Source organism: Chelon labrosus, assembly GCF_963514085.1.
Source record: "Chelon labrosus genome assembly, chromosome: 4".
Classification (NCBI taxonomy): Eukaryota; Metazoa; Chordata; class Actinopteri; order Mugiliformes; family Mugilidae; genus Chelon; species Chelon labrosus.
In genome coordinates, this window is record NC_140340.1 from 1484878 (window position 1) to 1602079 (window position 117202).

The window sequence follows — 117202 nt, forward strand, 5'->3', positions numbered from 1 at the left end:
CCCAAAACAATCCCGATCCCAGAAATGGGGGAAGGCTGGGCTTGGGGCCAGCAACCCCAACTCCTTAAAAAATACATATGCTACAAAAACATCTCGACCCCCACCCCATAGCAATGACACTCCTTGATGGCAGCAGCCATCCCCCACTTTAGGAACAACTACAAAAAAAAAAAAAAAAAACATGAAGAACAGCACAAGATGTTGACCTGGCCTCCAAATTCACTAGATCCCAAACTGATCAAGTATCTGTGGGATGATCCACAGAGCCCCCCACTAACAACAGGGCACCCTCAGAAGGCCCATGTCCATTCACTGATGAGTCACCTACACAATATTAGGAAGGTGGTCACAATGTTGTGGCTGATCGTTGTAGGTCTTGTTTTGTTCCCACAGTGGGTCAGCAGTTCAAACTTTACATATTTTTGATTTGTGGTTCATCTTCTGTCTGGCCTGAGCTCTGGTTCGATCCAACCCTGAAACCATTTAAAAGCTTAAAAGCAGTTTGAAGGTTTCAGTACGGCTCGCTGCATTAACCTCCACGCTCTTTTATAACCGCACTTTAGTTCTCTGGAGTGTCTGCATCAGTCTGGAATCAAACTACAGACTTTCCAGTTTCAATGGCTCCTAAACGGCTGTTGATTCTTATGCTAAATTTGAGCTCGGTGTAATAATGTCCAGACAAACAACTAGAAAGATCTAAGAACTGAGGAATGCTCATAATGGGGCATTTTACCTGATTGTTGCTAAGCCACACTGCCAAACACACACCATCATCACGGCCACACTGCCAAGCAACTACACGCACACACATACCAATCTTGCAGACAGATGTTCAGGTCTGGGTTTCAGCGCCGTTCCCAGGAGACGCCCATGATGCCTTGCACCTGCTTGAGAACGCAGTCAGGTCTACTTCCAGGTCATCAATCACCCTTTGCCCTCGCCTGGGGTTGGCTTTAGGCAGCGGAGGAGCTACAACCACCAGGACAGTGTAGACGAATGACAGAGACATACACAACAATGACATGATCATGTGACCGGTGACATCATTCCAGTCCACACATGGCTCAATTCGTAGACATCCATTCACTTTATTCCAGCTTTCCAATCAGAGACGAGTGAAACCAAAGTCAGCTCAAGGACTGAGAAGTTAACTCAGTTTACAAACTGTATTTTTCACTTAAAAATATTTTTAGGAATCAGAATTAGTGGCTGAGTTTAAAAAACAGAGTTGCTTCCCGAAGGTTTTCTGTCACCCAACCCCATATTCATCTAGCTCAAATGATATTGTTCCTCTTCAACTCACTGGAGAATTTCTAGGCTATCCCTAAATTAGCAACTAGTCTAGTTGCTATATTCCCTAGACTAGCAACTAACAATTCTTAGACTAGTTACTCCTAGACATCAACTTGCATTCCTAGGCTGGTCAGTGGAATCCCTAGATTAGCAACCAGAATTCCCAGGCTAGTCACTAGAATCCTGGGCTAACAACTAGCATTCCTATATTAGTTGCCACAATCCCTAGCCTAGCAACTAGCATCCCTGGGCTAGTTACTCCTAGACATCAATTTGCATTCCCTGGCTCGTCATTAAACTCTCTAGGGTAGCAACTAGCATGTCTACTAGGCTAGTCACTAGAATCCTGGGCTAACAACTAGCATCCCTAGGTTATTCATTCAAATCTCCAGACTAACAACCAGCATTCTGCAGATAGTCGGTAAACTCTCTATACTAGCAAGTAGCATCTTGCCTTGCTAGCTTTGTTCCAAGAATCACTGGCCTAGCAACTAGCATTCCTAGGCAAACAACTAGAATTCTTAGACTAGCAGCTGGCATTGCTAGACTAGTCAATCTGCTTCTTAAACGTCAACCAGAATTTCTAGGCTAATCATTAGAATGCTAAGGCTAGCAACTAGCATTCACAACCAAATAATTAGAATCCCAGGGCTAGCAACTAGTTTAGAGGCTACTCATTAACAAAACACTTACAAAGATGTTTATATTGTGCAGGTGAGATGTAGAAAGGGTTAGGGTTAGGGTTAGGTTGGGGAAGAAGACGCAGCGCTCAGGGGACAGGGGAATAAGATTTATTAAATACCTTCATTTGGCTCCTTTTAATAAACCACGGTTGGTTAAAAGCAGTGGAAAAAAATGTTAAAAGTAATAAACATAATAGGGTTAGGGGTTAGGGTTAAGTTCAGTTAAGTCACTTCCATATCAGGGGATTTCTGTGGTATGTTTGTGTTGTGTTGTCCTCAACAGGGTTGATCCTTTCTCTCTGCTCTCATGGCCCCCTTAATAAGTCAGATGAGAGTAGATGTTGTTTCAGCAGCTGATGGAGGAAGCCAGTCTTTTCAGCCACTTGCAGCCGTGTTTGTGTTTGGTTAAAAACAATAACGTTTAACGGTGCTAATGAGTTATTAAAATGCTTCACATTGTGAGTTACAAGTAGAGTCGGCATTCTGCTGCAGCGATTGAACCTGTGATGTTCTGATTCGAGCTAACTCTCTAACCTGCTGCCAGGTTACGTAAAAGCCCGGCCATAACCGCTGTCTTTGTTCAGAGGCGCTGGAGCTGCAGGAGCCCCCGAGCGCTCGGAGGTGTTTACTGGACGCAGCAGCTGCACGGGAAACGCCCGGAGAAAGAAGCTCTTTCACCTGGAGGCCTGGGGAGCGTGGAAGAGGGGGTGAGCAGGTGAGTCAAGGTACAACAGAGAGAGAAAAAGATAGAGAAGAAAGGCAGGAGGAGAAAGAGATGAGAAAGATGGCTGCATCAACAATCAGATGTCACCCGCCTCATGTCCAATCCCTCCAAGGATAAATGGTAATAAGCAATAGATGGATATAATCCAATGATTCCATCTAAGGGAGAGTTAAAGTTGAACCATCAATGCTGAACATGATACCATCTCAAAGTGGCTAAAATCACGATGTCCCAAAGGTACAATGTTCCTGGTTTGGAAGGTGACATCCTAGATCCACATCCTGGAGATCAGACTAACTTCCCCTGCCGACAGAATTAAGTTCTGGGCAGAAGCTTGGTCTGGAGTCTCTCCGCTGGGAACTGATCATCATGCTCCAGCAAAGATCCAGCTGAGCAGAAACGTGCCTTAAAATGCTGATGAGCCCTCGTTCTCCCAGCGATGTTGGCCCAGCCGTCCTCTGTTTCGAAGCAGCCTCTGTTGTGGGTTCCTACTGAATGCGACCTCTTGACTTTTGACCAAACAAAACAGGCATTTGTTTCCAATGAAAACTGAAGCAGCAGCATTCTTTGGTTCTAGAGCCAGATGAAATGAGTTCCCCTCAGTTCCCAGAGAAATGCCTCTGTTTGTCTCGGCAGAGAACAAACAGACATTCGACACGCAAAGTCAAGCTTTAAATATGTCAGTATTATATAGTAGATATTTCTATTAAAGGATGCTGTGAACTACAACATATCATAATTTAAAAGGCCGTACACAAAATAAGAGAGAATTGAAGTGATGACAGGAGAAAAAAACATTGTAGACGTGAAGTGGGTGAAGTTGAACTAATCTCAACTCTGAAGACCAACGTTTGACACTTTTCTACAACAATCACCAACATGCCAATTTGTTTTTTCCCTATTCTGTAAAATCTAGTTGGCTGATGCACTAAAAGGTTTCCAGGCAATGCGTCCTAGCATTATTGAACCTCTGACTTTTTTCTCTCCACAATGAGTTGATGCTAAACATTAGCATGTTAGCATTGTTGTTGTCAACATGCTCGCATTAAGAGGCATCCACACAGGCAGAGACCAGAGACCACAAAGGTTGATGGAACCCAGTGAGTTGCAGTGATGATAGAAGAACAAACCTTTGGAGACATGAAGTGGGCGGTACCAAATTGAACTAATCTCGACCAATGGGAGCGACTGATCCAATTGACTGGCATGTGACTCAAACACAGAGTTACTCCCCAAATGTTTCCCTGAAGGAAACACCGGCCACCACTTTGGTTCCTACCACCAGATCCACCATGACGATGGCGGCTTGGAGCGTCAAGTAAACCCAGATGATGAAGATGAAGAAGAAGAAGAAGAAGAGCTAGCTCTGTCCATAAGCTAGCAAATACACAAGAGGGTTACCTAGGCAACCAGAGCCTGGAACGTCCACTAGAGACCAATTGTCAACAAAGAAATGGACGAGTAAAGAATCACTTTATATACGGACGGGTTTGAAGATGGTCGATGCATCATTTCCTCAAACTGAACGTAAGTGGACAAAAACATGCAGTAATGACGTCTAGCTAGCTAGACAGCAAACTGCTAGCCGTCTAGCTAGCTAGACAGCAAACAGCTAGCCGTCTAGCTAGCTAGATGTCAGCAACTTTTTCCCATAGACTCTGAGCTTACTAGCTATAACATTATAGCTTAAAGCTTAAATCATTTAACCTTAATATGATGTGCAATGTGTCAAAGTGATTATTTAATTTCTATTTGTTTGTACTTTTTATCTCATGTCTTTAAACTGCCTACTGCAAAATTTCTCCACTGTGGTATAAATAAAAGATCATCTAATCTAATTAATGTTACTGGTTAATTTAGATTTTAGTGTAAAAACTTCAGCAGATCCTCAGATACATCAGCTAATACAGGTTAATATTTTTATATTCAACTCTTCAAATGACAATGAACAAGTTAAATACTGCACGGTTTAGTTACAAATGAATTTATGTGTTGTGTTTGTTTTTTTTGTTTAACTGTAAAACTTGAACTGTAGTAAATCTAGGCTGAGAATAAATACTTGATCTTTGGATTTTCCACTTAGCGAAACTCTTCCTGGGGCTTTCAGCATAATTCCTGTGTTTTACTTTCATCTGGCTCTCTGATGGGTTTTGGCATCAGTCACCATGTGAAGGAGGAATGAGTAATTTGGCTTTCGTACCGTGACTAATCCTAAATGAATGGGCCCCTTTGGGTCAACCGTGACATCTTTCAATGTTTGGAGCAAGAAATTCAAAACTCGTCTTTGACTCTGAGTCATAACCTTACGTGTCTTCTTTATAACATTTAACACATTTTTGTTTCTGTTAATCTTTTTATTTTCTGCTGCGGTTTGTCCAGTTAGTTTTACACATTAACGCTGAAACCTTCCTCTGAGGTTCTGCTCCATGTTTATTCATCACTTGGTTTCATTCATGCTGCCGATGTCTCTGAGGGGTTCAGATCAGCTGACTGGAGACGAACTCACTGTCATGTTCTTGGAACCAGTTTGACTTTAGGTCTGTGACATCGAGCATCATGGTCCTGGAAGTGAACTTTAGAAGATGGTCAACTGTGGAAATAAAGAGATGCAACTAAAGTCCACCTACCAACCAACCTACCACCCTACAGTAGTTGGTAGGTTGGTTGGTAAATTAGAAAGTTGGTTGGTAGGTTGGTTCACTGGTTGGTAGACTGGTTGGTAGGTTGGTTAGTTGATTGATTGATTGTTTGGTTGAGTGGTTGATTGGTTCATTGGGTGGTTGGTAGGCTGGTTGGTTGTTTATTTTTGGTTGGTTGGTTGGTTTATCTGTTGGTTGGTTGGTTGGTTTATCTGTTGGTTGGTTGGTTGGCTGGATGATTGTTTGGTTGGTTGGTTGGTTGGTTGTTTGGTTGGTTGGCTGGATGATTGTTTGGTTTGTAGATTGGTTGATTGGTTAGTTGGCTAGTTGGTTGGTTGGTTTATCTGTTGGTTGGTTGGTTGGTTGGTAGTTTGGTACTGAATCAAAACCAGCTGACTACAGTCAACCTCCTCCACAGTGATCCCAGTTCAACCTCTTATTGCTGACATTCTTAGTCAGAACTGAACAACTCTTGGGTCAAACTTTGTTTCCCGATCGTCACTCTGCAGTTTTCTCCTATAAAAACCTGCTCCTCTCGTCTTTTGTGTAATTTTGCCGCTGTGACTGTCACTCATGTCTCTCTGCTGTCAAATAAAATCCCAAAAAATAATCTTATAATTTGGAGACTGCAGCCACAGTGGCGCCCGGTCAGCGCGCCTGTAATAGCAACACTCTCCTGTGAGAATGGCGCTTATATCCCTCACCGGCCTGCAGCACCGCTTCCCCAACGCCCCAGAACTCCCCAGCCCCGCTGAGCCGCCGTACACCAGCAGCATGACGTTCATGTAAGGAGCCTTTGGGCCGGAGAGCGGAGCCTGTTCATATGAGCCGAGTGTTGACAGCTTGAGAGGGTTCACGCCGCCTCGTTACAAACTGTAGGGGTTTGTTTCCAGCTTCCATAAAACGATACGAACTCTGTCCGTCTCACGTCCACTTCGCTGTCATTCAGCCTGGATTTCTTCTACAACGATTCTCAAACTCTCTGCTGCATTCAGAATTATTTTATATTTCAACTTTGCTTTTAAAACCTTTGTTTTATTCTGTGGTTTAAAAGGACAAAGAGGAAGTTAATCTTTCTGGCACTCATAAGAAGTATAGTGAGGCAGAAATGAATGAAAACTATATAGTGTGAACATATTAATTTTTACCCCATACTTTCACATCTTTGTATATTACATGTAGATGTACTCATATATTGTGTTTATATGTGGTAGTATATAAAAACAAATAGGGCAAATGGTTATTCCCAGCGACATGTAGTCACATTTCTGGGGATGTGAACGTCAGGTTGGTACGACTGCATTAAGCTTCCTGAACTAGACCTGAAGTAGACCTGAACTAAACCTGAACTAAACCTGAACTAAACCTGAACTAAACCAGAACCAGACCTGGACTAAACCAGAACTACATCTGAACTAAACCAAAACTAGACCTGAACTAGACCTGGACTAAACATGAACGAAACCAGAATCAGACCTGGACTAAACCTGAACTAAACCTGAACTAAACTTGGACTAAACCTGAACTAAACCAGAACCAGACCTGGACTAAACCAGAACTACGTCTGAACTAAACCAAAACCAGACCTGAACTAAACCTGAACTAGACTTGAACTAGACCTGCTGCAGTAGATGGAAGAAGAAGAAGAAGAAGGTTCCTCCCCCATATTTATTGGATCCTTCTAATTCATGTGGATCAAAGTAAACAGGACTCCGTGATTACACCTTAGCCAAAGACAAATCTCTGCAGTCCAAACAGAGTTCAAATAAATAACCAGAAAGTGAGCAAATATTAACAATGAATAACAAGGGAAAAAAAATATCCAGGGAAGAACTTCATTCTTCAGTTCTACTATATTTACACAAAGATCTGACTGGGAAATAGGGATGGCCCGATCCGATACTTCGGTATCGGTATCGGCCCAATATTGGTCAAAATTTCAGGATCGAATATCGGAAAAAATAACTATAGCCCGTCCGATCCGATACCCAAATGCTCAACTTAACTTTGCGCGACATGCCGTAAACAGAGAGCAGCTGCTGCAAGCGTGTGTAAACAGAACCTCCTGACAGTGAATTAGCCTGGCGCTCTTATCATGTCAGCTGTGTGGAGTTACTTTGCACGCAAGGAAGAGAAATGTAAAACAGCCGAATGCAACTTGTGCAACGCGAGTGTCTCAAGGGGTGGCAGCAGCACAGGACGCAAGTGTTTGTGACAGTTATTTAAAGTTAGCAGTCACTTAAAGCAGCTATATGTCCTATAGCAGGGGGGCCCATTACGTCGATCGCGGGTAGATCGCAACAAACAGCAAGACAAACGTTCATCTTTATTTATTTCTGCTTTATATTTGCAACATACCCTCAGTTCAGCGGCACACATCCACAGCCACGCACAACTTCAACCACAACAACTCAAGAAAGCCGTCTTTCTTAAAGAGACAGCGCTATTTTTCTAAAGGTGTAGTGCACCAATTTTTCTTGATAAAAATAAAAACAAAGATGGATAGAGCTTTTAACACTGTAGCAACAATCAATATGACTTAGGATAGGTAGATCACTTTGACTTGGTCATTGTAAAAGCAGCTCGCAAGCCAAAGAAGTGTGGGCACCCCTGTCCTATAGTCTTCAATGGAACATTACTAAGTCCATTCTATATCTAGTTTGATATGAGTGTTTTACATACAGTTCAACCCCAGAGGTTACATGTGAAAGAAGAAACATTCAAGTTTGCAGTTTGCACTGATTTGAAGTTTAAATAAAGAGCTTATGGCGTGAGGCACATCGTAGGCTATTTTATTTCTTCCCTTAGGGGAGCAGAATATTTGTTGCACAGTTTGACCATGGTGTTTTTAGATGTCCATATTAAGCAAAGTACATCTATACAAACTATATGTATCATAAACAACTTAACAGAGAAAAGAAGGTATCGGACTGATATCGGTATCGGCAGATACTCCAAATTGCAGTATCGGTATCGGTATCGGACATGAAAAAGTTGGATCGAGCCATCCCTACTGGGAAACAAGACTCAGGTGAAACTAATGAGAAGAGAAGATAAAACTAATAGAGAAAGGCAGGAAGTAAAACAGAAAACAGAGAAGAAACTTTTGAAGTAAAAGAGGATGAACGTAGAACTGAACCCAAAGAGCTGCCTGTCCTGACTGTTGTGGTCTCTGCGGTGCGTTCAAGTACAACATTTTGGTCCAGATGCAGGAGAAATGGGTTCTGGTTCTGCTGCCGTGGAAGAGGAGGGGAATGAGGAAGAAGGATGAAGAGAAGGAGGAGAAGAAAATATATGAGGAGGGGAAGGATGGGGAGAAAGAAAAAGACAGATGAGGAAGCAGTAAAAGGTGACGGAAAGAAAGATGTTGTCTCAGTCGTTGCTTGGTGGCTCTGATTACTGAGATTTATGATCTAAATTTAACATGAATTCATCTTGAATCATATTTCTCTCTTCCTCCTCTGGTTCTCCTCTGGTTCTCCTCTGTTCTCCTCTGGTTCTCCTCCTTTGTTGTCCAGAAGTTAAACATTTTGTCCAGAGGCAAACATGTAGGTGTCATGGCGTCATTGACTCCCTGTGCTGAGTTTAAGTTATCTGCAGCCTCTTTATGACTCGAGTGATGGGGGGTGGGGGGGTGGAGGGGTGATGTTTTAGTGTGTTTAACGACAGGCCGGGGGCTCAGGGTGCTTACCCAGCCTAATAAATCCTGACAGGCTCTCTACAATAACCTGGATGAGGTTTCTCTGCTCTGCTACACAGTATGCCCGCCACCTACTGCTTCCTCCACCTCTGAGAGGAGCCTCGGTCACATGGTTTAAACCTGAACTAGACCTGAACCAGACCTGAAGTGGACCTGAACTGGACCTGAACCAGACCTGAACTAAAACAGAACTAAACCTGAACTAAACCATAACTAGACCTGAACCAGACCAGAACTAAACCAGAACTAAACCTGAACGAAACCAGAACGAAACCAGAACTAGACCTGAACTATACCTGAACTATACCTGAACTAGACCTGAACCAGACCTGAACTAAACCAGAACTAGACCTGAACTAAACCTGAAATAAACCAGAACTAATCCAGAACCAAACTAGAACCAAACCAGAACCAAACTACAACAAACCAGAACTAAGCCAGAACCAAACTAGAACCAAACCAGAACTAAACCAGAACCAAACCAGAACCAAACCAGAACCAAACTAGAACCAAGCCAGAACCAAACCAGAAATAAACCAGAATCAAACCAGAACCAAGCCACAACCAGACCAGAAAAAAAGAGAACCAAACTAGAACCAAACCAGAACTAAACTAGAACCAAACCAGAACTAAACCAGAACCAAACCAGAACCAAACTAGAACCAAGCCAGAACCAAACCAGAACTAAACCAGAACCAAACCAGAACCAAGCCAGAACCAAACTAGAACCAAGCTAGAACCAAACCAGAACTAAACCAGAACTAAACCAGAACCAAACCAGAACCAATCCAGAACCAAACCAGAACCAAACCAGAACCAAATCAGAACCAAACCAGAACTAAGCCAGAACCAAATCAGAACCAAACCAGAACTAAGCCAGAACCAAACTAGAACCAAACCAAAACCAAACCAGAACTAAACCCGACTATTCGATGACTGTGATCAGGGATGAATGGTTTCCATGGAAACGATCAGATACATGAGCTCACATCAGAACATCAGTCACTTTTGACGTTTACTGATGAAGAGGAGCATCACATACTGGAAATAGAAGAGAAGAAGAAGAAGGTGGAGGAGGAGGAGGAGGAGAAGCTGATGATGAAGGAGGAGGAAGAAGAGGAGAAAGCAGGAGAAGATGGAGGAGGAGAACAGAGATGGTGAAGGGGGAAGAGGGAGAGGAGATGAAGAGGGAGGGCAAGAGGAAGAAGGAAGAAGAGGAGGGGGAGGAGAAAGTGAATGAGAAGAAGACGTTCTTCTCCAACTGTATCTCCAACCATGAATGATTGAGTAGAAGATGACCCCTTCTTCTTCTTCTTCTTCTTCTCCTCCTCCATATTCCAGTAGATGTGATGCTCCTCATAGATGTTCTGATGTAAACTCATGAATCGTCTCCATGGTAACGGTTCATCTCTGAGTGAAGCTTCGGCTCAGATCAGGATGAAAACGTCTCGTGGTGAATCCTCGCTGGACGATTAGCACCACCTCCAGTTTATCTCAAACATTTAGAACTTCACAGGAACATCTGATGTTCTACTTGTTATTCAGCTTTACTGCCACTTGAAAAAAAAAAACCTCCATCTCGCTCTAATAACTTTCTCTCTTGTTTGTGTGTCTGACTTTTTCTCTCACCCACTCGCCCCCCCCCCCCCCCCCCCTCCCCCCCTCCTCACCCGAGGAAGGCGGCGAGGGATGAAGTCATTATCAGCTCTAATAGGTGACGTACCAGCTATTTCCACAGCACTGCAGGGAAATAACATGACAGCAAAACAAACGACGCCATTAGTCATACTTAACGCCACCTGTAAATCAGCTCCCTGCATGTGTGTGTGTGTGTGTTTGAGCTTCAACAGGTTATTTTGCTGCACAACTGCAACCGCTGGAAAATATGAACCGCGAAGACGACTGACAATCTACGACGAGTCCAGACCTCTCCAGATACTTGTGCACAAATAATCCACGCTCTGTGCTCGTAGCGTGGATTATTCACACGCTCACACTCTCCGGTCATATTTTCCACTACAGAGGTGATGGAGACTCACCACCGCTGAACTCTGAACAGATCAAACCAGACTCATCCACTGCTCTCCAATGGGATAATCTACTTTAGTTTCCTCTTCTCTGCTTGTCTTCATTTTGATTGTCAACTGCTGCAGCATTGACTCTTTGGTTCTCTAGGGATGTCCAGATCTAGTTTTTTGCCCTAAATGTCCTAGAGTTGGCCTCCTGTAGCTTCCTAAAGTCTGTCCTTGTCTTTCCTTGTCTTCTCCTAGAGTTGGTCTTCTGTAGTTTCCCAAAGTCTGTCTTTGTCTTCCTTGTCTTCTCCTAGAGTTGGTCTCCTGTGTCTTCCTAAAGTCTGTCCTTGTCTTTCCTTGTCTTCTCCTAGAGTTGGTCTCCCGTAGCTTCCTAAAGTCTGTCCTTGTCTTCCTTGTCTTCTCCTAGAGTGGACTGGATTCAGTCCAATAAATCTTTCAGTCAAAGTTAATGTAGTGTGGAGAGGGTAGCTGGTACCTTGTGTTCTCTACTCCAGAAATGTTCTGGTCATCCAACGCTGCCATAAACTCCCTAACCCTCTCTGGAAGATGTTTCTCCTTGACGCTGTCTCCAGGAAACTTTTCTCTTCTTTTAAACGTTCAGTGTTTGTTGTTGTTGTTTGGGTGCAGCCTTTGACTGAGTGGACTCCATGGATTCTGTTTAGATGATCAACTACTACAACCTCACCACACATCCACAGTACACTAGTTACTGACTAACAGAGGACTACCTTCACCTACACAGCACACATGGTTGCACAAAGGATTCTAGTTCTTCTTCTTCTTCTTCTTCTTCTTCTTAGATTTTTGGCAGCTTTGATGCTAACCTAAAATAACTACTAAAAAACATTCTTGGCTAAAGCCTGATACCGATCCAATCCGATCACTTTAAAAATGCCTGGATCAGCCATGATACCAATCGGGACATAGACCAGAGATCCCTCTGTCTTGATCAATCACGCCACTACACTCTATCTTCTGCTTTTAGACTCAGTTTGATCTCAAGTTCCTTAAGGAAAATTGTCGGTCCCCTCCCACTGGTCTTTGCCAGAGTCTTTTTAATCATTTCATGATTTGATTTTTATTCTAACTTTAAGAGAACGTACCTACAATTTGTTTGACATTTATAAATTAGTCTCTAGTTGTTGGATATTTACCGTCTTTTGTATCTAAATTTAAACTTCTGGCTGAATATGCTGAACAGGCTGCAGGATTACCACTTCACATCTGAGCACTCAGCAGTTCCTCCAGCTCCTGGTGGCTGCACAGCCTCAGCTCCTCCTGCCAGTGTTAATCCTCAGTAAACCGTCAGCAGCTGGACCTGCAGGAGTACGAGCATAAAGCTGGAGAGCTGCTGAAGTGTAAAGAGTCTGATGGGACCCTCAATGAAAACCAGGCTGCAGCTATAAAACGCCAACCAAACAACGAGCCACTCAGCACGGCACCGACCCCCTACATGCTCACGCACACACCGGCAGCAACTGTTGTGGCCGCGCTGCTCCCAGAGAAACAGTAAAAACTAAAACAACACCATTGTCTTGGTGTTCTGTTTGTGTGTGTGCAGGTAGTAGAGTTAACAACACAAAGGCCTGAAGGGGATTTGTGTCACTTTGACAAGTTTGACGGCGTTTATCCAAACCGAGGACGCAAACTTGGTAGTTGTCAGGACAGTCATTCTATACGTACCTGATGACACCTTCAAAATGCATTCTGGGATTCCTGGTTCTACCAAGTCCACACAAGTTACCACGAGATGCACCCTCAATAAAACGGGTGGGGTAAGAACATGTCCAGGTGTTTCCTTCAGGTTTGGGTAACTCTGTGTCTGAGTCACGTCTCAGTCAACTGGATCAGCTGCTTCGGTTGGTCCAGATTAGTTCAGCTTTGTCCACTTCACGTCCCAAAGGTATGGTCTCACATCATCACTGCGACTCTCTGAGCTTCACCAACATTCATGGTGTCTGGTCTTGTGTGGATGAACCTTAAGTCATACTACATGAGAAACCATCCATGACTTTTTACCTGTTAGTTAGTTAGTCTAAATCCAGGTAAAAACACAGTTTCAGATCACAACAAAAATAATCAGAAACAAGACTAGAACTTCCCTTAAGCATCCTAAATCAATAGATCAAGACTAAAACACATCCTGTTCCAAATCCCAATCTAAGATACTCTAAAATGAGTCCAAATTCATTTCAAACTGATTCAAAACTTAGTCTTAAATGAACCAAAACCAGTTAAAATCCAGTCCAAAGTCAGTTTAAAACCAGGAACCAAAGTGGTGAACGGTGTTTCCTTCAGGTAAATGTTTAGGGAACTGGATCAGTGGCTCAGAGGTCAGGATTTTTTCCGGAACTTTTTCCTCTTTCATCACTACACCTTTCTGAGATGCATCAACATTCGTGGTCTCCTTCATTAGCTAAGAAGGAAGTAAATATGAAATCACTGTTACTTCCTTGGACCAGAACAAACCTAGTCCCGTCCTCTGCTTTGAACTCCGACCTTCCAACCTCCAGACATCCTGTTAAAAGCACAAGATGCAAAAAACGTCTAAATTTGGCTTAAATCATCTATATGTACGTTGGAGAAGTTGTTGGCTTTACTTGACGTTAAAAACCACAAGAGGCAAACACCTGAACCATGCTTGTGGCGGCTTGTGGCGGCATGTGTTGGCGTTTCGGAGGAATGTCCAGTTCCATCAGTGAGATGTGGCAGTGACTCAGTTTCTCTGAGCGCCGCAGAAACCAACATGTCATGTTATTAACTTCACTTCAGTGTCTGAGGTCAGTGCTGTGGTTTGTTTTGTGGTTTTAAGCTCTAAGTGTTCGGTTTCAGTGAGTGTTTGTAATGTGTGTGAGTGTGTGTTGTTTGTGTACATGTATATTTCTGTGTGTGTGTGATTGCTGAGCTCTGGGAGTCTATAAAACAGCCTGTGGCCATTCAGCGGGTGATTATATGTTAGCACAAACTTTACAGAGGTGAGCTCACCGCTGCTGGATGTGGGGGTTGCGTGTTGCCAACACCAACACTGTGCCGGCTGGACTGGTCAACCTGTTGGCTCGTCACCGTCCTCACCCATCCCTCACCCATCCCTCACCCTCCCCCCTGCTCCCTACTTCTGTATTTAGTTCGAAGGTAATGTGATTAAGTGAACAGAAATGCTGCCCTTAAAGGATCACTCTGGTTTATTTCACTCGGCTGGTGTGTGTATTGTGTCTTGCGCAAATCAGCGACACATCTGGATTTCATTATGGGGCAAACGGTACCTGATACAGAGAAAAATCCCTCTGCATCAACTGGATAATCCTCCAACCAATCAGAGACATTTAAACTAATCAGATGATGTGACATCAAGCCCCACCCCTAGACGATCTGATTGGCCCTGACAGATCTTTGCTTGAGCAGAATCAGTTCCCAACAGAGAGACTCCAGATGAAATTCACCACACAAAACAAATCTGTAGGCGGAGGAAGTTTGTCTGACTTCCAGACTAGTTCAAGAGCGCCACAAATTACCAGATAATCTTACCAAACCTTGGTAAGAACCGGATTGGATTTGTCCACCAGCTGTCAGTAGACATGAACTGGCTCAAAACCTTTCAGCATTAGTTTCAAGTAACTGAGACCAGACCGACATTATACCACAAATAAATTGTGATCAGAGGAAGTTGGTCTGATTTCCAGGCTGGCAAAAAAGACACACCAAATGACGTCAATGAAGACCTTAATTCATCCTTCACAAGGTATTCAGTCTAAGGGGCGTCCACACTGAAAGAGACGAGGAGCAATGTGTCAACAAATGGGTCAGTTCCAGAGAGACTACAGACCAACGTTATTCCACCAAAAACAATGTAGGGGGCGATACTGAACTGGCTTCCAGGCATCTGGTCTCTAGTGTCCAGGTGTGAACAGGTCCAGGTGTGAACACTGATCTGGTCTCTAGTGTCCAGGTGTGAACAGGTCCAGGTGTGAACACTGATCTGATCTCTAGTGTCCAGGTTAAACAGGTCCAGGTGTGAACACTGATCTGGTCTCTAGTGTCCAGGTTAAACAGGTCCAGGTAGGAACACTGATCTGGTCTCTAGAGTCCAGGTTAAACAGGTCCAGGTGTGAACACTGATCTGGTCTCTAGTGTCCAGGTGTGAACAGGTCCAGGTAAATGGTAAATGGCCTTGCTTTTATATAGCGCTTTTCTACCTATTGGTACTCAAAGCGCTTTACAGTCACAGACACATCTACCCATTCGCTCACACAAGCACACACACATTCACACACCAGAGCCACGCACTGGGAGCAACTGGGGGTTCAGTGTCTTGCTCAAGGACACTTCGGCATGTGGCACATTCCGGGGATCGAACCGCTAACCCTCTGGTTCGTGGACAACCCGCTCTACCTACTGAGCCACAGCCGCCCCAGGTGTGAACACTGATCTGGTCTCTAGTGTCCAGGTTAAACAGGTCCAGGTGTGAACACTGATCTGGTGTCCAGGTGTGAACAGGTCCAGGTGTGAACACTGATCTGGTCTCTAGTGTCCAGGTTAAACAGGTCCAGGTGTGAACACTGATCTGGTCTCTAGAGTCCAGGTTAAACAGGTCCAGGTGTGAACACTGATCTGGTCTCTAGTGTCCAGGTTAAACAGGTCCAGGTGTGAACACTGATCTGGTCTCTAGTGTCCAGGTTAAACAGGTCCAGGTGTGAACACTGATCTGGTCTCTAGAGTCCAGGTTAAACAGGTCCAGGTGTGAACACTGATCTGGTGTCATGTGAGAGTCTTTCCATCTTGTTCCAACATCTGGATCATGTCTCCAAGTCAACAATCAGCTGTTGATGGTTCTGATCCAGCGGTAGGTAGAGATCCATTAGAGACAGCAGCTGCTACAATATTCTACTGACCACATGATGGCGCTGCTGATTTACAGACACACAAACTGAGATCAGATCTCAAGTGCTGGCTGGGGACGCATGTGGAGACACATTTATATTAAGACCAGGTGGAGACACAGGGACATGAGGTCCAAATATGAAAACTGTTTGTTAAAATAACTTCGTACCTAATTATTTACAAACCTTTATTTGGTTTGTTATTTTGCTACTAGAAACCACATATTCAAGTCTGTCTCCTCAAGCTCTTGATGTTTTCCTTCATCCTTACGTATTATCATTTGTGCAGCAACTTCAGATGCAACCATGGCATGAAACTTAACGTGGAGACGTTTTCAGTGCAGGAACATTTACTTTTAAATGACTATTTCCACACTGTCCACATAGTTGAACATTTCTACTTTAACTTTAAGAGAAACGTCCGTGGACTTCCTCCAGCTCTGACATTAAGCTGCCAAACATTTTCAGAGCAGCAGGGATTTACATCCAGACCTGCTGTTTCTGTTTAGTTTGCAGTCATTTGAGTTTGGGAAGTTGTAAAGCTCTGGGCCATTCTTTGTATTTATGGAGCAATAAAAAAAATTAGTGAGTGAGTTTCTGCTTGCCGTGCCCCAGATGCATTCAAAACCACAAAAGGTATCTGCCACTGTTCTGGCTGCATTGTGCGTGCGTGTGCCGTGTTCAGATTATTTGGATGTAACAGCTGATTACATTGGAGCTGTTTTACTGGATGGTTTCCTTCAGAACTGACAAAATGTTTTTCCAAAGAAGATTGAACAATCAGAAGGCTGCAAACTGGAAGTCCAAGCTGGAACAAAACTGGACATTTTTACTGGCCCTGGCAGCTTGTCAACAAGCAAGGCAGGCAATTGACTGGGCCCCCAGGCCGGTAAGGGGGCCCCCAGAGGGTTGGCAAACTTTAAACTACAAGAGTGGGAATGTTCTGTGTTTTCAGTGATGGTAGGAGTGTTGTGGTTAGGAGTTTTGACGCTGTTTGGTTTTCCTTGTTTCCTGTTTTTATGTTGTGAAGTTTCTTCCTTGTTGTTTCTTGTCCTGGGGGGTATTCCAGAAAGCAGGTTTACCGCTAACTCTGGGTATGTAAACCCAGAGTTAGCGGTAAACCTGGGATTTCGGTTCCAGAACGCTCAAATATAATCAGGCTATGTAAGTAACTATGGTAACATAGGCTCTGAACTTAACTGGGTATGTAAACCCAGAGTTAGCGGTAAACCTAGGATTTCGGTTCCAGAACGCTCAAAAATGATCAGGCTATGTAAGTAACTATAGTAACATAGGCTCTGAACTTAACCTGGTAGGGGTAGGTTTTGTTCAGGTTATGTTCGGGTATTTAAGTGCACGTTCAGCCAGACCGCTGTTTCCACACTTGTCACACAATGACGTTTCCTTTTGAGGAAGATCCAATTGACATTGAAGCACAAATCATTCGGGCTATTCACCGTGAGAGGGTATAAGACCACGACTTAATATCCTTTCTTTTCCTGATGAGTTTTTGCCAGAGCGCTACTGTTTTTCTGCGGAATCTTTAATATATTTAAACAACATTCTCCATCCCCACATTTCGAACGTTACGCATCGTGGATTCGCTCATCGTAATTGTTGCGCGTGCGATAGCCTATTGCACAACATTGCAACGTTGCGCAATGAATTAGTTCCTGCTATTGAGGAGCAGATAGGAACACATTCAGCAACTTGACATCAGAGATGGTCAAAGAATGCGTGATGAAATCTGTCACAATCACTTCAACCAAAAAAAAATAAAATAAATGCACGTAAGACTGTTTCACACATTTATTTGCCCATTGCGTGTTTCATGGCCTGAAAAGAGAAAACACTTCATTATAGAGCAAATGTTCTGATCCAGTGTTCTCATGCACTGACAGAAAACATGAAGAAACTATGCTCTAGTCTCTGCACAGCATTTCTTTACCTCGATTCCTCCGTGACTGCTGATAATGTCTATTCATCCTCCTATTATTTATATGAACGGTAATATTGGCTATAAATTGGTCATTTTCGAACATGCAAGGCTACACAAATTAGACATAAGTGATTTAGGCGTAGGCCTATTAGGGTAAATACATTGCACTTGTTCATTTTGCTCCTCCTGGGAGGTTGAGGGCTCCGATGACGTGCCCCCAGGAATCCCCTCCATCATCGGACGCCCTCGATTGATACTGATCGCCAACTCCTCCACAGGGGTGAGGGGGGACACCGCTGGCCCAGAACCGGTCCTCCTCTCCTCTGCTTTCTTCCTATTGGCTTTGAAATGAACGTAACTTGTTGCAATATGGCAATTCAAGAATATAATACTGGATAAGTGATGTCTAAGATGATGCACCCAGATATATCTTACCAACTTGGACAATGTTTTTATATTTTGTTTTGACCTGCGGCCACGTCTCTTGAGGGCGGTCGGGTTACATCTAATTAAAAATAATACAATATATGACAAGGTATTCTATAGTATAAGAAAGTCTCATACAAAGCAGTTAATATGTAGCCTAATATCTACTGAATTATTGTGCTTCTGACACATTAGTGTGCTATATCCTACTAAACTTACGCATTTACGCGGTCGGCAATTCTCTGCCAAGCAAGATCTCGTTCCTTGGCAGACGCGCAAGTAGCCTATTGCTTTTTTCGTGATTATCGCTCTTTCCTCCTCGTACGCCTCGAGCAGAACTTGCTGCTCCGCTTCAGAAAAATAGGCTGCTCTGCGCTTTGCCATTTTTACTCATGGTTTCGACTCTCAATAGATGATGCCTTTATAACTTCGCCGTGATCGCGCACAACTCTAGGTTAAACAATCCGGGGTTGATTGAACTGATTGCTAACCGGTGTTTTGGAACCGACAGCTCGGGTTTAGTCGCCTCAGGTTCAGACAATCCAGAGGTTAAGTTTTATCTCAGTGTTTGTTAAACCTGCTTCCTGGAATACCCCCCTGCTTCACTTCCTGTCTCTGTTTTCCCTCTGATTAGGATCGGTTTCTACTCATGTGTTCCTCCCTCATTGGTTTCACCTGTGTCTCCTCCCACTTTGTCCCATGGTCATCTGTGAACTTACCCTCGTTGATGTTTCCTCATATTTCCTTGTGCTTCTGTCCATCACCAAGTTAAGCCCCGCCCCCAAATGATCTGATTGGCCCAGCAGATCTTTGCTGGAGTAGAATCAGTTCCCAACAGAGAGACTTCTGCTGCAGACACTTCCTTGGTGTTGGAAGTTGGTCTGGGGTGCTGTAGGAGGCCATGATGGACGGACGGACTCAGTTCTTATTTCCATGAGTAAGGAACCTGAAATCAAACTCTTGACCTTGTGGGACAACTTTCAGCCACCAGTTTTTAAAAGTGTGGATGAAAGTCAAACTTCTCTAGATGAAATCATTTCATTTTTAATTCCTTCCAGACTAAAATTAGTCATATTTTAAGCACATATTTAAAAAAACACTTGCGATGGTTTTGAATCAGTCAGCAGGCGTAGAGTATTCATCATCCTTTTATGCATGGAGCAGTGACCCCCTGGAGGAGAACTAATGTGCCCATTTGACCCCCTCCCAGAAAATCCTGGCTCAAACACTGAGTTTGGTTTGACATATTATTCACTATTATTTAATATGTGTCAGATATCTGGGATTTGTTGGAGGTCATCAAGTGGAAAAAGTTTGTTTTTCTTCACTGGAGCGAATGAAAACCAAGACTGTTTATAATAACTGAGCTGTACTCAAACAAGAAGGAGTATAAACACTGAAGGTTTTGCTCCAAAACAGAATAATTACATTGTGGAAAGACTATATATTTCAAAAACCATGGATGATGTTTACCTTCAAAACAGAATTATTTGGTTGTCCAGAGGGTTCCCATGTTCCTGAGATGACTCATAACGCTATGATTAATACTAATAATGTATTTTGCTTTAAGGAACACTTGTGAATGTGTTGCTGGAGTCGAACATTTCAGTCGAGCACCAGCTCTTCATCAGACGTAGACGACTCTTTGACCTTTTATAGCTAGATGGACTAGAACCTGCACCACCGCGATGAGTATAGAAGCCTCAACACAGCTGCCTTCACCTGACTCTTCTTCCGTTTGGAAAGAAAACATGACGCTCCAAGTCGCTACCATCAAGGTGGATTTGGTGGTAGGAACCAAAGTGGTGGACAGTGTTTCCTTCAGGTGAACGTTTGAGAGACTCTGGGTTTCTGTCACATGTCAATCAACTGTATCAGTCGGACCCATTGGTCCAGATTAGTTCAATTTGGCACCGCCCTCTTCTGAATTTCATGCATGGTCTCTGGTCTGGTGAACTGATGTGAATGACTTCACCTTTCATGGTGGATCTGGAGGTAGGAATCAAAGTGGTGGACGGTGTTTCCTCACGTGTCAGTCAACTTTATCAGTTGCTCCTATTGATCCAGATCTGTTCAACTTACGTCTCCAATGGATTGGACAACTCTCTGAGCATCATCAACATTTATGATCTGTGGTCGTCTCTTCCTCTGAAGACGACCTTTAAGTCTCACGTCACTACAGCGATCTGTCTGTGTTGGTGAAGGCAGCGTTCATCCAGAGACCATTGGTGGCGCCACGTTCCTCATAGCAACCCTCGTCAGCATCTGGGTTGCCGGGGCGACCCACGACCAAACACGTTTGGTTGTTGATCAAGTGTAACCAAAGTTTTCCATTTGTTTGGTTTACGACTAAGGCCATCTAAGATTTAGTTTTCCTTTGTGGTTGGAGGCGTGGAGGCCGGATTGTTGCTGAGCCCCAAACTACAGACTCTTTATGTCTCATTAGTCGTAACCACTGGCACTCATAGGTTATACAGTACTGTGTGTGTGTGTTCTGGTTTTTAGGAAGTTGTAGGGACCAGACTACTTGCAGAATATTGAAGTTGTGGGGCCATCTTTCTGGGCCCCGGACCTTTTTGAGAGTTAAAACCTGTTAAGACTCGGTTTGAGAGTAAAGGTTGGGGTTAGGGTTGGGGTTAGGGAATGTATTATGTCCTCACAAAGATAGAAATGTGAGTTTTTGTGTGTGCGTGTTGGTTTTGGCTGCATTCCCGTGGCGGCTATAATCAGGGGCGTCTTTGACATGTCACAGTTTCCCCACCTAAGCATGACCTGCCCTCAGCCAGGAAACACTGAACAAACCCACTGAGCCTGGGCTTGTTTTTAGTGCAAGTGTGTAAAAACAGTGTGTGTTGGTGTGTGTGTGTCATACATGTACATGTACAGCGCTCTGCAAAGACTTTATGCTTTAGTAAATGTAAAACGTGGATGTTTCAGAAACAAGGCCTTGAAAGGTTTTCTCTAAAGGGAGATCTGAATCAATCCCGGCTACTGTCTGTTCTCCCGTACGCCGATTTAAAAAATTTGGACGTTAAACATCTTGTAGAATATTTCTGCCTCTGACTCTACGGATGTGAGACCACCGGGTTTAGACTAGTATTGTAGGTTTTAGACTGGATTAGGGTTAGGGTTACAGTATGTGATTGGTTTTGGTTTTGGACTTAGGCTCAAACTCTTGAATGGGTTTGGATTGGTTAGTTTAGACTTTGAAGAATTCTGTTCTGGGTTTAGATTAGTATTAGACTGGATGGCTTTGGTTTTGTTTTAGACACATTTTTGACTCGTCTGTCACTGGATTTTGATCTGATTTTGGACTAACTTAAAAAAAAAAAAAGAAAATGATATTGACTTGTTCTGGACTTTTAATGATTTTGGATTTAATTTTGATTGGTTTTACACTGGTTTTGGACTAGTTTTGGCCTTGATTCAGACTCATTTTGGACTGGTCTGGAACTATTTGACCTCGGTTGTTCTTGGAGTTTAACTTCTTTTATTCTTGGTGTTGGACTGGTTTTGAACTGATTTTGGACTTGGTTTTGATTGGTTTTACACTAGTTTTGGACTTGATTCAGACTCATTTCAGACTTGGACTGTGATGGGAATGATTTCGGACTTGGTTGGTTGATTTAAATTTATTTTATTCTTGGATTTAAACTGGTTGCTAAATTGATTTTGCTCTTGGTTCTGAACGGATTTTGGACTTTATTTGAGCTGTTTAGGGGACTTGTCTTGAGATAGACAGGATTTTCCTTTTTGGACTGGGATATTAAAGCTGGTTTTTGAATTGACTTGTTTTACACTCATCTTGCACTGGTCTGGAACTGGGTTTTGACCTGTTTTTTAAAAACTGATTAGGGACTTAAATGGTTTTACTCTAGCTTTGGAATAGTTTTGGCCTCGATACTGGTCTGGAACTCTTATGACCTCTCTTGTTCTTGGATTTTAACATTTTATTCTTTTATTCTTGGCGTGAGGCTGGTTTCTGAACTGATTTTGGACTTGGTTTTAACTGCTTTTACACTGGTTTTGGATTACCTTTGAAGCAATGTTTTTTTTTACGTGTTGTAGAATCAGTTTTTGACTGTAGGGTTTTTGTTTTGGTCTTGGCATCGTCGGAATCTGTGGGGAGGCCTTCGGTCATGAACACGATCTGCTGAATGTCAGACTCCTTCTTGTGAATCAAGTCAAAAATGGTTTCATAATTAGTATTTTTACTGTATCTGTTCAGCAGCTGTTTCAAAATATTCTTTGAATAAAACTAAATGATCTGAACGGAGGAATGTGAGTTGGCTAGTCTTCTGAATGGTACAAAGCAGAAAGTAGCACTTGTTGATGATCTTTATAGGAGCTGGAAATGTCTCATGAGCTTCATGGTGTAAGTTTTAATTATGGCAGCATCATTCATTCAGAAGTTATTCCTTTCAGAAGTTAAGGCCCAGATGACATTAGGCTTTGGGTTGTTTTCTTTTGTTCAGCACCATTGGCAGTCGCAAGTGTCGACAAGCCGAGTTCTGTTCATGACTTTTAGCTAAGTCCAGCAGGAAATCCAGGTTCTGCTTTTACCACTTCTGTTTCCACTGCAATCAACCGCTGGCGTTGTCTCGTGTCCGCATAAAGGTTTAGAACGAACCCGAGGCCAAGACAAACCCCTGGAAATTAATTCTGGTTTTAACATCGTGACGCTGACGGTTTTTCTTCATTCCTTCACGGCTGACCTGCTGGAGATGTGAGAAGGTGTCGTGTCGTGAATTAAGTTGTGAATATCGAATCGAGCCAAACTCGGTTATTGATCTGAAAAGGTGCACGTTGGCCTGAACTCAAGACGGAGGCAGGGGTGTGATGTCTTCACTCGATGGCATCTGGAAGGAATCAGTCGCCACTAAAGACAATACTCAGGTATTGTTCTAAAGTAGCATTTTAAAGGACTAGATAGATAGATGGATACTCTTTAAAGGTGTTTTGTTGGGTTTAACCGTTTAGAAATTTCTTTGCTCGTTGTTAACTACTGGAATTGCATTTACTTAATAAAGTAAATGCAGCTAAACGATTTAAAGGTGGCTTGGTCCAGTAAGATCACCTGGGCCAGAGGCTTCAGAGGTGTTTGTAGCTGACACATTGTTTTAGTGAGGGGCCTCTGTGGATCATCCCAGAGATACTTGATCAGGTTGAAATCTAGTGAATTTGGAGGCCAGGTCATGTTTGGACTGGTTTCTGGATTGGTTGTGGTCTTTGTTTGGGCTTGGATTTGGTTCAGACTTAGTTTGGGACTTAGTCTGACTTTTGATTGGCTAATTTTATTAATGTAGGGTGGGATTTTATTTGTTTTTTTTGTTTTTTCTTGCTACATGTCTAAGTAACATCCACACCAATGAATGCCAGGTCCAGAAGTTTCCCAGCAGAACAATGGATCGGTATGGATTAGCATGCATTCACTAGTGTACCTAATGAAGTGGCAAGGCTGTAGGTATGCTGCACATTTAATCAATTCGTCTGTCTGAACAATCACGTTGACTCATTTCACCGTTAAAGTAGTGGGGATGTTTCAGTCCTTTCATTTGAACCAATATCTCCAGTTCTTCTTCAGCTGATGGACTTTCAAACCAACTACTCTCTCTCTCTCTCTCTCTCTCTCTCTCTCTCTCTCTCTCTCTCTAATTCATGTAAGCTGAAACATGCACACACAGAGGAATACAGTAGAATTACTGTCGTCTGAATGTTTTAGGGAGGGTTGACACACACACTCTGCACTGCCAGGAAACACTTTAGTGAAACTTAGACTTTAACTTCATCGCCTTCTCACTCCTCAGGGTCGTTCCTCCACCTCAAGGCCTCTCTCTCTCTCTCGCTCTCTCTCTCTCTCTCTCTCTCTCTCTCTCTCTCTCTCTCCCTCTCTCTCTCTCGTTGTACAGTTGAACCAATGGAAGCGTTTCCAAACCTTACTCTCTGAGAATTACCGCCTCTACCTGTCTGCTTCTCCTAAACCTTGTTGTCCTAAGTAAGCGCTGGCGACGGATCACATTTCAGAGCAGCTGCAGCCGTTTGGAGGGATTATGAAATACAGTACGTGATTTAGAGAGCTGGCTGCCAAGCTGGTGGGGCATCAACGAGACACTGCTCTGTGATGGTGACGATGAAGACAGGGTTGATGTTTAAGCAGAGGACGGCTGTGAGGAAAGACAGTGATCATTGAGTTATTAATAACCTTACCCAGGAGACCACGGCCAGTCTGTGACTAATGATTGATTGATTGACTAATTTGCAGTGATGTAGAGTATTTTTGGTACTGGTTTTATGCTAGCTTTGGACAGTTTTGGTCTTGTTTCAAACTCATGTTTGGACTCTTCTGAAACTGGATTTTTACCGGGCTGTTGGACATGATATTGGACTGGTTTTATGGTCTTGGATTCAAATGTCTTTTATTCTTGGTTTTGGACTTGTTCCTGGATTGGTTGTGGTCTTTGTTTGGGCTTGGATTTGGTTCAGACGTAGGACTTTTGATTGATTGACTAATTATAGTAATATTAGAGTGGGAACTGGTTTTGCGCTGGTTTTAGTCTCGTTTCAGACTCATGTTGGACAGATAAATATTGATTTCAATAAGCTATATTTATGAAAAAAAGAAAAAGAAGAAGACAAACAAGCAGTGTGTAACATGTGGTGAGCTTCTGCAGCAACTGAAGACATTTGCAGAGTGTCTCAACACGCTCGCAGGCTTTAGTCAGATACAAAAGATGCGAAAGAACATATTTAAAGTGTGTTGTTCTGGCCTGTATGTTGCTGCACTGCCTCAGTAGCATATTATGTTTCTTACGAATACACAAACTCACAGAGTTGGACTGGAACGCACAGCTGGAACAGCTGCGGTGGTTAGATCATCAGTTTGTACAGCAGGCTGGTACCCTGTCCTGCGTCAGGAGGTGTTAGCGTTAACATTAGCCAGGGGGGTGGAGGAAGGAAGAGCCAGGGCCTGAAGACTGGGGGGGGGGGGACGATGGAGAGAGTCAAATAGAAACAGAAAGGGAGAGAGAGAGGGAGGTGGAGTGTTAGCATAACCTGGAGCTTAAACGTGTCATTAGGGTTGTTGTTTTAGCCCCACCATTTAAACACTCAGGAAATCAGGCCGTCTTAGCAGGAGAGCTGCTCGGCCATCACACACTCTCTCACCCTTTCCTCTCTCCTCCTCCTCTCACTTCTTCTGTTGCATCCGTCACCGGTTTAGCGAGGTAGAGGTAGTGCCGTCATGTCACGTGACCCGCCAGCATGCAGGTGTTGACCACGGTGTGTCCCGCTAAGAACCACATACGACTCCTACACAAGATGTCATGTCGAGCGGTGAGAACAGATCTGGACAGGAACCAGGTTTGAGAACCACACTTCACATAATGCATGCAGGCTGGAGACTTTTCTGGCGTTTCGTGAAGCTGCAGTCCGCCGTCACGTCACATGACCATAAAAGCTTGTGGGAAGAAGGTGGCTGCGGACTCAGGCCCTCTCCACCAACATCTCTTTGCACAATGCAATGCTATCTTTATATTATCAGCTGTTAACTGTCCCAAAGGGATTACATGAATATTTGATCTCCTCCATCTTGTGCAGTTGCTCTATTCTCTGTTGTTACTTCCCTCTCTGCTGTATGTTGCACAGTGGGACCAGTTTTCATTGACATTACTTCATTCTCCAGTTGGCGTCCATGTTTGCTCCGGTTCAATGAGCACTCTTCATCATATCATATGCTAAATGTTTTGTTACTAGGGATGCATTGAAATCTTTCGGCCGAAAATGGCTCAAAAGTGCCTTTTTGGTTTTTTCGGCCGAAAATTTCAATGCATCAAATGAAAATTGCTGCGGCTGTTGCTTGCACGTGTTGTTTTTCGGCAATAGAAGTCCGAAAATTTTCGGCCGAAAAAACCCGAAAATGCACTTTCGGCCGAAAATTTATCGCCGAAACAACACGGCCGAAACAACGGCCGAAACAGGATGTTGTGATGATGCTAACAACAACCGCACCAATTTTCGGTCGAAAATGGCCAAAAACTGCATTTTCGTTTTTTCGGCCGAAAATGTTCGGTGCATCCCTACTTGTTACCTGATCTTGACCGAACTTTAACCTTAATCTAACATGAGATAACTCATACTAAACTAAACCTGGCCTAGTCTGGATCTGATTTTGGACTTGATTGTAATCGATTTCACATTAGATTTGTTTAACTTCAGACTCAGCCTCAAACTAAATCAGTTTTGAAGTGGGTTTGGATTAATTTTAGATTATTTTAGAGTGGAGTTTTACTTGGTTTTAGACTGGGATTTAGATTAGGTTTTCTTTTGGTCTTGATTTTTGTGACCTTTTCTTCAGACAGATCAGATTTTAGCTTGAACCTTAATCTAATGTAAGATAACTCAGACTAAACTAAACCTGACCACATCAGATCTAACTTTAACTTTAATTTAACTTTAACAAACCGAGTTTTAAAGCATAAAAAGGAATCCTTTAGCTCACGAGACTTTTTTTTTGTCACGGAGGAGAAGCTGAGTCCTCACAACGTGACCGGTCCAAGAACAAACAGTCAGAGTGCAGCGTGGAGGGCAGGATGGTGCGGTGGCAGCCATTATTTATGTCTGCTTTCTTTAGCGAGGTTTCTCACAGGAACTGGAGCCGAGCAGGAATCCAGCGCTTCCTCTGAGGCCGCCATTTATCACACTTTATTAATACAAAAACACACACACACACCTCAACCCACAAGCTGCACACACACACACACACACACACACACACACACACACACACACTAAGGTGGAATGAATGGAGGACACTGATGAAACTCTGCCCCCTTAAAATAGTGAATGCACGTCTTAAAATAATCAACAATAAGTCGCAGGCGTGGCGTCTCATTCCACTTTTACGCTGATGACACTTCAGTCTACCTGAGTGTTAACACGTCAGAGATGGGAAACCTGAGTGCGCTAAGCAACGGCCTTCGTGACATTTAAAACAAAATATGGATGAGTAACAACTTCCTGCAGCTTGAACAAGACTGAAATCCTTGTGATTGGCCCTCAGCAGCTGGCAAAACAAGTTTTACCCGTGGCTGGTTCCCTTGGCAACAACAGAAAATCTGGGCGCCTGGTTTGACTCTAAACTGAGTTTTGAGTCCCACATTACTGGTCCAGTCCAGTTTTTACCACCAGAATATGTCCCATTTTTTATCTTTTAAAGACACAGAGACATTTTCATGGTGCTATCAACCTAGTTGGTTGTGTCCATAGACTGTATATAACTATGGACACCATGTCTCCTCTTCCTCTCATTGGTCAAACTGACTCTATTTTCCCGGGGATACGGGCGGCGCCATCTTGTGAGTTTGGATCCAGAGTCTGATCAGTACGGTCTAGGGCGGAGCCACATGGTATGATATTGATGCCCCGCCCACACTTCCTCCAGACTCACTCAGGTTTTAGTTTAATTAATACTATGGTCTGCTCTACCTCCACCTGTTACAAGGAGATGATGGATTATACACTGGACTTGTTTTAAAAATTTTTTTTACACCTCTTAAGGTCCCATGGTGCCGCTTTATGGAGCAGTTGGCATGGCAACTGGTGGTCACCATTATGTCACATTCAAAAAACTGACATTCATCAACATTATATTAACTATCTAAAATGACAGAAATCATCTTTGATATATAAAAAAATTATAATTTGAAGTGTATTTTAGTGTTTTAGTTTGGCCCAAGTCCCGCCCACTATCATGGAGGGGGTGGAGCTTATGACATATACTGCAGCCAGCCACCAGGGGGAGCTCTACTTGCTTTGGCTTCCCTTTAGAGAAAAAGTACCACCGTCCATCTTTATATACAGTCTATAAAGTGTATCATTAGTCAGTAACTACATGCTATGCTCACAATGTGTGCCCATCTTATGAGTGAATGAGTGACTGATGAAGTGGTTTTGAACACATCCCAGGTTATGTTTGTGAAGCCCCGCCCCTGAAAAGTGATTATCCAATCATAGCTTAGTACCAACAATGACGCACAGAAGGCTGCCACGGTTTTAACTATTTATTATTATTTCCTCACGTTTAAGCAGCTCTTCCAAAATCAAAATCACAAGAACATTAGAGATGTGGCCAAAGGCAGCAAGCAACCTGTGACCTGTGAGGACACCTGTCAATCAATGAGGCCACGCCCCTTAATTCTGCAGAACTTAAAGCCTTGTTCTAATTATAAATAGTTGAGTTCTAGAGACATTTATCATGAACAGAGAAAATATCTATAGAGCCCAGAACTGTTTTAGTACCAGGATGTAAACATGTCTATTTAACATGGAGGTCTATGGAGACTGAGTCACAGGTGGAGCCTCCTGTGGACGATAGAGGAACTGCAGATAGCCCACCTTAGTGTGCATTTGTTTGAGCTAAATTGTCAATAAAAGTACAGATTTAAGCATTTATAACAGTATTTTACTTTAGTTTTTGTAACTTGAGCTTTTTTCTTTTTTACTTTAGATATTTTCTGGAAATGAATAAACCTCTGTTCATCCTGATTTTCATAAAATATTAGGCATTTCATGGTTTTAGGACCAATTTAAGGGTTAAACTAAAACTAAAAAAAGAAAAGACAATAATCAGAAAGTAATTTATTATTAATTATTAAAAGATTCAATAAAATACAGAAATAAAAATATATAAACATATGTGATAAAACAATATATGATATAATATTTAATTATTAAAGGAACTTCATTATTTGCAACCATTAATTATTGGTATCCACCAGAATACTGATTTGGACAGTAAGGGTTGGAAACCAGAGAAAGTAGAAAATAAATGCAGTAAAATTTTGTGCAAATACGTCAATAAATGTTGCCTCAGGTTATAAAACTGATTAATAATCTGTATTAATCCACGTTTATTAAATCATTTATCAGTTTGTTGCTACTGTGTTTAATCCATTCCCTCGGTTCATTAACGTGTCGTCATTTCCTTGATTTATTATCCAGTTAGAAGAGACTGTCACATAAATATTATTTTTCCAACCCCGTGACCCCTGAGAGGCTTCACAAAGAACTACACTCTAAAACAGATGTAACTGAATCTGGTCATTTTATGCTCTGAGATGGAGGCCTGAGGCTGGCGGGTGGTGGTGGGGGTTTCAGGTTGTTCGACGCTCGACTCAAGGTCACAGATGGGAAGCAGAGTGTTGAGTGGTGTCGGCGGAGGTCACTGCGTACGCCATCTGACTGACTGCAGAGGAAACCTGACGTTACTCAGCTCCGTCCCATAACTCACCGCTGCAGTATTATTATTGTAACAGTTCAGCTTGGTTCTGACGCCGCTGATTTCATTTCCTCTGACAGGAACGTTCAGGCTCCTGGTCCAGAAAAAAACTCCACTTTTCAGTGTAATCCTGTTTCTGTGTTGACCTTTTTGTCGACTCCTGTTTGTCTTTCTGTTTTATTTTCTGTCACTGTTTTTTGGCCACGAGGTCCATTTTCTCAGCGTATCTTAATGCCGTCACGTTGATACCGAAGGTTGCCGTTAATGGGTTTGACCTTCCTGACCGCAGCACGACAGAAACTGTGAAAGGGGATACCTGCCGCCATCGCACACAAACGCTTCCAAATGCATGGAAACGCAAAGTGATGCCGAGGCAACTCAAACATTTTCTCAGCTGTTCTGCTTTCATGACGCTCTGAAGTGTTTGTTTGAGGACGGGAAGCTGGAGTTTCTTGTTTTAGGGTCATTGTTGTAAATGTGCTCAGTTATAGGATTATAGAAGATGAAAATCTGACTGAGTGACAGGTCAGTTAATCAACTTGAATTCATTTATTTAGCTTGAATCTGAAAATGTTTACCTCAAGTTAAACCTGAGACTTCCTGAGGTTTCTGTTTTAAAGAACTTCTGTCGTACATGTGTTGATTCCTAAGATGAAATATCTTCTCTATAATGAGATGAGGTGAAGTGAAATGAGAAGAGATGAGATAAAACAAGATGAGATGAGATTAGATGAAATAAGAAGAAATGAATAAGAAAATATGAGATTAGCTGAAAGCAGATGAGATGAGATGAGATGAGATGAAATAAAAGATGAGATGACGTAAGACTATATGAGATGAGATAAAATGAGATGAAACAAAAGATGTCATGAGACAAAATGAGATTAGAGGAAATTAAATAAGAAAAATATGAGATGAGATGAAATGAAAGATGAGATGGGATAAAATGAGACTGAACAAGATGAGAAATAAAAAGAGATGACATTAGATGAAAGAAGATGAGATGAAGCAAGATGTGATGAGATGGGAGGAGATGAAACAAAATGAGATAGGATGAATGAGATGAAACAAGGTGAGATAAAACAAGATGAGATGAAATAAAAGATGTCATGAAACGAGATGAGATTAGAAGAAACTAAATAAGAAAATATGAGATGAGATGAAATAAAAGATGAGATGGGATAAAGAGATTGAGCAAGATGAGAAAAAAGACAGGACATGAGAGGAAAGAAGATGAGATGAAGCAAGATGCGATGAAATAAAAGATGTGATGACGTAAGACTATATGAGATGAGATAAAACGAGATGACATAAAAGATGTCATGCGACAAAATGAGATTAGAGGAAATTAAAAATGAAAATATGAGATGAGATGAAATAAAAGATGAGATGGGATAAAATAAGACTGAACAAGATGAGAAATAAAAAGAGATGACATGAGATGAAAAAAGATGAGATGACGCAAGATGTGATGAGATGAGATGGGAGGAGATGAAACAAAATGAGATGGGATAGATGAGATGAAACAAGGTGAGATGAATTAAAACATTGAGATGACATAAGACTATATAAGATGAGATAAAACAAGATGAAATAAAGGATGTCATGAGACAAGATGAGATTAGAGGAAATTAAATAAGAAAATATGAGATGAGATGAAATTAAATGAAAGATGAGATGGGATAAAATGAGATTGAACAAAATGAGAAATAAAAAGAGATGACATGAGATGACAGAAGATGAGATGAAGCAAGATTCAGTGAGATGAGATGAGATGGAAGGAGATGAGATGGGATGAGTTCAGATGAGTTAAAGGATGTCATGAGATGAGATGAGAAGAAATCAAATAAGAAAATATGAGATGAGATGAAATAAAAGATGAGATGAGATGAAATAAAAGATGAGATGGGATAAAATAAGATTGAACAAGATGAGAAAAAGAGATGACATGAGATGAAAGAAGATGAGATGAAGCAAGATGCGATGAGATGGGAGGAGATGAAACAAAATGAGATGGGATGGATGAGATGAAACAAGGTGAGATGAAATAAAAGATGAGATGACATAAGACTATAGCCTATGAGATGAGATAAAATGAGGTGAAATAAAAGATGTCATGAGACGAGATGAGATTAGAAGAAATTAAATAAGAATATGAGATGAGATGAAATAAAAGAAGAGATGGGATAAAATGAGATTGAACAAGATGAGAAATAAAAAGAGATGACATGAGATGAAAGAAGATGAGATGACGCAAGATGTGATGAGATGAGAGGAGATGAAACAAAATGAGATGGGATGGATGAGATGAAACAAGATTAGATTAAATAATAGATGAGATCAAATGAGATGAGTTGAGATGAGTTAAAGGATGTCATGAGATGAGAAGAAATCAAATAAGAAAACATGAGATGAGATGAAATAAAAGATGAGATGAGATGAAACAAGATTAGATGAAATAAAAAAGAGATGAGATGAAATAAGAATATATAATGATGCGATGAAACAAGATGAGATGCGAGGAGATGAGATGAAATAAAAGTTGATAGAGTGAGATAGAAAGCGACACTATCCAGTGTTTCTGATTTTTACGTGTTTTCTTAGACTGAAATTTAACAAATTAAAATATAACAACCACTACTGAAAATACGACAAGTTTCTATTTGTAATAAAGAAATTAAAATGTGTTTCATCAACCACGGTTATAAAACCCGTTGGGTCAAAGTGGACCCTTTCTTCGCTCTGTCGCGTTTCCCCCCGGACAGAATTCACTGTCGGACAGATTCCGTTGACATTGCTGAGGAGGAGGAGGCGTCGGGGACTGGTGTTACCAAACGTGTTGATTTAGTCCCAGGGAGCCGCGGTGAAGTGGCAGCCCCGCTCCTCGGCTTCATCCCCCGGATCCAGTGGAGTCATGTACCGGCGGCCGCTGCAGTTCGCCGCCAGAAGCGTCGTGAATGCGGCCGCGTCCCGAGCCGCCTGCGGGAAGGTAACGGCTAGCCTGTTAGCTTAGCGGGCTAATATCTAATACACTGAAAACTAAACTGTGTCCGCGGTAAATAAACATAACGGGGCGAGATGAGACCAAGCTGGGAGTGACAGGAAGGTCCACGCAGTGTGGGGGGTTTTATTGGTGCGTGTGTTAATGAATATCTGGGATGTTGTGAAACATTTAAAAGAGCTGAAAGTCTGGGAGCTAACAGGCTAACAGGATTATTACCTGTGTGTTTATCACCTGGTGTCTGCAGGTGAACTGGGACGAGGTACTGGCAGCAACTGAGCAGCTTAAACCGTTGGTTCCTGTTTAATGTGATTTATATTTTCATTCACTGACCCACTGCTAAACTGTTTAAATTATTATGTTTTAATGTAGAATCAGTTAATTTTTGTTCTATCTAATAATTCCTCTGCTATTTATTTACTGGAATGATCCATCAGTGGTTTGTAAAGTGTTGGAAGTATTTGATAAAATTGCCCAAAAAGATGTTTTAAATGATGTTGTTTGTTGTCTGTGAAGGTTCTCAGTCATCCAGGTCATGGTATATCCAACAAAGGTTAAAAAAGTCAACTGGACTTGTAGAGTATTTTTGAGAAGACGTTGCACTCGAATGGTGAAACGTCTGCTCAAAAAAACTCTACAAGTCCAGTTGACTTTTTTAACCTTTGTTGGATAGATTTTATTTGTTCCAATAACCTCAAAACCCCCTAAAAATGTTTAATCTCCTAAAAGATTAGGAAGCGTGGTTCATTTGGTGGACGGACGTTTCTGGAATTTCCCATTAGTTTGCAAATTTAGCTCAAGTTACATGAAGTAAAGTCAAGTATTGTTGTAAATGCTTAAATCTGTACTTTTATTGACAATTTAGCTCAAACAAATGCACTCTAAAGAACATTTAAACACTCATATGAAGCCTTTTACTAAAGTTAAAGTAGAGTAAAGGTTGTTTTAAAGTACTGCGGGACCTAGACGCCGTAACCTACGTACGTAGCCTACGTCGGTTCGATCCATTTCTTCTTGTACCTCGTCAGTCTGTCTCGCTCTGTAACATCTCCACCCAGACACTAGTCGGCGCTGTGTTGGGTTCATTTCTGTTTCTACTTCCTCCTCCCCTTCAACAACTGAAACTTTTTGCCGAAACGTCGCCAAAGTCGAGTCGTGCAAATGTTTGTATCTCCGAACCTCCTCAGGTAACCTTTCCTCCACGTGTTCTGTCTTTATTGATCCAAAACAATCAATCTGAATATTGTGGAGATGGAGAAACAGCTGGAGATACTAAAGCTTAAAGACGCTTCTACCAAGACGACCAATCACAGCTCTTGTGGTCTGTGTCGCAGCGATGCGTAGTTACATTTCTGAAGAGGTGCTCGTCAGTTACGACGTTAGGGTCTACGTAGGTGTCTGCTTTGTCGCCGTAGCCTCCGAGTCAACTTAATGCATAAGTATAAACGGCCTATTAAGCTGTCATCTCTCCTCTTCTTCCTGTATTTTGTTATTTTCTTCTTATTTTATACCTAAAGAGCCAGTCTGAACTTATCTGGCCATTGTTTTTTGTTTTTTGTGTTGAGGAAAGTTTATCTGGAGTCTCTCTGTTGGGAACTGATTCTACTCCAGCAAAGATCTGCCCCACCAATCAGAGTCATCACGTCATCATAAAATGTTCTGAGTAGCAGGATTTGAGTCTTGTTATTCAGTTGTGTTGGAGGTGTTTCTGACCTGCAGCCTTTTAGCTGTGGTTGTGTAGCAGGCAGCTAATAACAACACACAGATTATAAAAAGACCCAAGGGATCAGATTTCACGGCCACTTCCTTCTTCCTCTCTCTCTGCTCTCCACCTGTTAACATCCCCAAGTATCACCACCTCTTCCCATGTCATTAAACTTTATGTCTTTTTATCTTCCAGGCGTTGGATCAAGAAGCCGGTGTCAGAGCTTTAATAGCCTGCCAACGGGCCAGAGTGTCCTCTCCCTGTCTCACAACATGCCGCAATCTACAAACCACCACACAGGTAACGCCTGAATGGAATAAAACATTTTTGCATCCTTCTGTGTTTTCTACATTTCCACATTAAATGAATCGAAACGTCAACAGATTTGTGCGCAACTCCTGAAAGCAGCAGACGAAGAGAACCCAGTCAAACCCGTCAAACAGAAATATTATACTTGTGTGTTTGTTTATTCAACTAAATTCATCATTTGTACATGTCAGTGAGTTGTAAAAGTAAGTGAATCTCCTTGTGCAGCATTAACATCAACTAAATGTTTTCGGTAACTGCTGAACAGCCCAATCAAAGTTATCATCTCTAGCTTCAACATGTCTTAAACTCTAAACACAATGATCTACTTCCACCACCAGATATTAAATGTGTTTTCATTGGTTGCAGTGACGTACTGACCCAACACCATGACGACAAAACTACAATTTATATGATCACTGACATTGATTAGTTGTTACAGCCCAATACACATTTATAATCATAATGACTGCGTTTACATGGTCTTTAGTATCCCGATTTTGAGGCTTATCCCGGCTTTGAGCATATTCGGGATATGGTGTTTACATGGAACACAGAGAAACCCGGTTATTCATATCCCCGTATACATGATAAATACCAGAACCCCGTTTTCCGATCACTGCATCCTATCTGCGCATGCGTGTTTTACGTCTTTTTCAATGTTTTCCAACGCGACCTAACTTGTTCAACGGAGCGAGGTGGAAAACCAGCGTCACGTAGCTTTTCCGCAACAGATTTGAATACATCAGCATGTCGGTGTTTTCTGCATCTAAACACGTCGTTATGTTTAGTTCTTTCATTACTTTAAGGGAAAATTCTGTCTCTTCGTCGCTCCAAAAGTGAGAAGTTCTCGTTGCCGCCATGTTGTTTGTATATCTAGTGCGTCACTTGGCGTCACTCGCGCCTGCGTAGACAGTGGGCAGCCGTCAGAAATCGGGATATGGTGTATACATGCTCCAGTATCCCGGCTTTCTATCGCAAAACCGGGTTTCTTGAAATCGGGAAATGGGCATATCCCGATTTCTGAATTCGGGATATGGTGTTTACATGGACAAACACAAAAAGAGGATACTTCAAAAACCCGATCAAAATCGGGATACTAAAGACCATGTAAACATGGTCACTGTTTATCTCTAACTGATCTGATCCAATGTCACAGAGACCTTCACTGGTAACATCTTCACTGGGAGTTTATCCCCAGTGTTAACGCATGGAAACATCCTCTCAGTGAAAGTGTGTTTGAAGGTTTTTATATTTTTCTTGGTATCAAGATCAGAGAACGACAGATTTCCTCTCTTCCAGTCCAGATTCACTCTGATCCTCCGGAGCTTCTTCTTTACTGGGAGAACGGTGAACACAGCTGCTGGTGAACATGTTGAGTACTGACCTCCATTGAACCTTATTGTCCACAATCCAGATGGTATCTCTCCCTTCCTCTGGACAGACTCTGCTATCACACCTAGTGTCCACCATGTGTTATCTCTAACCTCAACATCCCAGCTGTGAGTCCCTGAGTTAAAGCCCTCAGAGCCCAGGACATAACAGAAATAATCAAACCTCTCTGGATTATCAGGAAGATGTTGTTTATCTCCTCCTCTCACACTGGTCAGATCTTCAGACAGGATCAGTGTTGGATGAGCAGTGTTTGGATCCAGAATGACAGGAGTGTAGGAGACCATGTCCTTCATCTTGTTCCAGATGTTGAAGGTCAGGTTGCCCAGATGTTTGGCCTGGTCTATCAGAGCTCCTGAGGGCAGCTGTGGATCATCCAGCAGGGGGCAGCGCTGGACTCTTTCCACTGCAGCCTTGTAGTTGCTCAGGAATGAGATGTCTTCAGCTCTCAGCTCCTCCTCTGTGGCTCTGACTGTGTCTGAAAGAGCTGCTATCTCTCTGCTCAGAGTCTCCATCTTCTCCTTCATCATCTGACTCTTCTGCTCCTCTTCCTCCCTCAGTGCAGCCATCCTGGCCTCCTCTTCCTCTGCTAGAATCTGGTGAAGCTTCTTGAACTGCTTCTTAATCTGCCTCTCTGTGTGTCGGGCCTGGACCTTGATGTGCTTTTCTGTTTCATAAAACTTCACTTCAGCTTCTTCACAAACCTTTAACTTCTCCTTTAAGTACTCCAGAATTTTCGAAAGGTTCTTCTTGTGCTGTCGTGCAGCTTCATCGATGGGACTGAATCTGTGGTTGGAGTGTTTTTTTGAATCTCTGCAGACGACACATACTGGCTGCTGATGGTCCAGACAGAAGAGTTTGAGTTTCTCAGAGTGCAGACTGCAGAGAGCCTCTGAAGATCTCTGATCTCTCTCCTGTAAGAAGGACTCACACAGGTTCCTCAACACCAAGTTTGAAGGTGGATCATCTCTTGAAGATCTTCTCATACAAACTGGACACTGGTGTGTTGGTTTATCTCTCCACCACTCCTTCAGACAGACTTTACAGAAGCTGTGGCTACATGACAGAAGAACAGGATCTCTGAAGACGTCCTGACAGACCGGACAGCAGAGATCCTCCTCTGATCTGGAAGCCATTTAGTCTCTGAGTGAAGCTGAAACACAGCAGACACAAAGTCCAGTCAGTCATGGCTCTCCTCCATCTTCTACTAACTTCCCTGAAACTTCCTTTGACTTTGAGTCCTGTTTTTGGTCAAACTCACCTTCAGTGTGTGGAGAGTCAGCAGCTTGAAGCAGCAGTGTTGTAGTTTTCCATTTTTCTCTCCTGTAGCTGGACTCACTCAGAGGAAGGTGTTAGTTTGGTCTGAAGGTGAATCTGATCGTCTGTGTCTCTCTGTAGTCACACAAAATAACAAACTGTTTCCTGGTTTGGCACAGGTAAATCAGGTTAGGGGGCGGAGTTCTACCAGAACTCCTCTGATAAATGTAGAACTTTGACTGTTTGTGCTAGTCACGTGTGTTTCAGTCCAAAGGGTTTATTGTTTGAGGAAGTGTGAGTTGCTCCAGTTTGTGCTATCTGTATATTGACATAAACAGTGTTGTATAAAAGTTAGTGGCCACAACAACAGGAATACACACCTGCAGTACCGTCATACCCTCAACTTTAAGACGGTGTCCCAACGGGATCACTAAAATGTTAGTGCGCCCTGAAAACCAAATAAAATTAGTCTACTAAACTGGAGAACAGACAACATTCAGATTCATGAGCACAAAGTTTACTCTACTGGCATCTGCCACAGTATTATCCTTCACTCTGATATGCCTAATGTCAACACTGTGGGAACAAGGCCCAGCTCATCAACTGATGATTTGGACAACTCAACAAGCAAAGGACGGTCATGGCCATCATATACTAAACAGTGCTGAAGCGCCCAAACCAAGGGCAGTGCATCCTTCTCAATAGTTGAATAATTACTCGGGTAACAATTAAACTTCTTAGAGAAGTAGCAGAATGGCTTATCTACACTTTCTGCTTCCTGCATCAAAACAGCACCTATCCCAACATGACTTGTGTGCACTTTAAACCGTTTGTCCAGGCGGGGCACAGCCAGAAGTGCAGCAGCACACAATTAGTCTTCGCATTATCAAATGCCACCTGACACTGGGCGGAGCATACAAAAGTGTTGCCTTTCAACAGGTCAGTCAGGGGTGCAACCACTGTCAAGAAGTTTTTGCAAAAGGCCCCGTTGTAAGCCATCAGCTCCTTTTAAGTACGGGGCACAGGATATGTTGTAACCGGCTGTACCTTTGTATCCCCCGGACGAACTTGCCCCTGCCCGACCTCCCAACCGTGGTACGTATCACACTTAGCCAGGTTTACAGTGAGATGGGCCTCAACCAATCAGGCAAACAGAGCTTGAATCCGCTGGATGTGGTCCTCCTGCGTGTCACTGAAAGCAATAACGTCATCAAGTTGGACAGCACAACCATCAAGATCTGTTATCACCAGGTTCATGAGGCGCTGAAACGTGGCTGCGAACCAAAACTCATACCTGTGTACTCACAAAGGCTAAACGGTGTCACGGAGGCAGGAATCTCTCAAGCAGTCTCCACCCAGGCAATCTTCCTCAGTTACAACCCAATCATCGTGTAAAAACAAGTTATTGGGACTAAATCCAGTACTGTCCTGAACAACTTCCCTAGTTGCCAACATGAGCCACAGGAGTGCCTCTCCCCAGTCCTTCCCCATTTCCACAACGTAGGCACGCAACATTGATTTTAGCCTTTGATGGAAACGCACCCTGGTTTTGTGCATGGTACACTGATGCACGACTATGCTTCACTCCCTGCTGATGTACGACCCGTTTAAACATATGAGAACTAAAGTTAGAACCCTGATAACTTTGTACTACTTTTGGAATGCCAAAAATGGAGATGAACTCACTGAAAAAGAACGCAAGGGAAATGCTGCAGGGTATCTTGTAGTCTGGCACATCACCATTAGTAAATATGCACAACCAGACTTGGACGGAGGCGTAGGCCCCACACATTCTACAATCAAATGCTCAAATGGTTTAACGGCTGGAATCGGACAAAGAGGTGCCGCCCTAATAACCTGATTGGGTTTACCAGAGAGTTGGCGTGTGTGGCACGAGTTGACGTAACTCGTCACGTCACTGCAACACGGAACGTACTTGGCACCACCACCTGAGAAACTGCTTCACCCACGAAGTTGCCACTGGAAGGTACCCACTTACGTACAAGCAGGTCCTCCTGAACAAAGTGGCCTTGAGCAAACATCCCAAATCTTGTCCAAAGGAAAAACTTCATTCCACAAACCAGACGGGGATGAATCAGCATTTTGTCTTTCTACCCACTCCTCCCTGTTAATGGATGGAGGCAGATCAGGCAATGAAACCTTATGATCAGCAAGCACCATACCTTGACCCTTTTCCAACTCAAAGGAGTCAGAATTAGAGAAATCACAGGTACTCCCTGCCCATTCTTACGTCTATCTTTACTTCCAAGTGGCTTGGAAACAACCACAGGAAGGCGGTGGTCCAGAGGCCCACATAGAACTTCCAGCCAGGTCGTTACCCAAAATCATTACCACATCATCAAGTACCAATGCAGGACGCACCCCAACAGGAACAGTACCCTGTACCAGCTCACAATCTAACGTCACAGGAATCAAACCGAGCTCCATACCCTGCATCTCCTGTTTCAGTCTTGGGCAGTACCGTTTCCACAATAAATGAATGTTTAGCACCTGTGTCATGCTACAACCTAACAACCGGGACACATTTGTCACTACCAAGCATCAGCAATGAATGGCTGAAAACCAGAAACAACATTTGGTTCCACACATGCTGGGCTTTTCTTCCGAAGCTGTAGAAGCATTCAGTGACAACTGATGCATCATCTTGGACTTAAACAGTGGACGCTGATCCTTCCAATGCTGATGAGCAACAACAACTCTTTCTCTGAGCTTCTCAGAAAGCTCCTTTGTCCACAAACATGTGTTGTGAAGATCAGACTGAGACAAATCCCTGATTTATTGAAACTAAACCAGGAACTGAACCACACCTGAGTCTCATTACATTGATGGAAACACTTCTGATTGGACCTGGAAATTAACTTGGAATCCTGGAGGTGCACCTCACAGATATCTACTATTGGTTAATTTTCCTCACAAGTATAATATTTCTGTTTCATGTGTTTGATTGGGTTCTCTTTGTGTACTTTCAGGAAAATCCACTAATGTTTTGACTATTTTTTTAACCTGGTTGTTTTGTTCCAAATGCCATACATATGAACATGCATGCATATATGCATATCCACATAAATGTTGGTTTATTTTTAAACGCACTTAAATCACACCCAAAGCTATGGATTTTAGTAACTGACAGAGATTAATTGATAACAAAACAATCGTCTAGACGGCAGAAAACATTTCAACACAGTTCAGTGACTTAAAACGAAGCCTTTTGAACGTCCTGATGTAATAAAAGTAATGAAACTGTCAGCGCATGAAGACGACACGCAGCTCAGAGTAGGTCAGTTTGTTAATTTACTCAGCAGCTGCTCGCGCCCAGTAAAGGCCAAGCTGCACAGGTGTGTGTCGTCACTGAAACTGAAGGAGCTGCTTTAATGAGGCTCATTCCACATTATTATGTACCGTTTTATCTTTCCTCCTTTCTAAAACTCTCTCATCATCTCCCTCTCTGTCTCTCTGTCGTCTTTCAGCTCCGTAATGTGAAGGAGACGCACCAGCACATGGAGGAGGAGGTAGGGGCCTTCACTAAGCTCATAGAGGCCATGGGCTTCACAGGATCGCTCAGATACAACAAATGGGTGAGTGATGGGAGTTAAGAGGGGGGAGACAAAGGTTACAGGTGATATATTTAGAAAGAAGTGATTGTAGGAAGAAGGGTTGCATTGTAGTGAAGGTTGGAGGAGGTTCTGTCGCCTTTAAGGTGAGCACTTGATCTGCAGCGATGTAACGGCCCCTGATAGAAATTTGATTTCAAGAAGACTCCATGTGAACGGTACCTTCTCTGTAAGGTCAGAGTTCACGGGTTTGGACATGTTTGCTAAGATTTTCTGAAAATGACAAAAGCGAATGATATTTTGATATTAGGGATATGCCCCCTGATGTGATCCTAAACGTCCTAGAGTTGGTCTCCTGTGTCTTCCTAACTTCTCCTAGAGTTGGTCTTCTGTAGCGTCCTAAAGTCTGTCCTTGTCTTCTCCTAGAGTTGGTCTCCTGTAGCTTCCTAAAGTCTGTCCTTGTCTTCCTTGTCTTCTCCAAAGTTGGTCTCCTGTAGCGTCCTAAAGTCTGTCCTTGTCTTCCTTGTCTTCTCCTAGAGTTGGTCTCCTGTGTCTTCCTAAAGTCTGTCCTTGTCTTCCTTGTCTTCTCCTAGAGTTGGTCTCCTGTAGCTTCCTAAAGTCTGTCCTTGTCTTCCTTGTCTTCTCCTAGAGTTGGTCTCCTGTAGCTTCCTAAAGTCTGTCCTTGTCTTCCTTGTCTTCTTCTAGAGTTGGTCTCCTGTGTCTTCCTAAAGTCTGTCCTTGTCTTCTCTGTCTTCTCCTAGAGTTGGTCTCCTGTAGCTTCCTAAAGTCTGTCCTTGTCTTCCTTGTCTTCTCCTAGAGTTGGTCTCCTGTAGCTTCCTAAAGTCTGTCCTTGTCTTCCTTGTCTTCTCCTAGAGTTGGTCTCCTGTAGCGTCCTAAAGTCTGTCCTTGTCTTCCTTGTCTTCTCCTAGAGTGGACTGGATTCAGTCCAATAAATCTTTCAGTCAAAGTTAATGTAGTGTGGAGAGGGTAGCTGGTACCTTGTGTTCTCTACTCCAGAAATGTTCTGGTCATCCAACGCTGCCATAAACTCCCTAACCCTCTCTGGAAGATGTTTCTCCTTGACGCTGTCTCCAGGAAACTTTTCTCTTCTTTTAAACGTTCAGTGTTTGTTGTTGTTGTTTGGGTGCAGCCTTTGACTGAGTGGACTCAGTCCAGGCTGATCAACTACTACCACCTCACAACGCAACACAGGATTCTGGGTCGTCGTCTTCTTCACTGTCTGAACTCAACTAAATAACTACAGAAGATCATTCCTGGCTGAGCCTAATCTGATAATTTAAAAAAATCCCTGGATCGGTTCCGTTACCAGTTTAGTTGTCTTGATGTTTGTGTTGATCGGTGAGCCTTCGGCACCATGGTCATTCCTTGGACCACTTTTTATAAGAACTGATCTCTACTTTATGATGAACACCCCAGAACACCGGCCATTTTGAAGATGCTTTGATCCATCTGTCTAGCCTGATCTTAATGCTTACCCATTTTCCTTCCTTTCAACAAACAAACTTCAAGAACAGATCGTTGAGTTTTTCAGTACACAATGGTGTTATAGTAGCTAATCTAAAGATCCGTGCTTGTCTACACAGAAAATCAAGATTGCTGCCTTGCGCATGTACACATGCTGCGTAGAGAGAATCAACTACGACGAGTTCTTTGAAAGTAAGTCTGATGTTTTCTTAAAACTCTTGACACAACTAATTGTTTATAGCATCAGAGTTGAGACAACCGAGTAACTTTTTGAGATGTGTCGTCAGTCTGAACTTTCCTGGGATGCTAAAACTGATAATACTATGTTGTTCCACACTAAACCTGATGCCCAGGTGGTAGACCTCCATGTTTGCTGGGACAGTACGCTATTAACAAAAACAGGATTCTTCACCGTCTTCAGTCACGTAAACATAAAAGAGTTTCTCAAGTCTCCAGAAGCGTTTTGAGGAACACCAGCCAGCTGATTGCTATGGTTGAGTTGTAATATGGACGCGCTACCGACCTGACGTGAGAATCTAAAGGTTAAATTGTTGGCACTCGTCCCAAATGAAGTGGTTTTAGATGCACTGTCACCACCTCCGTGACATATTTATTTAAAAGTTTTATGTAGCTGCCGTGTGAACTTCCTGCTTCGGGAAAGGACAGCTCAGTTTTTATTTTTCGGTCAACCACTAAACAATAAACTTCAAACATTTCTATGAACTGAAGATTTTACTGAATGTAATCTTTACAAACTTAGAGCAGGACGTTAATGAAAATCTACCATCACCACTAGCATCGTCATTAGCTTTGTCACTAGTGTCGCCAGTAGGATCGTCACTGGTGTTCCCATTAAGGCGGCCGTTAGCCTAGACCTTTCCATAACCGCTAGCATTGTCATTAGCATCAGCGTTAGCATCTGCTGTGGAGTTACTGCCGAGCTTTATTCTCAAAAACAACTGATGAAGACGCAACAATGACTCTGATCACCAACCACTGGTCAGTGACACTGAGGAGAGCGTTCAGCGTTCAGTGTCTTCCATCCGTTGGTTATTGACCCAGTCCATTAGTTGTTTTCTATTGAAAATAAAAGCATCAAGGAGTGTTTGTGTAGAAGGATTGAGACAATGATCGGCCCAGAGAAGCTGTGAAAACTCATTTATATGTGGTTTATTTCAGAATGCTCCCTCCCTGACACTCTCAACTCCTGGTTCCTGGTCGCACAGCTGCACGTATGGTGAGTAAAATGAACACGTGTGTTGTATGCGCTAAATGTTTAGCGTTGAGTTGGCAAAATCAGCCGTAAGTCCTGAGGACACTGCTTCAGGGCGACCGCTGGCTTCTAGAAGCTACACGCCAAGGTTAATGTTTTCAGAGATGGCCATTAGCTTTGCTAACTGTTAGCCTCTGTGGCTTTTAGATGCCAACAGTTACCAAGCAGCAGTGCTCTCACGTCTTAAAGTTGTGACTTGAACACCTGGTCTTTCAGGCAGTTATCAGTCAACAACGTGGCAGTGGCATGGCTCAAACTTTAATACTTAACATCTCTCGTTGTGCTTTGTTCCAGGATGTGTTTGGTCCGGATGCGTCAGGAGGGCAGAGAAGGGAAGTACATGTGCCGGTACCTTGTCCACTCCATGTGGGAGGATGTAGAGCAGAGGAACAAAATCCTCGGGGTAGGTCGTGTTTATATGTGCACCTGTCTTTGTGACTGGATTAAGATCGTATAACAACATTTCCACCATCAACACATACTCTACATATCTGACATTACAGTACTCGTATAGCCTGGCACGTAACTCATGGCGTTAATACTTTCTATATGTATATATAGCACCTTTAACCTCTTAGAAATACTTCACCATCACTGAAACACAACTCATGGTATATTGTATAATCTGAACTTAATAATTTTAGCTGTAGAGTGAAGAATTAGCTTTATCATATCTGTTAGAAAGGGTGCTGTAAGAATGGTGAGATGGTTTCCCAGACTGGCGTCCAGCAAGTCTCCACCACCTGGCTCCTAGCTATGTTTGCTGGAACCCTAATGAACATCTACCTACCAGAGCCCGTCGTCCCTCAGTGTGGACAGACGCCTGTTTTTAGTCAAGCCACTTTCAGCTCTGATTTTAGACGACAAGGTTTTAGTTTCTACTGTCAGCTACTGGGATTTGTTCTTGTGGCTTCAGTGTAATTTAATTTAATTTAAAACTTTTGTGCACATTTGACTTGTTTCTAGTTTTTTAAAAATTTTTGAAAAGAACTGATTTATTTTATCCCAGAGGAAAGCAGGGTTGTACTAGTTCTGCGTCCATGTGTTCCAGATGTGTAGCTGTTCTACTTCCTATCAGCTGTTTTCCTGAGGACAGGGTTTCTCTTAAAAAGTCTTAAAAAGTCTTAAAAAGTCTAAAATTTGATCATGCCAATTTAAGGCCTTAAAAAGTCTTAAAAAAAAAAGAACATATTTTGCATTGTAGGTCTTAAATTACATTCTGTGTAGTTCTTTATTAAATATAACTATTAGCAGTATGCCGAAATTAAACTACAAATGAGACCTGGAAGTGGAATCCAGTGTTCAGCCCGGTTTGTAATGTGTTGCTGCACCGGGTATGGTACGGTCGTACGGCGCAGACGAAGCGGGGAGATTTTATCGTCACGTGACGTTTGTTAGCGTTATGGATTTTTGCCTCCTTTTTGATTCGAGACTGATTCTATCAACTTGGGAAATGGGCAAAATGTAAGTTTAATGATTGCTGGCTTTGTAACGTGGAGTTGAAGAGAAGCTTAGCCTCGTCTGCTAGTAGTATGCTTCAACATGTTGTAACAAGGCAGGAGACGAAGTGGAGGGATTTCAGCACAATACATTTATTAAACAGAACCATATAAAGCCAGGTCTCACGGCATATTACAGAATATAATAACATAATAAAACGTTCGTGGCTTGTAGCCTTCACCTAGCCTGGGTGCCAGCCGAACTTAGTCCCGCCCACAACATTTGAGGTCTGGAAGTTCGGTCTGGCATTACTCCGTTGAGGCGCAATTATGCTCGAACAGGAGCTGTTCGTACCAATCAGATTCTCAGGGCGGGCTTTATACGATGATGGACAGATGATCAACAGTAACGTAATCAACCACGTCACCAAAGAGCGCTTGGGTTGAATTTGTTTACAACAAAGATGGCTGCCACTGGAGAACTGAGATGTGTAGATTCTGCCATCGAGTCTGTTCTAGAAGATATCGACAGCGCATTAATTTTAAAAGAGGAACAGATAAATGCGATCAAGGCATTTGTTAATCGGAAAGATGTTTTTGCCGTCCTTCCCTACGGGATTCGGCAAAAGTTTAATTTATCAGCTGGCTCCGATGGTCGCTTAACATACGTCACACACTCTGTTGCTCTGATTGGTTATAGGTCTATCCAATTGAGTGCAGAGGCATTTTTTTTTCCTGGTTCGGTTGAAACACGCCCCATAATCACAGCCCTATGGAGCGGTATCAGACTCACATTCTGACTAGAATTGAGTATGGCTACGTCAGGCTAGCCTTCACCAGCGTCCACATTACGGAGATGGAGGAAGTAAAAAAATAAAAGAGACGGAGGCAATAAAAGTGACACCTGCTGAACTAAGCGATGAAAACAAAGGAGGCGCCGCCGTGTGGCGTAAACTGGTACTGCTCCATGTAATACTCTGGCTGTTACAGCTTGAACGAAATGATTTCATTGATTGGCTGAAACGTGCTGAACAATCTTTATGAGGTGAACTACTGACTCTACCGATTCTGCTGCCTCATCATCACATAAAGTGACGTGTGGAACAACCCCGGCTGTTTCAGTGCTCATAAACAGCACACCTGGGGCATGATAAGGATCCGTGATATATAATCTGTTTAAAGTGCACAATAAACTCTGACGACCCTGAAATCACCACTGCTCTATTAAGATTTCCTGCCAATATGGCAATGTCAACAAAACAGTCACATGACGCCTGGAGCTTCTATAGCGGTCTACAGCGATGTGTTTCAAAGCCGTTTAATTCCATTGTAATACATTACAAAACTATGCACGGCACATTGGATGGAGGAAGTTGGGGCATGTCTCAATGCATGTTAAATCACGTCCCAGAGGGTAGTTGATAGTTGAATGACCATACATTTTGTTATTTTAAAAGTAATTCTGGGTCTCTGATTTTCCTGATGTTTTGTACTTCAAGTAGGTCTTAAATTGAACCTATAATGGTCTTAAAAAGTCTTAAATTTCACTTGCTCAAACCTACAGAAACCCTGTGAGGAACCGATGGAATAAAAACACATTAAAGTCATTTTTTTTTAATCGCTTATTGAAACCACACTCTTAAGACGGATCCTGCGACCGTTGATCGGCCAACTGAACTTCCCACGATTACTTGCAAAAAGGCAGATCGATTCGATGCTAGCTTTCCGTTTGGAAGCAAATAGTCCCGTAGGTTGGTGGTGTCTTCTCCATCTTCTTCCTCTAGTTTCATATTTCATGTGTCTTTGTTTTTGTCCAGCTCTTTGCCGTCATCAGATTTTTAAATCACCTTTCAGATCCGACTCTGCTTCTGGATCACACGTCCACTAATTTTCTTGCAGAAAGATTTCTAACAACAAGATGCAGGAAATTACTTCATTTAAAAACCTCTATGTTGAAGAGCAGCAGCTCCTCACCAGCTCTTCTGACTTACCACAGACATTAAACCAACTGAATGTCATGCTGTTAAATAAATGTTCATCACATTAGACAACATCCCCGCTTCGTTTTATCCGCACCGTTGCACGCTGCACATATAATGCGCGCGTTGTTTGTTCAGAGTTTTACGTCGGTGTAATTGTGCCAACAAGCAGGAAGTGCGTCCAGCTCCCCGGAGAGCGAGGCCGGCTGCGCTCAGAGTCGCTCCTCTATTCTCCGTCAGTGGAGCAGCTCCAGGAAGTGTCGCTCGTTGACATCACTTAAATCTGGGCTCGGCTCGCATGACGCTTTCACAGAGACTTTGTCAGTTAACTCTCAGAGCTGTAACTCTGTGTGTGTTTGCATGATGCATCTTAACGGTCGCTTTAGGAAAGAAAATAAAGATTCAGCCCTAAAAAAAAAAAAAAAAAAACGTTTATTTCTTTAACATGTTTTAATTGTGACTGACCTGCTTTTATTACACATCCTGGAACGTGGAGACCAGTATTAGTTTTAATGAAAAAGACCTAATAGCTTTTAATTAAATCCCTTTTAAACGTCACCCGAGTGTTGTGGAGTTGCTTCTGTTAACTTTAGGAGGCTACCGTTAGCTTGTCGAGGCTAATTTAGTGGCTAACATTACCTTGTGTCAACATAGTTTCTTTTGTTATCTTGTTAAAGCTAATGTGATATTGTTTGTGTTGGTTAGTTGTAGGCTATTGAAACTGTTAGCTTGTTAAAGCTGACATAGCGGCTAACATGAGCTTGTTTAGGCAAATTAAATGGCTAACTTTAGCTCATGTAAGCTAACATAGTTGTTTTTGTTATCTTGTTTAGGTTAATGTGAGATTGTTTGTGTTGTTGTTTTTTGGGCTTTTGAAATCATTAGCACAGTTTAGGTTGATGGAACAGCTAGCATTAGCTTGTTTAGGCTAATTTAGTGGCTAACATTATCTTGTTTCAGCTAACATAGTTTCTTTTGGTATCTCGTTAAATCTAATGTGATATTGTTTGTGTTGGTTAGTTGTAGGCTATTGAAACTGTTAGCTCGTTAAGGCTGACATAGCTAACATTAGCTTGTTTAGGCAAATTAAACTTTAGCTCATGTACTCTAACAGTGTTTAGGCTAATGTGAGATTGTTTGTGTTGTAGTTTTTTGTGCTTTTAAAACCATTAGCTTGTTTAGGTTGATGTACCAGCAAACATTAGCTTGTTTAGGCTAATTTAGTGGCTAACATTATCTTGTTTCAGCTAACAGTTTCTTATGTTATCTTGTTTAGGCCAATGTGACATTGTTTGCGTTGTTGTTGTTTTTTAGGCTATTCAAACCGTTAGCTTGTTTAGGCTGACGTAGCAGCTAGCTTTAGCTCATTTAGGCTAATTAAGTGTCTTGATTATGGTAAGTTAATTAAATGCTCGGGTGTAGTGGTGTAAAATTGATCTGGAGTCTCTCTGTTGGGAACTGATTCTGCTCCAGAAAAGACCTGCTGGGCCAATCAGAGCGTCTGGGGGGCGGGGCTTAATATGGTGATGGATAGAAGAGTAACAGTAGTCATAGATATCATCTGAGTTAATTTATTTTCTGTGTCAGTTGAAACATAATGAAATCCAGATGGAGAGAGTAACTCCACAAGATTTTTAATTATCCAGAGAAATTAAATTAATTAATTCACCACAAGTCTCTTTTCTTTTCATCTCTTTGATTTCTCTGAACAGATCGATGCTGTCCAGAGAAAGGAGGCGACGAAAGTGATGACTGAAACCTTCTACGCAGCCATATTCGGATACGACGAGGTGAGAAGCAAACCTTTAAAAAGAATAAAAAAGTGTTTTTATGTCGATGTTTGGTCAAACGCTGTCACCATTTAATGATGAAACAAACCAGTAGACTTCATTTAATAAGCTTCATATCAGATCAGACTTTTATCTCTTTGATAAGAGATAAAAGTCATTTTATAATAAAGTAGATTTAATGGTTTTATCAGCAGTAAAAGGCACTTTAATTAAAGCCTGACCTAGTTCATAATTAATCAGATTAATCAAATTTATTTAACGTAGCGTTCTGTCAATTAACCCTTTGATTATCTAATAAATAATAAATAGAACTTCCTCTAATTACCTTTTAAATATATTTTAACTTTCCTCCTCTTCCTCTTTGGGTTTTGTCAGTTTGGATCTTCTAGTCGTATCACTGCCCTGACTTTGAAAGCATTTAAAACAAACATCTCAGTGTCTCTGTTTAATGAATTGTGAAGGCAGTAAAAGTCTGGACCCTCTAAACAACAAATGTACAGTACATGTCAATATATAAATATATGAATGAATGAATGAATGAATGAATGTGTTTGTGTGCAGGGAATCCTGTCGGAGGACTCCATTCTGGCTGCAGCTCTGTGGAGAAACTTGTTCAACCGTCAGTGTGAGGACCCGAGACAGCTGGAGCTGATGGTGGAGTACGTACGCAAACAGGTGGGTTCACGTTTCAGTAAAGATCTGCTGGGCCAATCAGATCGCGTGGGGGCGGGGCTTAATGTGGTGATGGACAGAAGAGTAACAGTAGTGATACACGTCATCTGATTGACGGTGGCGTTACTTCGGTTATCTTTATTTAGCCTGACGATGTGACGACGCGACTATAAGAGCTGTGATTGGTCCTCTTGGTAGTAGAGTGTTTTAACTTTAGTATCTCCAGCTGCTTCTCAATCTCAGCAATTTTCTCACTGATTGTTTTGATCACTAAAGATGGAACACATGGAGGTTAACTGAGGAGGTTCAGAGGAGATAGTTGTTGAAAGTGAAGCAGGAAGTAGAAACGCTGATGTCATTGACTGACGAGTATAAATGACTCCACCAGCGTAGACTATAGCATCTAGTCCTGGAGGCATCTGAGCTCCTGGGACCCTCAAAGCTTTAGATCTGGTTTTATATCAAAGAAGATAAAAGCAAGAGCAAGTGGTCTTTAGTTGTGAAGGACTGGTGTTGGTCTGGTCTTTAGTTGTGAAGGACTGGTGTTGGTCTGGTCTTTAGTTGTGAAGGACTGGTGTTGGTCTGGTCTTTAGATGTGAAGGACTGGTGTTGGTCTGGTCTTTAGTTGTGAAGGACTGGTGTTGGTCTGGTCTTTAGATGTGAAGGACTGGTGTTGGTCTGGTCCTTTAGATGTGAAGGACTGGTGTTGGTCTGGTCTTTAGATGTGAAGGACTGGTGTTGGTCTGGTCTTTAGATGTGAAGGACTGGTGTTGGTCTGGTCTTTAGTTGTGAAGGACTGTGTTGGTCTGGTCTTTAGTTGTGAAGGACTGGTGTTGGTCTGGTCTTTAGTTGTGAAGGACTGGTGTTGGTCTGGTCTTTAGATGTGAAGGACTGGTGTTGGTCTGGTCTTTAGTTGTGAAGGACTGGTGTTGGTCTGGTCTTTAGATGTGAAGACTGGTGTTGGTCTGGTCTTTAGTTGTGAAGGACTGGTGTTGGTCTGGTCTTTAGATGTGAAGGACTGGTGTTGGTCTGGTCTTTAGATGTGAAGGACTGGTGTTGGTCTGGTCTTTAGATGTGAAGGACTGGTGTTGGTCTGGTCTTTAGATGGGTCTTTAGAGGATCATTCACTGGAGGAGGAGCAGGACAGGATCAAACTGTTTCCTCCATATACAGGTGAATATCTGGTCATTAACTGACCTTGAAGACTTGGATGAAACGTCTTCTAGAAACTCTACAAGTCCAGTTTGTCGTTGTTGTTTTTGGACGAACCATGACCTGGATGACTGAGAACGTTTACAGACAAGTGGTTTTATAGTTTTATCCCTGAGGTCTGCTGTTAGACTAAACTGTGTCCAGGTCTCAGGGATCATTAAAGGAGACCAGATGCACTTCTGTATTTCCTTGTATTTCTCTTTATATTTTAAGTTTGGTTCATTTGATTTTCAATTTAAAAAGCAAAAACAAAATTTGTGAAATTTAGCTTTGGTCCTTTAATCTATGGAACAGGAATAGAAGTAAGGGAGAAACCGGTAGTTATTAGATTCATGGAAAAGAAGAAGAAGAAGAAGAAGAAGTTTCCATCAGTCAATATTCAGATGTAGAAGAAGAACCAGGTTTATTTAGAGCTGAACATAATGATCCATGGACCAGAGCGACCTGGACCAGAGGTCACCATGGAGACTACATCCTGGACCAGAGAGACCTGGACCAGTGGTCACCATGGAGACTACTTCCTGGACCAGAGAGACCTGGACCAGAGAGACCTGGACCAGTGGTCACCATGGAGACTACTTCCTGGACCAGAGAGACCTGGACCAGAGAGACCTGGACAATGGTCACCATGGAGACTACTTCCTGGACCAGTGAGACCTGGACCAGTGGTCACCAGAGAGACCTGGACCAATGGTCACCATGGAGACTACTTCCTGGACCAGTGAGACCTGGACCAGGGGTCACCAGAGAGACCTGGACCAGTGGTCACCATGGAGACTACTTTCTGGACCAGAGAGACCTGGACCAGGGGTCGCCATGGAGACTACTTCCTGGACTAGAGAGACCTGGACCAGGGGTCGCCATGGAGACTACTTCCTGGACCAGAGAGACCTGGACCAGGGGTCGCCATGGAGACTACTTCTTGGACCAGAGAGACCTGGACCAGTGGTCACCAGAGAGACCTGGACCAGGGGTCGCCATGGAGACTACTTCCTGGACCAGAGAGACCTGGACCAGTGGTCACCATGGAGACCTGGACCAGTGGTCACCATGGAGACTGCATCCTGCTTCATTAAAAGACAAATCACCTCAGGAGAAAAAACATGAAGACTGAGATAAACTTAATTAATAATAAAAGGTTTATTTAATTCATTTAGTCGCTTTTCCAGTTTTTGTTTCTGTTATTTTATTAAAACAAACTTGAGACACCAGAGAAAATGCACAGACCGTGTAGACGAGGGGTTTCTGGATGAAGTGTGTAGTGGATGTGACGCTCTGTTAATATGTTTAATTTCACAGGCTGCATTTTAAAAAATGCAGCCAATAATAAATTATTATTATTATTATTATTATTATTATTATGTACTTTATTCGTCATTAAATCCTTTAAATCTTGTCTCGTGCTCAGATGCAGTTCATCGACGCTCTGGACAGTGACGACCTGCTGCTGACTGGAGAGGTGAAGTGGCGCCCCCTGGTGGAGGAGAACGCTCAGAGCATCCTGAAGGTGGCCAGACCCACGTACAACGATGCCGGACTGTGAGACGAAGGGACGGACTTCCTCCTCCCTCGCTTCCTTTCTCCCTGTCCTGTCTCTCCGTCTGTCTCCCACCATATAAGGTTTTAAATCCAGGTCTGTTACCATAGCACTTCTTTTCTCCTCGTGTGTTTTCCCAGAGCAGTTCCTCCTCTTCCTCCTCCTCCTCCTCTTCTTCTTCTTCTGTCAGATGATGAGTCTGTTTGTGGAGGTTTGATGTAGACAGGATGTAAAATCAGGGACTTCCATCGTCGTCCTGTCGGGTTTGAGAGCGTCTTCATTTCTGAAAAAAAAAAAAAATCACAAATCTGTGTATTTATATTTTCTCTTGTTTTCTCCGTGAACACCACTCTGTCTGTATTTATGAAGTGTTTTGTTTTGTATACCTCCACGTTTACACTGAGCTACCTGTCACCGCTCCTCCTCCGCTGTGTTTAAATGAAGCTTCGCTCTGATTGGGTGACGTTAGCTGCTGGTTCCCATGACGCTCTCACACCTGAACAGGAAGCCGGGCCCTCAAAGACCTGGACGTCATCTCTTGTTTTAAAAAATAATAATTAAAAAAAAAGTGAATAAATAAAAGTGGATCTGTTAAAAAAAAATGTATATGAAGCTCAGCATCTGCTTTCTGTGACTGAATGAACAAAATGAAAATTAAAGCTGCAAGCAGCGTTGAACGGGCCCTCGCAATCCACGCTTGTCGGCGTCCGGCAAGGACGGGGTCACTGCATTTCTCAGGGGATACAGTGGAGTAACAGTGCACCGTGGCACGATAGCTAACAGTTCTCCAATGACAGGCAAAGTCTTCTTGCTTCAAGGATTTATTTTGTCACTCCTAATTTAAGTTTAATATAAATAAAACCCATCTATCCATCTATCTATCTATCTATCCATCTACCTACCTACATATCTATCTATCTATCTATCTATCTACCTATCTATCTATCTATCTATCTATAACAACGACGGATAATCTCCGCTAGCTTAATGCTAACGTACAATGCGAAACACCATAGACAGGCTAACGGAACTAGCATCGCCATAGCGGCGGCTACACCAAACTCTTTTGAATGTATTGTCTCCGTGGCATCAACAAACAGTTGTATAATTATTCTCTCTGTGTCATCAAAGTATGTGGCTGCAGGTACAACAATACATTTCACTGTGCATTGTACTATGTATAACTGTGCATGAGACAAATGCAACCTGTCTATCTACCTATCTATCGATAACAACGAAAAATAATCTCCGCTAGCTTAATGCTAACGTACAATGCGAAACACCATAGACAGGCTAACGGAACTAGCATCGCCATAGCGGCGGCAACACCAAACTCTTTTGAATGTATTCTCTCTGTGGCATCAACAAACAGTTGTATACTTATTCTCTCTGTGTCATCAAAGTATGTTAAAACAGCCTCACCAATCATTAGAAGTTAAACCAACACACACACACACTCTGACATTCAGCCAGCAGAGAGAAATGATTTGGCTCCATCTGCTGGACAAAGTAGCGAACTACGTGTGCACTGATGATGAAACGAGGGAGAAAGAGCAACTTTTCACTTTCACTACCATAAAAGGCCCTAAAGTTTAACGAAAACTCACAATCTTCGCAGGGAGTGACCATGAAGATCATAAGTATGTCGTGATAACATCTGAAAACAATAAAAATCCGCCCGACAGGAATGGCAGCTCATACAACAGACTCTATTTAAATCAGCCCACAATAGGTGGCGCTACAACAATTGCATGAATATTGACATATGGATGTGTTCAGTTAGGGACCAGTAACAATACTGGAAAGTTTCATGCACTTTGGACTGAATTGAAGCATGTTTACAGCACGTTTAAGCACGTTTATTGCAACTTCCTGTTTCATGGCGCGTCAAAAAAACTTTGAGGGGCCAGCAGACCCACGCCACATAGACGAAAAGTCAAAAAGAAAATATGCTCATGTTCATCAAGGGTTCAACTACCTAATTCCATAGTTTTTGAAGTCTATCTGATAGGTTTAATGCCTTAAAAAAAAATGATGATTAATTCCAATTTTCTCCAATTTTCTCCAATTTTCACACTTTTAATCAAAATAGCAGACTTCCTGTTGGGTTTAGAATATGGCTCCAAGAGACTTTTTTGTGCGTCCTGGGATGTTACATATAAGTGACATATTTCCAGATTTTTAGACGCAACGGGCTTCAGGGGCTGGTCCGTACAAGGTCCGTAGGTGGCGCTACTGAGCCATTTTGCCACGCCCATGCTCGAGGCCCTGATACATTGCAATTTTGGGGCAAACGAATCTTTCTGCCAATTTCCAGGACTTTTCTTGCATGTTTAGGCATGCGTACGATTTTCCAAAGTTCCTGACAAATAATAATAATAATAATAATAATAATAATAATAATAAACAGTACGAAAACAATAGGGTCCTTGCACTTCGTGCTCGGGCCCTAATAAAGGGTCTGGTTTAAAGGTGGTCAGCACTCAGTCCTCCTGCAGGGGGCGCCACACTCCACTGGTCCTGGTTCCCATGTGAACGAGTAGTTTTCACCTTTAACTCAATTTTAAATAAGAGACTTTAAGGTTTAGTCTGATGTTTCTGTTGATAAAATGTCATTTTATATTAAATAAAAGTAGATTTAATGTTTATATCAACAGAAAAAAAAAAAGAGTCTGATCAGTAACAATAATAGAAATAATCTTTATTAGTGTAGAAACTTTCAAACAGCTGAATGCGCTTTTACAAATAAAACTATAAAACCTGTTGTTTTCACTTTAGATATAGAAATAGAAATATGTCTCTTATGTGCTAATCTAGAATATTAAAAACCATTAACGTTTTAAATATTTCCGTCGGGAACAAAGGTGAAAATCTTTATCCGGTTTTAGTAGAAACTGGGTCAGGACTCCAGAACCTGAACTGGGTCACCAGGACCAGGATCCCAGTGGGCCGTCACTTCCTGACATGTGGGTCACACCGAGGCCCAGACCTGGTGAGCTGCTTGAGGTCGGATACGATTCAACCAGCCCAGTCGTATCTGTCCTCAACCAGCCTCCTGAAAGTCTTTCAAACTTCTCGTTTATTGTCCAACTCCTCCTTCAGATATGATTTATTTTATTTATTCGATGAGTTCAGCGGATCATGTTGAGAATCCTCAGTTCTACTTTCGGCTGCTGGAACGCGATTAATTGATCTCGTAATGCAACCGTTGTTTTCTGTCACGCGTTGTCGGAACACGTGTGGAACAACTCGCCGCCTGGGAAACTGGAAAACCGTTGGACGTAACTGAACCTGCCGGAACAAGAATCCCGCAGCTGGAAAACATTCCTCTTCTCCACTGTCAAGAAAACTCAGGGACACGTGGTTAATAACATGCTATACAGCATTGGTACATGAATGCATGGATATGAGGTGAGAAGAAAGTAGAGGACAGGTGCTTTGTGGTTCATGGGACGTCCCTGAGCAGCCTAGGCCTATAGCAGCACAACTAAGGAATGGAGACGGGGACACACCGCTAATAACATGCTACACAGTAGTAGCACATGAATACATAGATGCCAGCAGAGAAGGAATTAGAGGACAGGTGCTCAGTGAAGTTACCCCAGCAGCCTAGACCTATAGCAGCATAACTGAAGGGATGGTTCAACGTCACCTGAGCCAGCCCTAGCTATAAGCTTGGCCTATAAGGGTCTTGTGTACAAAGAGAAGAAGATATTCACCAATCAGCCATAATATAAGGACCACTGAATGTCGTCCAGCAGCCTAGACGTATAGCAGCATAACTGAAGGGATGGTACACACAGCTGATAACATGCTATGAAGTAGTAGCACATGACTGTGTGGTTAGCGAGACAAAAGAAAGTAGAGGACAGGTGCTCGGTGTATTACGGTAAGTTCCCCAGCAGCCTAGGCCCATAGCAGCTCAAACTATAAGCTTAACAGAGAGGAAAGTCTTAGCCCTGACCTTAAATGTAGAGACGTGTCTGCCTGCTAAACCCAAACTGGGAGCTGGTTCCACAGGAGAGGAGCCTGATAGCTGAAGGCTCTACCTCCCATTCACTTCACTTCAGTTTAATAGAAACTCTAGGAACCACAAGTAGACCTGAACTTTGAGATGGAAGTGATCTGAGGGGGTGATCTGGATCTATGAGGGCTCATAGGATGGGGCTAAGCCTTTAAGGGTCTAAGAAGGAATGCTTTTTATTTATATATGTGTTTATTTTGTTATATACATGCTAAACATTAGCGTGTTGTAGCCTGTTTGGATGCTAATAGTAGCATTTGGTTTAACTGTAGTCTAGTTTAATCTCTGCCTGCAGCGCCCCCTGCAGGCTGGTCGCAGTGTCTCATTCAGATTCACAACAGAAAGTGCTGTTGTTTTAATCACATGTTCGTTTCTGTGAGTGTTCTGTTTGTTTCACGTGTCAGAATAAAAACATCTCTTTGACATTTTGTGTGCGCGGCTCATGAATCCAGGCTCTTGTGCTACAGATCCTTTGTGCGGCTTTTATTTTAATTTCAACCTTTAATTTTGTCCCTTTCTTTTGTCAGAGGGAACAAACTGTCTTTTGACAATGCTGCAGTCTCTCGCTCGGGAGCTGAGACCTTTCGCTGCCAGCGAGCTTTCACTTCATCAATGCCGTTCTGTCGTGAGTGTCGGAGCTGTGGGTGGAAAAAAAAAAAAAATGGCTGTGAAAGTCTGTCTGTGCTCGAGCACGACGCAGTCACTCCAGACTCCGGATGTCTGCCCAGAACGATCAGCCTTTAGTCCGCTCACAAACTCAGCTGCTGCTGAACTTACTGAAGTGGTTTCATACTTTATTTTAGTCGCAGAGAGGCAGAACCAGGGCCGCACAGCTCATAACATGCTATACAGTAGCAGCGCACAAATGTATGGACAGCGTAAGAGAAGAAAGTAGAGGACAGGTGCATCATGGGAAGCCCTCCAGCAGCCTAGGCCTATACCAGCACCACTAAGGGATGATTCAGGGTCACATGAGCCCTAACTATCAGATAGTTACAGTTAGGGCTGGCTATATTGATCGTTAAGAAAATACATTTAGATGCCTGCTAACTGGTTAGCTTAGCATAAATACTTGGAACAAGGGAAACAATGTAATAAAAGTTCACCCACAGCACCAGCCCGTTTTACTCTTTTGTTCCTTTCTGCATGTTACACATGCTAACATGCTAAGCTAAGATGGTAAACATTCTTTTAAACACTATAACCACTTTGTCATGCTAAATGTAGCACGATAAACGTATGATATATGAGACTGCTTTTGAAACCTCAGTGCATCACAGACAAAAGTTGAAATTAGTCGGACTTTGATCTGAGCTGTGCTAACATTTACGCTTGCGGCCGCTCCCTGCAGACCACTGGTTTAATGGCTAAAAAGCTAATTGGCTAGCTCATATTATTAGCTACTGGACAGCAATAAATGACCCTCGCATTGAGATCAGACAAACTGAGAGGTATGGATAACAAAGTGCATCATGGGAAGCCCCCTGCCCCCAACAGCCTAGACCTATAGCAGCATGACTAAGGGATGGTTCAAAGAACTATGGACACGTGAACATGCATCTGTATTATATTAACTGACCTATACTGCAGCCTCCAGCCACCAGGGGGAGCTCCACATGCTTTGGCTTCACTTTGGAGGAGCAGTCATGGCGTCCACTTCTTATACAGTCTATGCTGGTGCCGTTTAGTTCCGCTCAGTTCAGCTTAGGGAGATGTTGATTTGAGGGATTTTATTTGAACATGTAGTTAACAACACATTTAGGATTAACCTTTGCAAACCAAAACAAATCAAAGTTAAATATCATCAACGTCTCAGCTTCACGCACGGAGCAGAGACTCTGGGTTTGAGTGTGGTGGACATAAAGCAGGACATGAAGGAGCTCACTGCTGCTCGGTGTGAACGCTCACTGTGGGCGGTGATGGCTGTTCCCGAGGGAGGGAGTGTGAATGAGGGTGAGCATGTGAAGCCCTCCCTCCCTCTGCTGCAGCTCTGCCAACCAATTACTGTCAGCGAGCGAGAATATTTCCTCAAATACACCGATCAGCCACAACGTTATGACCAGTGACGGGAGAAGTGAATAACACTGACTTCATCTTGTGACAGTTCATTGTTCTGCTGGGAAATGAATGAAGGAAGTGACTGTAACATAATGAGGGATATTTAAGGGTTAAGTGGTTATTGTATAATCTGTAATTCTACCACAGTCCTCAGTTGTCCTCTGTCTCCAGTTGGACGTCGTTCATGTTTCTGAGACACAGTCAGAGTCTGGTGTTGACTCCGTTCACGTCTTCATCGCTTCACCGTGACGAGAGTTGTCCTATTCGTGAAAACGTTTGCAGGGATCCTGAAAAGCCTCGGCTCCGACAAACGGCCACACTTACGCCAAGAAGCCTGGTTTCCTTTCAGAGAACTCACACAATGAGGCCATTTAGAGCGGGGAGGGGTCCAGGCGGTGAGCAGGAGGCAGGAGAGTCTACTCAGACCAGACCAGCAGGTCTCAGGTTTGAGTCGTGGTTAGTGGAGGTCATGGGCTCCAGGATGTGATGTCATCTGAAGGGACCCCGCCGGGCTTGGGGCCCCGGAGGGTTCACAAACTTTAAACTACAGCAGTGGCAACATGCACAGTTTACAGTGGCAGTTGGAGACCTCTCTAAGGACCCCCAACCTAATGACAAACTTTAATCCACAGCAGTGGCAATGTGCTAAATTTTAAATAACAGTAGGAGACCTTAGTAAAGGGGCCCCCACCTGGCCTAGGGCCCCAGGCCTGTAGAGGTTCCATGAAGGCAAATAAACATTAAACTACAGCAGTGGCAACGTGACACCTTCTTAGTGACAGGAGGAGACCTCCCTAAAGGGGGCCCTAACACTGGTTGGGTTGATACACTTTAACTACAACAGTGGTAGTAAGGGACCCCCCTAAGGGCCCCCCATCTGATTACAAACTTTAAACTACAGCAGTGGTAATGTGCTAAGTTTCCATGACAATTGTAGACCTCCCTAAAAAGGCCCCCACCGGGCTAGGGGCCCCAGAGGGTTGACAAACTCTAATCTAATGCAGTGGCAAAATACAACGTTTTCAATAACAGTAAGAGGCCACTCTAAGCGGTCCCTACCTGGCCTAGGGCCCCAGGACTGTACAGGTCCCATGAAGGCAAATAAACATTAAACTACAGCAGTGGCAACGTATAGTTTTAAATGACAGCAAGAGACCTCCTTAAAGGGGGCCAGACCAGTCTCGGGACCCCCAAGAGTTGATGCACAGTTTACATTGGCAGTAAGGGACCTCTCTAATGGGCCCCCACCTAATCACAGACTTTAAACTACAGCAGTGGCATTGTGCTAAGTTTTAAATAACGGTATGAGACCTTGCTAAAGGGAACCCCACCTGACCTAGGGACCCTGACAAGTCCCAGGGCCCCCAAGGGTTGATACACTTTAAACTACAGCAGTGGCAATGTGGCAATTTGTTCTTTGACGGCTAACATTAGCTAACGTAGCTAGCAGAGCAGAGTGTCCGGCTAGCGTCTGAGATGTTCAGAGGTTGTGTGGATTCATTCAGTTGCAGCATCTTTTGTCCAAATGCAGCAGCAGAACAAACTCAGCTAAACTTTAATCCTTCTCTCATAATTTCTCTCTGCATTCCAAAACCTCGACCGGCGGAGGAAACGATGCACGCTAATCAAGTTAACCTGCAGCTGCTCGTACAGCCGGAGGAAACGTGCTGAGGCAGCAGCTTCTAGAGTCTGATTTTAACACGGAGCGACGTGAACCGAAAACACCTGATCATGTTCACGTGATCGCATCCAAGGGACTGGTCTTTGGAATTGAAGTTGTTTTTATTTAGGGAATTATACATTATGTGAAGTTTATGTGGAGGAAAGTTGTTCTGGAGTCTCTCTGCTGGGAACTGATTCTGCTCCAGCAAAGATTGTTTGGGGGCGGGGCTTAATGTTGTGACGGACAGAAGAGTAACAGTAGTCAAACACGTCATCTGAAAAGATGTGGAGTTGCTTCAGTTATCTTTATGAGGCTACGGTTAGCTTGTTTAGGCTAATTAAGTGTCTAACATTAGCTTGTCTAGGCTAATTAAGTGGCTAACATTAGCTTGTTTAGGCTAATGTTACATTGTTTGTGTTAACATAACTTGTTGTAACTTGTTAGCTTTTCTTCTAATGACACAGCTAACGTCATCCGGTTTAAGCATCAGTACCTGATGACGAACGCTCGGGTTTAGTGGAGGTAATCTATCTGGTATCTCTCTGTTGGGAACTGATTCTACTCCAGCGAAGACCTGCTGGACCAATCAGACTGTGTGGACGGGGCTTAATGAAGAATAACATGCTCGTCATCTGAAAAGATGTTGAGTCAAATTAGTTTTCAACTAAATGTCTCTGAAATTTTTTGTAAACTAAACGAACAGGCTAATTAAACAGTTCAAAGTGTGAAGCAGAGTAAACGCTTTTTAAATCTTCAGAACCATCGCTGCTCATCTGTTTTGAGCTAATCTAAATGATCTGTTACAGCCGTGGGTGAACCTGATGTTCTATGGTTTTCCGGTCCGGTGGCAGAACGAGGTCATGTGATGTGTTTTTAAGAGCAGGTGTGACGACTGATCCCCGACCGATAACTCCACTCAGTATTTATGCAGCGCTTCTGTGGTCTCTGAGTCAGTGCTAGCCAAAACCATTAGCAGCTAAGAACTGACTCACTCACCTGACTCCAGGCCAAAGAACACTGCGCTGACTTACAGCTACTATAGCTGTTAGTGGGGTTAAATAACAGTCACTGTTCTGACACGTCAGATCTTTATCTACTCATTTTAAATGAATAAGAATTCAATTTATTTGTTTTCGTTGGTCTTGGGCCAAACCAAAGAAATGAAATGAATTCAGGAAATAAATCCTCATCCTTTCACTACAGCTCTATGTCCACGGTGGAAATTATTTGCATAGTGTCTGTTTTGTATCCTCTTACTAATTTTAATGCTTAAGGTGTTTAAGGTGTGAACACTGATCTGGTCTCTAGTGTCCAGGTTAAACAGGTCCAGGTGTGAACACCGATCTGGTCTCTAGAGTCCAGGTTAAACAGGTCCAGGTGTGAACACTGATCTGGTCTCTAGTGTAAAGGTTAAACAGGTCCAGGTGTGAACACTGATCTGGTGTCAGTCCACATGTGGAGGTGGTCTGGGACACATGTGACCTCCTTCCTTTGGTAGTGTGAACACACAATGAGTCCTGGGTCACATTAAAGACCACCTACTCAACAGGGCTGATCTGAGGAAGAGGAGTTTAACTCATTCATTCAACCACTAGTAGAAATGATCACATGAATCAGTGATGTCTGTTCATTAGTAATGAGAGCCTTTTAAAAGATTCTGGTCTTGGAGCTGAGAACCAAACTCAACTAGAAACTAATCTGAACTAGAATCAACACAGAGATAAATCAGATCTTAACATGTGAGAGTCTTTCCATCTTGTTCCAACATCTGGATCATGTCTCCAAGTCAACCAGCAGCTGTTGATGGTTCTGATCCAGCGGTAGGTAGAGATCCATTAGAGACAGCAGCTGGTACAATATTCTACTGACCACATGATGATGTGACCATTATGTACGTTTCATTCACCTCATGAGTTAAGATTAATCCAGTGTTGAATAACCACATGGCAGATACTTGTTTTCATACCAATATGTCATTGATTCTGTGAGTAACTCATGCAGTATTTAATGTTTATTCAGACTCGCCCTAAGCTAGTTTTGTGATTTGTCATAATTTTGCAGAAATACAATTTGGATTTTAGGAAATAATCAAATTAAAATCTTTTCATCAGTGAGTGACTCAGGTCTGTGGTGTTTCTTTCTGGTCTGAGCTTCATGAACCAGAGTTGTGTTTGTTTGGTTTGATCCAGCGTCTAGGCTACGAGGAGAAAACCTTTCTGGATCTCTGATGAGGAGCAGCTCCTCTGTAGGACTCATCAGCTAAAAATACTGCTAAGATCATTAGAAGGTAGTCTCTGTACGACGGTTTGTAGCTCTTCCTCACTTCCTAGCCTTCCAGGAAATAGTAGTTCTTCCTAGCCTCCTAGCTAATAGTAGCTCCTCCTAGCTTCCTAGCACCAGCTAACAGTAGCTCTTCCTAGCTTTCTAGCCTCTTCGCTGGGATAGTTGCTTGTCAGTTTGGTTAACATACGACACCATAACCCGGTAACACGGAAACAGGTCATAAATAGAACGATAAATGGGAAAATAACTTCCTGATACATATTCACAGTCACATGTTTGAGTGAGTCAGCTGTCACCAGGCCGCAGGGAAGTCACATTGTTGTGTGACAGTAATCACCTGTCACAATGGAAACAGGTTCCAGGCCTAATTTGCATTAAAGCTGAAACCACTGAGTCACGTCTGTAGTACAGATACATGGACTTCACCGTAAATGGTGACAAACGGGAAGAAACTAGAGAAATATAAAACACCTGAGGCTGAAGAAATGACAGGAATAGTTGGGAGGGCAGGTTAACTCAAATAAGAGCCTCTGAAGGAGAAGTGGAAGGACTGGTTTCCAGCACTGACGCTTGTTTTACACCAGAGCACAAACTGGATTTCAAAATAAAAGTCCTGTGCAAAGTTCATCCCAAAGACACAAACAAATAAATCATGAAGTTAAATGAAATGATATCGACATTCTAACATTATCAAAGATAAACCATCAACAGCTGCTTGTTGACTTGGAGACATGATCCAGATGTTGGAACAAGATGGAAAGACTCTCACATGTTAAGATCTGATTTATTTTAGAGACAAAGACTCAGATTAGACCTGAACCCTGGAAGCTTCCATCCTCAGAGGAACCACGTCACTGCTGAGAAACAAACATCTCTGATGATAAAGGAAATGAAGATACCGGGAATTATTGAGTAAATAATCAACATGATCAGATCAATAATTAACCACATGACTCCTCCTCCTCATATTCAATCATTTTATGAGTTGATTCTAGTTCAGATTAGTTTCTAGTTAAGTTTGGTTCTCAGCTCCAAGGCCAGAATCTTTTAAAAGGCTCTCATTACTAATGAACAGACATCACTGATTCATGTGATCATTTCTAATAGTGGTTGAATGAATGTGTTCACACTAATGTGTCCCAGACCACCTCCACATGTGGACTGACACCAGATCAGTGTTCACACCTGGACCTGTTTAACCTGGACACTAGAGACCAGGTCAGTGTTCACACCTGGACCTGTTTAACCTGGACACCAGAGACCAGGTCAGTGTTCACACCTGGACCTGTTTAACCTGGTCACTAGAGACCAGGTCAGTGTTCACACCTGGACCTGTTTAACCTGGACACCAGAGACCAGGTCAGTGTTCACACCTGGACCTGTTTAACCTGGTCACTAGAGACCAGGTCAGTGTTCACACCTGGACCTGTTTAACCTGGACTCTAGAGACCAGATCAGTGTTCACACCTGGACCTGTTTAACCTGGTCACTTGAGATCAGACCAGATCAGGATGGATGCTGATGAAGGTCTAAACGGGTCTTTAACTGATGTCTTGTCTTCAGCGTGTAGCTCAGAGACATGACAGCAGCCTTGTGTTTGCACTGAGTGGTCGACCTAGAAACTTCTGAATGAGCACAAAGAAATGTGGAGCGGTGGATTGAGGAAATGGAAATCCAGTATTTAACTTTAGTGCTTGTGTCATCGACCTACATTTGAATTGTGCAGGCAGAGAGCCAGCAGCAGGTCTGGCTTCGGCTTTATTGCACCACCTAACCTGACTGTAGACTTAGACTTAGATAGACTTTAAGCAATTACCCTTGTAGATGAATAAAGTTTATCTAAGTCTAAGTTTATCTAAGTATTAAGACTGTAGCTGAAGCGCCCCCGCCCTCTCTCCTGGCTCATGACCTGGACACTCTGTATGAAAAGTCAACAAACATCAGCCTGTTCAAAGCAGCCCATGGACTTATTCAAATGGCGCAGAGAGATGATGTCAAGCACCAGCAGCAGCGCTACCCTGTTCAACAAACATTAAGTCAAACCTTAGCTCCTCACGGATGTTTACAAGCGTTTACGGACCTTCGTCTTCCAGTGAAGAGCTGAAGTCACACTTGACAACTTGTTTTCATGTCTAATCTGTTGTAAAAACAAGGTTTATGGTTTGGTTTCGAGCACGTTCTCCGTTCACCTAGCACGCCATAAAAACTGAACTCTCACACACGAATCGTGTCAAATCAAATCTTGTTTTTAGTCGACCAAGATCATTCTCCTTAGCAGACAGTTTTAGTGTTTTAGATCATGTGACTCTTTAAGTTATTCAGGATCATTTATCAGGAAGTTATTTTCCCACTGATCGTTTCATTTATGTCTTGTTTCCGTGTGAGCAGCTAATCATGTCGTATGCTAACCAAACTAATAAGCAACTATCCCAGCTAAGAGGCTAGGAAGCTAGGAAGAGCTACTGTTAGCTCGTAGTCTAGGAGGCTAGGTAGAACAGCTGTTAGCTGGAAGGCCAGGAAACTAGAAAGAGCTACTATTAGCTGTGAGGCTAGCAAACTCGGAAGAGCTGCTATTAGCTAGGAGGCTATGAAGCTAGGAAAAGTTTCTGTTAGCCGAGAAGCTAGGAAAAACAGCTATTAGCTATAAGGCAAGGAAGGTAGGAAGAGCTACTATTAGCTGTGAGGCTCGGAAGCTGGGAAGAGTTCTGTTAGCTGGAAGTCTAGGAAGCTAGGAAGAGCTACTATTAGCTGTGAGGATAGGAAACTAGAAAGAGCTACTATTAGCTGGAAGGCAAGGAAACTAGAAAGAGCTACTGTTAGCTCGTAGTCTAGGAGGCTAGGTAGAACAGCTGTTAGCTGGAAGGCCAGGAAACTAGAAAGAGCTACTATTAGCTGTGAGGCTAGGAAACTAGGAAGAGCTGCTATTAGCTAGGAGGCTATGAAGCTAGGAAAAGTTTCTGTTAGCCGAGAAGCTAGGAAAAACAGCTATTAGCTATAAGGCAAGGAAGGTAGGAAGAGCTACTATTAGCTGTGAGGCTCGGAAGCTGGGAAGAGTTCTGTTAGCTGGACGTCTAGGAAGCTAGGATGAGCTACTATTAGCTGTGAGGATAGGAAACTAGAAAGAGCTACTATTAGCTGGAAGGCTATGAAGCTAGGAAGAGCTACTGTTAGCTGAGAAGCTAGGAAAAACAGCTATTAGCTGGAAGGCAAGGAAGCTAGGAAAAACAGCTATTAGCTGTGAGGCTAGGAAGCTAGGAAGAGCTCTGTTAGCTGGAATGCTAGGAAGATAAAAATATAGATTAAGTGAACCTTACATCTCTCAATAAACTACTAGAAATCATTGTAGAAATCTGGGGGTTCTGGGAGACATTCACTGGTTCTACTAGCAGATGATTTAGATTATTTCAACCAACCATATCCCAAATTAAAACTTGTATTTCTTGTTGTTTTTTTTAGACATCACTTCAACAGAAGGAGGAGCTTGGTATGTAAATAATAAGACTAGATTCCATGGAAGGGTTAAGCTCTCTACGGTATCACCTAAAGTGAAACTGGAGAGTCAAATTCTTCTTTAGCGTCTATTGTTTCATCTGTCAGTCGCTTCTGTCATAAATAATACTGATACTGACGGCATGATGAAAGATTAGACGGACGTGTCACGTAAGTAGAAATAAAAGAAAGACAGTGTGACAAGAATAATATACCGCAAGACTACAGCTGGGCCAGCCAAACAAATTTTTCTAATGACTCTGTATCAGTTGTTTCCTCATCGCTCTTGTGATGCTATGACAAACTGGTGCTAACCTGCAACTCCAGAATGTTTATTTTGACGTCCTCTCTACAAACCATTAACCTCTTTTAGTTAGCTTTAGCTTCACGCTGTTAGCCGGATACCTCCTGTAGGTGTCTTCTTTTAAAACGAGTCACCAATCACAGGTGACTGATTTAACCCTAACCCCCCCACCAGTCTTTAAGACCTGAAGACTTGGACGAAACGTCTTCAAGAGACCCAACAAGTCCATCTGTCTTTCTCTTAGCTTGTGTTATTAGGATCAATCGTGACACATCGTGGCAGGGGCATTTAAAACACATTCACGAAGCTCGTGTTAGCATAGCTAGCGCCAACTCTTTGCATCTGGGAGGATTCTCAGTCCTCCGGGGTCACGGTGTGTCCGGTAGACGGTGGAAGGTGGTTCTGGTGCAGGTCATTGTATTTGTTCAGCAGAAACACTTTTCCTTGTTTAAGCTCGGCAGAGATAACAGGTTGCAGAAGGAAAAAGAAAACAGTTACTTCAAGGGAATTTCTCTGGAAATCAGAAGCTGCGCAAATAGAGCATTGTGTTTATTTCTTCTATTATTTGGAATTAATGGTTTGCAGTTAGGCACACGACTGAATCAGAAACCGACTGTAGTTCACCATCGATGGAGGTCTTTGATGAAAGAAGGAGGAACAGTGAAGGATTTCTCAGTCATCACCTGATGCCTGATGAAGAACTGCTTCCTCAGAATGAGATTTTAGTTTATGACTGAACATGAGACGAAGAGACGGATTTGGATCCATGCTCCAGCTGTCAGCCGAGGTCAGGAGCTCTGGAACCAAAACAAAGAAACGACTTTTACAATGATATTCCTTTATAAGGAAGTGTTAATGATTTCCAAACATTACAGAGAAAGACACACTGATCCATATCTGATTACTGAAAAATATGCTTGACTGGATGTTCTAGTTTATCTGACGATAACGTCTTCAAATACGACTGATTCCGTGTTTGATTATTTAAACGCTGAAGCAACATTAATATTCATTAGAGGTTGTGTTCGTGGCTTCCTGTTGAACCCACCGTCTTCTCTCTTTGGTCTAAACCAACTCTTGAGTGAAACATCTTTCTCTTTAGCTGATAAATGCTCCGGTTTCTTCACCGGCTGCTCTTAGAAGCTGAAAATTTGAGCGCTAGCGCTTCAAGAACCGAAAGCTGCAGTTCCTCTACCGTCCACTGGAGGCGCCACCAGTGACTCAGTCTCCATAGACCTCCATGTTAAACCGACATGTTTACATCCTGGTACTAAAACTAATGTCTCCGTTTCTAGAACTCACCTGTTTCAATTAGATCAAGGATTAAAGTTCTGCAGAATTAAGGGGGCGTGGCCTCGTCGATTGACAGGTGTGTGTCCTCACTTTAGCATTAGGTCCTCTGACCATTGCTGACTTATGTGGAGACTTAGACTTGGATAAGGGCAGTTGCTTAAAGGAGTCGGACACGGACAAGATGGAGACGGACGGAGACGCCACGCTGAGCTTCAGGACTTAACCTGTCATGGAGGCTTCATCCACCTTTAAATACAGTCAATGACGTGGACTTTAGCCCGGGTTAGGAGGCCCTCAGCTCAGAGCATCAGCTCAAATGTCTACAAAAAGACCCCGAAATAAAACCAAGAGACACAAACGACCACAAGGAGACAGACGCCGTCAGACATTTCCAGAAATCTCCAGGTGAGTTACGTGAACCAGTGAACAGTGACCGCAATAAATAAAGAGCAACAAAGCAATTAAATCACAAATAATTAGTCTGATCCCTGCCTGGCAGCAGTCGGAGGCGGGGTTGTGTACACCCCCTGTCCAGTTCATTAGGTACGCCAGTGAACTGTTTACTATGTGTAAATTTGAAGATTTAAAAAGCAATGACAAATTTTCAGTTTGACTTTAACAAACGAACATTTTGAGGAAAAAACTGTTAATTATCGAATGAAACTGATCATCCAGGTGAGTCATCAACTCACTGGTGTACCTAATGTTTTGTCAAGGGAGTGTGTATCCCAACCAGCGACAACAACAACAACGACGATGATGTGTTCTGTTTATTATGTATGAGGCCGAAGGGAAAAGTCCACAGAGACAGACGGCCGTGAGCTTTTAGCCGAATTGGGGTTGAAGCCTCACATGTAACACACCACCACAGAGACTGAGAGAGTCTCAGGGGGAGGGAGGACCAAAGGGGGGAGGTCAATGGGGGGGAGGGTTTCCCATTTCACACATCTAGATGAGCAGAGGCTGAAAACACTTCCCTGTCAGAGGTGTGTTTCCAAAATAAAATAAAAAGCATATTTTGTTTAAAAGCCTAAAACTAAATTAGCTAAAAATGATTCAATTCATTTAATTGAACATTTCAAGAACAGTTAATGACTTACAGACACATGAAACAGAATTTAAATGATCGCTTTAAAGTTTAAACAGTGTGAGGGGTCATCAAAATAAAAGCCCTGAAGTTTGTTTCCTTTAAAAAAATAAACTTTAATAAAATAATTAACTCAAACACATCAGTGACTTTAATGTTAATCTTTAATCCGTTTCTTCCAGTTTAAAAGTGCCTCTGCGTTTTATTTTGAAATTCAGGCTACCTGTTGGGAGCTGGTTGGCTTGACGACGGGGAGGGGGGAGGAGCCAGTCCGAGCTGGAGAACCAATGACAGAGCAGGCTGCAACAGGTGAGCGGAAAAACACACACCTGACACCTGTCAGTGTGACGCGCACGGAGAGGAGGCCCCTAGGAGCCAACATCCTGCCCGACGGGACCGGGAACCGGAGAAGAGAGGACCATTTCACCGCCAGAGGATCCGCGGGTCTGGATTAACACCGAGACTGAGGCCGGAGGACAGAAACGACCCGAGTCAGAGAGACTCTGGAGACTCCGGAGCCGTGAGGATTATTTTAGCTTCATTAATCAGCTCCACTTTAATCCGGTTTGTTCTAAAACTATGTGTCCAGAAACCGGGAGCAGCAGCACCTAGGTCCCGGCTCCTCTGCCTCTTCTCTAGAGGCTTTATCTCTCTTTAGTTGTTTCTTTATTTCGTGAATCCCTCACCTGCTGACGCCGGAGCCATGATCAGCTCGGAGGGTTTGCGGCCGAGCTCGAACGGTCGGAAGCCGCTGGGCAAGCTCGCCTCCCGGCTGGAGGAGGCGAAGAACCCGTGGCGGCAGGTCTCCACGCTGGAGCTGAGCCACAACGAGGCGGCGCGGCTGGCCACGGACGCGCTGCTGGAGCACGGGGAGAAGGAGTACCGCAGGGTCCTGGCCGAGGAGCGGGAGCTCAACTTCCTCTCCCCGCTGGAGATCCAGTACATCGGGCAGCATGCGGCCAGCAAGGCGAGCGCCCCCGACAGCAGCGGCGCCGGTGCCCAGGACAGAGACTTCGGGGACGGGGACGCCGTGTCCGAGCTCACCTCCGGGACCTACTTCCCCATGATGTCCGACGAGGAGCCGCCGATGCTGGAGCTCGGCTGGCCCGAGTCCCCGGCGAGATACGGACCGTCCGAGACGCAGATTTTCTTCCAGAGAGACAAGTCCCACAACATCAAGGACCTCATCAGGTCCCTGATCAACAAGGCCAAAAAGGTAACAACCCCCCCTCAACATTAATATATAGATATATTATTATATATATATATGAACTCTGGATGAATTAAGGTCAAACACTTTGATTCTTTTTGTGCGTAAAATGACAGAAAATGGTGGAAAGAAGTGCCTGATGTCACTTCTCACATGCAGCCTGTTTGATTTATTTTTAAAGAAAAGCTCTGGATCCTCTGTGTTTGTTTTCAGCTTCAACACTGACATGTCAGACCAGTTTATTCACATTAGCAGAGCATGCCTCAGGGAATTTCATGCAAACAGGCAGTTTCAGGAGCCTCAACAGTTCTGAATGAGGCGTGAGGCGACTGTAGCTGCTCCCCAGACTTCACAGAACGGTCCGTTTAAAGTCGGCCACTGAGTTTGTGGTTCGTTTATATCGGGAGTGTGCGTGAAAGCTGCAACACAGATCAGGTTTGTTCATAGCTCTCATCGACTGGAGGCTGAATATTGATGCACGAGGCTCCAAACTGGTCACAGAATCAGGTTTAAATGCAATTTGTTGCAAATATTATAACAAATTTACAAATAAACTTTATGAATATGATTCTGTGACCTGTTTGCAGCCTCTGAGTGATTAATAAAGTCGATCCAAACCTGATTTGTGCTGCAGCTTTCATGCACACTCCTGATATAAATGAGTAGTTGACACTGTGAGGCGAACAACAGGGGGAGGAACCATTAGGAGTGTTTCTAAGTTTGTTTTTAGTCCACCTGACTGCGCTCGTTTGTCCCTGGAGTAGTTTCCAGTCGCTCTGCTGAGAGTCGACAGGCCTGAGCCGGCCCTCTCTTCACCTGCTGCCATGTTTGATCAGCGAACGAACGCTTACATAACGTATGGTTGAACAACAGGCTCCATAGCTGCTGGGAGGCATTCTGTGCATCTCTGTGGTTGCTTTGCATGTCGTCATGATCTGTTTGTGTCTCACTGTTGCAGTTGAAAATGTCTCAAAACATCATCAGATCTTCTCACAAGTCCTGACAGTAAAGAGAACCCAATAAAGCACAAAGTGTCTCCATCAATGTAATGAGACTCAGGTGTGGTTCAGTTCCTGGTTTAGTTTCAATAAATCAGGGATTTGTCTCAGTCTGATCTTCACAACACATGTTTGTGGACAAAGGAGCTTTCTGAGGAGCTCAGAGAAAGAGTTGTTGTTGCTCATCAGGCTGGAAAAGGTTCCAGAACCATCTCTAAAGAGGTTGGAACCCACAAATAATCCACAGTCAGACAGATTGAAGACGACTGTTCCCCTCCACAGGAGTGGTCCACCAACAAAGATCACTCCATAATAGTCTGAGAGGTCCCAAAGGAACCCAGGGGAACTTCTAAGCACGACTGAGGTGGTTCTGTTCTGAGGAATGGGCTGAAGTTCCCCCAAGCTGCTGTAGACCACTGATCAGCACTTACCAGAAACATTTAGGTCAGAGCAGATACTGGAAACAAGGAGGAACTGATATGAACAAATTAATCATTTACTTGACTGAATAAATTCACGTGTGTAATATTTCTGTTTCATGTGTGTGACTGGGTTCTATCTTCTCTCAGGACTTGTGTGAAGGTCTCTTGATGTTTTGAGACATTTTTTATGTAGAAATGTAAGAACCTCCAAGCTGCACAGAAACATTTAAGCAGCACTGTATAGTTGTTTATTTGACTTTCCTAATAGACATGTGAGGGCACTGTAAACAGAGACTCTGACCCTGTGCTCCCCCATGAACCCAGAAGCCCCCGAGGCTGAAGCCCCGTCGGCTGGTCATCCTGTGACCCGTCTGAAGCTTTGCAGCTTCGTTGGCTGACAGTTGAACGCTGGCTGCTCATGAGTCACTTCCTCCTGCTGCTGCTGCTTCTGCCTTGTGAATAAATAGACTTTCACGTGAAAGATGTGACACAAACAAAAAGTCTCAGTTTAAACGTCTGCATTAATGTTTGAGAAGCTGCTGCTGCTGTCCAGACGTCTGCTGAGTCGGCAGGTTAGAGATCAAATGACGGTCTGAGGGCAGTCGGTGGATTCGGCTGACAAACAGCTGCTAGCGGAGCCGACGCTTGTCCCACTTATCTCCCTTCGCTCGCCAGATTAGGACAATAAATGAACTTTGACCTGCTCTTTTTTATCAGAGTGGTAAGAGACTGTCAGGGTTGTTTAAACAGTTGAACTGGCACGTCTCTTTCTCTCTCTCAAAAACTCAGCTGATTTAAACACGCCTCTTAATTGTTTGTTTTGATTAGTTTAATCGGTCAAAGGAAGATCCTGCACAAAAATATTTCTGTTGTCATTCTTTCTCTTGAAGCTGTTACACATAGTCAGCATCTTTTTTTTTTTTGGCTCTAGTTTTGTTTGTTTTGTCCTGCTCCATTGACTCTAGTTGAACGACTGCCTGCAGCTTGTTGAATCAGAACGAGCCGGTCCCTATGATTGGCTGATCAGTAGGGATGCGCCGAAAAACCGAAAATGCACTTTTCAACCGAAAATGTATTGCCGAAACAACACGGCCGAAACAGGATGTTGTGATGACGCAAGCAACAACCGCAGCAAAACCAAAAAACCGAAAAAGGAATTTTGGGCCATTTCCGGCTGAAAATTGCTGCGGTTGTTGCTTGCGTCATCACAACATCCTGTTTCGGCCGTGTTGTTTCGGCGATAAATTTTCGGCCGAAAATGCATTTTCGGTTTTCGGCCGAAAATTTTCGGTGCATCCCTACTGATCAGTCTCTGTCCAAATTCTGATCCAAACCAAAGAACCATCAGACCAGGTACCGTCTAAATCCCTGATGTGGTCTTGCCCTAGTCAGTTTTATCAAGGATGCATCTGGAGCTAACTTGTGTAGACGTCGTACAGCCAGGTTTCCCAGCATGCATTTTTAAGCAAATCTGCTGCTTCAATCCAGAGTGACTGTCCTGCGGTCTCCCGTCATCCAGAATCTAACTTTTCAAGTCCAGTCTACCATGTACGCAAGTCTGCATGCCAGAGAAGAGAAACAGGAAAGGATGAAAGGAAGCAAAACCACAAAGTACAAAGGTCCTTTTTTATCTTCACCTCATCTGAACATTCAGAACAACAAGTGTTTTATTTTCAACAACAACAGCCCGTCGTAGCCAGACTCAGTTCTTATCAGAATCCCAGTTCCAGTTTTGGATGGAATCGAATAAACGCTTAGAAATCGTTTCAAAAACTGTTGCTTGAGAATCATCACGTGTTTTCAACAGGAAGTTGTTCTACAAAAAGAATCTGTTGTTGTTTTTAGTCCACCTGACTGCGCTCATTCGTCCCCGGAGTGGTTTCCAGTCGCTCTGCTGAGCAGACAGAGTCGACAGGCCTGAGCCGGCCCTCGCTCTTCACCTGCTGCCATGTTTGATCAGCGAACGAACGCTTACATAACGTATGGTTGAACAACAGGCTCCATAGCTACTGGGAGGCATTCTGCGCATCTCGGTGGTTGCTTTGCATGTCGTCATGATCTGTTTGTGTCTCACTGTTGCAGCTGTATGTCTCCTTAAAGTAGTTTTGCAATAATTTTTTATATCTACAGTGGCACCTTAACGTTTTTTTGCGTTGTTCAATTCTCTACATTTCAGATTTTCCCACAAGTCCTGGAAGTAGACAAAGATAGAACCCAATTAAACACATGACACATTATTCAGGAAAGCCAATATTAAATATCAGTGAGTTGCACCTTTAGGATTACATAGGTCATATTTGAGTCCATCTGGTCTGAAGTGTTTCCATCAGCGTGATGAGACTCAGGTGTTTCCTTCAGGACCAGAACCAACATCTCAGAACTGAAGCGGTGCCGGTTGCCGGAAACGTTAAGTTGACGTTATTGCTGCACAAGGAGGTCACAGCAGATACTGGGAAACAAGGTCACATCACAGACGGGAGCTATAGATAATTCAGCGGCTGTTAATGTCACTAATGTGACTAAACGTGGAGACAACAGGGCTGTGAGAGAACAACACTTACGGGGTGAAAGCTCATCTGTGGTTGTTATGTTCCCAAACTTGTTTCTGTCAAACGTTCCCCCCTGTTTTCACATAAAAGCTGATCACGTTTCACACGGCGTTTATAGAACGTTGTTATTGACGTAAACGATGACCGTTGTCCAAACCTGATGCAGCAGAAATGAGGAACATCAACACTTCTGTTGCTCAGCTCTAGTTTAATAAATGTCAGAATGCGTTTACGAGCGACGCCCTTCAACCCTTCGCGAATCTCGTTGAAATGTTGTTGAGCGCCTGTCGTCTCTGCTGCAGGTGATCGCGCTGGTGATGGACGTCTTCACCGACGTGGACCTGCTCTGTGACCTCATGGAGGCGTCCAACAAGCGGCGGGTCCCCGTCTACATCCTGCTGGACGAGAAGAACCTCAGCTACTTCACGGAGATGTGCTCGGCGCTGGACATCCAGAACTCGCATCTGAGCGTAAGAACGTTACAGCAGAGCGTCTGTGGAGGTTCTCGGACATCCACTGGTGGGGAGTTAGGGTTTGAATAGGAACGTAGGTGTGTGTTGTCCACCTCAAACTAAAAAGATTAGGGTCTGTAACAAGCGCCGGGGAAGAAAGCAAGTTTCCTCCAGGTCCAGGTTCCTCCAGGTCTTTAACAGACTCTAGTCATGTGACCTTCAGGTGGACTCCACCCACAGATGTTCCTGTTTAAACTCCAAACCCCCCCACCAGACATTTAGAGCTGAACACGTCTTCTACAAACACAACCAGTCCACATGTCTTTGTCTCAGGCGCCGCAGAAAGGCCAGAGCAAACGTTGGGCTCCTATTCACACACATTATTATTAGTATTATTATTTTTAGGGATGCACCAAAGATTTTCGGCCGAAAACTGAAAATGCACTTTCGGGCCGAAAATTTATCGCTGAAACAGGATGTTGTGACGACGCTAGCAACAATCGCAGCAATTTTCGGTTGAAAATGGCCCAAAAGTGCATTTTCGGTTTTTCGGACCAAAATTTTCGGTGCACCCCTAACTATTTTAAGAGCCAGAAATGATTTTATATGAAAGTAAATTCATCATCTCTGAGCTCTTTAGCTCAAGCAAGACATTTAAATATTAATGGACATTGATTTGACTCGTCTGGAAGCCAGAGGACGTGGGGACGGATTGTTCACCTTTATATCCAGTCTATGGTTTAAACTAAAGCATAAAAATGTCTCATTGCATTTTAAATATTAGAATTAGAAGCAACAAAACACTCTGCTCCAGCAAAGATCTGCTGGGCCAATCAAATTGTTTGGGGCGGGGCTTAATGTGGTGATGGACAGAAGAGTAGCAGTAGTCATAGACACCTGAATTAGTTTAAATGTCTTTGATTGGTTGGAGGAGGATCCAGGTGAAAACATGATGAAATCCAGATGGAGAGTTACCAGAGTCTGATTCTGAGAAGAAGTGAGTCTAAATACGACTTAGCAACTGATTAGCTCAAGGATTCATGGTTTATTAATTGTCATATGCATGATGCACAGGTACAAGAGCAGTGAAATTAAATTGCAACGACCCACAAGAATAAAAATGTCAGCTGTAACTCTACAGTAGTAGATGTCAGTCCATGTCAATGAGCTCTGATCTAATGACTACATGTTCAGACCTAAAACCAAGAGAAGGCTTCTCAGACTCTGCAGGTCCAGTCCTCTTAGACTCTTAGATCAGAGTTTCTGTAGACTCTTGTACCAAAGCTGTTGTGAGTCCGTTTGCGTTAACGCTGCGTTTGATTGTCCCTCTGCAGAACATGCGCATCCGCAGCGTCTGCGGCGACACCTACTGCACCAAGAGCGGCAAGAAATTCACCGGCCAGGTCCTGGAGAAGTTCATGATCATCGACTGCGAGGACGTCATCGCCGGCTCGTACAGGTGAGGACGGGAACGTCGGCACAAACACACACCTACCGGCTAACGACCGCTAAGCCTTAAACTAACACACCAACCCTTTCTCTTCTTTCGGTCGACTCGTTTGTTCACTCAGTCGCGTCCGTCGCCCTGAAGCGGTTGAGTCGGTAAAGACCTGAATGGCCGAGGCTCTCGTCAGCTGACTTCATGTTGGCTTCTTCTTTGTTTTTTTGCAGCAGGCAACGTTCCTGCAGAAAGTCTTGAGTATTAGCTCAGACTGAAGCTAATGTTAGTGTGAAGGAGATCTGGATGACGAGATGGCGTCTTAGTTGAGCAAACGGAAGTTTCCACGTGTCACTTCTGGGCCCAAAGGTCATGTTCGTTAGCTTCCACACCAGGTGAGCCAGGTAGAGACTTCCTATCGGCTCCATGCTGACGTGGACGTGATTAAAATTAAAATATTAATAGTCTGTGACTAAGGTCAGATGTGTGGACTCTGATCACATGCAGCCACACCTGTCCTTTCAGCCGGCTCGCTGTGGCCAGATCGCCTCTGAACGGGGCCTCTGTTTGGAGCCCGGCGTCTGCTTTGCATTCTGCCCGATAAGCAGATTAAAGGCGGATTACAGGAGGAAGTCGCTGGAGCTCGGAGTCTGCCGCGCGTTTGCAAATGTCAGCGAGGATAAGCAGAGAAACAAAGCTGGCGCTGTGCTGCAGAGCGACGCTCAGCGAGAGGGATACCTGAGTAACACCTGTAATTACTGCAGAGGAGAGGCGTCAGATTGAATCTGCTCATCGGGCTTTTTGTGATTTTCCGTCGTTTATATATTGTCATGTTGTCAGTGAAGGATTACTCAACAGCCACAGGCCCCGGGGCCCCTAACCACTCACCAGCTTCTCAAGACAGACTCAGAAAACTACCTCAGTGGCAAAGAAACTACATAATTAAAAAGAAATTAAAGAGTCGTTTTGGAAAGAAAAATTAAAATAAATGCACAATTATTAAAATGACGTAGCTGATTTCTGTCCGGCTCATTTTACACAAAGATGTTTTTCACTTCCAGTTTTTTTTTTTTTTTTTTTTTTTTTTTTATGAAACATACTCAGATAGATGCTGCAGGAAAGAATCAGCAAGTGGTTTATCTGGAGTCTCTCTGTTGGGAACTGCAAAGATCTGTTGGGCCGAAAACCGAAAATGCACTTTCGGGCCATTTTTTGGCCGAAAATTTTTCGCCGAAACAACCGAAACAAAATGGCCGAAACAGGATGTTGTGATGATGCAAGCAACAACCGCAGCAATTTTCGGCCGAAAAATGGTCCGAAACTGCATTTTCGGTTTTCGGGCGAAATTTTTCGGTGCATCCCTACTTAATATTAATAATATAATATTAATAGAGTTATCTGTTACAGAAAGGTCAGTTGTTGTCCAGCTGGACTGAGTTTGGTATGAATGACGTCAAATGTGTTGACGGACAGAAGTACAGTGGCCCTGAAGGTCAAAACACAACAACACTTCTTGTTTCTGATTGGACAGAACCCGTGCTAGAATATAAGCTGATGTGATTGGTTGTTTCGCTGCCAGTCAAGAAATGACTCTTTGTGAATGGTCACTTTGAAAGCAGACAACATGTCCTGTCCACATTGTAGAAAGACGTTTGAGTCGTTGAGAAATTTCTGCATGTGTTGCACAAAGACATTGACATTATTTAAAAAGGCAGAGGGGACGTACGATGAGGACGTAGTTGCTCGTCTCCTCAGTCCTAAGTCCTTCAACCGACATGTTAATGTCATGACGGGTTGAAAGCATCAAGAATGACATTATATGTACGTCCTCTTTCAAGTTATTCCTCTATTAAAGCCATCTCGTCCTCCATTCTTTCCAAGTGTGAGCTGACGAACTTCAGGCTGAAGCTGAACTGAAAGTGGATGTGATGTCCTCTGAAGTGATGAGACTGTGACGGAGCTGTAAACCCGTGACCTAGTGTCTCAGAGGCAGTGTTGGCCTTCATGCTGTGGTTATAGCTGCTTTTATAGCTCGTTAACGGCGTCAGTCTGTAAATGAATTGTGTCACCGGGAAGTTAAAGTAGCACTGACGACATTTCTGTCGTGCAGCACGTCTGTGTTTGCTGGTGTTGTAAATCCATGAAGACGTTTTCTGACTCTGCTTGTGTTTGAGTAGCGGCGCGTTGATGAAACGTCTGTTTGTCTGTTTGTTGTCTCACATGGAGACATTCATAGAAATAAAGGTTTGGACGTTTTACTTAAACCAAAAAGACAATGAAGGAGGAAAAAACTACTCGGGTGTTTTTAACTTCATCTCTTCATATCAGAGCTGTAGAGTAGGGACGTCCTGATCCTAAATGTCCTAGAGTTGGCCTCCTGTAGCTTCCTAAAGTCTGTCCATGTCTTCCTTGTCTTCTCCTAGAGTTGGTCTCCTGTAGCTTCCTAAAGTCTGTCCTTGTCTTCCTCGTCTTCTCCTAGAGTTGGTCTCCTGTAGCTTCCTAAAGTCTGTCCTTGTCTTCCTTGTCTTCTCCTAGAGTTGGTCTCCTGTGTCTTCCTAAAGTCTGTCCTTGTCTTCCTTGTCTTCTCCTAGAGTTGGTCTCCTGTGTCTTCCTAAAGTCTGTCCTTGTCTTCCTTGTCTTCTCCTAGAGTTGGTCTCCTGTAGCTTCCTAAAGTCTGTCCTTGTCTTCCTTGTCTTCTCCTAGAGTTGGTCTCCTGTAGCTTCCTAAAGTCTGTCCTTGTCTTCCTTGTCTTCTCCTAGAGTTGGTCTCCTGTAGCTTCCTAAAGTCTGTCCTTGTCTTCCTTGTCTTCTCCTAGAGTTGGTCTCCTGTAGCTTCCTAAAGTCTGTCCTTGTCTTCCTTGTCTTCTCCTAGAGTTGGTCTCCTGTAGCTTCCTAAAGTCTGTCCTTGTCTTCCTTGTCTTCTCCTAGAGTTGGTCTCCTGTAGCTTCCTAAAGTCTGTCCTTGTCTTCCTTGTCTTCTCCTAGAGTGGACTGGATTCAGTCCAATAAATCTTTCAGTCAAAGTTAATGTAGTGTGGAGAGGGTAGCTGGTACCTTGTGTTCTCTACTCCAGAAATGTTCTGGTCATCCAACGCTGCCATAAACTCCCTAACCCTCTCTGGAAGATGTTTCTCCTTGACTGAGTGGACTCCATGGATTCTGTTTAGATGATCAACTACTACCACCTCATCAGCCCAGATACCGATCACAACATCCCTACTGTAGAGTAAAGGCTGCAGAGATCTAACTGAGGACAAGGTTGTGTCTTTAACGGTGATCAGGAGGATTTAGAATCTCACTCTAAGCATTAAAACTTTCAGAAGACGTGATTCAAGCAGGTTTGAGGTTTAACGTACAACCAGAGAGGAAATTCAGATTCTGTCCCGAGTCGTGACTCAGCTTCATTCACTCGTCTTTCCGCCTCCCTCTTCCTGTCCGATCCACCACGGTTTTCTGGTTTTCTCAGAGTGTCTCGGCTGTGACGCAGCGTGTTGTGCGGTTCCAGGTGTGTGGTTAGGTAACGAGGGTTGGGTCGGACTGACAGGCTTCAAACTGCACAGAGGAATGAAGGGCGAGGTCTGAAGAGCTGCCACAGGGTTCAGTCAAAGAAAATGTTGTCTTATCAGCCGGTAAAACGCTCCCTCCTCCTCCTCCTCTGCGCCTTCTTCACAACTCTGATATTAAATCAAACAGAGGCGCGCTGATAAGCCGACAGCGCCCAAGTCTGTAAATTTGATTTGCTCGTGTGAGAAGCAAATATCAAACATACTTGGGGAGATATTGCAGCGTGCAAATATGTGTGATCTACTCAGCGATCAGTATCTGCCGCCATTAAGAGATTACTTTAGCACATGGCGGGAAACTGTAGTGAAACTCATAGTTAAACAGGGTTTATAGTCTTTACGTTCAATCCTCTTTAGTGTTAACACATAAAACAATATAATGTCAACTTAAAGCCGTATTATTGTCCAATAAATGTTTGGAAAGAGCTGAAAATGCTAGAAAATCTGTTGTATTACTTGCTTTTATTCTTTGATTAACTTATTAACTGTCTATAAATCTGTTTATCATCTGAACTTCTAACGAGTTTTTTTGTGACAACACGTCATCCTCTGGAATCTGAACGCGCTGAACTGTGAAACGGTGAAAATGAACTTGATGGTTTGTGCAGAGAAGGCGTGCTCTGACAGTTAAGACGCAGCAGGAATTTGGCCTCGGGCGACTGCTTTAAACCCGAGTGATTTATTTACGGCTGAGGAAGGTCGTCCTGCCGGTTCCTCCGAGTCCTGCTGTCAGTCACAGCTCGACGAGCCTGTAAATGCTTTAATTTCGCTGTCGTTTGACTTCAGAAAAGCTGTGTTTGTGAAAGGACGTTTAAAAATACTTTAAGATTAGATTAGATAGTTCTTTATTTAACCTACAGCTGAGAAAGTTAAGAGAATATGACTACAGCAGCCAGTCAAACACGTAAAACAGAAATATTAGGCTTGTGTTTTTGTTTATTTATTAAAATGAATCATCATCAGTGAGTTGTTAAAGTCATTTCCTCCTTGTTTCCAGTATCTGCTGTGACCTCCTGGTAACTAAATGTTTCTGGTAACTGCTGATCAGTGGTCTACAGCAGCTTGGAGGAATTTTAGCCCATTCCTCAGAACATCCCATTCCACTTCAGTTCTGAGATGTTGGTGGGTTTCCTCACATCAACTGCTTGCTTCAGGTCCTTCCACAACATTTCTATTGGATTAAGGTCAGGACTTTGACTTGGCCGTTCCTAAACATTCATCTTGTTCTTCTTTAACCGTTCTTTTGTAGAACCACTTGTGTTCTTGGTTCTCGTTGTCTTGCTGCATGACCCAGTTTCTCTTCACATTCAGCTCATGGACAGATGTCCTGACATTTTCTTTTAGAGTTCACTGGTAGAATTCAGAATTCATTGGTCCATCAATGATGACAGGACGTCCTGGTCCAGATGCAGCAGAACAGGCCCAAACCAGGACATTAGCACCCCCATGTTTGATGCTGGAATGATGCAGTGTTGTTTCATCTCATTTAAACCAAACTATTCTACTTTGGTCTCATCTGTCCACTAAACATTGTCCCAATAGTCTTCTGTCTTGTCCACATGATGTTTAGAAATGTTCTTCTTGGAGAGCAGTGTCTTTGTCCATCACACCATGGTTGTTCAGTGGATTCATCAACATTAATATCAGCCAATGAGAGAGAGGCCTTTAGCTGCTTAGAAGTTCCCCTGGGTTCCTTTGGGACCTCTCAGACTATTATGGAGTGATCTTTGTTGGTGGACCACTCCTGTGGAGGGGAACAGTCGTCTTCAATCTGTCTGACTGTGGATTATTTGTGGGTTCCAAACTCTTTAGAGATGGTTCTGGAACCTTTTCCAGCCTGATGAGCAACAACAACTCTTTCTCTGAGCTCCTCAGAAAGCTCCTTTGTCCACAAACATGTGTTGTGAAGATCAGACTGAGACCAATCCCTGATTTATTGAAACTAAACCAGGAACTGAACCACACCTGAGTCTCATTACATTGATGGAGACACTTCTGAACACATGGACTCTGATTTAATCCTAGAGGAGCTCCTCTCTGATATGTAATATTGGCTCATTTATGTCTAATATTTCTGTTTCATGTCTTCGATTGGGTTCTCTTTATCTACTTTCAGGACTTATGTGAAAGTTTTGAGTCAGTTTTATGAAGAAATGTAGTACAGTTGCTGAAGTACAACGACTATGCACTGACATTGATGCACAACGTTGGTGTTCTTGGTGTGTTGCACGGTGTAGAACTGAACATTTAAGTGTCCAGACACGTGTTTCCTATCCTCTTCTTTGTCACATCAATTAAATGAATTAAATATTCTTATCCCCTGGATCTGATTAGATCTGTGTGTTCCACGGTGAAAACATTTCTGCTGCAGCCAGACGTCTTCGGTGTTCGAGCACCTGATGAGTCACTGCACTGAGTCACCGTCGTCCAGAGCCTTTTATCAGCTGGAGGTGGAGGGAGATAATTTACACAGAGACGGCCGATGGAAACCAGGTCGGAGTCTCGGTTTGTGTTTGATGGCGACGTCTGACAAACATCAGGCCTCTCATCCTGAAGCTCTTATCTGAACAAACTCATGGATGATGTGTAGCTCCGTCTGCTCATGTTTCATTCACTCAGAAATGATGCAGAGGAATAAAAAGCTGCTACAGTCAGACATAACCACATCACAACAGGAAATCAAACCTTTATTTAGCTGATTTCACTAAAACATAAAAAACATCTACTTATGAAACACACTCCTAGCTTCATCTAGACGTCTGGAGTTCATTAGAAAAAAAATCCCTCTGCATCAACTGAGAGACATTTAAACTATCTTAGTTGATGTATGACTACTCTTCTGTCCATCACCACATGAAGCCCCGCCCACAAACGATCTGATTGGCCCCGCAGATCTTTGGGAATCAGTTCCCAACGGAGAGACTCCAGAACAACTTTCCAAAACAGTTAACATATCCATGGTTCAGGGACGTTGGTCTAATGTTTGCTGTGTCCGTTTAAACCTTTTCCCATAAACCAGTTTAATAAAGACGTAGCACTACAAGCGAGGTTTCTAGATTTCCTGTAAAAGATATTTGGAGAGTTTGATATAGATCAACTGAGTTTCTCGGGGACAGTGTTGAAGAGGAGTCGGTTTAGACTCTACTTATTACGACCGTCTGGAGACTTGAAAACAAAAACGGTCTGAACCAGACGGTGGTATATCGGCCACGCAAAGACTCCAAAGAAACCTTTTAGTCGTGACTGGAAAGTGTCCATCACCACATTAAGCCCCGTCCCCAAATGATCAGCCTGGAAGCCAGACCAACATCTTTGCAGGAACAGAATCAGTTCCCAATGGAGAGACTTTAGACCGTTCATTTGTCTTCTGTAACCGCATGTCCTGTGAAGGGTTATGGCGAGGGGGTCATAACCCCTCTGCTGTCTTTGCGGTGGGAGGCGAGGTCCACCCTGGACAGGTCTCCAGTCTTTGGGCGGTGGGAGGAAGCTGGAGTACCTGGAGAGAACCCACGCAGACACAGGGAGAACATGCAAAGTCCACACAGAAAGGAACCAGTCGGCCTGGATTAGAACCAAAAACCTTCTACGTACTGGCTACGTACTGATGTGGTCTGGGGAAGTCGGGCTGACTTCCGGTCCATAACTCTTCTTTATTCATTTTCTCTTTTCCTACTTTCTGTTTAAATTGACATGAACAAGTAGAAGCAGACAGAGGTCGCCTCTCTCTCTCTTCTCACTCTGATATCCCGTCCTCTCCTCTCCAGTTTCACCTGGCTGTCGGCTCAGGTGCACAGCAACATGGTGATGCACTTCTCGGGTCGCATCGCCGACAGCTTCGACCGGGAGTTCCGCTGCCTGTACGCCGACTCGCAGATCATCGACAGCTTCTTCAACCCGGAGGAGGATGAGGGGATGCCCTACTACCCCTCGTACTCGGCCATGATGGTGCCCGGCGTGGGCGTAGGACCGGGCCTGGGTCTGGATTTACTGTCTGACAGGTAGGAGGACAGTACATGGGTAGATGATTGATCAAAGTAACAGTGGATAATAGTGGACATAAGATTTTTTATTATGTAAGATATGCAAGTTATGAAATATATAATAAATGCAGAAAAACCTCCTCACTGATCTTTGATCCGTCCTTCCTCCTACAGGCAGCGTGACAGAGGATTCTCTGAAAACTCCAGCAGCCAATCGAGTGACAGCATCTCCAGCGTGAAGGCGGCGCCCGGAATGACCTCCAATGCGGTCTACAAGGTCACTCAAGGTCACGACAAGAAGGAACCTGCCGGCAACTCTCGGCCGAGCCCCGAGAGGAGAGGGGGAGGCGGCGGCGGCAGTGGCGGTGACCGAGCCGGAGGACAAACCCCAACGTCAGGAGTGCGAGGCTCTGCTAACGGAGGAACCAATCACGTCACGATTCCCGATCGCCCACCACCGGCGTACGTTCAGCCGATGGGCATCGAGTGGAACAAGGCCAACCCGGCGGACGTCATGCGGGCCAACATCGGCGGCGCCTCCTCCAAGTTCCAGGCGCTGGGGTTGTACGACCACAAGCCGAGCATGTTCCACAGCGGCGGGCTGAGCGGCCCCAGCTCCAACCTGAACCCCAAGATCCCGACTCCCAGCCCGGTCAGCGACGGCAAACCCATCCCCAAGCAGAGGACTCCCCCCAACCAGTTCCTGAACAAATTCACGGACCTTTTCCTGCCGCCCTCCTCCAAAGACAAAGACACCTACACCTACCAGAGGTCGCCGTCCCCTCACGGCTCCTCTGGCTGGGGAGGACCGGACTTCTCTCAGCCTGAGCCGGAGAGCCAGCAGAGCCCGCCGCCACCAACAGCTTTCATGAACCGCCAAGACCAGAAGAGGATGACGCTGGGCCACAGCAAGCTGGACCTGGTCAACCAGTACAACAAGATGAAGTCCAAGCAGGTGTACAGTCGCTTCGAGCTGAAGAGCAGCAACTAGAAGAGACTTTTTTTTTTACAGACGTCACCCAGAAGCACTTCTTCCACGCTTCTGATGTCGGCAAAGGAATCGAGCCATTGCAGCCATTTTGGTTCTGCACAAGATTCTTAAAACAGTTCTGCCTCTTTTATCCAATGGCGTCGTGTTTTTTGGGCGGGGCGGGGGGGGGGGTCTATGAAACAGATTTCCACAGTAAAAAGCAGCTGCAGTTGATCTGTACGCTGGTGCTTGGAAACGGAGAAAAATGTGAATTTTTCTGGCTTCGTCACTCCACTGGGGTTTTCTACTCGTTTTCTACGTGATGACATTCTCTCTTTGTGTAAAACTCATGAAGCTGCAGTGATTGTGCAGATTTTTAATGTCACAAATCTTTTATCCAGACGCAAACAGTCAAATCAAAAGTTTTATAGTGTTAGAAATGTGTCGGCTTGTCTGACTACATGTGCCTTGATCATCCGGCCTTAAGGTTTTACCGTCATCATCAAACCAACATCTCCAGTGAATCAGCGTCCAGGTACAAACGCGTCAGTTTGACTTTTGTTGGCGTGTTGTAAATAGTTCTGGTATTTCCTGCTGCTCTATCTTTTTACAGTTACAGTAAAACTAGCTGTAAAAGTAGAAACCGAGGGGGGGTCAAGGGGTTGGGGGGATGGGGGAGGTGTTCAGGTGATTGAGATGAAGAAGCTGTTGTCTTTTACATAAGTTCTACGCGGTTTCTTCACGCTGTAAAGTTTTACAGTGAATCTTGTCCAGGTTTGTATAAAGATCATGTGTTATTACATGAATGATGACGTTCTTCATCACTCTGCACTACAGGGCTCCTTAAATGGCTCCTCCTCAGCAGGGAGGACTCGTTCTGCTGTTACCGTGAGCAATAATGACTGATTCTGATCAGTTGTTCTGTGATGCATGTCGTTGTTTTTGTTTACGGCTCTGTTCAGTCAGTGGGACTGACCTTATCCGTGTCCTCTGATTGGCTGTTTAACGTGTATTATACTGTAAATACATGAACTGCCCGTCAGGAATTTTGGGTTTATCGTAAAAGCAACGACTCTTAAACTGATTTATTTTATTTTTGCATTTTTTTTTTTTTTTTTTGTCATTCACTAGAGAATGTGAACTCTAGGTTCTGTCTTTACGTTGGTATTAATTTGTAAGATTTAATAAAAACAAACAAAGAGTCACTTGTTCAAACTATTTGTCGCAGTAATATTTAAGGTTTTTAGGCCCCAAGAAGAAGAAGAAGAAGCACCGTGGAGCCAACAAACAGTTGAACAGTAACCTTTATTGAAATCACTGCAGTAGATAAGACAGAGGATGACTGGAAGTAGACGAGGAAGTATATTTCAAACCAATCACAGCTGTTGAGGTCACTGAGAAGACGTGTGGGCGGTTAAAGTAGTAAACTAAACATCAGTCTAATGTTCTGGTGGTTGTTGAACCATCAGCTCTATCCGTCCACACAGTCTACATTTAACCATCTATTTTTTCATAGAGTAGTGAAGACACCTCAGCCATGGACATAGAGGGACGTGACCCAACAACCACTAGTTCCACAACCTGCTCTAATACAGAATTAGATTTGCAAAGGTTTGAATTTTCTTCCCAGACGTTTCGTGAAACTTCAACCTTTGACTTCATGGCACGATCTTAATCTGGTACAAATAAAAACTGGACCATGGATCTTATATTTTTGGTGGTTGTTGAGCATCTATCAGCTGTATCTGGAAACACAGACTAAATAGTGAAACCATAGTGGTACTGAAGTCAGTGGATCAGTGTTTCCAGATATACGATAAATACGATAATTTCAAAGTGACCGTACAATCATTTTAAAGTGACCGTACGATATTTCTCCATTTTCCATCTGGCAACACTGCAGCGGATGCTAATGTTTGATGCTAACATATTTCAAACATGAACTCAGAGATGCTTCAGTATTTTAGTCTACGCAGAAGCTAAAACTGTTTGCACACTTGTATACCAATTCAACTGTAATGATGATAATGATAAATTAAAACGATGTTCAGTTTTCTTAAAGCTTTTTAAACGGCGCTTCTGTACAGACTTCATGTTGCTGAGACCATCTCGCGGTTTTGCGGTCGGTCGGTACAGCTGAGGATGTTTGTGTCAGGGTCGGCCTCAGTACTGGACGTTTTCCTGTCAGGAAGTCTGAGGCCACAGCGCGAACAATGTGAGCGACAGAAGCGTCGACGTGAACAATGGACAGTCCAAGAAACGTCCCAAAAGTCCCCAAACTGGACCCAACAATGAAATCACCTGAGATCCATCATTAATGACACAAATGCTGAGACCAAAATATCCTGGAGATATATTTACCTTGAGCCACGGGCTCCTCCCTTACTCTGCCAGTGTTTGTCCACGTCCTGCAGTACTCCCAGACAAACTCTGCACAGAACTCATGGTTCAGTTAGTTCCTGACAGAGGTCAATGCTCAGGAAAAACACCAGCTAAGAGGGAACGTTTCTTCATCAGGTTGACAACACGTGCTCTACAAATGAACAACAACAGCAAATACTCACAACTGAACACAGAAACACACAACATCAGTGACTACAGGAACCAGGCCTGTCAATAGATTCAAACTGGATTAATCACATCTGTTTTAAATGAACCTGATAGAGATGTTTGTCAAGTTCCTCCTATCAAAACCCCGCTGCTCTTGCAGGGCTAGTCTTTGGGTGGTTCAGAGTCTTAATTGTCCAAATCATCTACACCTGAGGAGGTGTGGATAAAAGGCCATGGCTCGGAAGGCCTGAGAAGACATGTCTTCAGGTGCAGGAGCTCACCAAGCCTCACCTGTCATCTTTTTCTCTTTATTTTATTAATTAAATAAACCATTTATTTCTGCAGCTCCGTCGCGTGTCTACACTTTATGTTGCTTGCCTTGAGCCGGGTCGTAAATGCAGATAAGAACCATCTGAGAGGGCCGCTCATTTGTTTCCTTCTTCTTCTTCTTTGAGGATATTTGCGGTCACATCATTCACTACAGCTGCACTTTGGACTCTGCTTGCTTTCCGCAGAGTTACTGCTGCTTTGATCACTCACTTATTCATTTATTCCTGAGGTGAAAAACACATGCACAGAAATGTTCTGGTTGATGTAGAAATAATCACTGTCAGTAGATTCAGATATTTTCCACAGTTAACGCAAATAAATGTTTACTCAGTTCATACCTTGGTTCACACATTTCATCCACGTTTCTTCTTATTTCTTCTTCTTCTTCTATTTGTTTTAGAGTTTTTATCTGTTCTGGCTCTACAGGGCATATTACTGCCCCCTCTAGGGTTAAATTATTTAAACAACCACACTCCAGCTCCAGGTCCTGCTTCCTTTCTACATCATTATCACTGATCACTTCCTGATTCACCAAAAACAGAACAGGTGTTAATCGAGGAATTTGCATTCTCACGTCATTAACAGGTTTTTTTTGAACCAAAGTTAGCAGAAATGTTTCCAGGGGACCTCAAAAAGTGAGTTTTTTTTTTAACATCCTGATAAGCTTTTTAGTTTATTAATGTATCGATTTAAATGATCTGATGACACTCACAGTACAGACTGATGGCATTATTATTTATTCGTCATTTATTCTGACCGTTGCATCACTTTCTGGGATCCACCAAAATATTTCCGTTTTATTTGGAGCTACATGCAGAACATTTCTGTACGCGCTGTCACTCTGACCAAGATGTTTTTATTAACATGTGTTTCTTAAGTTCTTGTGGTCTGGAGTCAAAAGCTGCTTTTGTAAAATAGTCTCAGATGAACAAAGTTAAGAATTCAAGTGGAATTAATGCTTGGTTAAATGTGTGGTTAAATGACACAAACACAGAGAAAGTCAATCAGGTCCAACAAGCTTTAACTCAGAGGTCAGAGGTCAGCTAGGAAACGTCAGCAGCTCGTCTGTAGAGAGGAATCTCCATAAACTCCTGGTTACCGGTTTGACATGAAGCCTCTGCTCCACTGGCTTTGTTGGGTTGTCATGGATACAGGTTCACAGGTCACCTCCTGATTGTTCTTGTAGTTTACAGCATTCCTCCCTGACAGAGTAAACTCTTTAAAGCGGCGTCCATCGCTCAGTCGCTGCAGAGGAATCTTCAGGAAGTTACAAAAATGGACGAGTGTCTGATTAGTGTAATTTATCTCATGAAGACATCTGGTCTGAGGCTTTTCCTCTAATAAATACCACGGCCCTGTTCACTGATTCAAGCAGAGTCAGATTTACAAATATATGAACCTGTTAAGTTCACCATTCAGTAGCTTGCAGCTTGCACAACCTTTGGTTTATGGTGCGCCCTAAAATAGAAAACCACAAAAGATCAGACTTGCTGAAGTCCGATCGGGACATCCCTACATGCACCTTCAGAATTCAAGCAAAGAAAACAAAAGTCATTTTATCAACTACACCTGAAGCGGTTCCTAAAGGTCACACACAGATGTAGCCCCTGCAGAGCGTCCTGTTTGGATGCACCAGCAGCATTTCCCGCAGGAACCGTCCTGTTTAGCGTCTTGATGTTATCTTCAGGATGCAGCGCTCTTCCTGCCTCTCCCAGCTGTTCAGGATCAGACCTCCAGACTGTTGGCGTTTGTTCTCCGAGGCATCGTGTGGGAGTAGTTAATGTTTGATGGTCTGTTTTGAACCGTTTCCCTGAACACGTATGTTTTCTCTGTTACACTGTTTTGTTTTCTCAGTGAATCTGTCTGACAGATGATCACAGACACAACACAACGTCAATATCGGACTTAACATTTGTTAAAAATAACACTGATTCTCACTACAGGAGGCAATGTACACACAACTCAACCTTCGGTCATTTTATTTAGCCTGGACGTCATCAAATTCTGCAATTGTGCACATTAAAGAATTCATAAGAGTATTGATATTTTTGAGAGGACATAACAGTTCAATTCATACTAGCAAGTGACAGTTGTCTGGATTCATTATTCAAAAAAAGAAATAGGAACAGCTACTATTCATTCTAGATCATCATGTTGTTGTGGAAATATTTGTGGATTTAAATGTTCAGAGGTCTGACTCGCGCCAACGATGCACGACAAACCAGAAAAACTAGACATGTCATGTAATGAAGAAAATAAGTGGATCGCTCTAAACAGCCGTTCATCGTTCAGACTTCAACAATAATATTTTGCATAAGATGCGTTCATGTTGCTTCAGCCCCGCAGGCAACGACAAGCGGCAACATGTTTCACAGCCACAGAGGTTTCTATAAGTGTTCAATAACTGATGAATACTAACATTTTCAGACACAACCACAGAAACCAAACGCCTCGCCGCCGATCACTCACAAACAGGTTCATCTCTGACAGAGAGTCTCCTCCTGTTTTCAGCCTCAGTTTCACAACACTGAGGGTTTAACGTTGGTATGTCGCACAAGTTTCAGTCAAAACATGCACCTCTGTCCGAACGCAGATCTCAACCTCAACGCATGATGTGAACCTTAACAACATGTTGACAACTGTTAATGATTTGTTTGTCAGAAAATTCCGGATTGTTGGAGGAAGGACACTACAGCCGACAACTGGCTAGCTTAGCTTTGCATTTAGCATCGTAGTAAAATTATCTGTGAGGAGGAAATGGAGCAGCATCCAAAGACTAACACAAATCTGCCAACTTTTTATTTAAATCTGAAAATCGTCATAAAATTAAGAAATGAGAAGAAGAGATATTTCAGCTCTACATCCAGGTCATCAATCAAACTGATCAGATTAGCAGCTCACATTTCCTCCTCCATCCACTGAAGCAACGTTCAGATGAGATTCAGGTGGATTTGATCGTTCAGCTCAAGCAGCAGCCACTGATCATTATTAATGTGACAGATAAACGTAGCAGCAGTAAAAGGTAGAATACTTCAGCCTTTAGAGAAGCGCACATATGACACCAAGGCTTTAACCAAAACAGACAAGACGAGATAACTCATGCAAAGTTCCACTGGGTGTGTTTGACCCGGCTTTGACTGTGGTTTAGCTTTTGCTGCAGCGGAATATGTTGGAATTTACTGGAGGGATGAAAGACGACACTTGAGAGGCTCTGAAGGATCAAAACAGAACGACAGAAGCAAAGTGAACACAAGAACAATCCATCATGCACATGATTTTCTCTTCTTCCATTGTCCTCTGGTTCACATTAGTTCCAAAAGTCTGACCTTCCTCCAGAAACAAACCCTCCTCACTGTATCAGAATGTGAGTCTGGTAACTCGTTATCTGGATTTCATTATGGGGCGTGTTTCAACAACAAACAGAGACAAATATACCTCTGCATCAATTATCAACCACTATACACTGTAAAAAGAAAAATCGTTAAAACAACAACGGTCAAATGGCAAAACAAATGCCAAATACCTTAAAAGGAAAAAAAAAATTTAAACAAATTATTACAAAGACCTTGGATAGGCCACTGTTAAAAGTTCTGTGGGTAAACTCAGTTGTCCTATAGAGAAAAACTGTTATTTCTCCACTAAAAACATTTTGATATTGTATGTATTTTACAAATCTTCCCTTAATTATTACCATGAAAAAGCTTCAAAAACGACCAAACACATGCTGAAAACTTTAAAAAATAGTTTTTGTCTCCAAAAATAACAGAAAAACAATCTCAAACTTTAACTCAAAGTTTTTCTTTATAGTTAATGTTTGAATATGTAAAAACGTCTTAAAAACTTGTAGAAGTGCAATTTAAAGAGAATATTCAATGACTGTTGAAACTTTATTCACAAAGAGTCAAATCCTCTGGAAATAAAACAGAAGAAGTAGTAGTGGTAGTAGTGGTAGTATGTCCTCCTCCTTGACGACCAAGATGTCTCCACGTCTCCAGCGTCTCTATCCACATGGATTCCAGCTTCACTCATTTCAACAACTGCTTGTTTTTCTACCTCCATGTTTCTGTCCCTCCTTAACACTGTAAAAAGAATGTCTGAAAAAAAATAAATAAATGGAAATATGATACTTTGTATATTTAACCATTCTCTTATCAGTGAAGCTTTTTCACACATGCGTTGATGTTCGACATTTTCTTCTGCTCCATATAAAGTCTGAACCAAATTCAGTGGAGTCACTTCTTAGACAGAGGTTTAATGTTGACAAAGATAATAATTTGTGCATTTGTGTGATTCTGAAACTGAAACTTTAGAACAACTGTTTTTTTGATTTGTGAATACTTGAAATTTTTTTGGGATTCAATTCAACATCTCTGAAAAAAACTCACCAGAGATAAAATTTGATTGAAAAGTTTGTCATTTTAATAGTGGATAAAAACGGGTCTAATGTATAATACCATAATAAAGTAGGCCAAACAATACATACACAGATGAGACTCAAAATCAGACTAGGTCCAAACGAGCCTTGTTGTATGTTCATCCTTAAATGTTTTGATTCCTGACTACAGCAGTATTTTTCTTTTTCTAACCTACTTTGTCATCCTTTGTCAGTTTGTTTTGCTCGTACATATGCTTATACTTCCTTCTAATGTGCAGATGTTGAGTTATGTATTTAAACTCAGTCTGTTTTTTTGTGATTCTTATTTTCTCAACTTTTTGCAAAAACATATTTTCATTATAAATAAAGTTTGAGGTTGAAAAAAATCCTTCAAATCACTCATGCACATCTCATTCATCTCCAACAAACCCCTCATAAATATATTGTCAATATAAAGACAGTCTTTTCTGAGTCCGCTGTCATTTCATCAGATCTCCTGTTGTTGTATATCTTTCTTAATCCCTTCAGGACTGCAGCATGTTTCATGTTTACCGCCTGAGTCAGGAAATGCACACACTGTGTTTGTCTTTCAGCCTATCAGGAGACACGTGACTCAGAGACAGAAACTCAACACAAACATCAATGACCTGTTCAGTCTGTGTCCACCTGTCTACTGCTGTTGCTGTATCTCTTCCTCTGTCAGCTGGAGTCAGGTGATCATTCACAGTAAAAACTGTCTGCAGGAGGTTTAACCTGCAATGAACCACATCAGACTGCTGCCATCTTGTGGTTTAAACAACACAATGTAAGTTTACGTCAGGATCTTCTGCTGAATTATGTCTTTAACTGCCAAATATTTTCATGATGTTTTGTGTGTGAAAGTGAAATTATGTATATTAAACTGCTGACAGATTACTCTTGCATTAAATTCACTCTAAATTCTTTATGAAGAACTCACCGTAGACTTCTATAAAAACATTTCTAAATCTTTGAATGTTCCAGGAATTCACGGGCTTCAATACTTGTGACAGGAATATTCATAGAGTAGGACCTTTTTGTCTTTGTTGACACTTTACATTTGGACAACCAAACACTGTAAACTGAGAAAGAAACTACTACACTAAGAACCTGAACGAAGAGTTCAACACCCTGAGGATGCTGTGGAGATGCAGCTCTCAGTCTGAGTGATGTTACGTCTGATCAGATCTGTAGTTCAATCAGAACGAAGACATGACAGTAGAAAGTCAGAACACCTTTCCCTTTTTATTGTCTTACACACAATGTTATCAGAAGGTAGATGAACACAATGACAGCAGGTCACAGGTTACATGAAATACATGTATTTCGTTTATGTCATATATGAATCAAACTTAAACCGTAGTTCAAGTTTCACGGCAGAGCAGATATACTTTCACAAATGTTAAACTGTTTATGCAACACTCTCAGCTCTGTTAATACACAAAATCAAAAAGCATAGATTGTACCTAGAGGATCATTCAATCATCAAAGTATACGTTTTTAATGACGGTAATTCTTTAGTTTTTAATGTGCTCACACACCCGAGTGAGCATCAACTGAAGTTAACATTTATGAGTTGGATTACAACCTCTGTTTAAGGTTCTCTTGACCCAAGGTCTTATTCATGATCTTCATTTATACATCCGGGTTACGCGTAACTGCAGTACTCTATTTTTCTTTACACCAATTTAGTTTTCTTGAACTTCTTCACAATACCTATTACATGTAACTTAACTTACATGAAATACAGCTCACATCATCAGATCAGTCACATCTGGATCATCTGGCATATTTTCATTTCTGAAGAGACAAACATTCAGCTCTGAAATCAACAACTTTACATCAAGTCTGAACCCAAACGGAAATGTGCTCTTACACATGTCTTATTAAACATGGATCATGTAACTTTAATGTGCTAAATGAATTTAGAGAAAGTGCAATTAGTTTACATACATGGAAAACAAACACATTCCCTGACTTTTCATCCTGTTTATCTCTAACTGATCTGATTCACTGGTAATATCTTCACTGGTAATTTGTCAGCATTTAAAATAAATGGAAACATCTTCTCAGTGAAAGTGTGTATGTGTTTGTTAGTATTAAGATCAGAGAACGACAGATTTCCTCTCTTCCAGTCCAGATTCACTCTGATCCTCTGGAGCTTCTTCTTTACTGAGAGATAAGTGGAAGGAGCTGGTGGTGAACATATTAAGTATTTACCTTTGTAGAACCCTATTTCCCACAGTCCAGACTCTATGTCTCCCTTCCTCTGGACAGACTCTGCTAACACACCCAATAACCACCATGTGTTATCTCCAACCTCAACATCCCAGCTGTGAGTCCCTGAGTTAAAGCCCTCAGAGCCCAGGACAGACTGGTAACGATCAAACCTCTCTGGATTATCAGGAAGATGTTGTTTATCTCCTCCTCTCACACTGGTCAGATCTTCAGACAGGGTCAGTCTTGGATGAAGAGTGTTTGGATCCAGAATGACAGGAGTGTAGGAGACCATGTCCTTCATGTTGTTCCAGATGTTGAAGGACAGGTTGCCCAGATGTTTGGCCTGGTCTATCAGAGCTCCTGAGGGCAGCTGTGGATCATCCAGCAGGAGGCAGCACTGGACTCTTTCCACTGCAGCCTTGTAGTTGCTCAGGAATGAGACGTCTTCAGCTCTCAGCTCCTCCTCTGTGGCTCTGACTGTGTCTGAAAGAGCTGCTATCTCTCTGCTCAGAGTCTCCATCTTCTCCTTCATCATCCGACTCTTCTGCTCCTCTTCCTCCCTCAGTGCAGCCATCCTGGCCTCCTCTTCCTCTGCTAGAAACTGGTGAAGCTTCTTGAACTGCTGCTTAATCTGCCTCTCTGTGTGTCGGGCCTGGACCTTGATGTGTTTTTCTGTTTCATCAAACTTCACTTTAACTTCTTCACAAACCTTTAACTTCTCCTTTAAGGGCTTCAGAGTTTCCTGAAGGTTCTTCTTGTGCTGTCGTACAGCTTCATCGATGGGACTAAATCTGTGGTTGGAGTGTTTTTTTGAATCTCTGCAGACGACACACACTGGCTGCTGATGGTCCAGACAGAAGAGTTTGAGTTTCTCAGAGTGCAGACTGCAGAGAGACTCTGGAGATCTCTGATCTCTCTCCTGTAAGAAGGACTCACACAGGTTCCTCAACACCAAGTTTAAAGGTGGATCATCTCTTGAAGATCTTCTCTTACAAACTGGACACTGGTGTGTTGGTTTCTCTCTCCACCAGTTCTTCAGACAGACTTTACAGAAGCTGTGGCTACATGACAGAAGAACAGGATCTCTGAAGACCTCCTGACAGACCGGACAGCAGAGATCCTCCTCTGATCTGGAAGCCATTTAGTCTCTGAGTGAAGCTGAAACACAGCAGACACAAAGTCCAGTCAGTCATGGCTCTCCTCCATCTTCTACTAACTTCCCTGAAACTTCCTTTGACTTTGAGTCCTGTTTTTGGTCAAACTCACCTTCAGTGTGTGGAGATTCAGCAGCTTGAAGCAGCAGTGTTGTAGTTTTCCACTTTTCTCTCCTGTAGCTGGACTCACTCAGAGGAAGGTGTTAGTTTGGTCTGAAGGTGAATCTGATCGTCTGTGTCTCTCTTTAGTCTCACACAATAATAAACTGTTTCCTGGTTTGTCTCAGGTAAATGAGGAGAGGGGGCGGAGCTTTACCTGAACTCCTCTCATAAATGTTGAACTTTGACATGTTACTCAAGGGGGTGTTTCAGTACAGATTTCAGTATAAATAAGCTGTAAAACCATTTCCCTTGACAATGAAGACAGAAACACTTCTAAACAGATGATCTCAAGTTTGGCCTGGTAATTAACTTGGAATCCTAGAGGTGCACTTACACATGCAAGTCAATGATATGTAAGTTTGGCAGTATATTCATTCATCATCTTCTCTACCCGTTTAGTCCTGTTAAGGGTCACGGGGGTCTGCTGGAGCCTATCCCAGCTGTCATCGGGCGAGAGGCAGGGGTACACCCTGGACAGGTCGCCAGTCCATCGCAGGGCTAACATAGAGACAGACAACCATTCACACTCACACTCACACCTACGGCCAATTTAGAATCACCAATGAACCTAATGAGCATGTCTTTGGATGGTGGGAGGAAGCCGGAGTACCCGGAGAGAACCCACGCAGACACAGGGAGAACATGCAAACTCCACACAGAAAGGCCAGCCGGCCCATGGATTCGAACCGGTGACCTTCTTGCTGTGAGGCATCAGTGCTAACCACCTCGCCACTGTGCCGGTTTGGCAGTATAATACTGGATAAATATATAATACCTTAATAAAGTAGGCCAATAAATATATACACAGATGTCGTTTTCTCAAAATTAGACTGTTTTGTTTTTTTCATGAATAAGATAATGTTTAAAGAAAGCGCTGAAATGTGTGAGCTTATACTTCCTTCCAATGTGCAGATGTTGAGTTATGTATTTAAACTCAGTCTGTTTCTTTGTGATTCATATTTTCTCACCGTTTTGCAAAAAAATATGTTCATTAGAAAATAAAGTTTGAGGAGAAAAAAAAATCATTCAAATCACTCATGCACATCTCATTCATCTCCAACAAACCCCTCATAAATATATTGTCAGTATAAAGACAGTCTTCTCTCAGTCTGCTGTCGTTTCATCAGATCTCCTGTTATTGTATATCTTTCTTAATCCCTTCATGACTGCAGCATGTTTCATGTTTATGATCGTCTGTACACACAGTGTGTTTGTCTTTCAGCAGATCAGGAGACACGTGACTCAGAGACAGAAACTCAACACAAACATCAATGACCTGTTCAGTCTGTGTCCACCTGTCTACTGCTGTTGCTTTATCTCTTCCTCTGTCAGCTAGAGTCAGGTGATCATTCACAGTAAAAACTGTCTGCAGAAGGTTTAACCTGCAATGAACCACATCAGACTGCTGCCATCTTGTGGTTTAAACAACACAATGTAAGTTTATGTCAGGATCTTCTGCTGAATTATGTCCTTGACTGCCAAATACTTTCATGATGTTTTGTGTGTGAAAGTGAAATTATGTATATTAAACTGCTGACAGATTACTCTTGAATTAAATTCACTCTAAATTCTTTATGAAGAACTGACCGTAGACTTCTGTGAAACAATTTCTAAATCTTTGAGTGTTCCAGGAATTCACGGGCTTCAATACTTGTGACAGGAATATTCATAGAGTAGGACCTTATGTCTTTGTTGACACTTTACATTTGGACAACCAAACACTGTGAACTGAGAAAGAAACTACTACACTAAGAACCTGAACTAAGAGTTCAACACCAAGAGGATGCTGTGGAGATGCAGCTCTCTGTCTGAGTGATGTTACGTCTGATCAGATCTGTAGTTCAGTCAGAACGAAGACATGACAGTAGAAAGTCAGAACACCTTTCCCTTTTTATTGTCTTACACACAATGTTATCAGAAAGTAGATGAACAGAATGACAGCAGGTCACAGGTTAAATGAAATACATGTATTTCGTTTATGTCATATATTAATCAAACTTAAACCGTAGTTCAAGTTTCACGGCAGAGCAGATATACTTTCACAACTGTTAAACTATTTAAGCAACACTCTCAGTTCTGTTAATACAAAAAAATCAAAAAGCATAGATTGTACCTAGAGGATCATTCACTCATCAAAGTATACGTTTTTAATGATGGTAATTCTTTAGTTTTTAATGTGCTCACACACCCTAGTGAGCATCAACTGAAGTTAACATTTATGAGTTGGATTACAACCTCTGTTTAAGGTTCTCTTGACCCAAGGTCTTATTCATGATCTTCATTTATACACCCGGGTTACGGGTAACTGCAGTACTCTATTACTCTATACACCAGTTGAGGTTTCCTGCACTTCTTCACAATACACTTAACTTACATGAAACAAAGCTCACATCATCAGATCAGTCACATCTGGATCATCTGGCATATTTTCATTTCTGAAGAGACAAACATTCAGCTCTGAAATAGCATTCATTATAACACAGGATTAGATGTAACAATCCCTTATTACATCTAATGTAATAACATTGCAACGATATGAAAATATGATATCACGGTTATTGTGACCAAAATTATCACGGTTATCAATATTATCACGGTATTGTTAGTGTATTGGCAAAGTGACTCTAAAGAGACACTCTGGTAGAGTTACTTAAGTTTTTTTTTTTGTTTGTTTTAGTTTTCTTAAGTTTGGTTTAGTTTCTAACTTTATGCTCCACTTAGGAGCCTACAACAAGTCACAGTAAAACATGAGCATTTTTTGCCATAACTAGAACATTTTTAAAAATTTTTGTATAAACAGTTTTAACTTGAGAAAATGAACAATCTAAATGGATTATTATTTTATTATTTATTTTAGTGTGATTTTGAAGAAACATTTACATCCCGCTCTATAAACGAGTGCGCGATCAGCGGCAGCTTTACGCATGCGCCATTCATTTGCAGTCTGGACACGGAGTGCCGTGGGTCTAGCCTGACGAGCCAGAGCAACATTAAATGTAGGGTCTGGGCACTCTCCATAGACAGGGCTCAACCGGAGGGGTGGGATAAAGGGTTGTCTTTCAAACTCCCTCTCCACGCAATAGGATAGCGCTACAATCAATCAGAGCAACGAAGAAGGTGACGTAGTCAGAGCGACGGAAAAGAGAGTTCCTTTCTCAGAGAAAAGCTTAACTTCAAGTCTTTCAGAGTGGCGGCCAAAGCCGATTCGAAAGAAAGTTGTTGGCTAGCAGCAGCCATCGCTCTGGTAGTTCTAGCAGGATGGGGAATTCACGCGTAATTCACGGAACTTACGGTCGCAGGTCAGTCGTCATCATGTTAAGCCCGCCCACCGACTCGTGATTTTGGATTTTTCGACATCTCAAGTCAACGGAGAGTAACTAGACTGCCCCTGGAAGCAAATGTAATTTGCTGCCGCTAGGGGCGCGTCTAGATTCTAGGCTTGGGTATCCTCTGCTCTGACTGCTGCTGCGCGGGGGCGGGGCTACTGTGAGACTGACCTCCTGTGAGTGCTTTGGGATGGGGGAGGGGCTCACGGCAGCACCCGCTGCTTGTTGAGGACAGTAACTGAACCGATATCTGCTTTCACATCAGAGTCTCCAAGAACCAGAAAAGTCTCTGATAACACCAAAAAAAGTCGCTAGATTTGTCGCTAGTCGCTTTTGACAAAAAAAAAAAGTGAGGATTTGAAAGTCGCTGGATTTAGCGAGAAAGTCGCCAAGTTGGCAACTGTAGACAGTGCAAACTGCGCATGCGCGGCCGCTTCTGAGAGAGTGCCGTTCAGGTGCCGCTGCTTCAGGAAATGAGCAGTATCACTTGAGTTTTTCGGTAATCAGTTGCGGTAATCTAGCTTGGTCGTTACCATCCTACGTTTCCGCCCGACATTTGATTTGGGTCTGGCACGTTAGTCTGGCCCAATGTAATAGGAATCTGTCTCCGTAATGGGCGGATGCTTATTTTGAGGTTTAAAATCATTGGAGTTCCCTTAACCAATCAGCAACGTTTGATAATGACGTATATTGTGCGCCGGAGTTCAGGCTCTTACGCTTACCACTTCCGCTTCCAGTTAAATAAATCAAACTTTTCCCAAAGCCAGTTGGAAGGAGAGCTACGACGTCTGTGCCGTTTATAAAATTGACAAGACAAGCCTCTTGTTCTGGTTTTAATTCCGTGATGCTCTCCAGAGTTGAGACAACTTCGCGGATGGCTTCTAGCGTCTCTTCCTCCGTCCGTCGCTATTGTTGCTATGCTGTTGAACTACAAGCTTCGCTGGACTACAAGCAACTCGGCAGGCGAGTTCCGCGTCATCACTCAACTGTTCGCTGCTTGGCGCAGTTACACGCGAACCACGGAAGTGCAATTTGGCCAGACTCCGTGCCAGACCGAAATCAAATTTCGGGCGGAAACGTAGGATGGTGACGACCAGGCTAGCGGTAATCACTCACGGTTTTAACAATAATTAAAATTTGAAACGGTAGTACTAACCGTCGGGAATTTTACCGTGGTTTATCGTCATACCGGTAATCGTTACATCCCTACTCTGAAATCAACAACTTTACATCAAGTCTGAACCCAAACTGAAATGTGCTCTTACATATGTCTTATTAAACATGAATCATGTTATTTTAATGTGCTGAAGGAATTTAGAGAAAGTGCAATTATTTTACATACATGAAAAACAAACACATTCACTGACTTTGCATCCTGTTTATCTCTAACTGATCTGATTCACTGGTTTATTTGTTTATTTGTTTATTTGGATCCCCATTAGCTGCAGCAGAACTGTAGCTATTCTTCCTGGGGTCCGACATATAATACAATACAAGACAAAAATTTAAAACATACAAAACAAAACAAAAAACGAGAAGAAAAAAAAACAACGAAAAAACAAAAAACAAAAACAAAATATATACATACATACACATACATACACATACATTATTACAGAAAAATAAAAGAGGTGACACTTATTTACAAACAATCCTTCAAACTCTTAAGCAATTCATGCATTCCACATCATTCCATTATGATTTCACTCAAGATCATATATATCTAACACCCATTTATTTTCAGATATTTTATATATTTTCACCATCTGACTTTATTCATGGTTAGGATTCTGTGTGTATCCATTTAAAACATGTTTTTTCACTAACAATTTAAATTCTCTTGTGCTAGTGGTTTGTCCAAATTGTTTGGGGAGCAGGTTCCAAGCATACATAGCTCTGTATATTACTGTTCTTTTACTGTAGTTCGTCTTTATTTTTGGGAGTGAAAACTTTCCATTGGCCGCATGTCTTGTTGTATAACTAGGATTGTCTGAACTATACTGTAGTTTTTTGTGTAGAACTTGTGGGGGTTTTGTTATAAGTACATTTCTTACAAATATCAGTAATGAATAAAACAATCTATCACCAACCATCAACCAACCAAGATTTCTATGCATTTTAAATACATTAGTTCTAAGATCACAACCCAGGACAATGCGAATTGCTCTGTTTTGCACTTTTTGAAGTTTATTAATTGTGTCTGTTGTGGCGTTTGACCAGACCACTGAGCAGTAGTCAAGATTTGACAGAATTAGAGCTTGTATTATTAGTTTACTTGATTTTGGTGATAAATATGCTTTGCATCTTCTTATAACCGAGATGCTACTTCCCATTTTATTAACAACCTTGTTTATATGTGTTTTCCATGTAAGTTTGTCATCAATGACAACTCCCAGCAGCTTGGTCTCCTGAACCTGATTGATATGTACTTCTTTGATTTTCAGATCTAACTGAGGATTTTTACTAATGTTGTGGTGCGAGCCCATTATCATACAGTTAGTTTTGGACACATTCAAAGCAAGTTTGTTGCAGTTAACCCAGTTCACAACTGCTTTTAACTCTTCTTTCAAAACTGCATTTAGTTCCCCGTTGGTTAGTGCAGAGGCATATATGGTTGAGTCATCAGCATACATTCCTATGTTTGCATTTCGCAGAACAAGTGGTAGGTCATTGGTGTAAATAATGTACAATAACGGTCCCAAACAACTCCCCTGTGGTACTCCACATGACACAACATTCTCTTCAGAAAAACACCCATTAAAGAAAACTGTCTGTGTTCTGGCAGTTAGATAACTCCGTAGGAAGGACAAAGAGGACACCTCAAACCCATAACATTCAAGTTTTTCCAACAGTAAATTGTGGTCAATTAGGTCGAATGCAACCGAGAAATCAAGCGTAACCACACCAACTAGTTTCTTTTTATCTATTTCCCTAAGCCAGTCATCTGTCATTTGAGTTAGAGCTGTTGTTGTGGAGTGACCCTTACGATATGCGTGTTGAAAATCTGTAAGTAAATTATTCAAAGATAAGTAGTTCGTTATTTGTTCAAACATTACACTTTCCATAATTTTACTTAATACAGGTAAAAGGCTAATTGGACGACTGTTGGCTCCTGAAAATTGCAGTTTCTTATTTTTTGGTAATGGAATTATCTTGGCACACTTCCATTGTAATGGACACTGACAGTTGGCAAAACTCATATTTATAATGTGACAGATAGAAGGTGCAATTTCCTCTGCGACCAGCTTTAGTAGCTTACTATCAAGATTATCAATGCCTGGTGGTTTATTCTTACAAGTCCGTAACATATCTTCTACTGTCTTAATACCTACTTTATCAAACTTAAATGAACATTGTTTATCCTTCATAATGTTATCTTTTATTAATAGATTGGATATGTTATTTATATCAATAGGTGGCATATTATTATTTAATTGATCAATTTTATTTATGAAATATTTATTAAGATAGTTAGCAATGTCAGATGGTCTAGTGAGGAAGTTGCCGTCCACCTCTAAGGATGATGGTGTTTGAGGGTTTTTCCCCATTAATTCATTCAGTGTTTTCCATACTTTTTTGTTATCATTTTTTATATCAATAATCCTATTTTCATGGTACAATTTCTTTTTTATTCTATTTAACTTTGTAACACAATTTCTTAACTTACGATATATTATCCAGTCTGACTCATATCCTGTTAGTATTGCAGTTTTCTTTGCTTGATCTCTGTGTTTCATTTGCTCTCTGGTTTCGTGATCTAACCATGGTGTACGCGTGTTTCTGACTGTGAATTTCCTGAGAGGAGCGTGCCTGTTTATTACCGGCATCAGAATTTCATCAAATTTGTTCAGAGCTTTGTTTGGGTTACATTCTTGTAGAATTTCCTCCCAACTTAGGTAATATCTTCACTGGTAGTTTGTCAGCATTTAAAATGAATGGAAACATCCTCTCAGTGAAAGTGTGTGTGAAGGTGTGTATGTGTTTGTTAGTATCAAGATCAGAGAACGACAGATTTCCTCTGTTCCAGTCCAGATTCACTCTGATCCTCTGGAGCTTCGTCTTTACTGAGAGAACAGTGGAAGGAGCTGGTGGTGAATATGTTAAGTATTTACCTTTGTGGAACCCTATTTCCCACAGCCCAGATCCTATGGTTCCCTTCCTCTGGACAGACTCTGCTATCACACCCAGTAACCACCATGTGTTATCTCCAACCTCAACATCCCAGCTGTGAGTCCCTGAGTTAAAGCCCTCAGAGCCCAGGACAGACTGGTAACGATCAAACCTCTCTGGATTATCAGGAAGATGTTGTTCATCTCCTCCTCTCACACTGGTCAGATCTTCAGACAGGATCAGTTTTAGATGAGCAGTGTTTGGATCCAGAATGACAGGAGTGTAGGAGACCATGTCCTTCATGTTGTTCCAGATGTTGAAGGTCAGGTTGCCCAGATGTTTGGCCTGGTCTATCAGAGCTCCTGAGGGCAGCTGTGGATCATCCAGCAGGAGGCAGCACTGGACTCTTTCCACTGCAGCCTTGTAGTTGCTCAGGAATGAGACGTCTTCAGCTCTCAGCTCCTCCTCTATGGCTCTGACTGTGTCTGAAATAGCTGCCATCTCTCTGCTCAGAGTCTCCATCTTCTCCTTCATCATCTGACTCTTCTGCTTCTCTTCCTCCCTCAGTGCAGCCATCCTGGCCTCCTCTTCATCTGCTAGAAACTGGTGAAGCTTCTTGAACTGCTCCTTAATCTGCCTCTCTGTGTGTCGGGCCTGGACCTTGATGTGTTTTTCTGTTTCATCAAACTCCACTTTAACTTGTTCACAAACCTTTAACTTCTCCTGTAAGGGCTCCAGAGTTTCCTGAAGGTTCTTCTTGAGTTCTGTTGCAGCTTCATCCATGGGACTAAATCTGTGCCGGGAGTGTTTTTTTGAATCTCTGCAGACGACACACACTGGCTGCTGATGGTCCAGACAGAAGAGTTTGAATTTCTCAGAGTGCAGACTGCAGAGAGACTCTGGAGATCTCTGATCTCTCTCCTGTAAGAAGGACTCACACAGGTTCCTCAACACCAGGTTTGAAGGTGGATCATCTCTTGAAGATCTTCTCATACAAACTGGACACTGGTGTGTTGGTTTATCTCTCCACCACTCCTTCAGACAGGCTTTACAGAAGCTGTGGCTACATGACAGAAGAACAGGATCTCTGAAGACGTCCTGACAGACTGGACAGCAGAGATCCTCCTCTGATCTGGAAGCCATTTAGTCTCTGAGTGAAGCTGAAACACAGCAGACACAAAGTCCAGTCAGTCATGGCTCTCCTCCATCTTCTACTAACTTCCCTGAAACTTCCTTTGACTTTGAGTCCTGTTTTTGGTCAAACTCACCTTCAGTGTGTGGAGAGTCAGCAGCTTGAAGCAGCAGTGTTGTAGTTTTCCACTTTTCTCTCCTGTAGCGGGACTCACTCAGAGGAAGGTGTTAGTTTGGTCTGAAGGTGAATCTGATCGTCTGTGTCTCTCTTTAGTCTCTCACAATAATAAACTGTTTCCTGGTTTGTCTCAGGTAAATCAGGTCAGGGGGCGGAGCTTTACCTGGACTCTTAATACATGTTGAACTTTGACCTGTTAGTAAAGGGTGTGTTTTGTTCCACAGGTCAAGTTATTTATCTGCAAAGAGGACATGTGCATATTGTAAGTTGTGTTAACCCTTCACATGGCACTCATTGAAATTCTTGTACTTTATAAATGTCCACCCTCGAGTGTTATTGTAGAGCATAAGAATGCTTTTTAACTTTTGTGACATGTATCTAAATTTTTCATTTTCATGTATAAAATTAAGGTCAATGAATTTACCATATATGGTAACAAATGTCAACATGTATCATCGTAAGTGCTGATTCAGGCACTTGTCAACATACACATTAGACCACTAGGCAACATTAGACCACTTCTTCCTGGTACCTAATAAAGCAGTTACGCTCAGCATTCATGTAGAGGTGGACAGACCACATCTGACCATGATTTGACCTGAAAATGGTGCCTTGATTTTGCTGATTGTGTGAAAGCATCATGCTTCTAAACCTCACTGAGAGGCAATGTAATTTAAAATGTGCACTGAAATGACCAAATATGGTTCCTTGCCCCATAAAGGGTTAAATACATTGAGATACGTTTCTGATCCAAAGTTGATGTGAGTGTATTTGGTTTGTGTATTGATTATATTGGTACGTGGACCTGAGACCCACAGTTGTTAATTACGTGAATGAATCTTAAAGAGATTCAGTTTCTAAAATAAAGCAATTTATACTTTTCAACATTTCTGCACATTTACCACAAAGCTTTTAAAAAGCTTTGTTGTTAAAAACACTGCCACGTACTTCTTCACATACTTTTTGTTAATAATTTTCTTCATGGTTTCTCATTTCTGTTTTTTTACTTTACAGGTGTCACCCTCATGTGACCATTAGTCAGCCTGTCACCTGATTTCTTGCTGCCCCTCATTGTCCAATCAACCCCTCAGAAACTGTTCAGCACCCTTCACTTTCTGCTCTTTACTGTGCACTTCATTTTAAATGATCAGTCTTTGCTATTTCTAACAGACATTTAGACATTTCTACAAGTTTGTTAAAAATCAGAAACTGAAATCTCTCATTTACAATCAATTCAGACTCTTTGCTGTGGCTTTGAACTGTGTTCAGCTGCATCCTGTTTGTTTTATGGCCTAAGGTCTTACTGACAATGTTCTTCATACACCCGGGTTACAGGTAACTGCAGTACTCCATTACTCGTTACACCAATTTAGCATTTAGGTTTTCTGAGCTTCTTCACAATACCTATTACATGTAACTTAACCCTGAGCTAATTATTTTCCTCACACAGATAACTGTCCCTCATCCTTACCTCTTCTTGATTATATTTAAGGAGTAACCATTTTCATTTTCCCTTCATGAGAAGTGCAGGTTTATTATTTAGATCCATAAGTCTTCATGACACTCCATGACAGGTTTGAACTGCTCTTTCAGCTCTTTTGTCTTTCTTGACACAAATACTTGTGATACTTTAGATGGGAACAATGAAACACTATGACTTGACGCAGAACACATTTCACTTTAATAAGTGAACCTAAGAAAAACAATGCTGTTGTCATGCAGAGTGTTTTTACATTTGATCAGATCTGTACTTCAGTCAGAATGAAGACATAAGTCTGAACACATATCCCTTTTCATTGTCTTTCACACAATGTTATCAGAAAGTAGATGAACAAAATGACAGCAGGTCACAGGTTACATGAAATACAGCTCACCTCATCAGATCAGTCATATCTGGATCATCTGGCAGCTTTTCATTTCTGAAGAGACAAACGTTCAGATATGAAATCAACAACTTTATAAGTCTGAACCCAAACTGACATTCCACCTACATACATTTGATTAAACATGGATTGTTTTACTTTAATGTGCTGAATGAATACAGAAAAAGTGAAATCATTTTACATACATGAAAAAATCACAAGTTAAACTAAAATACAAAAAAACAGAAAAGGAACAGCAAGAACTAAAACAGAAACACAGCTTTAGAATAATGAGACAACAGGAGGACAGGTGTTCTAAATTCAATGACTTTTCTCTTTAAAAACGAAATACCATAAACAGAATCATCCTGTTTATCTCTAACTAATCTGATTCAATGGTAATATCTTCACTTTGTCCCCAGTGTTAATGTATGGAAAAATCCTCTGAGTGAAAGTGTGTCTGAAGGTGTGTATGTGTTTGTTGGTGTCAAGATCAGAGAACGACAGATTTCCTTTGTTCCAGTCCAGATTCACTCGGATTCTCTGGAGCTTCTTCTTTACTGAGAGAACAGTGGAAGATGCTGGTGGTGAGAATGTTGAGTATTTACCTCCATTGAACCTTATCGTCCACAATCCAGAGAGTATGAATCCCTTCCTCTGGAGAGACTCTGCTAACACGCCCAGTGTCCACCATGTGTTATCTCCAACCTCAACATCCCAGCTGTGAGTCCCTGAGTTAAAGCCCTCAGAGCCCAGGACAGACCTGTAGCAATCAAACCTCTCTGGATTATCAGGAAGATGTTGTTTATCTCCTCCTCTCACACTGGTCAGATCTTCAGACAGGATCAGTCTTGGATGAAGAGTGTTTGGATCCAGAATGACAGGAGTGTAGGAGACCATGTCCTTCATCTTGTTCCAGATGTTGAAGGTCAGGTTGCCCAGATGTTTGGCCTGGTCTATCAGAGCTCCTGAGGGCAGCTGTGGATCATCCAGCAGGGGGCAGCGCTGGACTCTTTCCACTGCAGCCTTGTAGTTGCTCAGGAATGAGACGTCTTCAGCTCTCAGCTCCTCCTCTGTGGCTCTGACTGTGTCTGAAAGAGCTGCTATCTCTCTGCTCAGAGTCTCCATCTTCTCCTTCATCATCTGACTCTTCTGCTCCTCTTCCTCCCTCAGTGCAGCCATCCTGGCCTCCTCTTCCTCTGCTAGAAACTGGTGAAGCTTCTTGAACTGCTCCTTAATCTGCCTCTCTGTGTGTCGGGCCTGGACCTTGATGTGTTTTTCTGTTTCATCAAACTGCACTTTAACTTCTTCACAAAACTTTAATTTCTTCTTTAAGGGCTCCAGAGTTTCCTGAAGATTCTTCTTGTGCTGTCGTGCAGCATCAGCAATGGGTCTGAATCTGTGGTTGGAGTGTTTTTTTGAATCTCTGCATGCGACACACACTGGCTGCTGATGGTCCAGACAGAAGAGTTTGAGTTTCTCAGAGTGCAGACTGCAGAGAGACTCTGAAGAGCTCTGATCTCTCTCCTGTAAGAAGGACTCACACAGGTTCCTCAACACCAGGTTTGAAGGTGGATCATCTCTTGAAGATCTTCTCTTACAAACTGGACACTGGTGTGTTGGATTCTCTCTCCACCAGTTCTTCAGACAGGCTTTACAGAAGCTGTGGCTACATGACAGAAGAACAGGATCTCTGAAGATGTCCTGACAGACCGGACAGCAGAGATCCTCCTCTAATCTGGAAGCCATTTAGTTTCTGAGTGAAGCTGAAACACAGCAGACACAAAGTACAGTCAGTCATGGCTCTCCTCCATCTTCTACTAACTTCCCCGAAACTTCCTTTGACTTTGAGTCCTGTTTTTGGTCAAACTCACCTTCAGTGTGTGGAGAGTCAGCAGCTTGAAGCAGCAGTGTTGTAGTTTTCCACTTTTCTCTCCTGTAGCTGAACTCACTCAGAGGAAGGTGTTAGTTTGGTCTGAAGGTGAATCTGATCGTCTGTGTCTCTCTTTAGTCTCACACAATAATAAACTGTTTCCTGGTTTGTCTCAGGTAAATGAGGTGAGGGGGTGGAGCTTTACCTGAACTCCTCTCATAAATGTTGAACTTTGACCTGTTAGTCAAGGGAGTGTTTCAGTCCAGAGTTCAGTATAAATAAGTTGTAAAACCATTTCCCTTGACAATGAAGACAGAAACACTTCTAAACAGATGATCTCAAGTTTGGCCTGGTAATTACAGTGGCTTGCAAAAGTATTCATACCCCTTGAACTTTTCCACATTTTGTCACATTACAACCACAAACATAAATAGATTTTGTTGGAATTTTATGTGAAAGACCAACACAATACGGCACACAATTGTGTAGTACAAAGAAAATTATACATGATTTATTTTATTTTTTTTTTTTTTTTACAAATAAAAAACTGAAAAGTGCGTTGTGCAAAAGTATTCAGCTCCCCCTGAGCCAATACTTTGTGGAACCGCCTTTTGCTGCAATTACAGCTGCAAGTCTTTTGAGGTATGTCTCTACCAGCCTTGCACATCTAGAGACTGCAAATTTTGCCCATTCTTCTTTGCAAAACACCTCAGTCAGCTCAGTCAGATTAGATGGAGAGCGTTTGTGAATGGCTGTTTTCAGATTTTGCTACAGATTCTCGATTGGACTTAGGTCTGGACTTTGACTGGGCTATTCCAACACATGAATATGTTTTGTTTTAAACCATTCCATTGTTGCCCTGGCTTTATGTTTAGGGTTGTTGTCCTCCTGGAAGGTGAACCTCCACCCCACTCTCAAGTCTTTTGCAGACTCCAACAGGTTTTCTTCCAAGATTGCCCTGTATTTGGCTCCATGCATCTTCTCATCAACTCTGACTGTCTTCCCTGTCCCTGCCAAAGAGAAGCACCCCCAGAACATGATGCTGCCACCACCATGTTTGACAGGGGGGATGGTGTGTTCAGAGTGATGTGCAGTGTTAGTTTTCCTGCACACATAACATTTCGCATTTACATCAAAATGTTCAATTTTGGACTCATCTGACCAGAGCACCTTCTTCCAGATGTTTGCTGTGTCCCCCACATAGCTTCTGGCAAACATCAAACGGCACTTCTTTTGGTTTTCTTTTAACAGTGGCTTTCTTCTTGCCACTCTTTCGTAAGGGCCAGATTTGTGCAGTGCACGACCAATAGTTGTCCTGTGGACAGATTCCCCCACCTGAGCTGTGGACCTCTGCTGTTCGTCCAGAGGCACCATGGGCCTCTTGGCTGCATCTCTGATCAATGCTCTCCTTGTTCAGCCTGTAAGTTTAGGTGGACAGCTGTGTCTTGGTAGGTTTGCTGTTGTGCCATAGTCTTTCCATTTTCGGATGATGGATTGAACAGTGCTCCATGAGATGTTCAAAGCTTGGGAAACCTTTTTTTATGGCCTAACCCTGCTTTAAACTTCTCCGCAACTTTATCCCTGACCTGTCTGGTGTGTTCCTTGGACTTCATGATGCTGTTTACTCCCCAATATTTTCTTAACAAACCTCTGAGGCCGTCACAGAACAGATGTGTTTGTACTGAGATTAGATTACACACAGGTGGGCTCTATTTAGTCATTAGGTCAACATTTGATCATTCAGCAACCAGCAGGTGACTTCTGAAGGCAATTGGTTGCACTCAGAGAAAAGGGGGCTGAATACATTTGCACACCGCACTTTTCAGTTTTTTATTTGTAAAAAAAATTAAAATCATGTAAAATTTTCTTTGTACTTCACAATTGTGTGCCACTCTGTGTCAGTCTTTCTCATAAAATTCCAATAAAATATATCCATGTTTGTGGTCGTAATGTGACAAAATGTGGAAAAGTTCAAGGGGTATGAATACTTTTGCAAGCCACTGTAACTTGGAATCCTGGAGGTGCACTTACACATGCAAGTCAATGATACAGTATGTAAGTTTGGCATTATAATAGTGGATAAATATATAATACCTTAATAAAGTAGGCCAATTAATACATACACAGATGTCGTTTTCTCAAAATTAGACTGTTTTGTTTTTTTCATGAATGAGATGATGTTTCAAGAAAGCACTGAAATGTGTGAGTTTGTTTTGCTGATACATATGCTTATACTTCCTTCCAATGTGCAGATGTTGAGTTATCTATTTAAACTCAGTCTGTTTCTTTGTGATTCATATTTTCTCACCGTTTTGCAAAAAAATATGTTCATTATAAGATAAAGTTTTTTTTTGGGGGGGGGGGACATTCAAATCACTCATGCACCTCCAACAAACCCCTCATAAATATATTGTCAATATAAAGACAGTCTTCTCTCAGTCTGCTGTCGTTTCATCAGATCTCCTGTTGTTGTATATCTTTCTTAATCCCTTCATGACTGCAGCATGTTTCATGTTTATGATCGTCTGTGCACACACTGTGTTTGTCTTTCAGCAGATCAGGAGACACATGACTCAGAGACAGAAACTCAACACAAACATCAATGACCTGTTCAGTCTGTGTCCACCTGTCTACTGCTGTTGCTGTATCTCTTCCTCTGTCAGCTGGAGTCAGGTGATCATTCACAGTAAAAACTGTCTGCAGGAGGTTTAACCTGCAATGAACCACATCAGACTGCTGCCATCTTGTGGTTTAACCCTCTGATGCATGAATTATGAAAACTTTGGTCAAGATTTTTTAATGAAGTGTTTTTTTTCTTCTTAGGACATGAAAAAAAAATGTTCAACTTTTTTTTCCCAAAAATATGGTATATTCATAGAGTTCCAGACATGTCCACTCCAGTGGACTTCATGCGCCTGAGAACTCAACATAAAGCATTGTGAACTTATTGTTAAAATGAATTAACTTGTGTTTTATTCTAAATATAGAAACACTTGTTTCTTTTTATGCTTTAAAAAACAAAACAATGGTCAAAAACAACAATGAAGTGGACACCGTGCATCACCCAGTATATTTTTAACACAAGTCATGTAATTGCTTCACTGTTTCTTGTGACTGTTTTGGTTATAAGTCAGTGTATACTTGCTATATTTATAAGCTATTCATTTAAAATATGTTTTGTGCAGATTAGTTGTAGTCTGTGTTACTATAATAATTATTTTATCATATTCTGTAGACTTCAAATGCAGCAAAGAATAAGGCAACCTATAGAATAGTTCAGGAAATTAGGTCCAGCTCCAGTGATGATGAGTATAGTGACAACAGTGATGATGAGTGGCTGCCAAAGAAGAACAGAGACATAGGAACTGAAGATGATGGAGATACAGACAGTCCAGATGCAGAAAGTGAGGGTGCCTATAGTCAAGATGAGGGGCAGGATGCAGAGCCTCCTAGTACAAAATATGATAAAATAATTAGTATAGTAACACAAACTACAGCTAATCTGCACAAAAATTTATATTTTAAATGAACAGCTTATAAATATAACAATTATTCACTGACTTGTAACCAAAACAGTCACAAGAAACAGTGAAGCAATTACATGACTTGTGTTAAAAATATACTTGGTGATGCATGATGTCCACTTCAGTGGACACATGGTTAAACGTATTTTTCTACATATTGGAAGTAAAAATTTCATATTCCAAACGGATATGCTTCCTTAGATGTTACTGTATATCGTCATATTTTTTTTTTTTACTTATGTGGTTCTTCGAGAATAGAAGCTTTGACAGGATATACCAGCAGTGGTCGGCACGGATGGCTTTTTAGCGGCCACGTTGGATTCAGAGGAAGTTTACTTGCAGTTACACCGACTGACCACTGAAAAGACCTCAATGGAGTAGGACAGGAGAGAGCACTCCAGAGGCTGATATGCAGTTCCACAGTAGAAACCATTGCATTAAAGAGAAAATTACTTTTTAGTAGCTGTCCACTGTAGTGACCACTATGCACCAGAGGACAACACAGTGTAAGTTTATGTCAGGATCTTCTGCTGAATTATGTCTTTAAATGCCAAATATTTTCATGATGTTTTGTGTGAGAAAGTGAAATTATGTATATTAAACTGCTGACAGATTACTCTTGAATTACATTCACTCTAAATTCTTTATGAAGAACTCACCGTAGACTTCTATGAAACCATTTCTAAATCTTTGAATGTTCCAGGAATTCACAGGCTTCAATACTTGTAACAGGATTATTCATAGAGTAGGACCTTATGTCTTTGTTGACACTTTACATTTGGACAACCAAACACTGTGAACTGAGAAAGAAACTACTACACTAAGAACCTGAACTAAGAGTTCAACACCAAGAGGATGCTGTGGAGATGCAGCTCTCAGTCTGAGTGATGTTACGTCTGATCAGATCTGTAGTTCAGTCAGAACGAAGACATGACAGTAGAGTCAGAACATGTTTCCCTTTTTATTGTCTTACACACAGTGTTATCAGAAAGTAGAAGAACAGAATGACAGCAGGTCACAGGTTACATGAAATACATGTATTTCGTATGGAAGCCCATTTCCGCCACTTGATGAAAAAAAATAGAGCTACTAAGTCATAATTATGAGATACTAAGTCAAAATTATGAGATAGCTAAGTCATAATTATGGGATATTAAGTCAAAATTATGAGATAGCTAAGTCATAATTATGGGATATTAAGTCATAATTATGAGATAGCTAAGTCATAATTATGAGATACACTCTTGCTGTGTCTTAAAGTCATACTACATTTTGATGTGATGGGGTTTGTGTGAATCGGTCCAGCTCCTGTCATAATAAGTAAGTGGCCTAAGTGATAAATCAGTGGATCACACAATGTTGTTCGGGATTTCTATTATATGTCCTGATGCTTTTTTTTTTTCAGTAGTATGGTAGTATAGGTAGTAGTAGTATAGGTGGCATCCACTGTTGTCACTCACGGCATCAATAAAATACCCTGCAATAATTCGGGGATCGCTGTTGGTTTTGAACGTCTCGAGCCATATCATCTTCCTAGAGAAGCCATCTATGCACCCACTAACACATATGCCGTAAGGCTTCAACTTGTCATATCCGTCCACATGCCAAACATAATTCGGACCACGGCTGACATAAATGCGCCGTCGCAAACGGTTGCGGGCACGGAGATCGACCCCATTTGGGTCCAGCAGTCTCATTATCTGGCGCACGGTTTCCCTGTCAGTAATCAGTCCGGCCATCCAGCATTTCTGGTGCATCCAGCGGTACCCGTGCTGTTTGCCTGATGTTTGCAGCTGCTGAGATATAAAGGAGGCCACCTCTGCTTCATCTGCTTTGTTTTTTCTCCCCCATAGCTGGTTCCTCTGTAGCTTCCTCTCCAGCGTCCGAAGGCTTAACGTAATATTGTGTCTTTCTTCCAGTAAGGTTAAAATCTCCCTATTTGTGAATCCACGTCTGAAGTAGTCCTCAATAATGGCATCCATTTTCGTTTTAGCCTAAGTATGACTTTAAGACACAGCAAAAGTGTATCTCATACCTATGACTTAGTATCTCATAATTATGACTTAGCTATCTCATAATTTTGACTTAGTATCTCATAATTATGACTTAGTATCTCATAATTTCGACTTAGTATCTCATAATTATGACTTAGCTATCTCATAATTATGACTTAGTATCTCATAATTTTGACTTAGTATCTCATAATTATGACTTAGCTATCTCATAACTATGACTTAGTGTCTCATATTTTTTTTCATCAAGTGGCGGAAATGGGCTTCCATAATTTCGTTTATGTCATATATTAATCAAACTTAAACCGTAGTTCAAGTTTCACAGCAGAGCAGATATACTTTCACAACTGTTAAACTATTTATGCAACACTCTCAGCTCTGTTAATACACAAAATCAAAAAGCATAGATTGTACCTACAGGATCATTCAATCATCAAAGTATACGTTTTTTATGACGGTAATTCTTTAGTTTTTAATGTGCTCACACACCCTAGTCAGCATCAACTGAAGTTAACATTTATGAGTTGGATTACAGCCTCTGTTTAAGGTTCTCTTGACCCAAGGTCTTATTCATGATCTTCATTTATACATCCGGGTTACGGGTAACTGCGGTACTCTATTACTCATTAAACCAATTAAGGTTTCCTGAACTTCTTCACAATACACTTAATTTACATGAAATACAGCTCACATCATGAGATCAGTCACATCAAACATTCAGCTCTGAAATCAACAACTTTACATCAAGACTGAACTAAACTAACAAGATTACCCTGAAAACTAACAAGTCAACCATAATACTGACTTTTCCACTTACATACATTTATAAAACATGGATTGTTTTACTTTAATGTGCTGAATGAATATAGAAAACCTGAAATCATTTTACATACATGAAACGGTCACAAGTTAAACTAAAGAACAAAAAAATCAGAATAGGAACAGCAAGAACTAAAACACTAACACAGCTTTAGAATAATGACACAACAGGAGGATGGGTGATTTTTAAATTCACTGACTTTTCCCCTTAAAGAAAGAAACAACATCATAAACAGAATCATCCTGTTTATCTCTATCTGATCTGATTCACTGGTAATATCTTCACTTTATCCTCATTCAAAATGAATGGAAACATCCTCTCAGTGAAAGTGTGTTTGAAGGTGTGTATCTGTTTGTTAGTATCAACATCAGAGAAAGACAGATTTCCTCTCTTCCAGTCCAGATTCACTCTGATTCTCTGGAACTTCTTCTTTACTGAGAGAACAGTAGATGATGCTGGTGGTGACCATGTTGAGTATTTACCTCCATTGAACCTTATTGTCCACAATCCAGATCGTATCTCTCCCTTCCTCTGGACAGACTCCACTAACACACCCAGATACCACCATGTGTTGTCTCCAACCTCAACATCCCAGCTGTGAGTCCCTGAGTTAAAGCCCTCAGAGCCCAGGACAGACCAGTGATAATTAAACCTCTCTGGATTATCAGGAAGATGTTGCTCATCTCCTCGTCTCAGACTGGTCAGATCTCCAGACAGGATCAGATATGGATGAGCAGTGTTTGGATCCAGAATGACAGGAGTGTAGGAGACCATGTCCTTCATGTTGTTCCAGGTGTTGAAGGTCAGGTTGCCCAGATGTTTGGCCTGGTCTATCAGAGCTCCTGAGGGCAGCTGTGGATCATCCAGCAGGGGGCAGCGCTGGACTCTTTCCACTGCAGCCTTGTAGTTGTTCAGGAATGAGACGTCTTCAGCTCTCAGCTCCTCCTCTGTGGCTCTGACTGTGTCTGAAAGAGCTGCTATCTCTCTGCTCAGAGTCTCCATCTTCTCCTTCATCATCTGACTCTTCTGCTCCTCTTCCTCCCTCAGTGCAGCCATCCTGGCCTCCTCTTCCTCTGCTAGAAACTGGTGAAGCTTCTTGAACTGCTCCTTAATCTGCCTCTCTGTGTGTCGGGCCTGGACCTTGATGTGTTTTTCTGTTTCATCAAACTTCACTTTAACTTGTTCACAAACCTTTAACTTCTTCTTTAAGGGCTCCAGAGTCTCCTGAAGGTTCTTCTTGTGCTGTTGTGCAGCTTCATCGATGGGACTGAATCTGTGGTTGAAGTGTATTTTTGAATCTCTGCAGACGACACACACTGGCTGCTGATGGTCCAGACAGAAGAGTCTGAGTTTCTCAGAGTGCAGACTGCAGAGAGACTCTGGAGATCTCTGATCTCTCTCCTGTAAGAAGGACTCACACAGGTTCCTCAACACCAAATTTGAAGGTGGATCATCTCTTGAAGATCTTCTCTTACAAACTGGACACTGGTGTGTTGGTTTCTCTCTCCACCAGTTCTTCAGACAGACTTTACAGAAGCTGTGGCTACATGACAGAAGAACAGGATCTCTGAAGACCTCCTGACAGACCGGACAGCAGAGATCCTCCTCTGATCTGGAAGCCATTTAGTCTCTGAGTGAAGCTGAAACACAGCAGACACAAAGTCCAGTCAGTCATGGCTCTCCTCCATCTTCTACTAACTTCCCTGAAACTTCCTTTGACTTTGAGTCCTGTTTTTGGTCAAACTCACCTTAAGTGTGTGGAGAGTCAGCAGCTTGAAGCAGCAGTGTTGTAGTTTTCCACTTTTCTCTCCTGTAGCTGGACTCACTCAGAGGAAGGTGTTAGTTTGGTCTGAAGGTGAATCTGATCGTCTGTGTCTCTCTGTAGTCTCACACAATAATAAACTGTTTCCTGGTTTGTCTCAGGTACATCAGGTGAGGGGGCGGAGCTTTATCTGAACTCCTTTAAAAAATGTAGCTGGACCTGTTAGTCAGGGGAGTGGTTCAGTCCAATGTTCAGTATAATTAAGATGTGAAACCATTTCAGTTTGACAAAGACAGAATGCTGAAAAGTGGGTCACAACCCAGAAATTAAAAGCTGTTACAGCTGAACAGGAGGAAGAGGGAGGTGTGAAAGGGATGGAAGAAAACTGGAGGAGAGGAGGAGAGAAATCTGGAAAAGGATGGAGGGAAGCGTGAGAAGAGGAGGTTTAACAAGAGTTAAATAAATATCTGAACATGTGACAGAGAAGAAGACGAGGGACAAAGACGTGAGGAAGGTGTGAGGAGGTAGACTGATTTCTGGAGCTGGCAGATGTTGGCAGGAGGAAGAGGACGAACGGTGGTGTGGCACATGGACGGATTATGAGACAAAAGGACTCTGGACACAAATATGTCAATGAATATGTCCTAACTTTCTATAGTCTAGTTGACATGCACTGATCAGCCACAACATTATGACCACTGACACTGTGACAGTTCAGTGTTCTGCTGGGAAACTTCTGGACCTGGCATTCATTGGTGTGGATGTTACTTAGACATGTAGCACCCACCTAGACCAGACCAGGCACCCCCACCCCATAGCAATGACACTCCTTGATGGCAGCAGCCATCCCCAGCAGGATGCAGCCTGACACAGACACACACACAAAAACACTTTAGGAACAACTAAAAAGGTGTTGACCTGGCCTCCAAATTCACTAGATCCCAAACTGATCAAGTATCTGTGGGATGATCCACAGAGGCCCCCTCAAAGGCCCCTCCCCTCAAAGGCCCCCCACTATCAATAGGACACCCTCAGAAGACCCATGTCCATTCTCTGATGAGTCCCCACAAGGAAGACACATCCTCAGCTGCTGCCCAAAGGCTTTGGGAGATGACCGGTATCGTTGGCGCCACCACCAGGTTCTACGGGCGGTACCAGACAGCAAGCAGCAATGGGCCTCCTCCGTTCTTGAGCCTCCTCCACCCCTCTTTTCCCAGAGGACAGTTAGCTCAAGTAGCACCACCTGCTTGCTTGCCACTTACATCAAGGCCATGTCTGGCCTCAGTGTTGTTGCCGCAATGATGTCTGGAAATCTCAACTGTCGGAGTCTCTCTGTTGGGAACTGATTCTGCTCCATCATGGTCAATCAGATCTTTTGGGGGCGGGGCTTAAAGTGGTGATGGACAGAAGAGTAACAGTAGACGTCATCTGATTGGTTGAAGGACTGTCCAGGTGATGCTGAGCTTTTTCTGTCTCTGTATCGTGATGAAATCCAGATGTCACCAGACTCTGGTTCTGAGAAGAGTTGCCTCCTGTTGTCACTGAAAACTTTGCACATTGCCGCTGCTGTAGTTTAAAGTTTGTCAGTCTTCAGGGGCCCCCCTACTGGTCTGGGGCCCCCACGCAGATGAGTCCAGATCTTAAAACAGAGAGGAGTTTCCTGCAGCTGCAGCGCTCAGTGTGTCGACAGAGAGTTACTGCAACAACATCCATCACATCCTCCTCTCTCTCTCTCTCTCTCTCTCTCTCTCTCTCTCTCTCTCTCTCCCTCCTCCTCCTCCTCCTCCTCACTCTGGAGCCCGGAC

General features: G+C 42.6%; 4 protein-coding genes across 4 annotated transcripts; 2 read left to right on the forward strand and 2 right to left on the reverse strand.

Annotated features, from left to right (window-relative positions):
- Positions 1 to 32325: 32325 nt before the first annotated feature.
- Positions 32326 to 53037, forward strand: uqcc1 (ubiquinol-cytochrome c reductase complex assembly factor 1). The gene is made up of 9 exons (XM_084543696.1): positions 32326 to 32578; positions 34491 to 34595; positions 40739 to 40846; positions 42427 to 42499; positions 43487 to 43544; positions 43875 to 43983; positions 48711 to 48788; positions 49350 to 49463; positions 52081 to 53037. The coding sequence occupies exons 1-9, from the start codon at positions 32504 to 32506 to the stop codon at positions 52213 to 52215; spliced, it is 855 nt and encodes a 284-aa protein (XP_084399822.1). The 5' UTR covers positions 32326 to 32503; the 3' UTR covers positions 52216 to 53037.
- On the reverse strand, positions 35067 to 94624 carry LOC311487414 (E3 ubiquitin-protein ligase TRIM35-like; the record flags this gene model as incomplete). Its single annotated transcript, XM_084543681.1, has 2 exons — positions 35067 to 35988; positions 93484 to 94624. The coding sequence occupies 2 exons, from the start codon at positions 94622 to 94624 to the stop codon at positions 35735 to 35737; spliced, it is 1395 nt and encodes a 464-aa protein (XP_084399807.1). The 3' UTR covers positions 35067 to 35734.
- fam83c (family with sequence similarity 83 member C) lies at positions 68578 to 84157 on the forward strand. Its single transcript, XM_084543673.1, has 5 exons — positions 68578 to 69626; positions 73892 to 74059; positions 75376 to 75500; positions 82805 to 83038; positions 83195 to 84157. The coding sequence occupies exons 1-5, from the start codon at positions 69114 to 69116 to the stop codon at positions 84009 to 84011; spliced, it is 1857 nt and encodes a 618-aa protein (XP_084399799.1). The 5' UTR covers positions 68578 to 69113; the 3' UTR covers positions 84012 to 84157.
- A 7365-nt stretch (positions 94625 to 101989) lies between the features above and the next one.
- Positions 101990 to 115258, reverse strand: LOC311486868 (uncharacterized protein; the record flags this gene model as incomplete). The annotated part of the gene is made up of 3 exons (XM_084542885.1): positions 101990 to 103378; positions 105818 to 107144; positions 115023 to 115258. The coding sequence occupies 3 exons, from the start codon at positions 115256 to 115258 to the stop codon at positions 101990 to 101992; spliced, it is 2952 nt and encodes a 983-aa protein (XP_084399011.1).
- Between the last annotated feature and the right edge of the window lie 1944 nt (positions 115259 to 117202).

What these genes read in the sequence shown, in the direction of transcription:
- fam83c (XM_084543673.1), top strand. Translation starts at nt 69,114, where the DNA reads ATGATCAGCTCGGAGGGTTTGCGGCCGAGCTCGAACGGTCGGAAGCCG. An exon ending in TGATCAACAAGGCCAAAAAG is followed by an intron (nt 69,627 to 73,891) that starts GTAACAACCCCC and finishes TCTCTGCTGCAG; the next exon opens with GTGATCGCGCTGGTGATGGA. An exon ending in CTGGATTTACTGTCTGACAG is followed by an intron (nt 83,039 to 83,194) that starts GTAGGAGGACAG and finishes TTCCTCCTACAG; the next exon opens with GCAGCGTGACAGAGGATTCT.
- uqcc1 (XM_084543696.1), top strand. Translation starts at nt 32,504, where the DNA reads ATGTACCGGCGGCCGCTGCAGTTCGCCGCCAGAAGCGTCGTGAATGCG. An exon ending in CTACGACGAGTTCTTTGAAA is followed by an intron (nt 42,500 to 43,486) that starts GTAAGTCTGATG and finishes GGTTTATTTCAG; the next exon opens with AATGCTCCCTCCCTGACACT. An exon ending in AGAGGAACAAAATCCTCGGG is followed by an intron (nt 43,984 to 48,710) that starts GTAGGTCGTGTT and finishes TTCTCTGAACAG; the next exon opens with ATCGATGCTGTCCAGAGAAA.